The sequence below is a fragment of the Oncorhynchus clarkii genome, chromosome 29, assembly GCF_045791955.1.
Source record: "Oncorhynchus clarkii lewisi isolate Uvic-CL-2024 chromosome 29, UVic_Ocla_1.0, whole genome shotgun sequence".
In the NCBI taxonomy this organism is placed as follows: domain Eukaryota; kingdom Metazoa; phylum Chordata; class Actinopteri; order Salmoniformes; family Salmonidae; genus Oncorhynchus; species Oncorhynchus clarkii.
This window is the reverse complement of record NC_092175.1, coordinates 27,763,210-27,899,029: the sequence shown is the minus strand read 5'-3', so window position 1 is coordinate 27,899,029 and position 135,820 is coordinate 27,763,210. Positions and strand designations below refer to the sequence as shown.

Here is a 135,820-nt window from a genome sequence, read left to right as displayed (position 1 = left end):
GCTGGTATTTAAGACCTGCTGGCCTAGCACATCAGTTGGAGAGGAGACGATTTACAGCTTTTTCACTTTAGGTAGCTAAACAAAGCCTGAGTCTGGTGTTTTCCACTGTTTAGTTTGGTCCATATTCTTTGTTACTCTCTATCCTAAGTTTGAGTGGGTTTTTCCTTCAGTTGATCTTTTCTGAGGCACATTTAGTGGGCACCCATGGTGGGTGTCTTTTACGACCCCTTTGCTAGTTGTTTTGCCAACTTTTTTTTTTTTTTCAGAAACACTTATAAAACCCCTTCATTTTTGTTTGTTTGTATAAGTGACCCTTTTGTTAGTTCCCTTTTCTGCTGAGCGATGACATTTTAGGTTTGTCTTTGGGGATAGAGATTGCAACGTTGCATCTGTCTCAATAGCTCTGCCCATGAGCTCACAGACGCCATAACGTGATCTCTATAAATCTATGCGACAACAGGGAAAGAATGAGGGAGTGGATAGAATCTAATTTCTTATGATTATCAGTCAAATGAACAAATGTATAAAATATTGATTACTATGTATAGCTTTGTAAGACTATAAAGGACTAACCACCCAGCTTTGAAGTAGTTAGAAGGTCTATTTCCCTGCTTTTGAGAAGAGCTGGCTTGGAGACTTCCAATAATTGCACGAAACTAACGACATGCTAACTTCAATCATCTCTAAACTGCATGCAGAGACAAACTCATGGATACCATTTTTATCTGACTCTGGGTAAAAAAATAAAAAAAAAAACTTAAATCTCAAAATCTTGCAGTATCACTTTAACTTGTGATAATACATCCCTTCCCATTGGCTTAGCAGATTTGGACACCTATCTCATCCTATTGGCTTCGTTGGGCAATCATCTTCTGCAAGTCAATCAAACCATGACTTCCATTGGCTACAGCTGTCACTTCATGACATCCAAGGTGTGGATGCATCGCTCTCTGCTATTGGCCAACAGAACGCACTACTCGATTGTAGGTGTCTTATAGGGTGTATACAAAAGCTGAGACATTTTTCACCTCTCATTACCTGCCACCCACTGTCAAGAGAAAATAAAAACCTATTAGCATGTGTCAACAGCATGCAACTGACTAGCAGGGCTTCCCAATTCTGGTCCTGGAGTGCCCAAAAAACATCTGGTTTTCATCCACTCTTTCTAATCAGGGACTATTTCTGACCTGGGACACGCAGTGACAGCAATTAACTTCCAGGTAGAAACAAAAACCAGAAGTGGTCTGCCCTTCAGGACCAGGATTGGGCAGGCCTGGGTCACTAGAGCAAACATTGCATTGTTAATTTAATCAGAGAGTAACACATAGAGAGATGGGTCGTGTTCAGGAGGGCACAATGGCAGAAGCCTCATGTCTGTTCCAAGCCCTACTGATCGCCACCCTGGAGTCCATTTGATATGACAAACATACAGAGAACTAGATTGACACCTGGTTAGAATTCCACTAACTGAACATACACTATCTACAGCAGTATCTGATTTGAGAAATATGGCTCAACTGGTCAATGACCAGTGACTGAGAAATGTAGTTAAATTACAACCATTAATTGAGAAAAAATAAATAATAATCTAAATTAGACAATAATCCATAATATATTATTTACACTAAACAGACCTACATGTAACTGTATAAAAAATTAACTCTATTCCTCGACACAAAAGTAGGTTGTTATATCCATGTACAGATATCCCCACCTTGTGGACAATAATCCATATTGCATCACAGAAACGAAAGGGATGTAGGGGTGTGTGTGTGTGTGTGTGTGTGTGTGTGTGTGTGTGTGTGTGTGTGTGTGTGTGTGTGTGTGTGTGTGTGTGTGTGTGTGTGTGTCAATTCTGTATTCCTCTTATTTCCCAATTCCCGCTTTAACTTCAAGTGATTTAACGGTGATAACATTTTCATAACGAAATGGACATATTGAGAATGGTAATAAATTCATATTATTGCCAACTAATTAATTGAATATTTTACACCATCAGTAGCATGCATGGAAATGTCCTCTAGTTCTCTTTTTGGGGTGTACATTAGAAACATAATTAGCCTAATTTACGTTTAAAACTACAGAATGACAACACAGCATCTTAGACTAAAATGTGTTGGCGTTATAGGCTAAATTGACATTTTATGTAACTTTAATGAATATGCTACATTTTATAGCCTAATTGTAGATCCCGATATACAGTAAATCCCTTACATTTTAATATATGTATATTTTAGTCATTTAGCAGACGCTCTTATTCCTTCTCATGCATTGTCCTTTTAACATTATGGGTGAATTGATAGTCCGTTGGCTTTTCAACCGCATTATGTAAGCTTTTCAACAATCAAGTTATGGATCTGATAGATTTTTAATGAGAGTATTTGCTAGACAAGGTTAGTTGCGTAAATAATATACAAATATCCTACAAACCAATTGAAGCTGTTCCTTGTGCTTACCCCTGAGAAACGAATAAATAAATCATCATAGAGAAGCATAACAGATGTAAGACACTCTATACGCACGCCTCTGTCTATGGCGCAGCATTTTCCCACGATACCGCTCGCGACACAGTGCACCATCACTCTTTATGAAATAGAAGACAAGGGCCACGGAATTTGAATAAGACGTTTTGTCAAAATCCCCCAAATAAGCCCTGTGTGGTGCTACACGTGTCCACAGTGGAGACAAAGTTAGAGAACTTATATTATATTTATGAATCACCTTTCACTGTTGTCACAAAGGGCTTTACAGCAACTGGGCCGAGATCCCAAAGCAGCAGTGGCAAGGAAAAACTCAGAAGAGGACAAAACATGGAAAGGAACCATGAGAGGAGGCCCATTCAGATAGTTGAAGAAATGTAATAACTTTTGAAAAGTTACTATAACACCCAAAGGTTCTAGATAGGGCAAAGAAGCCACACAATTTTTTTGATTTATTTATTTATTTTACCTTTATTTAACCAGGTAGGCAAGTTGAGAACAAGTTCTCATTTACAATTGCGACCTGGCCAAGATAAAGCAAAGCAGTTCGACAGATACAACAACACAGAGTTACACATGGAGTAAAACAAACATACAGTCAATAATAAAGTATAAACAAGTCTATATACAATGTGAGCAAATGAGGTGAGAAGGGAGGTAAAGGCAAAAAAGGCCTTGGTGGCAAGGTAAATACAATATAGCAAGTAAAACACTGGAATGGTAGTTTTGCAATGGAAGAATGTGCAAAGTAGAAATAAAAATAATGGGGTGCAAAGGAGCAAAATAAATAAATTAATTAAATACAGTTGGGAAAGAGGTAGTTGATAGGGCTAAATTATAGGTGGGCTATGTACAGGTGCAGTAATCTGTGAGCTGCTCTGACAGTTGGTGCTTAAAGCTAGTGAGGTTGGGGCGGCAGGGTAGCCTAGTGGTTAGAGCATTGGACTAGTAACCGGAAGGTTGCGAGTTCAAACCCCCGAGCTGACAAGGTACAAATCTGTCGTTCTGCCCCTGAACAGGCAGTTAACCCACTGTTCCCAGGCCGTCATTGAAAATAAGAATTTGTTCTTAACTGACTTGCCTGGCTAAATAAAGGTAAAAAAAAAAAAAAAAAAAAAAAAAAAAAAAAAAGCTAGTGAGGGAGATAAGTGTTTCCAGTTTCAGAGATTTTTGTAGTTCGTTCCAGTCATTGGCAGCAGAGAACTGGAAAGAGAGGCGGCCAAAGAAAGAATTGGTTTTGGGGGTGACTAGAGAGATATACCTGCTGGAGCGTGTGCTACAGGTGGGAGATGCTATGGTGACCAGCGAGCTGAGATAAGGGGGGACTTTACCTAGCAGGGTCTTGTAGATGACATGGAGCCAGTGGGTTTGGCGACGAGTATGAAGCGAGGGCCAGCCAACGAGAGCGTACAGGTCGCAATGGTGGGTAGTATATGGGGCTTTGGTGACAAAACGGATTGCACTGTGATAGACTGCATCCAATTTGTTGAGTAGGGTATTGGAGGCTATTTTGTAAATGACATCGCCAAAGTCGAGGATTGGTAGGATGGTCAGTTTTACAAGGGTATGTTTGGCAGCATGAGTGAAGGATGCTTTGTTGCGAAATAGGAAGCCAATTCTAGATTTAACTTTGGATTGGAGATGTTTGATATGGGTCTGGAAGGAGAGTTTACAGTCTAACCAGACACCTAAGTATTTGTAGTTGTCCACGTATTCTAAGTCAGAGCCGTCCAGAGTAGTGATGTTGGACAGGCGGGTAGGTGCAGGTAGCGATCGGTTGAAGAGCATGCATTTAGTTTTACTTGTATTTAAGAGCAATTGGAGGCCACGGAAGGAGAGTTGTATGGCATTGAAGCTTGCCTGGAGGGTTGTTAACACAGTGTCCAAAGAAGGGCCGGAAGTATACAGAATGGTGTTGTCTGCGTAGAGGTGGATCAGAGACTCACCAGCAGCAAGAGCGACCTCATTGATGTATACAGAGAAGAGAGTTGGTCCAAGAATTGAACCCTGTGGCACCCCCATAGAGACTGCCAGAGGTCCGGACAACAGACCCTCCGATTTGACACACTGAACTCTATCAGAGAAGTAGTTGGTGAACCAGGCGAGGCAATCATTTGAGAAACCAAGGCTGTTGAGTCTGCCGATGAGGATGTGGTGATTGACAGAGTCGAAAGCCTTGGCCAGATCAATGAATACGGCTGCACAGTAATGTTTCTTATCGATGGCGGTTAAGATATCGTTTAGGACCTTGAGCGTGGCTGAGGTGCACCCATGACCAGCTCTGAAACCAGATTGCATAGCAGAGAAGGTATGGTGAGATTCAAAATGGTCGGTAATCTGTTTGTTGACTTGGCTTTCGAAGACCTTAGAAAGGCATGGTAGGATAGATATAGGTCTGTAGCAGTTTGGGTCAAGAGTGTCCCCCCCTTTGAAGAGGGGGATGACCGCAGCTGCTTTCCAATCTATGGGAATCTCAGACGACACGAAAGAGAGGTTGAACAGGCTAGTAATAGGGGTGGCAACAATTTCGGCAGATAATTTTAGAAAGAAAGGGTCCAGATTGTCTAGCCCGGCTGATTTGTAGGGGTCCAGATTTTGCAGCTCTTTCAGAACATCAGCTGAATGGATTTGGGAGAAGGAGAAATGGGGAAGGCTTGGGCGAGTTGCTGTTGGGGGTGCAGTGCTGTTGACAGGGGTAGGAGTAGCCAGGTGGAAAGCATGGCCAGCAGTAGAAAAATGCTTATTGAAATGTTCAATTATGGTGGATTTATCAGTGGTGACAGTGTTTCCTATCTTCAGTGCAGTGGGCAGCTGGGAGGAGGTGTTCTTATTCTCCATGGACTTTACAGTGTCCCAGAACTTTTTTGAGTTAGAAGCAAGTGTTGCAAGAAGCAAATTTCTGCTTGAAAAAGCTAGCCTTGGCTTTTCTAACTGCCTGTGTATAATGGTTTCTAGCTTCCCTGAACAGCTGCATATCACGGGGGCTGTTCGATGCTAATGCAGAACGCCATAGGATGTTTTTGTGTTGGTTAAGGGCAGTCAGGTCTGGGGAGAACCAAGGGCTATATCTGTTCCTGGTTCTAAATTTCTTGAATGGGGCATGTTTATTTAAGATGGTTAGGAAGGCATTTAAAAAAAATATCCAGGCATCCTCTACTGACGGGATGAGGTCAATATCCTTCCAGGATACCCCGGCCAGGTCGATTAGAAAGGCCTGCTCGCTGAAGTGTTTCAGGGAGCGTTTTACAGTGATGAGAGGAGGTCGTTTGACCGCTGACCCATTACGGATGCAGGCAATGAGGCAGTGATCGCTGAGATCTTGGTTGAAGACAGCAGAGGTGTATTTAGAGGGGAAGTTGGTTAGGATGATATCTATGAGGGTGCCCGTGTTTAAGGCTTTGGGGAGGTACCTGGTAGGTTCATTGATAATTTGTGTGAGATTGAGGGCATCAAGTTTAGATTGTAGGATGGCTGGGGTGTTAAGCATGTTCCAGTTTAGGTCGCCTAGCAGCACGAGCTCTGAAGATAAATGGGGGGCAATCAGTTCACATATGGTGTCCAGAGCACAGCTGGGGGCAGAGGGTGGTCTATAGCAGGCGGCAACGGTGAGAGACTTGTTTTTAGAGAGGTGGATTTTTAAAAGTAGAAGTTCAAATTGTTTGGGTACAGACCTGGATAGTAGGACAGAACTCTGCAGGCTATCTTTGCAGTAGATTGCAACACCGCCCCCTTTGGCAGTTCTATCTTGTCTGAAAATGTTGTAGTTTGGAATTAAAATGTCTGAATTTTTGGTGGTCTTCCTGAGCCAGGATTCAGACACAGCTAGAACATCCGGGTTGGCAGAGTGTGCTAAAGCAGTGAATAGAACAAACTTAGGGAGGAGGCTTCTAATGTTAACATGCATGAAACCAAGGCTATTACGGTTACAGAAGTCGTCAAAAGAGAGCGCCTGGGGAATAGGAGTGGAGCTAGGCACTGCAGGGCCTGGATTCACCTCTACATCGCCAGAGGAACATAGGAGGAGTAGAATAAGGGTGCGGCTAAAAGCAATAAGAATTGGTCGTCTAGAACGTCTGGAACAGAGAGTAAAAGGAGGTTTCTGGGGGCGATAAAATAGCATCAAGGTATAATGTACAGACAAAGGTAAGGTAGGATGTGAATACAGTGGAGGTAAACCTAGGTATTGAGTGATGAAGAGAGAGATATTGTCTCTAGAAACATCATTGAAACCAGGAGATGTCATTGCATGTGTGGGTGGTGGAACTAATAGGTTGGATAAGGTATAGTGAGCAGGACTAGAGGCTCTACAGTGAAATAAGCCAATAAACACTAACCAGAACAGCAATGGACAAGACATATTGACATTAAGGAGAGGCATGCTTAGTCGAGTGATCAAAAGGGTCCAGTGAGTGGAGAGGTTGGTTGAGGGTCACGGCAATTTAGACAGCTAGCCAGGCCAACCGGTAGCAAGCTAGCATAGGATGGAGTCTGTTGTTAGCCACCTCTTGCGTTCGGTCAGTAGATTAGTGGGGTTCCGTGAGGTAGAGGGGATTAATCCAAATCACACAACAACAACAAAAATAAGAACAATAGATATAGTTATAGAGGCCCGAGAAGAAAACATAATAATAATAAAAATAAATAAATTGTCCGATTGTCTATTCAGATAGCAGCCGGTAAGACAGCTAACGGTTAGCGGGCCGCAGATGGGCGTTCAGGTAAAGTCGCGACAGAGGAGCCAGCCGGATCTCATTCAGGTAGATAACGTCGGCAGTCCAGTTGTGAAGGCCCGGTGGGGCTCCGCGTAGGCAGTGAAACGGGTCCAGATAGGTGACTGCAGCCCAGGAGTGAATGATGGAACTCAGGAGTGATTGACGGAGCTGGCTAGCACCGGAACAATCGATGTTTGCTCCGGAATCGACGAAAGCCGACTGTCACACGGATAGCAGCTAGCTAGCTGTGAGATCCGGGTATGAATGTCCAGAGAGCAGTTGAAATCCAGGGACATGGAGAGAAAAATTGGTCCGGTATGTTCCGTTCCGAGCCGCGCTGCGCCGTACAAAACTGGCGATAGATTTTCGATGGATTTTCGAGCTAAAGGATAGCTGATGACCACAAACCGTGGTTAGCTGAATACTAACGATTTGCCAGTAAAGAAGCTAACTAGCTTCTGATTAGCTTCTGGATTAGCTTCTGGGCTAGCTCCTGGCTAGCTTCTGGCTAGTTTCTGGCTAGCTTCTTGGAGGATTACAGATCTGAGGTAAATAATACTTTTTTATAAATATAAATTGGTGAGGCTGGTTGCAGGAGAGTGTTTAGAAGATGAGTTGATGGAAAATAAAAATAAAATGTATGTGAAAAAAGTTGTAAATATATATATATACAGGACACGACAAGACGAGGACAAAAGACGTCTGAACTGCAGCGAAGTAAGATTAAAATTGCACAACAGGTCCATAGCTGGTGGACTTGGAATTACATTGAAAATGTTTTTTTTCAAGTTTTCAAAAAAAGCCTTGCAACATTCCATTGTCAAGTACATGTATCTCAAAAGGCACAGCAAATCTTAATGGATGAATATCAAAGCAGTGTTTGTACAGAAAGTGGCAAGTCAAATTCAAGGACTTTCAAACACTTTTTCAAGCACTAATATTTATTTTCAAGGACCATCAATTTGTAATAGTTCCTGTTCCCAAGAAATGAAAGGTAAATGACCTAAATGACTATCACCCCGTAGCACTCACTTCTGTCATGAAGTGCTTTGAGAGGGTAGTTAAGGATCATATCACCTCTGCCTTACCTGACACCCTAGACCCACTTCAATTTGCTTACCGCCTCAATAGATCCACAGACGATGCATTTGCCATCGCATTGCACACTGCCCTATCCCATCTGGACAAGAGGAATACCTACGTAAGAATGCTGTTCATTGACTATAGTACCCTCCAAGCTCATCATTAAGCTTGGGGCCCTGGGTCTGAACCCCGCCCTGTGCAACTGGGTCCTGGACATCCTGATGGGCAGCCCCCAGGTGGTGAAGGTAGGAAACAACACCTCTACTTCACTGATCCTCAGCACAGGGCCCCCACAAGGGTGGATGCTGAGCCCCCTCCTGTACTCACTGTTCACCCATGACTGCGTGGCCACGCACGCCTCCAACTCAATCATCAAGTTCGCAGATGACAAAACAGTAGTAGGCCCGATTACCAACAATGACGAGACAGCCTACAGGGAGGAGGTGAGGGGCCTGGCGGAGTGGTGCCAGGAAAATAACCTCAACGTCAACAAAATGCAGGAGCTGATCGTGGACTTCAGGAAACAGCAGAGATAGCATGCCCCTATCCACATCGACAAGACCACAGTGGAGAAGATGGAAAGCTTCAAGTTCCTTGGCATACACATCACTGACAATCTGAAATGGTCCACTCACACAGACAGTGTGGTGAAGAAGGCGCAACAGCGACTCTTCAACCTCAGGAGGCAGAATAAATGTGTCTTGGCCCCTAAGACCCTCACAAACTTTTACAGATGCACAATTGAGAGCATCCTGTCGGGCTGTATCACCGCCAGTTATGGAAACTGCACCGCAGGGCAATCCAGAGGGTGCCCGACACCTACAGCACCCGATGTCACAGGAAGGTCAAAAAGATCATCAAGGACATCAACCACCTGAGTCACTGTACACCCGCTATCATCCAGAAGGCAAGGTCAGTACAGGTGCATCAAAGCTGGGACCGAGAGACTGAAAAACAGCTTCTATCTCAAGGCCATCAGACAGTTAAATAGCCATCACTAGCCGGCTACCTCCCAGTTACTCAACCCTGCACCTTAGAGGCTGCTGCCCTATATACAAAGACATGGAATCACTGGCCACTTTAATAATGGAACATGAGTCACTTTAATAATGTTTAAATAGTATTTACATACTGCTTTACTCATCTCATATGTATATACTCTATTCTATTCTACTGTATTTTAGTCAATGCCCCTCCGACATTGCTCGTCCTAATATTTATATATTTCTTAATTCCATTCTTTGACTTGTAAATTTGTGTATTGTTGTGAATTGTTAGATACTATGGCATTGTTTGAGCTAGGAACACAAGCATTTCACTACACCCGCAATAACATCTGCTAAATATGTGTATGTGACCAATACAATTTGATTTGGATTTTAATTATACAAGTGTTTCAAGTCACCACCAGATGGCAGTCTATCGCCAAAACCTCATAAAAAGAATGTACTATTCATCACTACCTTACAAGTTCTATTCAATAATATGTGTTTCACTACTTATTTACTGCATACATGAGTGGTAAGTCAGAACTGATGCTGTTGACTGATTTCCTTGTATGAACTGTAACTCAGTAAAATCTTAGAAATTGTTGCATGTTGCATTCATATTTTTGTCCAGTGTACATACTATTAAATTGTCTTTATATAAAAAAAAATGTATAGTTCACAAATGTTTTGGTCCCACAGGCTGTCCCAACACATAATGACATGGAAGTGAATTATGATGGTGTAAAAGGCCCTTAGTTTACTCTAAAATGTTGTATTCTATACCCATTTGAAGATAAAAACGTTATTAATGTGTTAGATAAGGTTCGAGACTCTATCAGGGGAACCTATTTATATTTTAGGATAGCCCACATGGGTTCCGGACCCAAAGTTTGGGAACCACTATACTACTACCCTGCTTGCGTCAATGCGCCCCCTCTCTGCGTAACTCTTTTGCCTTCTTCATTGCAGCCTGACTCACCACTGTCTCCTACTACTCTCTATAAAGAAAATGTATTTTGTTATGAGAACTTATAGTAGCCCATGTTTTGATTAAAGCTAGCTTCATTTCAGTTAACTGCTCCTGCAAAGGTCAGGCCCTGTTCAACATTAGCTTCTAACGTCATTCTTTTGCCAGCTAGTTATAGCTAGCTACCTAGCTACAGTGCCTTGCGAAAGTATTCGGCCCCCTTGAACTTTGCGACCTTTTGCCACATTTCAGGCTTCAAACATAAATATATAAAACTGTATTTTTTTGTGAAGAATCAACAACAAGTGGGACACAATCATGAAGTGGAACGACATTTATTGGATATTTCAAACTTTTTTAACAAATTCAAAACTGAAAAATTGGGCGTGCAAAATTATTCAGCCCCCTTAAGTTAATACTTTGTAGCGCCACCTTTTGCTGCGATTACAGCTGTAAGTCGCTTGGGGTATGTCTCTATCAGTTTTGCACATTGAGAGACTGACATTTTTTCCCATTCCTCCTTGCAAAACAACTCGAAATCAGTGAGGTTGGATGGAGAGCATTTGTGAACAGCAGTTTTCAGTTCTTTCCACAGATTCAGGTCTGGACTTTGACTTGGCCATTCTAACACCTGGATATGTTTATTTTTGAACCATTCCATTGTAGATTTTGCTTTATGTTTTGGATCATTGTCTTGTTGGAAGACAAATCTCTGTCCCAGTCTCAGGTCTTTTGCAGACTCCATCAGGTTTTCTTCCAGAATGGTCCTGTATTTGGCTCCATCCATCTTCCCATCAATTTTAACCATCTTCCCTGTCCCTGCTGAAGAAAAGCAGGCCCAAACCATGATGCTGCCACCACCATGTTTGACAGTGGGGATGGTGTGTTCAGCTGTGTTGCTTTTACGCCAAACATAACGTTTTGCATTGTTGCCAAAAAGTTCAATTTTGGTTTCATCTGACCAGAGCACCTTCTTCCACATGTTTGGTGTGTCTCCCAGGTGGCTTGTGGCAAACTTTAAACAACACTTTTTATGGATATCTTTAAGAAATGGCTTTCTTCTTGCCACTCTTCCATAAAGGCCAGATTTGTGCAATATACGACTGATTGTTGTCCTATGGACAGAGTCTCCCACCTCAGCTGTAGATCTCTGCAGTTCATCCAGAGTGATCATGGGCCTCTTGGCTGCATCTCTGATCAGTCTTCTCCTTGTATGAGCTGAAAGTTTAGAGGGACGGCCAGGTCTTGGTAGATTTGCAGTGGTCTGATACTCCTTCCATTTCAATATTATCGCTTGCACAGTGCTCCTTGGGATGTTTAAAGCTTGGGAAATCTTTTTGTATCCAAATCCGGCTTTAAACCTCTTCACAACAGTATCTCGGACCTGCCTGGTGTGTTCCTTGTTCTTCATGATGCTCTCTGCGCTTTTAACGGACCTCTGAGACTATCACAGTGCAGGTGCATTTATACGGAGACTTGATTACACACAGGTGGATTGTATTTATCATCATTAGTCATTTAGGTCAACATTGGATCATTCAGAGATCCTCACTGAACTTCTGGAGAGAGTTTGCTGCACTGAAAGTAAAGGGGCTGAATAATTTTGCACGCCCAATTTTTCAGTTTTTGATTTGTTAAAAAAGTTTGAAATATCCAATAAATGTCGTTCCTCTTCATGATTGTGTCCCACTTGTTGTTGATTCTTCACAAAAAAATACAGTTTTCTATCTTTATGTTTGAAGCCTGAAATGTGGCAAAAGGTCGCAAAGTTCAAGGGGCCGAATACTTTCGCAAGGCACTGTAGGTAGACATCTGACTGAAATATCAGCGACCAGTTAGTTGTACACTGTTTAATTTCTCCGCCTATGTCGTGGGCAAAGTTTCCTGTTGGATAGGACAGAATGGTGAGTGAATGCGCTGCTAACAAGGCAAATACGGGAGAGCAGGGGAACATAACGAACACACATAAATGATTCATGATTCCACTAGTTCGCAGATGTATAGGGGGGTTATATATCTGATCAAGCAGCCTTCTGGTCGTTGATCAACGGTGTGAACGCAATAAGTGGGTACGCGATAATTAACAAAATAAAAAAGGTGAGTAAACGGCGTTTAATTGTTCCCTGGATGGGTCTGGCAAAACCAATTAATTGTGAAGTTTGGCGACGCATAATCAGTCAGTTCTGTACCTGCCTTGCTGAGTGGCAGTGTAGGTGGAATGAGTGGGATCTCCTGGCAACCACATCGCGAAACACGTGAGGAAATAATAGTCGGCAGTCTGCCTGGAAATTAATTTGCAATACCAATACATTTTTCATATTAACATATTTTATCATTTTCTGTTCTCCACTCATTTGAATTCAAGTACTTTTCAAGTACCAACTTCATAAAATGTCAGATTTTCAATGTATTGCAGTACTTAAAATTCACAGTGCCAAATTCAAGTACTTTTAAGAACATTGTGCGAACCCTGCCAAAGGTCTAAAATGCTAAAAGAAAAGCATTTGCTGGCGGTCTCCAAGTCGCACACAGCCATAAAACAAGTTGTACTTAGAATACTCACAATTAGCACAATTAACACACCAAGACTGAAAAAGGATTGTCAGCTACAAACTTGAATGTTATTTCTCAGACTATGGCTGGTGACTTGGACAGATACAGCTGCTCTAATTTGGGAAGAAGACAATCCTATACTTAGTCCTCTCTCCTCCATGACCCGTGGTCGAGGAGAATATAATTTCAGTTAGTAGGCGAATGAAAGAGTGTCCTCCCCACAGAGTTAGATAGAGAAATAATCATTATATTGGTCCCATTATGGCATCTGTGTGCGCACTGGCAGGTCATATCAATTTTCTTCTCTTTTGTGTTTGATAAATGCATACATATTATTTTGGTGATTTTACCACCACCTGCATTTCTGGAGTACATAACACATTCTTGTTTCATTAATTTGTGGCCACCAGATGGCGGCGTTAAAGCTATTTGCAAAGCATAGCACCCAATTTGAAGAAGAAGACAATGGCCTCCCGGGTGGCGCAGGGGTTAAGGGTGCTGTACTGCAGCGCCAGCTGTGCCACCAGAGACTCTGGGTTCGCGCCCAGGCTCTGTTGTAACCGGCCCCGACCGGGAGGCCGTGGGCGACGCACAATTGGCCTAGCGTCTTCCGGGTTAGAGAGGGTTTGGCCGGTAGAGATATCCTTGTCTCATCGCGCACCAGCGACTCCTGTGGCGGGCCGGGCGTGGTGCACGCTAACCAAGGTTGCTGGCACGGTGTTTCCTCCGACACATTGGTGCGGCTGGTTTCCGGGTTGGATGCGCGCTGTGTTAAGAAGCAGTGCGGTTTCTTGTGTATCGGAGGACACTTTCAATCTTTCGTCTCTCCCGAGCTTGTACGGGAGTTGTAGCGATGAGACAAGATAGTAGCTATCTTTCATTCGCCTACTAACTGAAATTATATTCTCCTCGACCACTTATCAGTTTCCGGGTCATGGAGGAGAGAGGACTGTCTTCTTCCCAAATTAGAGCAGATGTATCTGTCCAAGTCACCAGCCATAGTCTGAGAAATAACAAGTTTGTAGCTGACAATCCTTTTTCAGTCTTGGTGTGTTAATTGTGCTAATTGTGAGTATTCTAAGTACAACTTGTTTTATGGCTGTGTGCGACTTGGAGACCGCCAGCAAATGCTTTTCTTGTGTTTTGTTTTGTATGCCTTATTTATTGCATGAACATTTTAGCATTTTAGACCTTTGGCAGGGTTCGCACAATGTTCTTAAAGGTACTTGAATTTGGCACTGTGAATTTTAAGTACTGCAATACATTGAAAATCTGACATTTTATGAAGTTGGTACTTGAAAAGTACTTGAATTCAAATGAGTGGAGAACAGAAAATGATCAAATATGTTAATATGAAAAATGTATTGGTATTGCAAATTAATTTCCAGGCAGACTGCCGACTATTATTTCCTCACGTGTTTCGCGATGTGGTTGCCAATTGGATACCACAAAATTGGGGTGAAAAAAAAAGAAGAAGAAGTGATCATTGGCAGATTGCTCTCATTCCACAGGAATCTCCACCCAGTTGACTACTTTAAAAATGGTGGAAGCCCTCAATGGCAATGTCCACAGGTTACATAGAGGGTGCCAATTGTTGGCTATTCATTTTCTATCTCAAGGTCAATTAATGAAAATGGTATTCAGGTTACCTCACTTTGAAGGCAATGCACATATTCACTTATTCACAAGATGCCTGAATTTCAATCAAAATTCTAAGATGTATTTTTCCTCTATAGAAGTATTACACACAAACCCTGTCACACCACATCGCTTATTCCCTTTTCAATTGTCCTTCCAATTAAGGAGTACATAGAGAAAGCCTATGTACTCCTGATTTAAAAAAACTGTAGTAGCAAAACAGGGTTTTCAAATAACCTGAAAATGCCAACTGTAATTATTAGTATTCAAATTTCCTTCATTGAAGTTTGTATCCAGGAATACACGTCATACCATAATCTTGACATGACAACAGTGAATGCTCAGTAAAGACATACATAAAACGTGTTGCAGCCCAGCCAGCAGGACATAACTGCCTAAAGTATCACTACTCTCTAAAGCAACAGTCTGAGAGCGCATTTGATTGTCCAAGGAGGACTGTGCTCAGGGATAAGTGGAACAGTCACTTTTGAGGAAATTAGTTTAGCCTAATAATGGCCTCATTTGCATTATGTAACATGTGAGTGTGTTTTAGCAGCGAAGGTCAAGAAGCTAGAAGTGGGCTATTCTAGTGAGATACTGAGACCCCATTTGCTGGCTGTCTGGAGGGCTGCCGTCGTCATGGCAGTGTGTGGAGCGGAGAACACCAAATGCTTCAGGAAATGAGAGAAACAGCATCTTCAGCAAAGAGACACACTCTTGACCTCCAGCACAGACGAGGCACACACACAGGCAAACAACTCATACATAGGGAGAAGAGACATTGATGAAGACAACATACAGAACCTCATGTTACATGTTATCCAACCTGAGCATGTTACATGCAAACCTCCCCCCCACACACACAGCCTCCCCTCAAAGATATTCACAGCACACTGCATATATTCACATTCCCACAGGTATGCTCTACTAAGCACAGTATACTTATTATGAATGGTCATAATGTGGTTGATAATGTGAAATAACATTCCACTTTGACATTATGGGGTATTGTGTGTACAGTAGATCAGTGACACAACATAAATTCGGGCTGTAACTACAAACTATGGAAAAAGTCAAGAGGTGTGAATACTTTCTGAAGGCACTGTGTTTACCTGTCATGTGGTGCTCATTCTAAACACCAGGAGGCAATGTTACACTTTGAGTAGACGGTAGTTGTCCCGTGAGGGAAAGTTTGTGGCATCCTCAATTTGAACGTTTATGCCTCTTAGAAAGAGATTATCACAGAAACCTGTAGAAACCCATTATTGTCGCTCCTTCATCCTCCTCATCGTCAGCAACATCATCAATCATCATCATCCTTCCGTTATTATGACCCAGTGTGTCTTGTTACATCTCTCTTGCAGGCATGAATGCGGCAGGTATTCTTTTCCACCAGCAATGCCTCATTGTTTTTAGAATGCTTTTACAGCTCCCCTTTAATATCCTCTTACCCCAGTAGCACAAAGAGAACACATGAAAGTTATGGCTGATATTAGACTGTAGATCCAATCATTGAACCAATTGTAGCGCAAGGTCAGTTAGGGCTGTTAGTTAGGACAGGAATTTGAACCCTGGCTGGGCATGGGTTCTGGAAAGAACTCTATGACTGTCTCTGTCTGCTGTGGTTGTTGTTGAGATCAGACTTTACGTTGCTCTTGGGAAAGGTCTTGCTGCTGATTGGTAGGAACATTTCCTGGAAACCCCCTATGTACCATGCTAAACACTGAAGCAAATACACATGATTTCTATTCCAGTCTCAACTCCACTGTGTTGAATAACAAAGTGTTCTTAAATGGACAATATTTTCATCTTCTTTCTCTCATCTTCACAGCTCTCTGACCCTGGCTAGGGAGATGATCATGTTCATGTTGTTTCCAAGCTGCTGACTCGTGCAACATTTTGACAGAACATGATATCTTGTGATGTCTTGTGTTATGAATTATGCTCAACTGTCAAAACATCATTGTGTAGTAGAGCATTCATGAATAATGAGTAATGTATGAATATGAATGTGCACCTCCACATGTCAAGACAGAGTATACCTTTCCTGTAGACATTCATGTGTCCATACCAGTTGAGAAGGTCAAGCCCAGGCTTCATGGTGCTCTGTGTGGTCATCATTTCCAAGGCTACAGCTCCATGGTGATTTGAAACTCATGCTGGAACTCACCTGGATCCAAGGCTCCTAACAGAGCTACGGCTACAGCCAAGGGTCCTTCCTAACAGAGCTGCTGTGGGTTTGGGAGACAAGACGAGTGCCTGCCCTTGAATGAACCTGCTGTAAAACCAACATTTGGGCTGAATAGATAGGAAAGGAAATGCTTGATGTGCACAACTGCCTCCCTGGATCAGGCTCATTGGACCAGTTACCATATGAGTGCAGCTGCTGCAGGCTGCCATCCACCTAGAGACACACTCGGGCTCCCGCTCCCCTAAACAATTTTTCCAAGCCAATTACTGACACTCTCTGCAGGCTGAGGGACGACTCCTCTGCTCTCCAACAGCACTTCTTTCTATTTAGCCCTTCATCAGCCTGGATATGAGTAGCAGACGCACCGGGATTTGGATGATTGTCTTAAACCATCTTAAATATACCTTTTTATATCTGCAACGGAGGGGCTGCATCCCATTTGTGAGTGGCCAAGATTGCATCAGACATATCTATATGGGGGAGCCACAGCCTCTCTAATTCGGCCTTCAGGGGGGATAATCCAACAAATCCCGGTTATTGAAACCTCAGCAAATATGAACCTTCTTAGACAGGAAATGAAAAGACAGAAATCAATTGGAGGAAGTCAGAAAAGTAGATGGGCACATACGAACAGAGACACAGAAACAGACATCGGGGCAAGCAGAGAAAGAGATTGGCAGATGTCAGGGAAAGGCAAATACTGGGAGAAATATTGAAATGAAAAGTGACTGGGGAGAGAGAGTGTGACAGTCGATTATGTCCAGTGCCAGGTTTATTTGGAGCTGACGTTTGGTATTGATTTCCTTGCCTGGCCCGGGCCTGCCTGCGCTGGCATCCAGAGAAACTGCAGCGGATTGGAAACAGCCGGGAGCCAGGGCTTTAGAGGAGCTCTCCACATCCAAACGCTTAACTCTCTCCACATCAAACCCACTGCACAGCACACTCATACACTCTTTCAGCTCCACACACAGATGTTAAATTCCCACAGCTATACACCCCACTCAGAAACACACAAAGATATTTGTACTCTGCATCAAAAACAGGTTTTTAACTTCTTTTATCAAAAAGGAGAGATGTTTAGTATGCAAGACATCGGCCAGGTGATTTGCATACTGTGTGTTTGTGTTGGAGAGAGGGAGGCCCGCTCAATGTACTGTATAACTGTCCAGTTTTAATTCACTACAGTATAATCCCTGTGAAAGGATAAAATGCCCCTGTGTGGGTTAATATGAATCAGAAAGAGTTGCAGTTACCCACATTTAATGATCCAATGTGAGTCCATCCAAGTGTAATTATTAGGGATTTGGATTGGGGTTAAGCCCAGCCCAAAGTAATGGATTCTTTTTCTCTGTCGCTACCCAACTCTAGGATTACCGCCTTACAGAATGCCTGGCCTCTTCCAGTCTCCCTCTCTCTAAGACATCACCACAGGCTGCCACTAGGTTGAATTAGCCTAGCCAGAGATCTGTATATGGGTCTCCGCCCAAACAATGGGAGCTGTTGTCCCAAAGGCGAGAAGGCAGGCCTGCATATTAAGCCCAGAGAAACGCATTGTGTTTATTTTGTATACATTTTGGCGAAAGATAACCATTATCACTTCGCCTCTTCCTCTCTGGCCTAGCTAGGGTTCCTCCAGGTCTGTGGATGGCTGCCATCTTAGTAAAAATTGTATGGTCTGTGCATGAGTGTGAGAGCATGTGTGTGTGTGTGTTTGTTTGTTGGTGTGGTGCATGGTTTATTTGTGTGAATGTATGACTGTGTATTTGTGTGTTTATGTTGGTAGTACAAAATCCTTTAGGCTTTTAGGATTAGAGGAGGTTGTCAGGTTATCAAATTGGTGCAAAGAAAACCAAGCCCAAAGCGAGGAATAAGGATACAGACAGAAAGGTGAATGAGAGATGGATGAAGGAGAATGATGGATAAGGGCTGTGCATAAAATGAGGAATGGCGATAAGGAATTGAGAGATATAGAGAGAGATAGGAATATAGAAAACATGTTCACCAGCCATGTGTTTGGTAGCTCACTAGTGATAACACAACCCATCCCATGAAATATTCCTGGAACCAGTGGTGACCCGTCATTCACGGCAACCCCACCTGTTTTGAGCTCCACATTTTTGAGTGTTTTTTATTTTCTTTTGCCATTAATACGTGTCACATATCAGTTTGGAAACAATGTTTTAAAAAAATCAGCATTGAGTTTAGTAAAGCTGCACACAAACATGGTCTCTTTTTTACTTTCTTTCCAAAATGCAGATGTTCCAGTCTAGCTCAGTGCTTTCTGTGGGGGTGGGGCAGCCAGCAGAAAATACGGAGTGTAGGTGTTCTCTACTTGTGCCATGATTAGCTCAGTGTTCTGTCACTCGCGTGGACAGTACATCACCACCAAGTCTATGGATAGACCTCGAATATTCAAGCCCCTTGGGTGCTGCCATAGAGTTACATTAGAAGTGCCCATTCAAGAAGGCTCAAGGTCATTGGCCACAGATAAAATGAGGTCAAATCACATTATATCTACAGTAGCTTTGATTGGACTGAGCATGTCAATGTTATACTTTCAAAATAAGCTATGTTTTTTTAAGGCAGTAAATGAGGCTGAATAAACTGTTTCGCTGCCAGACAAGGATCCGCTGATAGCCAGGTGTAGCAGTGGTAAGATGTTGGGACTGCTGTTGGGACAGCTTTATGTAGGCCCTAACAGTTTGTGGGCACCATTTGTCACCGTTATAGTGCAATTAATGTATTGTTTAGTGTTGTGTTGTGTGGTGCTTTGCTGGCATGTATCCCACTTCTATTTGTTGTTTTTACCCCACAAAGATTTACATGCTAAAATCGCCACTGCGTGGAACATAGCTGGTAACCATGTAGGCAACATCTAACTTGAGGGAAATCAACACTTGTTGTTGTCTCCAGTCCCTTATCTTAGACTTTTTGATGCATCAATGAACAACACAATCTATTATTTAAACTCCAAACAGTGCATCACAGTACAGCATGTTACTAGTATATTATTTGAACCGCAGGGCAACTTTAGGTCTGGTGTTTAAGGACAAAGGGTATCCATTCTCTTTATTCTACACAAATGGCACTATACTGTGAGAATGCTGATATCATATCTTCCTGTTATAGCAGTGGTTCTTAACCTTGTTGGAGGTACTGAACCCCACCAGTTTCATATGCGCATTCACCGAACCCTTCTTAAATTGGAAAAATAAAATATGATTTTTTCAAATTCAAAACATAGGTATATATTTGACTGGTGCACAAAATGAACCGTGCATCAACATCACTGTGTTCAAAGAACAAAATCATCAAAACATGATTTTCACACAAAAACAAAAACATAATAATGAATATTTACTGCAAATCAGTGTGACTTCTGCTGTTTCCTTTCAGAAGCCAGTTCAGAAATGCGCGGCTTCACCTTGGCAAGTGCCACTCTCATGTCATTTTCGCAACAAAGTCTGTTCCTTTTCTTCGTTTTTATGTCCAGCATCCTCGAAAAGGATTGCTCGCAAAGATATGTTGTAACAAACAGTATGAAAATCTCCAAAGCTTTCTTAGCAATAACAGGGTACGTTACCATTTGTTGACACCAAAACATTGAAAGCGTTGTTGTTCTGAAGAGTTGCTGTTGAACCTGGCTCTGCTGAATTTCAATGATTTCATCGAGGTATTCATCATTGACATCTGTTGTCTCAACACTAAACGTGAACGGCTGTCTCACCCATGCTGGATATGACTCTCGTAGGGAAGTATCCGTCGAGAGACGTTGTTGCCAACGCATGCCCGTGCAGAATACAATGCGTAACAATGATGTGTGGTGCATCGGATTTCACTAGAGCACCAAAACCAGACTTTCTTCCCAGCATGACTGGAGCTCCGTCCGAACAAACTGCAGAAACCATATCCCACGAAAGATTGTTGTCTTTGAAGAAGTCATCCACAAGTTTCTTCACATCGGCTGCCTTAGTTGTTGTTGTAATAAAATAAAATAAAATACAAAATAAAAATAATAAAAAATATTCCTTTATCACGTCGCTTAGATTGGAAACGTCTGTGGTCTCGTCGAGTTGAAGGCTGAATTTTGCCGGGCTTGAAATCAGATCTGCAACTACTTGAGCCAAGATGTCTTTGCTAATGTCCTCTATTCTGTCGCTGATGGTGTCATTTGAAAGAGGAATTTGTTATAACTTAAGTTCAGCCTCTTTTCCCAGCATGATATTTGCCATCTTCAACACAGCTGGTTTTATGAGTGTTTCACCAATGGTGTGTGGTTTGCCCTGCTTTGCGATCAGGTAAGCAACTTCGTACGATGCTGTGAGGATCGGTTTGTTGATGGGTACAAAGCCGAGAACAGGCAGAGTAGCCTTTTCATCGAATCTGTCTCTCTTCACCTTGAATTCAGCGAGCGTTGTGTTCTTGTATTTTCCATCTCCATGCAGCTTAAGGAAGTGTTCTCTTAGTTTTGCTGGTGCTAGACTAGAATTGCTCAACTTGGCATTGCAAATCATGCAGTTAGGACGCTGACTCCCATCACGTTCCGTTATACATGTGAATCCATATTGTACATATTCGCCCGACCACTTTCTTTTTTTACTCGACATAGTAAGTATGAAGGGATTAAAATAAAGAAAGAAATCACAAGACGTACCATCACGACAGTCACAAGTCGACTACTGAGCGCACCAAATTCCCTGCAGCACAGATAGGCCAAGCGATGTAGCGTGATCACCTGCAGCCAATGATGGCCAAGAAGGGCGTGTCATCACGAATCATTTGAGTCGGATGTGTGTCTTGACCTCCGCCGAACCCCTGAGACTGACTCACCGAACCCCTGGGGTTCGATTGAACCCAGGTTAAGAACCACTGTGTTATAGTAATAGAGAGATGATTATAGAGGGAACAAGTCATGATGAAGAGAGATCACATTCCAAAATCAAAACAACCTCACAAACCACAAACATTTCATTTTCAGAAGAAAATGTAATATGTTCAGAACTTTAATATTTTTAAGATGTAGTATAGGCTACTTGTCACGCCCTGACCATAGAGAGCCTTTTATTCTCTATGTTGGTTTGGTCGGGGTGTGACTAGGGTGGGTAGTCTAGTTTTTATTTTCATTGTCTCTGATTTGGGATCATATTTAGGCAGCCCTTTCCCACCTGTTGTTTGTGGGATCTTGATTTTGTATTGTTGCTTTTTTAGCCCTACAAAGCTGTACGTTTGTTACGATTACTTGTTTTGTGCCGGTTATCATAAATAAAAATGATTAACCTACCCCACGCTGCATCTTGGTCCGACCATCCTTCCAACAACGGTCGTTACACTACTGCAGTTTTATGGACCAAGTAATGTTTAATCAAACTCAACAATAATGAATCATGAAAACCCTGTGTAATTACAGAAATCAAATTAATGAATTACACCTTACTGACTTACAAAAAAACAAATCAATCACACACACATGCACGTGTTACTAGTTCTGTCATTGTTGAAATACGGAAGTTTGGCGTGTCCTTGACTGGTTTTGGCCCATGCAACAGTAGAGGACAAAGCCTTGATGTTTGGGCGAGTGTTGTTTGAGGACAGGTGATCAGAGAGACTGACAGATGGATGGATGCAGCGGCAGGGCATTGCACCCCTGTTCAGGTCCCGCTGGCTGTGTGGACACATGACACGCCTCAGCCATCTCATCCAATTCACTCCGATACAATTGGACAATTCCTCTTGATTCACAGCAGACGGACGTGGTGTTTTTGCCAAAGCGTTTACACGATTAACAGGTACAACGAACAGAAAAGGGAGCGTGTCTTTGCACATCAAAGATGCAACTCAGCATATCTTTCTGAGAGTATTCATCCTGCTAGTCTGTCAACTGCCAGCCTCCGGACTCTGACTGAAGCTTCACAGTGACTGAGCACCCTTTGAGTGCTGAATGACTTTGGGATGTATCCAGTGTTGGGGAGTAGTGTACTACATGTAGTTCAACTAGTAAGAAAGTGAACGTTATTTATAATAAGGGTTACATGGAGAAAATCGGACCTCTATGAAATGAAAACAGATGGCCCTCCCTTCAGTGAAGAATGTTTGACCTAAACCCTCCCTGAACGCTTGAAAAAAGAAGAATTGACCCTACCCTATACCCAAGATAATATCTAAAACAAAGTGGATAGCAGAGAACATGTTTGCCGTTTACTGTCACTTCTTTAACAGGCCAGAGCCTTAGATACAGTATGCAGTTTAATAAATTGTTCTTCCTCCTGTAAGTATTACATGGCAAAGCAGGAATGTTGATAGCACACACGGCTGTGGGCCAGTAGGTTATGGGTTCGCAGACCACCGTGGACAAGAGTAGGGGTGGAAAGATCTAATTTCTAGTAAAAGCATTGCATGAATCTATCCTCATATCTGGAGGTCTGATAAAAAATAGTATCTCATAATGATGTCATGCAATTCTACATCATTTGAAAAGCTGTCTGGGTTTCAACCATCTTCCTTTGTTGAGAAAGTGAATAGCTTAATCAATTGATATTGACAGAATTAGATTAATACCCAATCAAAGTCAGCCTCAATGTCAAAGAAATAAAACAATGATATCCCGATATGCATCGGAGTCACGTCTTTCCCGGGGATTTCTGCCTACAGCTTGTTTCTAGCATAAAGAATGGCGGACCAAAGCGCTGATCTTAAACTAACAAGTGGTAGGCCTGTGCTTTTTGCCATTTTCTTTAATAAAAAGTAGACATATGGCATACCCTCTCATAACCCTCTAATTTGAGTCTTGGTTTTAACTTAACAGCCCTTCACAGACAAATGTATGGATATACTGTAGCAGCAGTCTAGTTTCTTCTGTCAAACAGGTAGGCCTCCCTCTTGTTCATTAAATAGGAAGAAACAGGCTCCAACACAAAGCCCTCTTGTTGTTAGCAAAGTCTAATTAAAATGAAGATGGTTTAAATGAACTGTGCCAACTCAAATTTGCCTACTTTCAGCACAATTAACTTTCCATTTCTGATTGATTGTGCCGTGACTGCTGTATCAAGTTTCAGCACAACAATGTAAGTTACTCAAATCTGATTTATTGTGAGGTCAATAACCCTGATAAATATATCATGGGTAAGAAACATATTAATCAATTATAGTAGTAGCAAGTTGAACAGAACATAGGCTATAGTCTAGACTGTTATGGACTAGGCCTAATAAATAAACACATTATGTAGAATCCTTTGACTCTCCTCCTGAACTCCCACTGTAGCCCTAAACAGCACAGCCATTGGTTAGTCAGTACACTAAAATGTTTTTGATCAGCAAGAGTAGAGCAGGCCAGAGCTCAGGGTTGGAATATCCCTTGCCATGTGTAATGCAGCCTATTTACACCATCCCTGCAGCATCTTAGATTTCTAACTTTGCTCTGTGCTTCTCCGAGAATGCACTTCATAGCCTATAGGCTATGGATCATTTGATTGAGACCACACTAAATAGCCTATAGGCACACTTGATATAGCCCCAGCTGAGAATCAGAGATGAGGGGTGGTATCGGGCACACATCGATATATAGGCTAATAAGCAACTAATTATAAAACACTGAGAAATATTTAAATTGAATATTGACCCTCCCCTGGACTAGATGAAAAAAATACTAAACCCTCCCCTTGACTGACTTTGAGAAAGCATGACCCACCATTTGCCTCCAGGTAACCATTCTATACATTTCGATCTGTCCCTAACTACATTTTACGGTAGTATGGAGGTAGTTTTAACTACATTTTACAGTAGTTTGGAGGTAGTTTTAACTACACTGAAATTTTGGTAGTATTTTCAGTAGTTCATTACTTTCCTGCCATGTAGCGATGTAGCTAACTACTGGAACTACAGATGACTTTTTTTGTAAAAAGAAAAGAAAATACAGTGGGGCAAAAAAGTATTTAGTCAGCCACCAATTGTGCAAGTCCTCCCACTTAAAAAGATGAGAGAGGCCTGTAATTTTCATCAAAGGTACCCTTCAACTATGACAGACAAAATGAGAAAAAAAATCCAGAAAATCACATTGTAGGATTTTTAATGAATTTATTTTAAAATTATGGTGTAAAATAAGTATTTGGTCACCTACAAACAAGCAAGATCTCTGGCTCTCACAGACCTGTAACTTTTTTAAGATGCTCCTCTGTCCTCCACTCGTTACCTGTATTAATGGCACCTGTTTGAACTTGTTATCAGTATAAAAGACACCTGTCCAAAACCTCAAACAGTCACACTACAAACTCCACTATGGCCAAGACCAAAGAGCTGTCAAAGGACACCAGAAACAAAATTGTAGACCTGCACCAGGCTGGGAAGACTGAATCTGCAATAGGTAAGCAGCTTGGTTTGAATAAATCAATTGTGGGAGCAATTATTAGGAAATGGAAGACATACAAGACCACTGCTAATCTCCCTCGATCTGGGGCTCCACACAAGATCTCACCCCGTGGGGTCAAAATGATCACAAGAACGGTGAGCAAAAATCCCAGAACCACACGGGGGGGACCTAGTGAATGACCTGCAGAGAGCTGGGACCAAAGTAGCCAAGCCTACCATCAGTAACACACTACGCCGCCAGGGACTCAAATCCTGCAGTGCCAGACGTGTCCCCCTGCTTAAGCCAGTATATGTCCAGGCCCGTCTGAAGTTTGCTAGAGAGCATTTGGATGATCCAGAAGAAGATTGGGAGCCCCAGATCGAGGGAAATTATCAGTGGTCTTGTATGTCTTCCATTTCCTAATAATTGCTCCCACAGTTGATTTCTTCAAACCAAGCTGCTTACTTATTGCAGATTCAGTCTTCCCAGCCTGGTGCAGGTCTACAATGTTGTTTCTGGTGTCCTTTGACAGCTCTTTGGTCTTGGCCATAGTGGAGTTTGGAGTGTGACTGTTTGAGGTTGTGGACAGGTGTCTTTTATACTGATAACAAGTTCAAACAGGTGCCATTAATACAGGTAACGAGTGGAGGACAGAGGAGCCTCTTAAAGAAGAAGTTGCAGGTCTGTGAGAGCCAGAGATCTTGCTTGTGACCAAATACTTATTTTCCACCATAATTTGCAAATAAATTCATTAAAAATCCTACAATGTGATTTTCTGGATTTTTTAAAATCATTTTGTCTGTCATAGTTGAAGGGTACCTTTGATGAAAATTACAGGCCTCTCTCATCTTTTTAAGTGGGAGGACTTGCACGATTGGTGGCTGACTAAATACTTTTTTGCCCCACTGTATTTTCTTTTCTTTTTACAAAAAAAGTCATCTGTAGTTCCAGTAGTTAGCTACATCGCTACATGGCAGGAAAGTAATGAACTACTTTTTTTGCCCCACTGTATATTCCCCCTCAAGCCGATACCATGACAGCCCTCAAAGAACTTCACTGGACTTTAAGCAAACTGGAAACCACATATTCTGAGGCCGCATGTATTTTTTTCTGGGGATTTTAACAAAGCAAATTTGAGGAAAACGCTATCGAAGTTCTATCAACACATTGACTGTAGTACTCGCGCTGCTAAAACACTCGACCACTGCTACTCCAACTTCCGGGATGCCTACAAGGCCCTCCCCGCCCTCCCTTCGGCAAATCTGATAGATAGAAACTCAAACAGGAAGTATCCGTGCTAAGGACAATTCAACGCTGGTCTGACCAGCGGGTAGCCTCCGAGAATAACATTGACGAATACGCTGTTACGGTGACAGAGTTTATCTGGAAGTGTATAGGAGATGTTGTGAAAACCTGTTTTTGCATCATCATTATGGGCTATTGTGTGTAGATTGATGAGGATAAAAAAAATAAGGCTGTAACAAAATTTGTAAAAAGTCAAGGTGTCTGAATACTTCCCGAAAACAAAAGTATGTGGACACCACTTAAAATTAGTGGATTCGGCTTTTAGTGGATTCGGCTATTTCAGCCACACCCTTTGCTGACAGGTAAATAAAACCGAGCACACAGCCATGCAATCTCCGTAGACAAACTTTGGCAGTAGAATTGCCTTACTGAAGAGCTTAGTGACTTTCAATGTGGCACCGTCATAGGATGCCACCTTTCCAACAAGTCAGTTCATCAAATTTCTGCCCTGCTAGAGCTGCCCTGGTCGGTTGAATGTGCTGTTATTGTGTTGTCCTTCGTTGCAACTGTCACTACCGAGTTCCAAACTGCCCCTGGAAGCAACATCAGCACAATAACTATTCCATTTTTTGCTTCATAATGGGTTTCCATGGGCAAGCAGCCACACACAAGCCTAAGATCACCATGCGCAATGCCAAGTGTCGGCTGGAGTGGTGTATCGCCATCGGACTCTGGAGCAGAGGACACGCATTCTCTGGTGATGAATCACGTTTCAGCATCTGGCAGTCTGATGGACGTATCTGGGTTTGGCGGATGCCAGGAGAACGCTACCTGCCCAAATGCATAGCGCCAACTTTAAAGTTAGGTGGAGGAGGTGTAATGGTCTGGGGCTGTTTTTCAAGGTTCGGTCTAAGCCCCTTAGTTCCAGTGAAATCTTAACGCTACAGCATACATTCTAGACGATTCTGTGCTTCGAAATTTGTGGCAACAGTTTGGGGAAGGCCCTGTCATGTTTCAGCATGACCCCTGTGCACAAAGAGAGGTCCATACAGACATGGTTTGTAGAGATCAGTGTGAAAGAACTTGACTGTCCTGCACAGAGCACTGACCTCAGTCCCCTCGAACACCTTTGGGATGAATTGGAACGGCGACTGCGAGCCATGCCTAATCGCCCAACATCAGTGCCTGACCTCACTAATGCTCTTGCGACTGAATGGAAGCAAGTTTTTATTTTTATTTGATTTATTTCACCTTTATTTAACCAGGTATTGGCATGCTACCAGCAGCATACCACCCTGCATACCACTGATGGCTTGCTTCTGAAGCTAAGCAGGGTTGGTCCTGGTCAGTCCCTGGATGGGAGACCAGATGCTGCTGGAAGTGGTGTTGGATGGCCAGTAGGAGGCACTCTTTCCCCAATCACTGCCCCATGGCAGTGATTGGGGACACTGCCCTGTCTTTCGGATGGGATGTTAAAACAGGTGTCCTGACTCTCTGAGGTCATTCAAGATCCCATGGCACTTATTGTTAGAGTAGGGGTGTTAACCCCGGTGTCCTGGCTAAAATCACAATCTGGCCCTCAAACCATTGTGGTCACCTAATAATCCCCAGTTTACAATTGGCTCATTCATTCCCCTGTAACTATTCCCCAGGTTGTTGCTGTAAATGAGAATGTATTCTCAGTCAACTTAGCTGGTAAAATAACAGATAAAAAATAAAGGTAGGCTAGTTGACAACAAGTTCTCATTTACAACTGTGGCCCGACCAAGGCAAAGCAATGCAACACAGAGTTACACATGGAATAGACAAACATACAGTCAATAATACAATGGAAAAAGTCTATATACAGTGTGTGCGGATAAGGGAGGTAAGGCAATAAATAGACCATAGTGGTGAAATAATTACAATATAGCAATTAAACACTGGAGTGATAGATGTGCAGAAGATGAATGTGCAAGTAGAGATACTGGGGTGCAAAGGAGCAAAATAAATAACAGTATGGGGATGAGGTAGTTTGATGGGCTGTTTACAGATGGGCTATGTACAGGTGTAGTGAACTGTGAGCTGCTCTGACAGCTGGTGCTTAAAGTTAGTGAGGGAGAGATGAGTCTCTAGCTTCAGTGATTTTTGCAGTTTGTTCCAGTCATTGGCAGCAGAGAACTGGAAGGAAAGGCGGCAAAAGGAGGTGTTGGCTTTGAGGGTGACCAGTGAAATATACCTGCTAGAGCGCGTGCTACGGGTGGGTGCTGCTATGGTGACCAGTGAGCTGAGATGGCGACAAATATGAAGTGAGGGCCAGCCAACGAGAGCATACAGGTCGCTGTGGTGGGTAGTATATGGGGCTTTGGTGACAAAACGGATGCTACTGTGATAGACTGCATCCAATTTGCTGAGTAGAGTGTTGGAGGCTATTTTGTAAATGACATCATCGAAGTCAAGGATCGTTAGGATAGTCAGTTTTACGAGGGTATGTTTGGCAGCATGAGTGAAGGATGCTTTGTTGCGAAATAGGAAGCTGATTCTAGATTTAATTTTGGATTGGAGATGCTTAATGTCAGTCTGGAAGGAGAGTTTACAGTCTAACCAGACATCTAGGTATTTCTAATTGTCCACATATTCTAAGTCAGAACCGTCCAGAGTAGTGATGCTGGATGGGCGGGCAGGTGCAGGCAGCGATTGGTTGAAGAGCATGCATTTAATTTTACTTGCATTTAAGTGCAGTTGGAGGCCACGGAAGGAGAGTTCTATGGCATTAAAGCTCATCTAGAGGTTAGTTAACACAGTGTCCAAAAAAGGGCCAGATGTATACAGAATGGTGTCGTCTGCGTTGGGGTGGATCAGAGATTCACCAGCAGCAAGTGCGACATCATTGATGTATACAGAGAAGAGAGTCGGCCCGAGGATTGATTCCTGTGTCACCCCCATAGAGACTGCCAGAGGTCTGGACAACAGGCCCTCCGATTTGACACACTGAACTCTATCTGAGAAGTAGTTGGTGAATCAGGCGAGGCAATCATTTGAGAAACCAAGGCTGTTGAGTCTGCCGATAAGAATGTGGTGATTGACAGAGTCGAAAGTCTTGGCCAGGTCAATGAATACAGCTGCACAGTATTGTCTCTTGTCGATGGCGGTTATGATATCGTTTAGGACCTTGAGCGTGGCTGAGGTGCACCCATGACCAACTCGGAAACCAGATTGCATAGTGTAGAAGGTACGGTGGGATTCGAAATGGTCGGTGATCTGTTAGTTAACTACCCTACCTTAGAAAGGCAGGGTAGGATAGATGTAGGTCTGTAGAGGTTTGGGTCTAGAGTGTCTCCCCCTTTGAAGAGGGGGATGACCATGGCAGCTTTCCAATCTTTGGGGATCTCAGATGATATGAAAGAGAGGTTGAACAGGCTAGTAATAGGGGTTGCAACAATTTTGGAAAGAGGGTCCAGATTGTCTCGCCAGGCTGCTTTGTAGAGGTCCAGATTTTGCAGCTCTTTCAGAACATCAGCTATCTGGATTTGGATGAAGGAGAAATGGGGAAGGTTTGGGCAAGTTGCTGTGGGGGATGCAGGGCTGTTGACCGGGGTAGGGATAGCCAGATGGAAAGCATGACCAGCTGTAGAGAAATGCTTATTGAAATTCTCAATTATCGTGGATTTATCAGTGGTGACAGTGTTTCCTTGCCTCAGTGGAGTGGGCAGCTGGGAGGAGGTGCAGTGGGCAGTAGGCCATTGCATGAGTGTGTGTAAGGTTGTATGACTGTGTTTGCAGGCATGTATTATATTCCCCTGGTGTTATTCATGTTGACACTAGGGAGTGTGTTTAGGAGCCTAGCTGTAGTGGGGGTCCCCGGCAATCTCACAAAATCAATTCCCATTTATATATCTCCCTGTATATCTGTAGAGGGGAGAGTAAGCCAGTCACTATGAGGCCCTGTGGAAATCTCGCTTCGGCAAACAGAGGAGGATAAGTGGCCTGAAAACTACCAACACCATCAATACTAAATACATGACCACCCACATATGGTGACTCATATAGTCTGAGGCTTCTTTGATCCGATGGATCTAGTTCTAGTGATTTGTTCTTGTGTTTTCATATGTTACGTAATGGCAGATACTGTGATAGATATTCATGTTTTGAGCCAAGTCAGCCTACATGTATACGGCAACACAGCAATACGATATCATAGCTATTGTGTTTTTAAGTTCTTTAAATCCTCTGACTTTGTGGTGCGTTTGCTTAAACAATAGCTGTTTTTCAGTTTAAGAGTAAACAAATCAGCCTTAGGAAGATGATTTCCAGGAACCAGTGCAGTTGTTGTTATAGGGCTTACACTGGCTTGGCTGGTGTAATTGGATAGCCAGAGAGAAGATGGTGCTCAACTTTGTAATTACGGAAAAACAAGCCAAAGTTTTTTAATTGGGGAGAAAATAAGAGGAGAAAACCTGATGAGAGAAGTAGGTGTCTGAAATCATTATTTCAGAGAGAGGCTGACGAGGCTTAGAGACAGGGAGGCTGTGCAGACTGAGAGTAAATTAACACAGGAAGCATTACAGATGTCTCTGACCTTCTGCATACTTTGTGTTAGCTTTTTAATGTATTGTGTAATTGATGTGGATATAGATATGTAGAGTTCATGATTGTTTATTGATGTGTTCATACAGGGATCAACTGAAAAAGAGACTGTGGTCTCAGCATGACTCCCTGGCTTAATAAAGGTGAAATAAAAAAAAGACTACTCTGCATACTGTGTCTCCTTCCTCATCAGATGGAATAAAGACTACTCTGCATACTGTGTCTCCTTCCTCATCAGATGGAATAAAGACTACTCTGCATACTGTGTCTCCTTCCTCATCAGATGGAATAAAGACTACTCTGCATACTGTGTCTCCTTCCTCATCAGATGGAATAAAGACTACTCTGCATACTGTGTCTCCTTCCTCATCAGATGGAATAAAGACTACTCTGCAAACTGTGTCTCCTTCCTCATCAGATGGAATAAAGACTACTCTGCATACTGTGTCTCCTTCCTCATCAGATGGAATAAAGACTACTCTGCATACTGTGTCTCCTTCCTCATCAGATGGAATAAAGACTACATGGTTTAAAAACATCCTCTGACAGACTGCCCATCTGGAGGAGAGAGGAAAGCATCCCATCCCCTCTCCTTCTCCCCTCCCCTCTCCTCTCCTCCCATCCCCTCTCCTTCTCCCCTCCCCTCTCCTCTCCTTCCATCCCCTCTCCTACTCCTTCTCCTATCCTCCCATCCCCTCTCCTTCTCCCCTCCCCTCTCCTCTCCTCCCACCCCCTCTCCTTCTCCTCTCCTCCCATCCCCTCTCCTTCTCCTCTCCTCTCTCCTCTCCTCCCAACCCCTCTCCTTCTCCTCTCCTCCCACCCCCTCTCCTTCTCCTCTCCTCCCATCCCCTCTCCTTCTCCTCTCTCCTCTCCTCCCACCCCCTCTCCTTCTCCTCTCCTCCCATCCCCTCTACTTCTCCTCTCTCCTCCCAACCCCTCTCCTTTTGCTCTCTCTTCTCCTCTTATCTGCTTTCCTCTCTCCTCTAGAAGAGGATGAGGGGTGGAGGGATGGGAGGAGAGGAGAGGAGAAGAGATGGGATGGGGAAGAGGAGAGAGGAGAAGGAGGGGTTGGAAGGGGGGAAGAGAGGAGAAGGAGAGGGGATGGGAGGAGAGGAGAGGAGAGGAGCGAATGAGATGGGTTGGAGGAGAGGAGAGAGGAGGAGAGGAGAGAAGGGATGGGAGGAGAGGAGAGGAGAGGAGAGGAGAGGAGAGAAGGGATGGGAGGAGAGGAGAGGTCAAGGAGAGGGGATGGGAAGAGAGAAGAGAAGGCGAGAGGATGTGAGGAGAGGAGAGGGGATGAGAGGAGAGGAGAGGAGAGAAGGGATGGGAGGAGAAGGGAAATAGAAGAGAAGGAGAGGGGATGGGATGAGAGGAGAGGAGAGAAGGGATGGGAGGAGAGGTCAAGGAGAGGGGATGGGAAGAGAGAAGAGAATGAGAGGGGATGTGAGGAGAGGAGAAGGAGAGGGGATGGGAGGAGAGGAGAGAAGAGGAGGGGATGGGAGGAGAAGGGAAATATAAGAAAATGAGAGGGGGTGGGATGAGAGGAGAGGATAGAGCAGAAGGAGAGGGGTTGGGAGGAGAGGAGAGGAGAGAAGAGGAGGAGAGGGGATGGGAGGAGAAGGGAAATAGAAGAGAAGGAGAGGGGATGGGATGAGAGGAGAGGAGAGGATAGAGCAGAAGGAGAGGGGTTGGAAGGAGAGGAGAGCGGAGAAGGAGAGGGGATGGGAGAAGAAGAGAGAGGAGAAGAGAAGGATAGAGGATGTGAGGAGAGGAGAGAGGAGAAGGAGAGCAGATGGGAGGATAGGAGAAGGAGAGGGGATGGGAGGAGAGGAGAGGGTCAGTGTAGCAGACTGAAATATGGTCAATACTTGTGACTCAGCCCACAGCCAATAGCAGCTGGCTAATGTTGATGTAATATGCAGACATCTCTGGAGAGGAACTGGTGAGTGGGTTTCTGGTGCTGAGGCAAACAGTTAAAAAAGCTTTTCGCTTTCATTTGGGCTTCGTATGAATTCATAAACTAATTTTGAAGTTTATATTCTAAATCCATATGAAACATATATTTTTTTTTTATGTGCCAAACTCCTCTCCCTTTTGTGTTTATATTATATAAAATAAATGGAGCTTAATCAGACGCCAGCCCACTTTAAGGATAATCTGAGTAAATATTACAAATGAAAGTCAACATCCTGAGGCAGTATGAACCTGCTCTCTTCAGAGACCCATCCCACTGAATCAATGAAGTGACATTGAACCAACGTGGAATAGAAGTTGAATTGACATCTGTGCCCAGTGGGATAGTATTACAGGACAAATCAAAATCAAATCAAATGATATTAGTCACATGTGCCGAATACAAAAGGTGTAGACCTTACAGTGAAATGCTTACTTACGAGCCCCTAACCAACAGTGCAGTTTCAAAAAATACGGATAAAAATAAGAGTTGAACAGTCTATGACTAGGGTGGCTGGAGTCTTTGACAATTTTTAGGGCCTTCTTCTGATACCGCCTGGTATAGATGTCCTGGATGGCAAGAAGCTTGGCCCCAGTCTGGGCCATTCGCACTACCCTCTGTAGTGCCTTGCTGTCGGAGGCCGAGCAGTTGCCATACCAGGCAGTGATGCTCTCGATGTTGCAGCTTTAGAACCTTTTGAGGAACTGAGGACCCATGCCAAATCTTTTTAGTCTCCTGGGGGGGAATAGGCTTTGTCGTGCCCTCTTCACGACTGTTTTGGTATGTTTGTTCCATGATAGTTTGTTGGTGATGTGGACACCAAGGAACTTGAAGCTCTCAACCTGCTCCACTACAGCCCCGTCGATGAGAATGAGGGTGTGCTCGGTCCTCCTTTTCCTGTAGTCCACAATCATCTCCTTAGTCTTGGTTATGTTGAGGGATAGGTTGTTATTCTGGCACCACCCGGTCAGGTCTCTGACCTCCTCCCTATAGGCTGTCTTGTCGTTGTCCGTGATCAGACATACCACTGTTGTGTCGTCTGCAAACTTAATGATGGTGTTGGAGTCGTGCCTAGCCATGCAGTTGTGGGTGAACAGGGAGTACAGGAGGGGACTGAGCACGCACCCCTGGGGGGCTCCAGTGTTGAGGATCAGCGTGGCAGATGTGTTGCTACCTACCCTCACCACCTGGGGGCAGCCTGTCAGAATGTCCAGGGTCCAGTTGCAGCAGAGGTGTTTAGTCCCAGGATCCTTAGCTTAGTGATGAGCTTTGAGGGTACTAGGGTGTTGAACGCTGAGCTGTAGTCAATGAATAGCATTCTCACATAGGTGTTCATTTTGTCCAGGTGGGAAAGGGCAGTGTGGAGTGCAATAGAGATTGCATAATCTGTAGATCTGTTTGGGCGGTATGCAAATTGGAGTGGGTCTAGGGTTTCTGGGATAATGGTGTTGATGTGAGCCATTACCAGCCTTTCAAAGCACTTCATGGCTACGGACATCAGTATTACGGGTCTGTAGTCATTTAGGCAGGTTACCTTAGTGTTCCTGGGCACAGGCACTATGGTGGTCTGCTTAAAACATGTTGGTATTTGCGCTCATCGCGCACCAGCGACTCCTGTGGCGGGCCGGGCGCAGTGTGCGCTAACCAAGGTTGCCAGGTGCACGGTGTTTCCTCCGACACATTGGTGCGGCTGGCTTCCGGGTTGGATGCGCGCTGTGTTAAGAAGCAGTGCGGCTTGGTTGGTTTGTGTATCGGAGGACGCATGACTTTCAACCTTCGTCTCTCCCGAGCCCGTATGGGAGTTGTAGCAATGAGACAAAATAGTAGCTACTAAACAATTGGATACCATGAAATTGGTGAGAGAAAAAGAGGGGTAAAATAAAAATAAATAAATAAAAAAACATGTTGGTATTATAGATTCGGCAGGGAGAGGTTGAAAATGTCAATGAGGACACTTGCTAGTTGGTCAACGCATGCTCGCAGTACATGTCCTGGTAATCCGTCTGGCCCTGCGGCCTTGTGAATGTTGACCTGTCTAAAGGTCTTATTCGCATCGGCTGCGGAAAGCATGATCACACAGTCTTCCGGTACAGCTGGTGCTCTTATGCATTTTTCAGTGTTATTTGCCTCAAAGCGAGCATAGTAAGTAGTTTAGCTCGTCCGGTAGGTTCGTGTCACTGGGCAGCTCTCGGCTGTGCTTCCCTTTGTAGTCTGTAATGGTTTGCAGGCCCTGCCACATCTGACGAGCGTCAGAGCCAGTGTAGTATGACTCGATCTTAGTCCTGTATTGATGCTTTCCCTGTTTGATGGTTCGTCGGAGGGCATAGCAGGATTGCTTATAAGCTACCGGGTTAGAGTCCCGCTTCATGAAAGCGGCAGTTCTAGCCTTTAGCTCAGTGCGGATGCTGCCTGTAATCCATGGCTTCTGGTTGGGAATGTACTGTGGGGACGACGTCATCAATGCACTTATTGATGAAGCCAATGACAGATGTGGTGTACTCCTCAATGCCATTGGAGGAATCCCAGAACATATTCTAGTCTGTGCTAGCAAAACAGTCCTGTAGCTTAGCATCTGCTGCATCTGACCACTTTTTTATTGATGTAGTCACTGGTGCTTCCTGCTTTAATTTTCGCTTGTAAGCAGGAATCAGGAGGTTGGAATTATGGTCAGATTTGCCAAATGGAGGGTGAGGGAGAGCTTTGTATGCATCTCTGTGTGTGGAGTATAGGTGGTCCAGAGTTTTATTTACCTCTGGTTGCACATTTAACATGCTGATAAAAATTTGGTAAAACTGATTTAAGTTTCCCTGCATTAAAGTCCCCGGTTACTAGAAGCGCAGACTCTGGTTGAGCGTTTTCTTGTTTGCTTATGGCGGAGTACAGCTCATTCAATGCTATCTTACTGCCAGCGCCTGACTGTGGTGGTATGTAAACAGCTACAAATAATATAGATGAAAACTCTCTCGGGAGGTAGTGGGGTCTGAGAAACTCTACCTCAGGCGAGCAATAGCTTGAGACTTCCTTAGATATCGTGCACCAGCTGTTGTTTACAAAAATACATAGACCGCCATCCCTTGTCTTACCAGACACCACTGTTCTATCCTGCCAGTACATCGTATAACCAGCCAGCTGTATGTTGATATTGTCGTCGTTCAGCCACGACTCCATGAAGCACAAGATGTTACAGTTTTTAATGTCCCGTTGGTAGTTTAATCTTCCCAGTAACTCGTCCATTCTATTGTCCAAAGATTGCATTTTTGCTAGCAGAATTGAGGGAAGTGGGGGTTTATTCGGTACTCCGACTTCTCAGAAGGCAGCCCGCTCTCTGGGCTCTCTTTCTCCGCCTTCTCTTCACACAGATCACTGGGGTCAGGGCCTGTTCCCGAGGGAGCTGTATGTCCTTCGCCTCGGGCTCGTCAGAGTCGTGTAAGAAGAAAAAGGATTCTGCTAGTCCGTGGTGAGTAATCTCAGTCCTGATGTCTAGAAGTTATTTTTGGTCAAGAGACGGTAGCGGCAACATTATGTACAAAAATAGTAAAAATATAAGTTACAAACAACGCAGATAAACAAACAAAAAAACACAATCGGTTGGGGCACGTAAAACGTCTGCCTTCTGCTCTGGCGCCATCTTACTCGCAGTAGGTCATCACAGTTCTAATTATCTTTAAAGCGTTTCAAGGCTCTTACTGTAACCATGGCACTAGTGTTGTCCCTTGAAGTAGTAATCAGACACCAGTCTGAATTTCTGTCTATTGTATACCTGTTTCACCTTTCACAGCTGTGGCTTTTTCGCAGTGCAACCCTTCCCCAGGCTGAAGGGAACTTTCTTATGGCTCAGGAAATAAAACAAATGACATTGAAATCCTCTTGAGGACGACCATATTTCATAACAGAAGCCTTGATGCGGCACCCATCAGAGAGGTACAGTTCCTCATGTGGGATTTCATCAAAGCTGCTCCATCCTGTCGCAGAAACAGTCTGTGTTTATTGTTGAACGCATATCTAACTATTTTCATGAAGGCTCTTTGATGATTACTGTGACGATTGATGATCACTGTGACGATTGATGATCACTGTGACGATTGATGACCACTGTGGGGATTGATGACCACTGTGACGATTGATGATCACTGTGGGGATTGATGACCACTGTGACGATTGATGATCACTGTGGGGATTGATGATCACTGTGGGGATTGATGATCACTGTGGGGATTGATGATCACTGTGGGGATTGATGATCACTGTGACGATTGATGATCACTGTGGGGATTGATGATCACTGTGACGATTGATGATCACTGTGGGGATTGATGATCACTGTGACGATTGATGATCACTGTGACGATTGATGATCACTGTGGGGATTGATGATCACTGTGGGGATTGATGATCACTGTGGGGATTGATGATCACTGTGGGGATTGATGACCACTGTGGGGATTGATGATCACTGTGGGGATTGATGACCACTGTGGGGATTGATGATCACTGTGGGGATTGATGATCACTGTGGGGATTGATGACCACTGTGGGGATTGCTGACCACTGTGGGGATTGAGATTCAAGGTGCCTCTTTCTGCTTTCACACAACCCATCATATCACATTTAACAGTTGATAAATGTATAAATATGTGAACGAGACCCCTGTACAGGGCTCATACACTCTTAGAAAAAAGGGTTCCAAATGTGTTCTTTGGCTGTCCCCATAGGAGAACCCTTTTTTGTTCCAGGTAGAACTATTTTGGATTCCATTTAGAACCCTCTGTGGAAAGTGTTCTACATGGAACCCAAAAGGGTTTTACCTGTAATCAAAGGGGTTCTACCTGGAACCAAAAATGGTTCTTCAAAAGGTTCTCCTATGGGAACAGCCGAAGAACCCTTTCAGGTTCTAGATAGCACCTTTTTTTTCTAAGAGTGTAGGACTCCCTCATAGAAGACCAGGATACTCTCAGCAAGTATTACCCATCCTTATTTTTCATTTCAAAACACATTTTTCAAACAAGTCTGCTGAGATCGTTCATATTTCAAAGTCCTTTTTTCAAAAGCTTCAGTTGTGTTTCATCCCTGCAGCTCTTTCCTAAAGGCGGAGGAAAGATGGGCTGGTGAGGGGTAAGGAGGGGGAGCTGCTAGCCCCACAGCAGACACACACTGGGGCTGGGCCCCTATGGACCCCCGGGTGACCTGCATGCTCAAACACCTCCCTCTCCCAGCACGGGACCAGCCACAGCATCAGTTTCACTCGCTCATGTCCCATCTCCCAGTACTCAGTGGTGGTTTGGGGTTAGGATTCATCCCTAAATTTGTGTGATTTCACATGAGAGAGATTGTGTGTGTGCGTATGTGTGTGATAGAATGAGACTGTGTGTGTGTGTTGGTGTATTTCCAAAGCATCCGATGAAAAAGACTAAAACATTTTTAATAGAATATGTCATGTCTAGGGACAGCTCTTCTTTTTTCTCCAAAAGGCACAGTGACTGGCCTGTTTAAATTATTAATGTACACAAGGAAGAAATGTCAGTGGGAGAGACAGATACAAAGAGACCAGAGGAGGCTGGTAGGAGGAGCTACTGTGCATTCGGAAAGTATTCAGACCCCTTGACTTTTTACACATTTTGTTACGTTACAGCATTATTATAAAATGTATTAAATAGTATTTTCCCCCTCATCAATCTACACACAATGCCCCATAATTGCAAAGCAAAAACAGTTTTTTTTAGTCGGGACTTTGTTGAAACACCTTTGGCAGCGATTACAGCCTCTAGTCTTTGTGGGTGTGGCGCTACAAGCTTGGCACACCTGTATTTGGGGAGTTTCTCCCATTCTTCTCTGCAGATCCTCTCAAGATCTGTCAGGTTGGATGGGGAGCGTCACTGCACAGCTATTTACAGATCTCGCCATAGATGTTAGATTGGGTTCATGTCCAGGCTGTGGCTGGCCCACTCAAGGACATTCAGAGACTTGACCTGAAGCCACTCATGCGTTTTCTTGTCTGTGTGCATAGGGTCATTGTCCTGTTGGAAGGTGAACCTTCGCCCCAGTCTAAGGTCCTGAGCGGTCTGGAGCAGGTTTTCATCAAGGATCTCTCTGTACTTTGCTCCGTTCATCTTTCTCTCAACTCTGACTAGCCTCCCAGTCCCTGCCACTAAAAAACATCCCCACAGCATGATGCTGCCACCACCATGCTTCACCATAGTGATGGTGCCAGGTTTCCTCTAGACGTGACGCTTGGCATTCAGGCCAAAGAGTTCAATCTTGGTTTCATCAGAGCAGAGAATCTCCACAGAGGAGCTCTGGAGCTCTGTCAGAGTGACCATCGTTTTCTTTGTCCCTCCCTGACTAAGGCCCTTCTCCCCTGATTGCTCAGTTTGACCAGGTGGCCAGCTCTCGGAAGAGTCTTGGTGGTTCCAATCTTCTTCCATTTAAGAATGATTGAGGCCACTGTGCTCTTGGGGACCTTCAATGCTGCAGGATCTCTATGGACAATTCCTTCAACTTCATGCTTTGGTTTTTGCTCTGAAATGCACTGTCAACTGTGGGACGTGTGTGCATATCCAAATCATGTCCAATCAATTGAATTTACCACACGTGGACTCCAATAAAGTTGTAGAAATATCTCAAAGATGATCAATGGAAACAGGATGCAGTTCAATTTCTAGTCTCATAGCAAAGGGTCTGAATTTTTAATACATTTCCCCCCCAAATCTGTTTTTGCTATGTCATTATGGGGTATTGTGTGTAGATTGATGAGAAAATAAACGACTTAATCCATTTCAGAATAAGGTTGTAACGTAACAAAATGTGGAAAAAGTCAAGGGGTCCGAATGCACTGTGTTGGAGGATGGGCTCATTGTATTGGCTGGAATGGAATTAATGGAACCATTCCATATATTCCATTCCATCCATATGGTATGCAACCCCTCAGCAACACCTAAGTGAGGTCATATGGTATGCAACACTTCAGTGAGGTCATATGGTATGCAACACCTGTCAGGATTTGGCCAGGATTGTTCCGGTTTTGGCCACTAGATGCCCCCATTGTGCTTTTTTGACCCTTTTGTTTTCTCTTGTTTCCAGTTATTATTTGCACCTGTGCCTCATTTCCCTTGAATGTATTTAAACCCTTAGTTTTCCTCAGTTCTTTGCTCTGTGTTTAAATGTTAGCACCCAGCGATGCTGTGAACATTTGTTGCTCCAGTTGGACTCTCTTGTGGTACTCTGTTTTTGTTCTCGTTTATTTATTTTTGATTATCTTTTGAGGCTTTTTTCCTGCTGTACCTACCACCTTGTGGATTTACCTTTTCACTTGGAGGATTACTTTTGACGTTGTGGATTTATATTTTTGCATGAAGTACTTTCCTTTTTACTTTATTAAAACACCGTCTCAAGTACTGCTGTGTCTGCCTCATCTTCTGGGTTCTGCCGACTATTAGTGGCTCAGTTTGCTAAGTGACTGTTTCTCACACCGGAGACCCGAGTTCGTAACCGGGTCCTGACAACACCTCAGCGAGGTCATATGGTATGCAACACCTCAGTGAGGTCATATGGAGTGTTTGGATATTCAAATCCAACCTGGAAACATTTATTCTGTGTCTCTTGTGTTCTATTAATATACTTCTCCTAATCTATAATTCATACCCATGTGACACCTCAGAAATCACACATAAATGAATAATGCATAGCTGAATGGGGGGTTAAAGAGGAAAAAATCTGTCCTCATGTTATACATACCAATGTCAGATGAGGTACTCAGATGCCTGCTCACACACAGCATGCATACATACAGATATACACATACTCTCTTCCTGCGTCCTTTGAAACAAAACGCCCTGAAACAACACTAACATTCTCTCTGCAATCTCAACAATGTTTTCTTCTCATTCGAGTCACTCTGACCAAAATCCTCATGGACACATTTGACATCAGCATTCACAAAATGATGTTTGATTTAATAGGTCCGTAAAGCCAGACCAGATCTGTGTCTGCTGGGGATTGACTCAACCACCGTCCAAATCTGGATCTGCCGGCATCCACTTCAGCACATCCAGCACAAATCTGATATATTCTCAGCTGTCACTTCGCTTTAGCTAAAATGGAGCCTCGTGCATATTGTTGCCTTTTAATGTTGTTTCTCACATAGTCTTCCTCTGCAGTGCGTTTCATGATCATCACCGTTACCCTTTACAGGATTGTAGAGCAGAACCACTTCCCGACTGCTAGTTGCGTAATGATATTTAACAAGGCATGGCCTTTGGTGTTGTGCGAGGATGTCAAGCACTGACACTCTACATTTGACAAGTAACGTTGACCTTTCTGTAGGAGTCAGTAAATGGTGAAAAAAGCCCATGAGTCCTAACAGGCTGATTAGTAACCATAAACCAGGTGCTGGTTTAATTGGCCCCATTAGTACTGGGGACAGACCTCCAATTGGTCCGATTAATTCAGAGGCCAAATCTCTTCATGTTGCAGAGAAGTGTGTAATTGGTTGCAATGAGCCGGGGGCGGGCATTGTGATGCCTGGCTGGGTCTAGTGCAATCTTATTTTTTTTCTTCCTTCTCTGCCAGTATGGTCGTCAGACCCCATCATACTTTTGGACTCCTTAGGGGCCACACTCATTGTACTCATCACCCTACGAATCAGTTATGTCATAACACACATCAAATCAAATCAAATTTTATTTGTCACATACACATGGTTAGCAGATGTTAATGCGAGTGTAGCGAAATGCTTGTGCTTCTAGTTCCGACAATGCAGTAATAACAAGTAATCTAACTAACAATTCCAAAACTACTGTCTTGTACACAGTGTAAGGGGATAAAGAATATGTACATAAGGATATATGAATGAGTGATGGTACAGAGCAGCATAGGCAAGATACAGTAGATGGTATTGAGTACAGTATGTACAAATGAGATGAGTATGTAAACAAAGTGGCATAGTTTAAAGTGGCTAGTGATACATGTATTACATAAGGATACAGTCGATGATATAGAGTACAGTATATACGTATGCATATGAGATGAATAATGTAGGGTAAGTAACATTATATAAGGTAGCATTGTTTAAAGTGGCTAGTGATATATTTACATCATTTCCCATCAATTCCCATTATTAAAGTGGCTGGAGTTGAGTCAGTGTCAGTGTGTTGGCAGCAGCCACTCAGTGTTAGTGGTGGCTGTTTAACAGTCTGATGGCCTTGAGATAGAAGCTGTTTTTCAGTCTCTCGGTCCCAGCTTTGATGCACCTGTACTGACCTCGCCTTCTGGATGATAGCGGGGTGAACAGGCAGTGGCTCAGGTGGTTGATGTCCTTGATGATCTTTATGGCCTTCCTGTGACATCGGGTGGTGTAGGTGTCCTGGAGGGCAGGTAGTTTGCCCCCGGTGATGCGTTGTGCAGACCTCACTACCCTCTGGAGAGCCTTACGGTTGAGGGCGGTGCAGTTGCCATACCAGGCGGTGATACAGCCCGCCAGGATGCTCTCGATTGTGCATCTGTAGAAGTTTGTGAGTGCTTTTGGTGACAAGCCAAATTTCTTCAGCCTCCTGAGGTTGAAGAGGCGCTGCTGCACCTTCTTCACGATGCTGTCTGTGTGAGTGGACCAATTCAGTTTGTCTGTGATGTGTATGCCGAGGAACTTAAAACTTGCTACCCTCTCCACTACTGTTCCATCGATGTGGATAGGGGGGTGTTCCCTCTGCTGTTTCCTGAAGTCCACAATCATCTCCTTAGTTTTGTTGACTTTGAGTGTGAGGTTATTTTCCTGACACCACACTCCGAGGGCCCTCACCTCCTCCCTGTAGGCCGTCTCGTCGTTGTTGGTAATCAAGCCTACCACTGTTGTGTCGTCCGCAAACTTGATGATTGAGTTGGAGGCGTGCGTGGCCACGCAGTCGTGGGTGAACAGGGAGTACAGGAGAGGGCTCAGAGCGCACCCTTGTGGGGCCCCAGTGTTGAGGATCAGCGGGGAGGAGATGTTGTTGCCTACCCTCACCACCTGGGGGCGGCCCGTCAGGAAGTCCAGTACCCAGTTGCACAGGGCGGGGTCGAGACCCAGGGTCTCGAGCTTGATGACGAGCTTGGAGGGTACTATGGTGTTGAATGCCGAGCTGTAGTCGATGAACAGCATTCTCACATAGGTATTCCTCTTGTCCAGATGGGTTAGGGCAGTGTGCAGTGTGGTTGAGATTGCATCGTCTGTGGACCTATTTGGGCGGTAAGCAAATTGGAGTGGGTCTAGGGTGTCAGGTAGGGTGGAGGTGATATGGTCCTTGACTAGTCTCTCAAAGCACTTCATGATGACGGATGTGAGTGCTACGGGGCGGTAGTCGTTTAGCTCAGTTACCTTAGCTTTCTTGGGAACAGGAACAATGGTGGCCCTCTTGAAGCATGTGGGAACAGCAGACTGGTATAGGGATTGATTGAATATGTCCGTAAACACACCGGCCAGCTGGTCTGCGCATGCTCTGAGGGCGCGGCTGGGGATGCCGTCTGGGCCTGCAGCCTTGCGAGGGTTAACACGTTTAAATGTCTTACTCACCTCGGCTGCAGTGAAGGAGAGACCGCATGTTTTCCATTGCAGGCCGTGTCAGTGGCACTGTATTGTCCTCAAAGCGGGCAAAAAAGTTATTTAGTCTGCCTGGGAGCAAGACATCCTGGTCCGTGACTGGGCTGGATTTCTTCCTGTAGTCCGTGATTGACTGTAGACCCTGCCACATGCCTCTTGTGTCTGAGCCGTTGAATTGAGATTCTACTTTGTCTCTGTACTGGCGCTTAGCTTGTTTGATAGCCTTGCGGAGGGAATAGCTGCACTGTTTGTATTCGGTCATGTTACCAGACACCTTGCCCTGATTAAAAGCAGTGGTTCGCGCTTTCAGTTTCACACGAATGCTGCCATCAATCCACGGTTTCTGGTTAGGGAATGTTTTAATCGTTGCTATGGGAACGACATCTTCAACGCACGTTCTAATGAACTTGCGCACCGAATCAGCGTATTCGTCAATGTTGTTATCTGACGCAATACGAAACATCTCCCAGTCCACGTGATGGAAGCAGTCTTGGAGTGTGGAGTCAGCTTGGTCGGACCAGCGTTGGACAGACCTCAGCGTGGGAGCCTCTTGTTTTAGATTCTGTCTGTAGGCAGGGATCAACAAAATGGAGTCGTGGTCAGCTTTTCCGAAAGGGGGGCGGGGCAGGGCCTTATATGCGTCGCGGAAGTTAGAGTAACAATGATCCAAGGTCTTTCCACCCCTGGTTGCGCAATCGATATGCTGATAAAATTTGGGGAGTCTTGTTTTCAGATTAGCCTTGTTAAAATCCCCAGCTACAATGAATGCAGCCTCCGGATAAATTGTTTCCAGTTTGCAGAGAGTTAAATAAAGTTCGTTCAGAGCCATCGATGTGTCTGCTTGGGGGGGGATATATACGGCTGTGATTATAATCGAAGAGAATTCTCTTGGTATATAATGCGGTCTACATTTGATTGTGAGGAATTCTAAATCAGGTGAACAGAAGGATTTGAGTTCCTGTATGTTTCTTTCATGCACACACACACACGCGCATGGACACACATACATACACACACACAGTTTTTCACTTCTATCATTGTGGGGACCTAAAATTGATTTTCCCTAACCCCTAACCATAACCCTAAACCTAACCACTAACCCCTTGCCATTACCCTAATTCTAACCCTAACCCCTAAGCCTAAAATAGTCTTGTCCTCCTGGGGACACAGACATACACACACACAGTTTTCATGTACATGCTGCTTCTACTAATTGGCTTCATAGCAGTGTAATTCCATTAACACAAGTACTGTACTATATGGAGGAGCACTCTAATGTCTCTACAAATGTGCCCTCAGTGAAGCGAGATGCCAGAGGAGATGCTAATAATCATTGACTGGCTGAAAGCTCTAGTCTTTCCCCATGCCCCTTTTCCTCTCTCTTTTAACCCCAAGATAAAACAGCCTACTGCTGCTCACCCTCAGCCACACACGCCCTCTAAACACAAACAGATCCTTTGAAATACATCAGACAGCCGACTCTTCCCCCAGAACAATATGGCCGCAGGGCCTCCATAATGATGCTAAATGAACTGTGGGCATGGTTGTAAGATGTGCACTCCGATTTGCACGTGGATCTCCCCCTGTCTGTGTTAATTGTTCAAGAGACTCTAATTGCTGAACCTATATCAATTATAGAGAACTGAACAGGTGGACGCTGCTTTGTTGATGGTAAGAAATTAGTTTATACTGAATTGACAGTGTGTGACAGAGCAAGAAAGAGAGGGAGAAAAGAGAGGAGAGAAAGATGATTACACAGTATGAGTGAGAGTGTGTTTGAGTTCTATTTTTACAGGGACAGTGCACATTAATCAACGTTTCAGTAAAAGTGCCGGTTTTAACCTGCAGTCCCTGGGCAGGTTATTAAAAACAATTACAATATAGACAATAGCAACATAGGACAAGCAAGACATAGCATACAGACAGAACAACATAGAACAAAAAGCAGCAAGACAAAATTCATAAAAGCAACAAAGTGTTTCCACACCTCACAAGCTACAGACAACAGACATGGAAAGCGGCAACACACAGCTAGGGACCATGTTCACAAATCTGATTGACCTTTAGCCGTGTCTTCAAGCATTTTATGAAAGTGTGATATGTGGTGCAGTTATGTGTGTCTGATGGCAGTGTATTCCAGACATGGGAAGCTCTCACAGAGAAAACGGATTTACTAAAGGTGCTTTCCCTTAAGGGAACTATACAGTCACCTCTCATGGCAGACCTTGTGGATCTGCTGCCATATGTTTGGGTTTTCTGTTTAACAAAAATACTGAGAGGAGGGTGAGCCAGGCCATTTAGGATCTTGAATACAAGACATGCGTCGGTGTATTGCACAAGATTTTCCCAACTCAGGAGCTCATGCTTTCTGAGGATGTAACAGTGATGATGGCTATTGGGCTTCCTATCAAGCACTTTGAGAGCCTGTTTGTAGACAGACTGAATAGGTCTTAATGTTGTACAGCAAGCTTGGGCCCAACTAGTCAAGCAGTATGTTAAGTGGGGGAGTATCATAGATTTTGAAGTACAGATTTGAAGTGTGTTTACATACTGTACATGTATGTGTGTTCAGTAAGTCTCTGTTTTCAATCTGACATGTGTAGTGGTTGTGGAAAGAAATACAATAGGTTTTATACGTTGTCACTTTCTTCTAAGAGATGGTTCAATGCTTTTAAAATTGTATTTTAATTTTAGCAGGATGCCTCTTTCCTCCTCCACAGGTATTGTTTGGTGGAGGTCATCCTCAAAGAATCTCTTTCACAGACTGTACAGGCAGGCGGGGGCATGGCAACGGTGTGTCTGTGTGTCTGTGTGTATGTGTGTGTGTGTGTGTGTGTGGGCATGTGTGACAGCGAGCGAGTGTGCATACATGGCTGTGTGTATTTATGTGTGTGGGTGTTACTGGGTTATTGAGTTGGCTTCAGACACTGTGTAATGTGTCTGTCACCACCAGTAGAACTAGAGGACAAATATTGACATCCACCTCCCCCGCTTCCCCCCTCTTTCTCTCGCCTGTCTGCTACTTGTATTGTTGTGTGGAGAAGCACTGTAAAGAAATGAACACTTTCCCTCCATGCAATGTATTCTCTCTCTTTTATTCCTCTCTGCTTTGTTAAGTTCTCTCTCTCTCTCTCTCTCTCTCTCTCTCTCTCTCTCTCTCTCTCTCTCTCTCTCTCAGCCCTGTGAGAAATGCAGTCTTTTTTCTGCCCAACAGTAAATAATCACTCTGGAGTGTGAGATAAGGAGAGCAAAGAAGTGAAGCAGAGAGAAAATGTCATTTCTTTCTTTTCCAATATTGTCTCTCTCTTTCTTTTCTCTCTTTCAGGACTTGTTTAACTATCTGTGTGAGACATCTCCAGTCTCTGAGTGTAATATAAACTTTAGTGAAGTGCTTTAGGTCACAGTTTTCTCACTGCATCTCCTGCCACTGTACTAAATCCTGCCACTGTACTAAATCCTGCCACTGTACTAAATCCTCTGGAGGTGTTGTACGTTTTAAGGCCAAAGCACCACCATTACTTGAAGATAGGTACAATGATTTAGAGACCACGAATTAGCAATATATACAGGAAATGACTGTGGGGTTGAAGCAAAGTGCAGAGCAGTGGGAATACAGTTGTTCTAAGGGGCTGAGAGAGACTGACAGAGAAAGAGATATAGACAGACAGACACAAGAACAGACAGATCTATCTAGACAGGCCCATCCGGCAAATAGACAGACTCATCTACTATAGACAAAGACAGATTCAAACACAGGGCAGAAATAAACCTGTGTGTCTGTTCCCGTCTCTGCCTTGGGCTGCTTGTTCAACGGATTCCATGCCTATCATCCCCACAAGGATGATTTGTCTCATCAAACATTAAAAATATTCACTCAGACCGGACATCTCCATCCTCCAGCAGTGTAACAAACACAGCTCCTTCAGTAATCGAAAAACAACCTATCAGAAAAATTGAGTGAGAGAGAGAGAGAGAGAGGCTGAAGAGGTGGACCTGAAGAGATGAAGAGATGGCTTTGTTTTGTTGTACATTTTTAACTGAAGTGTTTTCTAATTGTGAGTCCTGTCTCTCTCCCTCTCGACCCCTCTGTTTCACTCTCTTCATCACCCCCTACCAATTTTCCTCTCAGACTGATAGACAGACACATCTGGTTGCCAAGGTTACCAAGCTTTTGTCTATGCCATTGCCAGGTGACCGGCTGTCATAGAATCCGAACGACTGCCGGTTGAGCGGCTGATATAAATCTCTCAGTTTCTTTCTTGGCCTTTTCTGTCTCTTTTCTGTCTCTATCTCTGTCTGTCATTCACTCTTTATCTCCCTCACAGTGCCTGCCAATCTCTCTCTGTTTTTGTGACTTATGCCTGAAACCTATTTTGAAAGCTGTGGGTAAACTCGATGCTCTTACACACAATTGTGTATCAATGATTTAGTAGGGGAGTGGGGTAAGTTGAGCCATTGTTTTTACATTCAGCATCACCCTGTCAAGGGAAATTGAGTATTCTTTCCATAAAAAGATACCTACATACACTAAATTACCAAAAATATGTGGACACCTGCTCGTCGAACATCTCATTCCAAAATCATGGACATTAATATGGAGTTGGTCTCCCCCTTTGCTGCTATAACAGCCTCCACTCTTCTGGGAAGGCTTTCCGCTAGATGTTGGAACATTGCTGTGGGAACTTGCTACCATTCAGCCACAAGAACATTAGTGAGGTTGGGCACTGATGTTGGGTGATTAGGCCTGGCTCACAGTCTGCGTTGCAATTCATCCCAAAGGTGTTCGATGGGGTTGCAGTCAGGGCTCTGTGCAGGCCAGTCAAGTTATTCCACACCGATCTTGACAAACCATTTCTGTATGGACCTCACTTTGTACACGGGGACATTGTCATCGCAAGATGGCGCCGACAGACCTGGCAGCTCTGCTTCTAGCTCCTAAGCCAGAAGCAAGTTTTTTTGTGAGTTATTTTTTGTGTTATTACATACAGACGGAAATAACTTTAAGATGATCGGCGGTAACTCACCAGCATTACGACCAGGAATACTACTTTCCCAAATTGGATCCTTTGTTCTTACCCCCAGGGCAATTTAACTTATCCCAGAGGCTGCTCCAAGACGCCGCCGGCTGAGAAGAGTTATTCGGAGTGGACTTCTAGTCCGACACACCATTCACTGCGTCCGAGTATATTACTTGCTAATATTTAGTCTCTGGACAATAAAGTATACGAGCCCAAGGCGAGGATCTCCTTCCAGAGAGACATCAGGGACTGTAACATACTCTGTTTCACGGAATCATGGCTCTCTCCGGATATACTGTCCCAGTCTAAACAGCCAGCTGGGTTCTCAGTACATTGCGCAGAAAGGAATAAAGAAGTCTTCGTGAAGAAGAAAGGTGGGGGTGTATTTTCATGATGAACTACACATGGTGTGATTGTGATAACATACAGAAAGTAAAGTCCTTTTGTTCACCCGACCTAGAATACCTCACAATTAAATGCAGACTCTATTACCTCCCAAGAGAAATCTCTTCGGTTATAGTCACAGCCGTGTATATTCCTCCTCAAGCCGATAACACGATGGCCCTCAAGGAACTATACTGGACTTTGTGCAAACTGGAAACCACAAATCCTGAGGCCGCATTTATTGTATTTGGGGATTTTAACAAAGCAAATTTAAGGAAAAGGCTACCGAAGTTCTATCAACACATTGACAGACTTGCAGACTTGTTTTTGAGTTGCTGTGCGTTTTGTTGCCAACCTGTTTTGCTACCTGACAAATTTACGGTTTTTACTTTTTAATTACCGTTTATATTTTTGTTTTTTCCTACTCAACTTTTTCACTCCGGACGCTTTATCTGGACACGGTTCGTCAGGACCTCCAACAGCCGAAGCTAAGTAGTAACATTAACATGATGCCTTCTAATTGCAGTCGCTGTACTCGCCTTACGGCGAGGATAGCTGTGCTACAAGCCCAGCTTCAGACGCAATCGCTAGGCAAGGGTAATTTCAGTGTAGGAAAGGATGAAACCGCGTCTGTGCCACCAGTAAGTACAGATAGTAGTATAAATCCCCTGGCACAGTCCCCGCAGCCGGACAACTTTCTCACGGTTTCTGGAAGGAAATGCTGTAGGAACGCTCAACCGGTGTCGCTCATTCAGCCGACAGAAACTTTCAACCGGTTTTCCCCATTAAGCAGCGGGTCGGAGTCAGAGGCCGAGTCTTCTCTGGTCTCTACTCCTCCCGTTACGGGGTCTGAGACGCCGAAGCTTCCCACCATTAGCTCTGACAAATTGAAAACTCTAGTCATTGGCGACTCCATTACCCGCAGTATTAGACTTAAAACGAATCATCCAGCGATCATACACTGTTTACCGGGGGGCAGGGCTACCGACGTTAAGGCTAATCTGAAGATGGTGCTGGCTAAAGCTAAAACTGGCGAGTGTAGAGAGTATAGAGATATTGTTATCCACGTCGGCACCAACGATGTTAGGATGAAACAGTCAGAGATCACCAAGCGCAACATAGCTTCTGCGTGTAAATCAGCTAGAAAGATGTGTCGGCATCGAGTAATTGTCTCTGGCCCCCTCCCAGTTAGGGGGAGTGATGAGCTCTACAGCAGAGTCTCACAACTCAATCGCTGGTTGAAAACTGTTTTCTGCCCCTCCCAAAAGATAGAATTTGTAGATAATTGGCCCTCTTTCTGGGACTCACCCACAAACAGGACCAAGCCTGACCTGCTGAGGAGTGACGGACTCCATCCTAGCTGGAGGGGTGCTCTCATTTTATCTACCAACATAGACAAGGCTCTAACTCCTCTAGCTCCACAATGAAATAGGGTGCAGGCCAGGCAGCAGGCTGTTAGCCAGCCTGCCAGCATAGTGGAGTCTGCCACTAGCACAGTCAGTGTAGTCAGCTCAGCTATCACCATTGAGACCGTGTCTGTGCCTCGACCTAGGTTGGGCAAAACTAAACATGGCGGTGTTCGCCTTAGCAATCTCACTAGGATAAAGACCACCTCCATTCCTGTCATTATTGAAAGAGATCATGATACCTCACATCTCAAAATAGGGCTACTTAATGTTAGATCCCTTACTTCAAAGGCAATTATAGTCAATGAACTAATCACTGATCATAATCTTGATGTGATTGGCCTGACTGAAACATGGCTTAAGCCTGATGAATTGACTGTGTTAAATGAGGCCTCACCTCCTGGCTACACTAGTGACCATATCCCCCGTGCATCCCGCAAAGGCGGAGGTGTTGCTAACATTTACGATAGCAAATTTCAATTTACAAAAAAAAAAATGACGTTTTCGTCTTTTGAGCTTCTAGTCATGAAATCTATGCAGCCTACTCAATCACTTTTTATAGCTACTGTTTACAGGCCTCCTGGGCCATATACAGCGTTCCTCACTGAGTTCCCTGAATTCCTATCGGACCTTGTAGTCATAGCGGATAATATTCTAATCTTTGGTGACTTTAATATTCACATGGAAAAGTCCACAGACCCACTCCAAAAGGCTTTCGGAGCCATCATCGACTCAGTGGGTTTTGTCCAACATGTCTCTGGACCCACTCAGTGTCACAGTCATACGCTGGACCTAGTTTTGTCCCATGGAATAAATGTTGTGGGTCTTAATGTTTTTCCTCATAATCCTGGACTATCGGACCACCATTTTATTACGTTTGCAATTGCAACAAATAATCTGCTCAGACCCCAACTAAGGATCATCAAAAGTCGTGCTATAAATTCACAGACAACACAAAGATTCCTTGATGTCCTTCCAGATTCCCTCTGTCTACCCAAGGACGCCAGAGGACAAAAATCAGTTAACCACCTAACTGAGGAACTCAACTTAACCTTGTGCAATACCCTAGATGCAGTTGCACCCCTAAAAACTAAAAACATTTCTCATAAGAAACTAGCTCCCTGGTACACAGAAAATACCCGAGCTCTGAAGCAAGCTTCCAGAAAATTGGAACGGAAATGGCGCCACACCAAACTGGAAGTCTTCCGACTAGCTTGGAAAGACAGTACTGTGCAGTACCGAAGAGCCCTTACTGCTGCTCGATCATCCTATTTTTCTAACTTAATTGAGGAAAATAAGAACAATCCGAAATTCCTTTTTGATACTGTCGCAAAGCTAACTAAAAAGCAGCATTCCCCAAGAGAGGATGACTTTCACTTTAGCAGTGATAAATTCATGAACTTCTTTGAGGAAAAGATTATGATTATTAGAAAGCAAATTACGGACTCCTCCTTAAATCTGCGTATTCCTTCAAAGCTCAGTTGTCCTGAGTCTGCACAACTCTGCCAGGACCTAGGATCAAGAGAGACGCTCAAGTGTTTTAGTACTATATCTCTTGACACAATGATGAAAATAATCATGGCCTCTAAACCTTCAAGCTGCATACTGGACCCTATTCCAACTAAACTACTGAAAGAGCTGCTTCCTGTGCTTGGCCCTCCTATGTTGAACATAATAAACGGCTCTCTATCCACCGGATGTGTACCAAACTCACTAAAAGTGGCAGTAATAAAGCCTCTCTTGAAAAAGCCAAACCTTGACCCAGAAAATATAAAAAACTATCGGCCTATATCGAATCTTCCATTCCTCTCAAAAATTTTAGAAAAGGCTGTTGCGCAACAACTCACTGCCTTCCTGAAGACAAACAATGTATACTAAATGCTTCAGTCTGGTTTTAGACCCCATCATAGCACTGAGACGGCACTTGTGAAGGTGGTAAATGACATTTTAATGGCATCGGACCGAGGCTCTGCATCTGTCCTCGTGCTCCTAGACCTTAGTGCTGCTTTTGATACCATCGATCACCACATTCTTTTGGAGAGATTGGAAACCCAAATTGGTCTACACGGACAAGTTCTGGCCTGGTTTAGATCTTATCTGTCGGAAAGATATCAGTTTGTCTCTGTGAATGGTTTGTCCTCTGACAAATCAACTGTAAATTTCGGTGTTCCTCAAGGTTCCGTTTTAGGACCACTATTGTTTTCACTATATATTTTACCTCTTGGGGATGTTATTCGAAAACATAATGTTAACTTTCACTGCTATGCGGATGACACACAGCTGTACATTTCAATTAAACATGGTGAAGCCCCAAAATTGCCCTTGCTAGAAGAATGTGTTTCAGACATAAGGAAGTGGATGGCTGCAAACTTTCTACTTTTAAACTCGGACAAAACAGAGATGCTTGTTCTAGGTCCCAAGAAACAAAGAGATCTTCTGTTGAATCTGACAATTAATCTTAATGGTTGTACAGTCGTCTCAAATAAAACTGTGAAGGACCTCGGCGTTACTCTGGACCCTGATCTCTCTTTTGAAGAACATATCAAGACCATTTCAAGGACAGCTTTTTTCCATCTACGTAACATTGCAAAAATCAGAAACTTTCTGTCCAAAAATGATGCAGAAAAATTCATCCATGCTTTTGTCACTTCCAGGTTAGACTACTGCAATGCTCTACTTTCCGGCTACCCGGATAAAGCACTAAATAAACTTCAGTTAGTGCTAAATACGGCTGCTAGAATCCTGACTAGAACCAAAAAATTTGATCATATTACTCCAGTGCTAGCCTCTCTACACTGGCTTCCTGTCAAAGCAAGGGCTGATTTCAAGGTTTTACTGCTAACCTACAAAGCATTACATGGGCTTGCTCCTACCTATCTCTCTGATTTGGTCCTGCCGTACATACCTACACGTACGCTACGGTCACAAGACGCAGGCCTCCTAATTGTCCCTAGAATTTTTAAGCAAACAGCTGGAGGCAGGGCTTTCTCCTATAGAGCTCCATTTTTATGGAACGGTCTGCCTACCCATATCAGAGACGCAAACTCGGTCTCAACCTTCAAGTCTCTACTGAAGACTCATCTCTTCAGTGGGTCATATGATTGAGTGTAGTCTGGCCCAGGAGTGGGAGGGTGAACGGAAAGGCTCTGGAGCAACGAACCGCCCTTGCTGTCTCTGCCTGGCCGGTTCCCCTCTTTCCACTGGGATTCTCTGCCTCTAACCCTATTACAGGGGCTGAGTCACTGGCTTTACTGGGGCTCTCTCATGCCGTCCCTGGAGGGGGTGCGTCACCTGAGTGGGTTGAGTCACTGATGTGGTCATCCTGTCTGGGTTGGCGCCCCCCCCCCCCGTGGGTTGTGCCGTGGCGGAGGTCTTTGTGGGCTATACTCAGCCTTGTCTCAGGATGGTAAGTTGGTGGTTGAAGATATCCCTCTAGTGGTGTGGGGGCTGTGCTTTGGCAAAGTGGGTGGGGTTATATCCTTCCTGTTTGGCCCTGTCCGGGGGTGTCCTCGGAGTGGGCCAGAGTGTCTCCTGACCCCTCCTGTCTCAGCCTCCAGTATTTATGCTGCAGTAGTTTATGTGTCGGGGGGCTAGGGTCAGTTTGTTATATCTGGAGTACTTCTCCTGTCCTATTCGGTGTCCTGTGTGAATCTAAGTGTGCGTTCTCTAATTCTCTCCTTCTCTCTTTCTCTCTCTCGGAGGACCTGAGCCCTAGGACCATGCCCCAGGACTACCTGACATGATGACTCCTTGCTGTCCCCAGTCCACCTGGCTGTGCTGCTGCTCCAGTTTCAACTGTTCTGCCTTATTATTATTCGACCATGCTGGTCATTTATGAACATTTGAACATCTTGGCCATGTTCTGTTATAATCTCCACCCGGCACAGCCAGAAGAGGACTGGCCATCCCACATATGCTCTCTCTAATTCTCTCTTTCTTTCTCTCTCTCGGAGGACCTGAGCCCTAGGACCATGCCCCAGGAATACCTGACATGATGACTCTTTGCTGTCCCCAGTCCACCTGACTGTGCTGCTGCTCCAGTTTCAACTATTCTGCCTTATTATTATTCGACCATGCTGGTCATTTATGAACATTTGAACATCTTGACCATGTTTTGTTATAATCTCCACCCGGCACAGCCAGAAGAGGACTGGCCACCCCACATAGCCTGGTTCCTCTCTAGGTTTCTTCCTAGGTTTTGGCCTTTCTAGGGAGTTTTTCCTAGCCACCGTGCTTCTACACCTGCATTGCTTGCTGTTTGGGGTTTTAGGCTGGGTTTCTGTACAGCACTTTGAGATATCAGCTGATGTACGAAGGGCTATATAAATAAATTTGATTTGATTTGATTTGATGACTGTAGTACTCACGCCGCTAAAACACTCGACCACTGCTACTTCAACTTCCGGGATGCCTACAATGCCCTCCCCCGCCCTCCCTTTGGCAAATCAGATCATGACTCCATTTTGCTCATCCCTTCCAATAGGCAAAAACTCAAATAAGAAGTACCCGTGCTAAGGTCTATTCAACACTGGTCTGACCAATCGGAATCCATGGAAGTATATAGCGAATGTTGTTCCCACTGTGACTATTAAAACCTACCTAAATTAGAATTCGTGGATAGATAGCAGCATCTGCACAACACTGAAAGCGCGAACCACCGCATTTACAGGGAAAAAAGTATTTGATCCCCTGCTGATTTCGTACGTTTGCCCACTGACAAAGAAATGATCAGTCTATAATTTTAATGGTAGGTTTATTTGGACAGTGAGAGACAGAATAACAACAAAAAAATCCAGAAAAACGCATGTCAAAAATGTTATAAGTTGAGTTGATGCCAAATAGCTCCATTTTGGTCTCATCTGACCACAACACTTTCACCCAGTTGTCCTCTGAATCATTCAGATGTTCATTGGTAAACTTCAGACGGGCATGTATATGTGCTTTCTTGAGCAGGGGGACCTTGCGGGCGCTGCAGGTTTTCAGTCCTTCACGCGTAGTGTGTTACCAATTGTTTTCTTGGTGACTATGGTCCCAGCTGCCTTGAGATCATTGACAAAATCCTCCTGTGTAGTTCTGGGCTGATTCCTCACCGTCCCCATGATCGTTGCAACTCCATGAGGTGAGATCTTGCATGGAGCCCCAGCCCGAGGGAGACAGTTCTTTTGACAGTTATTTTGTGTTTCTTCCATTTGCGAATAATCGCACCAACTGTTGTCACCTTCTCACCAAGCTGCTTGGCGATGATCTTGTAGCCCATTCCAGCCTTGTGTATGTCTACAATCCTGTCCCTGACATCCTTGGAGAACTATTTTGGTCTTGTCCATGGTGGAGAGTTTGGAATCTGATTGATTGATTGCTTCTGTGGACAGGTGTCTTTTATGCAGGTAACAAACTGAGATTAGGAGCACTCCCTTTAAGAGTGTGCTCCTAATCTCAGCTCGTTACCTGTATAAAAGACACCTGGGAGCCAGAAATCTTTCTGATTGAGAGGGGGTCAAATACTTATTTCCCTCAATGTATCAATTTATAACATTTTTGACATGCGTTTTTCTGGAATTTTTTGTTGTTATTCTGTCTCTCACTGTTCAAATAAACCTACCATTAAAATTATAGAATGATAATTTCTTTGTCAGTGGGCAAACGTACAAAATCAGCAGGGATCAAATAGTTTTTCCCTCACTGTAACCATGGAAAGGTAACTGAATATGGTTGAATACAAACAGTGTTTGTTATTCCCTCCCTAAGGTAATCAAACAGGCAGAACGTCAGTACAGAGACAAAGTGGAGTCGCAATTCAACGGCTCAGACATGAGATGTATGTGGCAGGGTGTACAGACAGTCTGATGTCCCCATTTGCTTCAGGATGTCCACCATTGTTCCTGTACCCAAGACAGCAAAGGTAACTGAACTAAAATAACTAGCTTTGAGAGGCTAGTTAAGTATCATATCACCTCTACCTTACCTGACACCCTAGACGCACTTAAATTTGCATACCGCTCCAATAGATCCACAGCCGACGCAATCGCCATCGAATTGCACACTGCCTTATCCCATCTGGACAAGAGGAATACCTACGTAAGAATGCTGTTCATTGACTATAACTCAGCCTTCAACACCATAGTACCCTCCAAGCTCATCATTAAGCTTGGGGCCCTGGGTCTGAACCCCGCCCTGTGCAACTAGGTCCTGGACTTCTCCAGGTGGTGAAGTTCGGAAACAACACCTCCACTTCACTGATCCTCAACACAGGGTCCCCCCAAAGGTACGTGCTCAGCCCCCTCCTGTACTCCCTATTCACCCATGACTGCGTGGCCACGCATTCCTCCAACTCAATCATCAGTTTGCAGACGACACAACAGTTGTAGGCCTGATTACCAACAATGACGAGACAGCCTGTATCACCGCCTGGTACGGCAACAGCACTGCCCGCAACCGCAGGGCTCTCCAGAGGGTGGTGGGGTCTGCCCGACGCATCACCGGGGGCACACTGCCTGCACTCCAGGACATCTACAGCACCCGATGTCACAGGAAGGTCAAAAATATCATCAAGGTTACAACTACCCAAGCCACGGCCTGTTCACCCTGCTACCATCCAGAAGGTGAGGTCAGTACAGGTGCATCATAGCTGGGACCGAGAGACTGAACACAGGTTCTATCTCAAGGCCATCAGACAGTTAAATAGCCATCACTAGCCAGCTACCACCCGGTTACTCAACCCTGCACCTTAGAGGCTGCTGCCCTATATACAGTACATAGACATGTAATCACTGGTCACTTTAATAATGGAACACTAGCCACTGTTTACATACTACTTTACTCATTCTACTATATTTTAGTCAATGCCACTCCGACATTGCTTGTCCTAATATTTATATATTTCTTAACTCCATTCTTTTACTTTAAATGTGTGTGTATTGTTGTGAATTGTTAGATATTACTGCACTGTTGGAGCTAGGAACACAAGCATTTCGTGATTCATCACTCCAGAGAAAGCGTTTCCACTGCTCTAGAGTCCAATGGCAGTGAGCTTTGCACCACTCCAGCTGACGCTTGGCATTGAGCATGGTGATATTAGGCTTGTGTGTGGCTGCTCGGTCATGGAAACCCAGTTCATGAAGCTCCTGACGAACAGTTCTTGTACTGACGTTGCTTCCAGAGGCAGTTTGGAACTCGGTACTGAGTGTTGCAACCGAGGACATACAATTTTTACACGCTATGCGTTTCAGCACTCGGCGATCCCGTTCTGTGAGCCTGTGTGGCCACTTTGCGGCTGAGCCGTTGTTGCTCCTAGACTTTCCACTTCATAATAATAGCACTTACAGTTGATCGAGGCAGCTCTAGCAGGGCATGCATTTGACGAACTGACTTGTTGGACAGGTGGCATCCTATGACGGTGTCATGTTGAAAGTCATTGAGCTCTTCGGTAAGGCCATTCTACTGCCAATGTTTGTCTATGGAGATTGCATGGCTGTGTGCTCGTTTTTTTTTTTACGCCTGTCAGCAACGGGTGTGGCTGAAATAGCTGAATCCACTAATTTAAAGGGGTGTCCACATACTTTTGTATAGTGTATATTTCAGGATGTTGTGTATCATTGGAAATAATCAGAATTCATGTAAACATTACAGTTTTGAATACATAGAATACATAGCTTGTCTAGAAAAAGTGGTCTTTTGGCACAACTTATTGGGTAAGTTGAACCACGGAACAGGGTAAGTTAAGCCACCTTATGAACTGAATTAAATATTGCCACTACCTTTTTAAAACCATTTCTATCTTTATTTCCCAAACACAATTCAATACAATCACTTTTTTGTCTTTTAATAATTTTAAGGATCTTTCAACACAGGCTTAACATCTAAGAAACACTTTTAAAAAATGTTTTAACATATGCCAGGCCCTGTTGCTACCTCATATTCCAGAAATAATGCCTTGCATTATGCCTGGGAAGAAAACACTTCAATTTGCTCAACATGCCATTGGCTAAACAATTGGCTCAACGTACCCCAAGGCAAACATTTTGACTATTAGGTCACAAAGCTAAAAGGATGCACTTTCATGCCAGGTTTAGGACTTCATATTGAAGCTTATAGAAATCCCAACTGATGTTGAGAACACTCTTAAAAGTATCTACTTTGGTTTAGAAACAAGCATCATGAAACCTCTAACACAATAAATTCATTTGACTTGGTAAAAAAAGAAATTGAGGACCTAACTTGCTTAGCACTTTTTCCATGTGGTTTCTTCCATCACAGATTCCATGAAATGATGACCTCTTCCTAAATATTTGTTTAAACGATTCATTTTGTGCATGGTTTCCCAGAAACAAGGGTGGCTGATCTTACCTCTTTGGCTCAATTTACCCCAATCTCCCCTACATCAGCGGAGGCTGCTGAGGGGCCATTACCAATACCAATATCCCATCCTCCCCAATTAATGTTCCACCAACCTCATGTGCCCTACATCTACAGTATATGACACTACGGCTACCCGAGTGGCACTGCATCTTAGTGGTAAAGGCGTCACTACAGACCCTGGTTCTATTCCAGGCTGTATCATAACCGGCCGTGAATGGGAGTCACATCCAACGGCACACAATTGGCCCAATGTCGTCTGGGTTAGGGTTTGGCCATGGTAGGCCGTCATTGTAAATAAGAATTTGTTCTTAACTGACTTGCCTAGTTGAATAAAAAAAGGTTCAGCAGTGTGTCAGATTTTCTTTCGCTATTTTCACAAGCATAATTATCAGTGAAGATGCTGGCGTTGGTGGAAAGATCTGGGTTTTGATGAATAAACAAGTTGTGGGTGTGTCGAGGCTTGGCCCCTCACTGGCCAATCAGAATGTGCTCCATGGCAAAATATGTGGTTGCTTCAAGTTGTGTATTTAAGGTATTTTATGTATTGGAATGAATAGCAATTCCATTGATAGTCTGTTATAGTTTGTTACACAGTTTACAGAAACAAAATAACTAAATGTAGACCTATCCCATCTTTGCTAAATATGTTAACTTGAACCTGTTTGCAATCCTCATTGTTCTAAGGAATTGCATCGCTCTATGTTGAAATATATACATAGAATTCACAGGATATAGGAGCTAGGCCTACTGCAAATTGCATTATGACTGAGCATGGAAATTCCAAACGTTGTAAATTAACTAGATTAAATTAACTAAAAAGAGAGTGAATAATTCGACTCAAATTCTAAACAAAACGAAACAACAACTTGTTTCAGATAGGCTATGTGTAAATACACTTCCTGGCACCATAATCGCTTCCCATGGACATATATGATTAAAACCCTATGGAGGGTTTGGAGAGTTTTACACACTTTTCACAGTAGCTGGAAAAATATCCAATACAAATAGAAAGGGAGAATGTCCAACCACCGTTATACTGCTCCCCAATAGGCCTAGGGTTTCTGAGCATAATCAGAACCATTTTACAGATCAGATCGCGTTCACACATCTCCAGAAGTTGCATTGCAAGCGCGCCACGGACGTTGTCACCATAAAACCAGGGAGGTGAATCATTCTAATAAGCTTGGTTGCAATACAATTAAACAAAAAATAATAAATCATTTTCTTTAAACAACAACAACAATAAATACATAAGTAAACCGGCCTTCGTTAAAGCAGGCCTAGTGGAGTGCTTGGGTTTTGAACATGTGCTTGGGAAAACAGGCCATTTTTACAGGTTACAGAAACATTCTATCGTTTCATGACATGCATGGACACAGAGTAAATCATGGAGGGGGGAGGTTACGAACGTCTAGAGCGGGACCTCTATGGCTAAAATAATGTGGGCCTGCTTAAAATGCATAGATGGACATGTGAGTTCACTGTTATACTCCTCTCAAACTTTATATTTTAATAAAGCTTTGGTGATTAAGATTTATTTCCAAGCGGTTTCAGGAGCCAAACCCTTTCTGGACAGTCTTGACTAGTTTGCGATTGCTTTGGGCAGACAAACACAATACCTTAATTGAGAGGAGGGGAGGCTATGCTTGTTTTTCTTATCAAAATAAACGAAATGGTAAAAAACTATAGTTTTTTTATGTTTCTAAACAGGCACCAAAAGCACATTAGGCTACTCTAGTTCCATGCGCATATGGGCATTGTGCGTCACGGCTGGATTAGGCGGCGTCTTCGCTGTCAAACTGCGTTAGCGATAAAACCAGCATTTGGTTGGTCTTAAGTATCTCTATCAGATTTGCCTGAAATTAGCACTTTGGACAATTTTTTAAGGACACACCGCAAAAATATTTCCACCCGCCATTCTGAGCGCTAGCGAGCTGATATAAAACAGGTAAATTGCCGAAACTGAGGGCTGGAAAGTGCCAGTTTAACACTAGCGCCGCCATAACGCCACCCGAAAATAGAGCCCTAATTGTGTGAATCCACGTTTGACATTGTGCGTAATTTTGTAGGGCGACAAATGACAGTAACAGTACCAAACAAAGACAGCAGGGGGATGTAAAGAACTGCAAAGAAAGGCCATCACAGCAAAACCACAATCATGCACACCACACAAACACACACACAGGCACATTAACGCAGGTCCTGGGTGGCTGCACTGAGTATGAGTGTGAAGGGATGGCCGCCCTTCAGTTGACACAGTTTAGTGGTGTGCTGAGCTCAGTTGGGCACATTTGGCTAATTCTGCTGATGTGCCATGGGGAGAGACAGAGAGCACAACATTCTAGCTGAGTGAACTGGGTTAGAACAGAATGTAGGGCAAACTCCCAAACCATTTCTGCCACACACACACACACACACACTCAATCCCAAACCACGGTTGTGGTGCCGAGGCAAAAACACAAACATGAACCAGACACACAACTACACACATACAGTATATGCAAATGATGAATTCAAGCTTTTCTCGCTCTCATTTGCATAAGTATAAGTATTTTCTTATCGTCCCACAAACAAAACACATACGAGCATCTCTTTTTGTTCAAGAGTCATATAGGGAGAAAATCAGACATCTTTTAATAGAACCAGTGACACAGAGGAAGAAGGTGAGAGAGATGGAGGGAGTGACAGAGGAAAGAGAGATGCAGACAGCAGAGGAAGAAGGTGAGAGAGATGGAGGGAGTGACAGAGGAAAGAGAGATGCAGAGGAAGAAGGTGAGAGAGAGATGGAGGGAGTGACATAGGAAAGAGAGATGCAGACAGCAGAACATGCTAGACATGATGGGGGATGATAGGAAAGAGAGTGATAGGAAGATATGGTGGCCTTTTCAGACACACGGAGGCTTGAGAGAGATGTACAGTGAAAGAAAGCTTTGTCACAGTGACAGAGGAAAGAGAGATGCAGAGGAAGAAGGTGAGAGAGATGGAGGGAGTGACAGAGGAAAGAGAGATGCAGAGGAAGAAGGTGAGAGAGAGGAGATGGAGGGAGTGACAGAGGAAAGAGAGATGCAGAGGAAGAAGGTGAGAGAGATGGAGGGAGTGACAGAGGAAAGAGAGATGCAGAGGAAGAAGGTGAGAGAGAGATGGAGGGAGTGACAGAGGAAAGAGAGATGCAGAGGAAGAAGGTGAGAGAGAGGAGATGGAGGGAGTGACAGGGGAAAGAGAGATGCAGAGGAAGAAGGTGAGAGAGAGATGGAGGGAGTGACAGAGGAAAGAGAGATGCAGAGGAAGAAGGTGAGAGAGAGGAGATGGAGGGAGTGACAGAGGAAAGAGAGATGCAGAGGAAGAAGGTGAGAGAGATGGAGGGAGTAACAGAGGAAAGAGAGATGCAGAGGAAGAAGGTGAGAGAGAGGAGATGGAGGGAGTGACAGAGGAAAGAGAGATGCAGAGGAAGAAGGTGAGAGAGAGATGGAGGGAGTGACAGAGGAAAGAGAGATGCAGAGGAAGAAGGTGAGAGAGAGGAGATGGAGGGAGTGATAGAGGAAAGAGAGATGCAGAGGATGAAGGTGAGAGATATGGAGGGAGTGACAGAGGAAAGAGAGATGCAGACAGCAGAGGAAGAAGGTGAGAGAGAGGAGATGGAGGGAGTGACATAGGAAAGAGAGATGCAGAGGAAGAAGGTGAGAGAGATGGAGGGAGTGACAGAGGAAAGAGAGATGCAGAGGAAGAAGGTGAGAGAGAGATGGAGGGAGTGACAGAGGAAAGAGAGATGCAGGGGAAGAAGGTGAGAGAGAGATGGAGGGAGTGACAGAGGAAAGAGAGATGCAGAGGAAGAAGGTGAGAGAGGAGATGGAGGGAGTGACAGAGGAAAGAGAGATGCAGAGGAAGAAGGTGAGAGAGAGGAGATGGAGGGAGTGACAGAGGAAAGAGAGATGCAGACAGCAGAGGAAGAAGGTGAGAGAGAGGAGATGGAGGGAGTGACAGGAAAGAGAGATGCAGAGGAAGAAGGCGAGAGAGGAGATGGAGGGAGTGACAGAGGAAAGAGAGATGTAGACAGCAGAGGAAGAATATGAGAGAGAGATGGAGGGAGTGACAGAGGAAAGAAAGATGCAGAGGAAGAAGGTGAGAGAGAGATGGAGGGAGTGACAGGAAAGAGAGATGTAGACAGCAGAGGAAGAAGGTGAGAGAGAGGAGATGTAGGGAGTGACAGAGGAAAGAGAGATGCAGACAGCAGAACATGCTAGACATGATGGGGGATGATAGGAAAGAGAGTGATAGGAAGATATGGTGGCCTTTTCAGACACACGGAGGCTTGAGAGAGATGTACAGTGATAGAAAGCTTTGTCATAGGAAGTGATATATCAACACACAGTCAGACACAAACATACACACAAGCACACTGACATGCAAGCATGCACCCACACACAGCTTGTAAAAAGGGAATATACATGGCATAACACTTTGAAGAGATTAGAGGAGAGGAGAAAGGAGGAACGTGTGTCAATCTGATGAGTGCAATTACCGCTCAGTCTAAAGCTGTGGCTCACACAGCAGAGACAAAGACAGAGACGGAGACAGAGCAGACAAGGTTAATGAGGTCACAGGTCACCCTTAATTAAATCAATTGTAAGACTGCATTAAAAGTACAGTAGAAAGACGAACAGAGATTGCCTGATTGACTTATTACCTCTAAGGCTGGAAGAGGAAAGAGATAGAGAGAGAGAGTGTGTGTGTGTGTGTGTGTGTGTGTGTGTGTGTGTGTGTGTGTGTGTGTGTGTGTGTGTGTGTGTGTGTGTGTGTGTGTGTGTGTGTGTGTGTGTGTGTGAGAGAGAGAGAGAGAGAGAGTCAGAGAAGGAGAGATGGAGCGAGAAGACTGCATACAGGAGAGAGAGAGAGGGAGAAGAAGTGAATAAGAGAGAGAAAAGGAGGGAGTGAGGAGTGAGATGGAGTGAGACATCCAGGCTGATATGAGTGAGCCTGTTGAGTATTGGGGCAAGGTGTTGTGAGGCTCTGCGTGTCTGTGCTGTCGGGGGCTACTGACCTTTGAGAGCAGATTTGATTTGAGGGTGGATGTGCTTGGCATAGAGTGGGACAAACAGACATACCAGAGACAAACAGGCTGGGGGGTGGTGGGGGGGGCACATCTGAGACACACATACAGACGGGTTGTGTGTGTGTGCTCGTGCATTGGGCATAGAGGGTGGGCATTGTGTTTATAACCTGCAGACCTGCTTTACACACAGCTCTGTCAGGGTGACATTACTTTTGAGCTGCTCTTCAGTAATCTGATAATGCAGACATTACCAGCAGTATTCTATGTGATGTGGTGCATCATCATGGTGCCATGGAGGGGTGCTGAGGTTGAACAGAGGGTACCAGAGGGGCCCGGGAGGGGAGAGAGGCCTGGGGCCCCACAATATAGCTTGTCACTGGTCACAACATTCTAATTACATCCACCATGTAACCCCCCCCCCCCCCGAAACATACCACTAACACACCACTAACACACACACACCCATTTGATACAGCTCAGTGCCCCTTTGGTCAGATTCCACAGTGATTTTGCTCTTCGGTTGACAGGTTTCGCTGTGTGGAGAACCCTCCCCTCCCCTCTCCCCCATCTGTCTCCATCTTCTCTCACATGCACATTCCAACGGCAGGGTCAAAGGCCACGGCTATCAAAACAAAACAGGGGGGATGGGTTTGGAAGTTTATTCATAGCACAAAACATAGACCTTTTGTCTTAAAGGATGGAGAGAAAGTGATAAAGAGGGAGAGAGAGAGTTAGAGAGGGACAGAGAAGAGACAAGTGGGAGGGAGAGAGAAAAGAGAGTAAGAGATAAGTGAGAGGGGGGAGGGAAGGAAGAGAGTTAATAACAAGGCTATGCAACATGATATGTTTATAGACAATTTAGATTTTGAGCAATGCTTCTGAAATTGAAATGCATGTTGTGGGTTGGTTTAGACAGATAATACTCATCACACAGGGTAAGGTACAATATATTGAGTAATAGAACTCTGGTATTCAGAAGAGAATCGGAATAAACGAGACGTCACTATTAGGTTAATTAATTTAGAACATTAGATCCTTGTTCTGCTTTGATGTCCTGAATCCAAGCTGGTTGAATGTGTGCCGAAATGGAAGACCCTGTCTGTTGGATGTTCATCTCAATATGTGTGTGTTTAAGCAAACAGATGAGTGTGTGTGCGTTCGCATCTGTGTGGCATGTCTCCTTAGGGGGCTGCTGATCTGTGTGCCATGTCTCCTTATGTGGCTGCTGATCTGTGTGGCATGTCTCCTTAGGGGGCTGCTGATCTGTGTGGCATGTCTCCTTAGGGGGCTGCTGATCTGTGTGTCATGTCTCCTTAGGGGGGTGCTGATCTGTGTGGCATGTCTCCTTAGGGGGCTGCTGATCTGTGTGGCATGTCTCCTTAGGGGGCTGCTGATCTGTGTGGCATGTCTCCTTAGGGGGCTGTTGATCTGTGTGGCATGTCTCCTTAGGGGGCTGCTGATCTGTGTGGCATGTCTCCTTAGGGGGCTGCTGATCTGTGTGGCATGTCTCCTTAGGGGGCTGCTGATCTGTGTGGCATGTCTCGTTAGGGGGCTGCTGATCTGTGTGGCATGTCTCCTTAGGGGGCTGCTGATCTGTGTGGCATGTCTCCTTAGGGGGCTGCTGATCTGTGTGGCATGTCTCCTTTGGGGGCTGCTGATCTGTGTGGCATGTCTCCTTAGGGGGCTGCTGATCTGTGTGGCATGTCTCCTTAGGGGGCTGCTGATCTGTGTGTGTGACCTATGTGTCTCTGGTGGCATGTTGGTCTGATGGAATGTTAACCTAGAAACCAGGCAGAGTATTACTGTTTGACAGTGAACTACCCAGGCAGAGTGTATTACTGTTTGTCAGTGGACTACCCAGGCAGTGTATTACTGTTTGACAGTGGACTACCCAGACAGTGTATTACTGTTTGACAGTGAACTACCCAGGCAGAGTGTATTACTGTTTGTCAGTGGACTACCCAGGCAGTGTATTACTGTTTGACAGTGGACTACCCAGGCAGTGTATTACTGTTTGTCAGTGGACTACCCAGGCAGAGTGTATTACTGTTTGACAGTGGACTACCCAGGCAGTGTATTACTGTTTGACAGTGAACTACCCAGGCAGAGTGTATTACTGTTTGACAGTGGACTACCCAGGCAGAGTGTATTACTGTTTGACAGTGAACTACCCAGGCAGAGTGTATTACTGTTTGACAGTGGACTACCCAGGCAGAGTGTATTACTGTTTGACAGTGGACTACCCAGGCAGTGTATTACTGTTTGTCAGTGGACTACCCAGGCAGTGTATTACTGTTTGACAGTGGACTACCCAGGCAGAGTGTATTACTGTTTGACAGTGGACTACCCAGGCAGAGTGTATTACTGTTTGTCAGTGGACTACCCAGGCAGAGTGTATTACTGTTTGACAGTGGACTACCCAGGCAGAGTATTACTGTTTGACAGTGGACTACCCAGGCAGAGTGTATTACTGTTTGTCAGTGGACTACCCAGGCAGAGTGTATTACTGTTTGACAGTGGACTACCCAGGCAGAGTGTATTACTGTTTGACAGTGGACTACCCAGGCAGAGTATTACTGTTTGACAGTGGACTACCCAGGCAGAGTGTATTACTGTTTGTCAGTGGACTACCCAGGCAGTGTATTACTATTTGACAGTGAACTACCCAGACAGAGTGTATTACTGTTTGACAGTGGACTACCCAGGCAGAGTGTATTACTGTTTGACAGTGAACTACCCAGGCAGAGTGTATTACTGTTTGTCAGTGGACTACCCAGGCAGTGTATTACTGTTTGACAGTGGACTACCCAGACAGTGTATTACTGTTTGACAGTGAACTACCCAGGCAGAGTGTATTACTGTTTGTCAGTGGACTACCCAGGCAGTGTATTACTGTTTGACAGTGGACTACCCAGGCAGTGTATTACTGTTTGACAGTGGACTACCCAGGCAGAGTGTATTACTGTTTGACAGTGAACTACCCAGGCAGAGTGTATTACTGTTTGACAGTGGACTACCCAGGCAGAGTGTATTACTGTTTGACAGTGAACTACCCAGGCAGAGTGTATTACTGTTTGACAGTGGACTACCCAGGCAGAGTGTATTACTGTTTGACAGTGGACTACCCAGGCAGTGTATTACTGTTTGACAGTGGACTACCCAGGCAGAGTGTATTACTGTTTGTCAGTGGACTACCCAGGCAGTGTATTACTGTTTGTCAGTGGACTACCCAGACAGTGTATTACTGTTTGACAGTGAACTACCCAGGCAGAGTGTATTACTGTTTGACAGTGGACTACCCAGGAAGAGTGTATTACTGTTTGACAGTGGACTACCCAGGCAGTGTATTACTGTTTGACAGTGGACTACCCAGGCAGTGTATTACTGTTTGTCAGTGGACTACCCAGGCAGAGTGTATTACTGTTTGACAGTGGACTACCCAGGCAGTGTATTACTGTTTGACAGTGAACTACCCAGGCAGAGTGTATTACTGTTTGACAGTGGACTACCCAGGCAGTGTATTACTGTTTGACAGTGGACTACCCAGGCAGTGTATTACTGTTTGACAGTGGACTACCCATGCAGTGTATTACTGTTTGTCAGTGGACTACCCAGGCAGTGTATTACTGTTTGACAGTGAACTACCCAGGCAGAGTGTATTACTGTTTGACAGTGGACTACCCAGGCAGTGTATTACTGTTTGACAGTGGACTACCCAGGCAGTGTATTACTGTTTGTCAGTGGACTACCCAGGCAGTGTATTACTGTTTGACAGTGAACTACCCAGACAGAGTGTATTACTGTTTGACAGTGGACTACCCAGGCAGTGTATTACTGTTTGTCAGTGGACTACCCAGGCAGTGTATTACTGTTTGTCAGTGGACTACCCAGGCAGTGTATTACTGTTTGTCAGTGGACTACCCAGGCAGTGTATTACTGTTTGACAGTGGACTACCCAGGCAGTGTATTACTGTTTGTCAGTGGACTACCCAGGCAGAGTGTATTACTGTTTGACAGTGGACTACCCAGGCAGTGTATTACTGTTTGTCAGTGGACTACCCAGGCAGTGTATTACTGTTTGACAGTGAACTACCCAGACAGAGTGTATTACTGTTTGACAGTGGACTACCCAGGCAGAGTGTATTACTGTTTGACAGTGGACTACCCAGGCAGAGTGTATTACTGTTTGACAGTACAGCAGCTTCTACCCCCCAACACTACAGTCAGTATCTACCCCCCACCACTACAGCAGCTTCTACCCCCCACCACTACAGTCAGTATCTACCCCCACTACTACAGTCACTCTCTTCCCACCACCACTAAAGCCACTATCTACCAACCACCCCTACATCCACTATCTACCCACACCACTATAGTCAGTATCTACCCACCACCACTACAGCCACTGTCTACCCCCACCACTACAGCCACTATCTACCCCCCACCACTACAGCCACTATCTACCAACCACCACTACAGTTACTGTCTACCCATCACCACTACAGCCAGAATCTACCCACCACCACCACCACAGCCACTATCTACCCACCACCACCACAGCCACTATCTACCCACCACCACCAAAGTCAGTATCTACCCACCACCAATACAGCCACTATCAACCCACCACCACTTTATCCTCTATCTACCCACCACCACTATATCCTCTATCTACCCCCCACCACTACAGTTACTATCTAACCACCAACACTACAGTCACTATCTACCCCCACCACTACAGTTACTATCTACCCCCCACCACTACAGTTACTATCTACCCCCAACCACTACAGTCAGTATCTACCCCCCACCACTACAGTTACTATCTACCCCCACCACTACAGCCACTCTCTACCCACCACCACTACAGTCAGTATCTACCCGCCACCACTACACTTACTGTCTACCCATTACCACTACAGCCAGAATCTACCCACCACCACCACCACAGCCACTATCTACCCACCACCACTACTGTCACTATCTACCCATCACCACTACTGTCACTGTCTACCAACAACCACTAAAGTCACTATCTACCCAACACCACTATAGTCAGTATCTACCCACCACCACTACAACAGGTTCTACCCCCCACCACTACAGTCAGTATCTACCCCCCACCACTACAGTCAGTATCTACCCACCACCACTACAGTCAGTATCTACCCCCCACCACTACAGCAGCTTCTACCCCCCACCACTACAGTCAGTATCTACCCCCCACTACTACAGTCACTCTCTTCCCACCACCACTAAAGCCACTATCTACCAACCACCACTACATCCACTATCTACCCACACCACTATAGTCAGTATCTACCCACCACCACTACAGCCACTGTCTACCCCCACCACTACAGCCACTGTCTACCCCCACCACTACAGCCACTATCTACCAACCACCACTACAGTTACTGTCTACCCATCACCACTACAGCCAGAATCTACCCACCACCACCACCACAGCCACTTTCTACCCACCACCACTACAGCCACTATCTACCCACACCACTATAGTCACTATCTACCAACCACCACTACACTTACTGTCTACCCATCACCACCACAGCCACTATCTATCCACCACCACTACTGTCACTATCTACCCCCACCACCACAGTCACTATCTACCCACCACCACTACAGCCACTATCTACCAACCACCACTACACTTACTGTCACTATCTACCCCCACCACTACAGTCACTATCTACCCACCACCACTACAGCCACTATCTACCAACCACCACTATAGTCAGTATCTACCCACCACCACTATAGTCAGTATCAACCCCCCACCACTACAGCCACTATCTACCCAACACCACTATAGTCAGTATCTACCCACCACCCCTACAGTCAGTATCTACCCATCACCACTATAGTCAGTATCTACCCACCACCACTACAGCCACTATCTACCCAACACCACTATAGTCAGTATCTACCCACCACCACTACAGTCAGTATCTACGACATCCGGACAGACAGACTCCTCCACACGGCCATGTCATTTGCTGGTCATTACAGCAGTTACAGTTTAGACCTGATCTATCTCTCTCATGTTGTATCTAGATAACAACGATGGTAAAGCATCAATGTTACTGTGTATCTATATTCTTGAAAAGGATGCGTATGCTAAGAGAAGCAAATCTAATGACAACCAAAATAGAACAATTACCTCCTGCTGGGTAAACAAACATCTGTTGTCATCAGCAGACTCATGACAGACGCTACATGACAAGTGTTTGGGAGTGTTTGACGGAGTTCCTTCTAGTGTCTCAGACTGTTGTGTTGTTGTAGAGATGCTGTTCTGTTCTGAGATGTTATTAATAGTCTGACAGACAGCTCAATCACAGCACTGCCCGTCAGATGTTGCCTATCCACAAGCCTCTGTGCTGCTGATTATGGAAGAAGACAGCAAAGACTGAGAGTGGTGCGGATGCATTGTTTCAGGTCATCCTAGTTTTGTTAGCACTGATTTTAACTATCCCCTGTCAACATGCCCACTTGATTTAGTATTTAGACTTGACAGGGTGCTAGACACCAACTGTTGAGGCAGGCTAGCCTGTGATGTGTGTGTGTGTGTGTGTGTGCGAGAGAAAGGATGCATACACTCACGCACGCACACACACGGACAGGGGACAGAAAAATAACGAGACATTGGACAATTCAAATACCAATGATGTCACCCTTCTTATTGCCTAGCAGCATCCAACCAAATGAGACTGCAGATCAAACAAATTGTGAGAACAAAGACTGTGTGTGTGTGTGTGTGTATGTGTGTGTGTGTGTGTGTGTGTGTGTGTGTGTGTGTGTGTGTGTGTGTGTGTGTGTGTGTGTGTGTGTGTGTGTGTGTGTGAGGGTGGCATACTGAGACAGAGATGCAGTGTGTGAGAGAGGAGAACAGGAGCCCCAGAAGGACATCAATTTGTGTCAACATGAATGCTCAAAAAGAAACACACTTGAGACAAGAATTTTATAACATACTTAGGTTTTTATGTATCCCCCCCAAAAAAACTGGAATGTACAGGAGAGAGGAGGCCAGGGAGGTAACATAAACCATCTTATAGTGTCCTACAAAGTCTGCACTTAATCATCTCACAACATTCCTGGCAATCTCTCAACAGTCAGCCTTATCAATCTCAAAAAGGTCTTTACAATCTACCTAGCACATCTAGTCTCATGACAGTATCCCTCGTCTCATGACAGTATCCCTTTTCTCACCAACGTCTCATGACAGTATCCCACGTCTCATGACAGTATCCCTCTTCTCACCAACGTCTCATGACAGTATCCCTCTTCTCACCAACGTCTCATGACAGTATCCTTCGCCTCACCAACGTCTCATGACAGTATCCCTCGTCTCATGACAGTATCCCTCGTCTCACCATTGTCTCATGACAGTATCCCTCGTCTCATGACAGTATCCCTTGTGTCATAACATTATCCCTAGTCTCACAAATGTCTCATGTCAGTATCCTTCGTCTCACCAACGTCTGATCTGTCTCTCCTCAGTTCTGAAGTGAAAACCAGAGCGCTTCCTTCTCTGGATTAGGTTATTGCCACAAAATAACTGAGTGGAAAACAGCAGGTGAGAAAGATGGTGAAACCAAATGAAACACAACAGTATATGGAAAATGGTACACAGGGTATGGTAGAATGGACGGCAGATTTACACTAGCCTTACTGAGTCCAGCTGGTCCCTGTGAAAGCTGAATGTCTTGAAAGGAACACAAGGACATGACGTGATTATTCAAGCAATCAAAAAAATCTATATTTTCCTCTCTTGTGAGAGGCGTCTGTCCGCCATGTCTCAGGTAGTGTGCTGTTGCTTGTAGTCCAATCAGAGTCCAATATTATTGAAGGGTTGTGACGTCAATATGAGGTCCAGAATGTCCCAGAGTGATGATGAAATGTCACAGAGAGATGACATCAGACCCAGCGGGAGCTGATCTGTGATGTTTCCCATCACTCTGTCACTACCTTCAACGCTCTGACTATGAACCTCAACATCATAGAAACCATCATACAACATAAAAACAACTACAGTGGAAATCAGTTACTTTGTATGAAAACATTTATGAAACAATACATCTATGTCTGTGTATGAGGTGTGGTCCTGGGACCTGAGGACTGAGTTTAAAAGCCACAGAGATGTTTAAAGAGAATGAAAGAGATGTTTCACCTATAGTAGTCAGTATGTGCACATAAATGTTGAAAGGGTCCAGCAGAAAAAGGAAGTTCTAAATCACATTGGCAGGTGGACTTCAACATATACAGTTGAAGTCGGAAGATTACATACACCTTAGCCAAATACATTTAAACTCAGTTTTTCACAATTCCTGACATTTAATTCTAGTATAAATTCCCTGTCTTAGGTCAGTTAGGATCACCACTTTATTTTAAGAATGTGAAATGTCAGAATAATAGTAGAGATAATGATTTATTTCAGCTTTTATTTCTTTCATCACATTCCCAGTGGGTCAGAAGTTTACATACACTATATTAGTATTTGGTAGCATTGCCTTTAAATTGTTTAATTTGGGTCAAACGTTTTGGGTAGCCTTCCACAAGCTTCCCACAATAAGTTGGGTACATTTTGGCCCATTCCTCCTGACAGAGCTGGTGTAACTGATTCAGGTTTGTAGGCCTCCTTACTCACACACGTTTATCAGTTCTGCCCCCACATTTTCTATAGGAATGAGGTCAGGGCTTTGTGATGGCCACTCCAATACCTTGACTTTGTTGTCCTTAAACCATTTTGCCACAACTTTGGAAGTATGCTTGGGGTCATTGTTCATTTGGAAGAACCATTCGAGACCAAGCTTTAACTTCCTGACAGATGTCTTGAGATGTTGCTTCAATATATCCACTTAATTTTCCTTCCTTATTATGCCATCTATTTTGTGAAGTGCACCAGTCCCTCCTGCAGCAAAGCACCCTCACAACATGATGCTGCCACCCCCGTGCTTCACAGTTAGGATGGTGTTCTTCAGCTTGCAAGCCTCCCCCTTTTTCCTCCAAACATAACAATGGTCGTTATGGCCAAACAGTTCTATTTTTGTTTCATCAGACCAGAGGACATTTCTCCAAAAAGTACGATCTTTGTCCCCATGTGCAGTTGCAAAACATAGTTTGGCTTTTTTTATGGCGGTTATGGAGCAGTGGCTTCTTCCTTGCTGAGCGGCCTTTCAAGTTATGTCGATATAGGACAAGTTTAACTGTGGATATAGATACTTTTGGACCTGTTTCCTCCAGCATCTTCACAAGGTCCTTTGCTGTTGTTCTGGGAGCGATTTGCACTTTTTGCACCAAAGTATGTTCATCTCTAGGAGACAGAACACGTCTCCTTCCTGAGCGGTATGACGGCTGCGTGGTCCCATGGTGTTTATACTTGCGTACTATTGTTTGTACAGATGAACGTGGTCAGGCATTTGGAAATTGCTCCCAAGGATGAACCAGATTTGTGGAGGTCTACAATATTTTTTTCTGAGGTCTTGGCTTATTTCTTTTGATTTTCCCATGATGTCAAGCAAAGAGGCACTGAGTTTGAAGGTAGACCTTGAAAGACATCCACAGGTACCCCTCCAATTGACTCAAATTATGTCAATTAGCCTATCAGAAGTTTCTGAAGCCATGACCTAATTTTCTGGAATTTTCCAAGCTGTTTAAAGGCACAGTCAACTTAGTGTATGTAAACTTCTGACCCACTGAAATTAAGATACAGTGAATTTATAAGTGAAATAATCTATTTGTTAACAATTGTTGGAAAAATTACTTGTGTCATGCACAAAGTAGATGTCCTAACCGACTTGTCAAAACTATAGTTTGTTAACAAGAAATTTGTAGAGTGGTTGAATAACAAGTTTTAATGACAACCTAAGTGTATGTAAACTTCAGAATTCAACTGTACAGTATATGTTGACTATCGCCTGTGTCATTTCAACAATGAACTCCGACCTTTTCACCTTTATTAATTCCTGCGGCCAACCACAGGTCATCAGTTACCAGTGCAGTGTGGGAAACAAAACCAAACAGATAATTCACCTCTAAAAAAACACTTTCAGCGGGCGTAGAGAAGCAACATGAACAATGCAGTGTGTTAAGGTTTCAGTTCTGTTGCTATGGATGTGCATCTGGAGGCACAGTATGGGAGAATCACAGTGTTTGTGGCTTCATCTGTTCAAACACTTTCCCAATACTGTCATTTTCTTCCTCATATTGAGTACGCCTCTTTGTACCGTTGTACCATCCTCCTTCCTCTGTGAAACTTTATATACAGAAAAGTGAACTATTTCAATGCTAAGGCATTGTAGAGTGAGCGAGAGAATGGGAAAACAGAAGAGAAGACAAACACAAACACTGAAATAAATAAGTACCTAGATCTCATCCAGACTCTAAAACAGAGAACATACAGTACAATACATACAAGAAAAACTGTGTCTAACAGAAATCTGAATGGAAATATACAAATCTACAAATGAGTTATGAAATTATAATTTTATATAATCTGTAAATGATAACAGTGGGTAGAAATCAGAATCTTGCTTTGATATTTGTTCTTGTGGTACTGGTTTTACACACCAAACACAAGCAGACTTACAGGTTATGTGTAGGCACGCACGCACGCACACACATTCCGTCCCACAAACACACACACTAACACACACACTAACACTTTGAAAAGGTTTGACATTTCAGATCCACTGTCCTCCCTTTGAGTGAGAGGTGGGGACTGAGTCGCTGCCACTGTCCGTCAGCATAATGGCCCACATGTCCAGGACTCACGACCTCCATCATTGGGTTCACAGCAGGGAACAGATCAATACCCCCACCCAGACACAACCACCCCTCCATCCATCCATCCATCCACAGTGTCAGAGCACTGCACAGCACAGTCCATGGGGCAGGAGGTTGAGGATAGCCATCCCAAACAGTCAGCCATAGAGAGGGAGTTGGGGTGAGTGAGGGAGTAGAGGGAGCTAGAGGGACAGTTTTATTTCTATGTTGAAAACAGCAGTCTATGTGTTGGTACACCTGTATGTCTATGTCAGCCGGGCTGTGTGGCTGTCCCTCTCTCATACTTTGTAGTAGATGTTGGCTGGGCTCTGGGGGGGCATCTCCTGGACGATATAGACGGGGTGGCCGTAGTCCCCGCTCACCTTCTCATAGTGCGGGCAGTAGGCAGAGTCTGAAGTCCGCAGCGGGATGATGATGTCACTGGGCTCTGAGCCGTTGTTGCCTCCGGTGGAGCAGCCGGCCCCGCTGGTGCTGCCCCTCTTGGGGGTGAGGGTGGTCAGGGTCAGGGTGGGGTGGTGAGTCTCAGAGTGCTTGTTCTGTCGCCAGCGGTAACACACCACACAGATGACTGCGGTCACGATGAGGAGGAAGGCTCCGCCCCCTACCACTCCAGCGATCACCGCCACGCTAGAGGAGGTTGGAGGGTTGTTCCCGTTGTTCCCCTCGCCCTCGCCACCTGCCTTGGGTATCGTCCCATTCCCTGTAAGGGTAGAGAGATCAGAATCAATGACTTACTAATACTGTAGATACTGTATCATTAAACCAGTGAAGTGAGTTTCCTCTCCCTCTGGATACTGTACTGTAGACTGACTTACCTTTGGGGTGGAAGCGGTTTGGGTCTGGTTTGGGTTTGGGTGGGAGGCCATAAGCAGCTATGGGGAATCATAGAGTTGGTTTAGGGTTGTAAACATTTTTATGAATTTGCTTTTCTGTAAAGTGTATTGACATTTGAGGCTTTTGTTAAAGGACAATTCACTTTTCTCTAAGCAAATCTGTATATTTCAATGTTATATTCCATTTTGTTTGAAAGTGCACACAGAAAATATTGCTTGAGTCCAACAAAATGGAATATAACGTTGGGGATAACATTTTGCAATTACAGATTTTCATGTGTTTTTATTTTTTATTTATTTATTTTACCTTTTATTTAACTAAGCAAGTCAGTTAAGAACAGCAAAGATGCTGTTTCAAAAGTTGTTGTTTTTTTGTGTGCATTTGTTCATGTTTTATCTGTGACCCTGCAACTGCAGAACGAACATGAGTAAGTATATTGCTGGTGAGGTAAGTTGGTTCCAAAAAAGTGAACTTGTTCTTTAAATGCACTTAAAATAAATTGTGATTTGATTTGGCATATGGCAGGTTCATGAATATTATGAATATAAGGCCTTTACAAGAATATTGAAGACCCCATGTGCATTCATCTATATGAGGATGATAACTATTGAATGACTGATATGAAACCAAATCAAGGACAATCTATCTGATGAAAATACTCACTCTGTCCCACTTTGAGAATCACCTTCATCCCTCGTGTCACACACACTCCTCCTCTCATGCTGTCCAGTCCCTGCCTTGTCCCATCTGAGGTAGCTAAGAGACGAAGAGGAGGGGAGGAAGACTACAGTTAGATAGATACCTTACAACAGGGATGGGCAACTTTGATGGGGTTGGGGGCTACAACATTGCGAACGAAACATTTTAACAGCTCAATGTTTAACAGCGGAGATACGTGTTTTAGAGTTAATTTCGTGCAATTCTACAAATTTTGGCATAGGTTGGAGAGAAATTTTTGCAGTTTTTAATATGATATTTGAGTGAGACTGACTAACAAAATCAATGGGGGTCACCCGGTTGATAATTTGACCATGATTAAGAAGTTTAGCTAGCTGGCGGGCTAATTGAGTGACTATAAGTAACTGACATAACGAGAAAAACTGCTGATGCATAATCACATGTCAAAATTACACCTTGTGTATTCTACCATTCTAACTTGCAACAGTAAGTTGAGACCCCGACTGAGTTTAAAAAAAACTAAAACAAGTGGGGCCTTCTGGCCAGGGGAACTAGGTCAGAGCAGGGAGCCAGAAGTATTGCCCTGTCAGAAACACTGAACTCAATCCCACAACCATGCCTATGACATGACCCATATCGCCCACACAATTCCCCAGACACAGTCAGAATAACAAGCCAGCCACATCCCCTGACTGTTTAAATACCAACCCAGTCATAGTAATCCAAACCAAGACTAGTGGCCATTTAATGCCACATCACTCATAATCACATCACATCACATGACCACATGACACCCTCCAACAGTATCAACCACCCCTTCTATTTATCGCTTGAGGCTATAGATTACATAACACCAGTGGGTAAGGTGTAAGGAAAGGTATTACAAATCCCCACAAAATACTACAGTTTACTATAGAATTCTGTAGTAAGTGGTAGTATACTGTAGAAAACCACAACAGTGGTAGGCCTGATCACCGACAATGATGAGACCGCCTATAGGGAGGAGGTCAGAGAACTGGCAGTGTGGTGCCAGGACAACAACCTCTCCCTCAATGTGAGCAAGACGAAGGAGCTGATCGTGGACTACAGGAAAAGGCGGGCCGAACAGGCCCCCATTAACATTGACGGGGCTGTAGTCGAGGGGTCGAGAGTTTCAAGTTCCTTGGTGTCCACATCACCAACGAACTATCATGGTCCAAACATACCAAGACAGTCGTGAAGAGGGCACGACAAAACCTTTTCCCCCTCAGGAGACTGGAAAGATTTTGCATAGGCCCCCAGATCCTCAAAAGGTTCTACAGCTGCACCATCGAGAGCATCCTGACCGGTTGCATCGCCGCCTGGTATGGCAGCTACAGAGGGTAGTGTAAATGGCCCAGTAAATCACTGGGGCCAAGCTTCCTGCCATCCAGGACCGGTGTCAGAGAAAGAAAAAAAAAAATTGTCAGAGACTCCAGTCACCAAAGTTATAGACTGTTCTCTGCTACTACATGGCAAGCGGTACTGGAGCACAAAGTCTAGGACAAAAAAGCTCCTCAACAGCTTCTACCCCCAAGCCATTAGACTGCTGAACAATTCATAAAAATCTCAACCGGACAATTTACATTGACCCCCCCCCCCCCCCCCCCCCCCCGTACACTGCTGCTACTCGCTGTTTGTTTGTTACCTATGCATAGTCACTTCACCCCAACCTACATGTACAGATTAGCTCAACTAGCCTGCACCCCTGCACACTGACTCGGTACCGGTGCCCCCTGTATATAGCCTCGTTATTTTTATTCTTATTGTGTTACTTTTTATTTTAGTCTACTTAGTAAATATTTTCTTCATCTTGAATGGCACTGTTGGTTAAGGGCTTGTAAGTAAGAATTTCACGGTAAAGTCTACACTTGTTGTATTCGGGGCACATGTGGCCAATAAAGTTTGATTTGATTTGGAATACTATACTACCCACTGTAGTATCCCTCAAACATGTGTAGTACTTACTATATCATTTTGTAGTATACTGTAGAATACTATAGTAAATACGACAGTATACTACAGTCCGCAAAATCACTATAGGTAATACTACAGTATACTACAGTCATGTTTGCAACTCTACAGTAAATACTACAGTATTCTACAGTATTCAATGTAGTGATTTTGCAGACTTGAATCAGTTTACTGTAGTATACTGCAGTAAACTGTATTATACTGTAGAATACTGTATTACGCACTGTAGTATCCCTCGATCATGTGTAGCACTTACTATAGAATTTCGTAGTATACCGTACAATACTATAGTTAATAAATATTATTGTATTATCTGCAAAAAAAACACTGTAGTAAATACTACTGTGTACTACAGACCACAAAAACACTACAGTAAATACTGCAGTCTGCAAAATCACTACATTAATTATTATAGTTTACTATAGTTCTTTTTACTACAGTATTTACTGTCACAAGTAAGTCTCAAGTCTTAGCACTCAAGTCCCAAGTCAAGTCCCAAGTCAAGACAGGCAAGTCAGAGTCAAGTCTCAAGTCAAGACTGACAAGTATCAAGTCAAATCTCAAGTCCTCAACTTTGAGTTTTGAGTCCTAAACAAGTCACAATGTGCTCTTCACCAAATGTAATACCATTTCATATTTTTAACAAGAGTAATAGTTAGTATATTACATTTACGCAAATCATGAATGCTTTTATGTCTATATATGTATTACTTTCCAAATAAACTTTATATTTCCATGGAAATACATGGGTAGCCATGAGAAAGGCTCCATCTGAATTCACTTGCCGACATTCCTCTGCACTGCCACACGTAGCTTTTTCTCAGCTGGCACAATTTGATTGGCTGCTGTCCGATTCAAACTGAAGCACTGGACACTTTTTTAAATCATTTTTAATATTAGCATATTTTTGTATATTTGGGCTTGGTTAGGGTATCAATCGGGTCAAAAGGCTCAAGTCCAAGTTAAATCACAAGTCATTGGTGTTAAAGTCAAAGTCGAGTTGCAAGTCATCATATTTGTGACTCGAGTCAGACTCGAGTCCAAGTCATGTGACTCGAGTCCAAGTCATGTGACTCGAGTCCAAGTCATGTGACTCGAGTCCAAGTCATGTGACTCGAGTCCAAGTCATGTGACTCGAGTCCACACCTCTGGTAAATACTACAGTATACTACAATCTGCAAAAGCACTACAGTACATTCTGCAGTCTGCAATATCACAACATTAATTACTATAGTTTACTATAGTTTTTTTTACTACAGTATTTACTGTATACTATAGTAAATTGTTAATACTACAGTATACTGCATTCATGTCAGCAACACTACAGTAACTAAGTATACTACAACAGTATTTAGTATCCGTGACAGTATTAGTCCGCAAAAACACTACAGTGAATACTATAGTATTCATACCATAGTATTTTTTCATGTGGATCCTCTCTCTCTCTCTCTCTCTCTCTCTCTCTCTCTCTCTATTGGAAGCAAAGGTGCAAAGAGGGAGAGAAGGAGAGGTGTAAGAACCATATATAAACAGAAAAGCGATAAAGAATGAGAGATAGAGAGGGTAAGAATGAGATATAAAGAATGAAATAGAGAGGTTTATTAGAGAGGGAGAGGTAGAGGGAGGAGGGAGGGAGGGTGGCTTTCATGGTGTATGGTATTTGAGTTGAGCAGACTCTCTCGCATGTCTCAGTTTAAAGGTTCACTGGTTTACTGAACATATATGACAAAGTGCTAATGACATGATTGTGTATGTGACAGACACACACACACACACACACACACACACACACACACACACACACACACACACACACACACACACAGACAGGAGTACATAGACACACATATATACATGCATGCATGCATGCACAATCGAGATGTAATCGAGATGATAACCAACTTTGGAGAGAGACAGAGAAGAAGAATGGAGAGAAAGAGCAAAGGAGAAAGAGAGAAAAGAAGGAATGAGTAATTGAGATGATGATCTGTGGTGAAGGAGAGAAAGAGAGAGAGCGGGATACACAGACACGGACAGAAACAGGCTGCCCCAAAAACCCCCAATAGAAGACAAAAGGGAAAAACTGTTCATTCATTTAACTACAAGGAGACTGACCCATTAACACATGAGCACACCCATTCTGTTGTACAGAGGATTTACACACAAACAAGAGACATGAGGAGGGGAGGGCTGTTTTCGTCTCTGACACATCCTAAATTGACCCAGCAAGTGACCCACTTAGCCCTAACCCCTACCCCTCCCCTCACCAAACCTCTCCTCTCTCCTAAATGAGAGAGCAGCTAAGGGATTCTTCATCTTGACCAAGGAAAGAGGAATCAGCGAAACTCCCAAAGATGGGTTTACCGCGCCTCTAACAGGGCTAAATCTAATGAACCGTTTAACCCATCACATTTGAAATTAAACACATCTGTGAGTCTTGCATAAAACCCCCTCCCAACATACTAATTCAGTTGAGCGGATTCAGGCTGTAGTCGAGCCCAAGTCAGCTGTCACTCTGTCTTACGGGCCGGGCTCCATCAGCATTAGCAGCACATACAGACACACAGAGCAGCTACACTGCTGGGGTACTCTCAGCCCACTCTGTCCAGCAGGGTGTTAAAACAGGGACACTGTCCAATGGGAGGTCACTGAACTCAAACACTCTGCTGCACTCGTTTGCCAGCATGCGCCTTGCAACGTGCAGGGAACGTAGCGCCATATCTGAACTTTTTTTTACAGAAAGGACGTCAATAATGCCCACTGTAAGGGAAGTGGACAGGTATGGCTAGACATGGCTGTAAATCTAGACTGCAGACTGTCTGTAAGTTGTTAAACTAAAACCCCAAACAGCAAGCAATGCAGGTGTAGAAGCACGGTGGCTAGGAAAAACTATGAGGGGTGGCCAGTCCTCTTCTGGCTGTGCCAGGTGGAGATTATAACAGAACATGGCCAAGATGTTCAAATGTTCATAGATGACCAGCAAGGTCAAATAATAATAATCACAGTGGTTGTAGAGGGTGCAACAGGTCAGCACCTCAGGAGTAAATGTCAGTTGGATTTTCATAGTCGATCATTTAGAGTATCTCTACCGCTCCTGCTGTCTCTAGAGAGTTGAACACTGCAGGTCTGAGACAGGTAGCACGTTATCTGTTGCTGTAAATGTGTCAGGGTGTGGTTGGCAGACGTGTGTAACCTACGTTCTAAATGGGACTCAGCGGAGCTCCATGCAGTATTGTGCTGCTCTATCAGTGGTCGGTGTAGTAGGGTTGGACTCTGACCTCTGACCCAGATGAGGGACACTTTAAAAAGTGCCAGGCTTCAACTTCCCCAAATGCAAAATCTGCTCATCTCACAGAGATGCAGCTTTACACTTGGCTGGCTGTTACAGTAGGTGGAAAGATTTTAAAATGTATACATTTAGGATGGACAATAAACCCATTGCAAATGATGTATTGATGGTAAAATACTTTTCTGTATTCAAGACATTGGGTCCTATTCTATCTAAACTCAGTAACCATATATATGGTCTAAAACACGTTTTTTATTGTGCTACAAGAATGCATATTTACATTCACACTCACCAATCCCATGTCCACTGCAAGAAGTTCCACTGCATATTGATTTAAACCTGCTTTCTAGCTAGGCAAGAATCTGGTAACTGGGTTGGATTGGTTCCTTGTATCGCTACTCAAACACTCCGATTCTTCCCTTTCTATTCTCCGTTCTATCTCTTTCCATTCATGCTTCAAATAATTTGTTTACAGGCTAACACACACTATATTTTCTCTCTCAAATCGAATTTGAGTTGTAAATTGTGCTTAAACAATTTTCCACAATCTGTGTGGGCAGCAGTGTCTCCAGAGCCAATAGCAGTGGCCCTGCCTCAGTGCACTAATCTGTAATTGGTGGAGTCACTGAGGACACCGCCTGATTGGACACCAATTGAAACAGATGATGCTTCACCTCTCTTTGATTGGATGAGGGCAGGGGCGGACTGGCCTTTTGGCATTTCGGGCAAATGCCAGATGGGCTGGTACGTGTTTAACCTAGTGGGCCTGTCTAATTTCGGTTTCTTGCACAAAATGACAATTTTCTGGCTAATAATGGCAGCTCCAATAAACAAAATGGGCAGGTGTGGGGGCCAAAAATGTCAGAAATGCCAGAGCCGAATTCTGATCCTAGTCCTGAATACTAACTGTGATTATTAGCCAATAGAAGGCTTGGCAGTTGAAGCAGGTACTCAGACTTAGGGTTAGGGTTCACTTTAGTTGAATAGTCAGATGCACATCGGTGACTTAACATTCATGTCCTTCCTTGTCTTTTCTCTCTCACTGTTCCGCTCTGGTCAATACACTTTCTGTCTCTGCAACCATCTGTGCCTGTGTCTACATCATCAGCACAGAAACGTCCCCCTCATTAGCACAATACTTCAGGTACTTTATGTACATCATCACAGTGCAGAGTACCTCTCTCCACATAGACTAATTCTATAGATATGGCATGATGCTGAAGGCCGAACCACAGAGATTTCCAACACAGGAAAATAAGGACAGACCAAAAGAGTGCAGGGAGGATGGGTTAGAAAATGGTGAAACGATGGCCGAAATAAGATAGAAGCTAGAGAGAATGCAGAAACGGAGAAAGAAGAGGAGAGAGGAAGGGAGAGATACATTAAGAAACAAGGAATATGTAACGCGAGGAGAGATGAAGCAGGAGCAGAGGGCTGGAAGAGAAGAGGAAAAAGAATGGAGGAGAAAGAATGGAGGAGAAAGAGAGTGAGAGAGAGAGAAAGAGAGAGAGAGAGAGAGAGAGAGAGAGAGAGAGAGAGAGAGAGAGTGAGGTGATGTAGAGGCCCTATCGGAGTCTGAAATCAGAAAGGGTTTTCTGGGTCATGTTCCTGTCAGCCCCAGTGAGGAGATAGGGAGAGATAAGGCGTGGAGGAGGATAGAGATAACACACAGGATGAGGAAACACACACAGGCACATTGTCAGACAGGCAGACAGTTGAAAGAGAAAACTGTGGGCTCCATCAGCTCGGTAATGGCTGCTTATGCTCTACCTGGATCACTCTGACAGATACACACTACCTGGGACAGATTACCAAACATACCTAAACGCCATTTATTATTATCCAACTGTCGAACAAGGACGCACACGCACATTCTCCAAAACCTATGATATGAAGACAAACAGAATCATAGCCACCTACACTCACTGGCACAAGTGCTCACACGCATTCTCCAATGCCTACTTAAGTGTCCCTTATCATCCATGTTCCATCCAATTAAGCATGTGTAAAATTAATCATGTCTGTTCATTATGTGAGGCGAATCGTTGTTCCAGCCCGGCAGAGGTGTGTTATTGACAGGAGAGCGGGGTGAAATGTTGAACATGGAAAGGGGATTGGAGATCTGAGATAGCTCTACATCAGTTAAGGCTATTTCCCCTAGAGTACAATCAAAAAGCCAGAGCCCACCCCCACACTGCAACCCCCTTTCACAAAGAGGAGAACAAATCAAGAGACATTATAGAGAGCTATCCAGCCAAACTAACCCAGTCTGACAACCGAGTCAGAGCACAGCCAAGGGGAAAACGCGAGAGAGAGAGAGAGAGAGAGAGAGAGAGTGAGGGAGTGAGTGATGGAAAGAGCGAGCAAGTGAGAGGGGGAGAGAGAGGGAGGGAGAAAGACAGAGAGAGAGAGAGAGAGAGAGAGAGAGAGAGAGAGAGAGAGAGGGGGTGGGGGAGAGAGGGAGGGAGTGAGAGAGAGTGTAGACATGTTAGCTGTGCTATTTCTGTTTGTGTTACTTATGTCAATGATAGGCCCCTGTGTGGCTGTGTGTGTGGCAGCAGGTATGTGTGTGTGTGACTGTGTTTGTGGCAGCAGCATTACATGTGTTAGCTGTGTGACTGTGTGTGTGGCAGCAGCATTCTATGTGTTAGCTGTGTGTGTGTTTTCTCTCTGTGTTGTGTGAAGCTCTACAGTATCATCACAGTGTGATGGTGGGTGTCTTTTGTGTGTGTGTGAGGCGAGAGGATACGGCCTGTTACGTTACAAAACCTGGGAAAAGAAGATGGGCCTCCCCCTCTCTCTGTTCATTATCCTAATTAGTTTCTTAATGGCATACATTAAAAGTATGTCACTGGTTGGAGGAGGGTAGCAGGACAGATGGGAGAAAAGAAAGGAATGGATATACTGTATCTACAGTATCTGTACAAAAACAAATATGTCCTATATCTTCTATACGTTTCAAATATCAGATATGAGTATAAAGGTCAACACCTAAAAACACTTCAGACACGCATAAAAGCTAACATTTTATGGTTGGAGACATGTTATAACACGTTTGCTCACAGACCACATAAACTAAGCACCACCCTCTGTCAGGCCTTAGATGCCAACACAGCAGGTTGACTGGCATCTGACAGGGCTTGGTTCATCTCTAGTACCTGAAGAGAGGAGATAGTCTGACTGGCACCTGACAGGTCTCAAGTTTTATTAGTCATATGTACAGGATGCACATGGTGTACACCAGACTTCCCCAACTGGTGGCTCGCTGGCCGAATTTGGCACTCAGGTAATTTTATCTGGCCCTCCAAGTTCTTTGAGCAAAAAACAAACAGAAAATGTTGATTTTATTTTGGGACATAAATGACAGTAAAAACATCAGCATAATCAGCTCAGTGATTTTAATTTGGAAATCTGTTCAAAAGTATTCCCACACATAATAGAGAGATATATGTGATTGTACACAAATAAATGTAAGCAAGGTTTGAAATTATTATGTTTTCGTCAAATGTTATATCTGTTTGGGCTTCTTGTGGTCAATTTGCCAAATTATTTGTAATTGTGTTACGGCCCCCTGACCATTCGCTCAAGAAAAAGTAGGCTCTTTGTCAAATTTCTGCCCTGGTCAACTGTAAATGCTGTTTTTGTGAAGTGGAAACGTCTAGGAGCAACAACGGCTCAGCCGCGAAGTGGTAGGCCACACAAGCTCACAGAACGAGACTGCCAAGTGCTAATGCGTTTAGTGCGTAAAAATCGTTTGTCCTCTGTTGCAACACTCCAAACTGCCACTGGAAGCAACGTCATCAAAATAACTGTTCGTCGAGCTTCATGAAATGGGTTTCCATGGCCGAGCAGCCGCACACAAGCCTAAGATCCACATGAGCAATGCCAAGCATCGGCTGGAGTGGTGTAAAGCTCGCCGCCATTGAACTCTGGAGCAGTGGAAATGCATTCTCTGGAGTGATGAATCACGCTTTACCCTCTGGCTGTCCGACAGACAAATCTGGGTTTGGCAGATGCCAGGAGAATGCTACCTGCCCTAATGCATAGTGACAAATATTTGGGCTAGGCCAAGCCCCCCGCAAAGTACGGCCCGTGGGCCGTATCCGGCCTGCCGGGCACTTCAATCCGGCCCGCGAGACATCCAATTGGTAGTTACAATCTTGTCCCATCGCTGCAACTCCTGTACGGACTCAGGAGAGGCGAAGGTCGAGAGCTGTGTCAAGAAGCCGCATTGCTTCTTGACACAATGCCCGCTTAACCCGGAAGCCAGCCACACTAATGTGTCGGAGGAAACACCATACACCTGGTGACCATGTCAGCGTGCATGCGCCCGGCCCTTCACAGGAGTCACTAGAGCGCAATGGGACAAGGAAATCTCGACCTGCCAAACTCTCTCCTAACCTGGACGACGCTGGGCCAATGGGTCTCCCAGTCACGGTCAGCTGTGACACAGCCTGGGATCGAACCCGGGTCTGTAGTGACACCTCAAGCACTGCAGTGCCTTAGACTGCTGTGGCACTTGCAAATTGATTTTAACAAACAATTGCTCCCCCAAGAAATGTGGCCCTCCTTTGAATTTCAAAATCCCGATGTGACCCTCGAGCCAAAAAGTTTGAAGGAAGATCTTAATGCTACAGCATACAATTACATTCTAGACATTTCTGTGCCTGCACAGAGCCCTGACCTCAACCACAGCGAACACCTTTGGGATGAATTGGAACGCCGATTGCGAGCCAGGCCTAATCGCCAAACAGCTCTCGTGGCTGAATGGAAGCAAGTCCTTGCAGCAATGTTACAACATCTAGTGGAAAGCCTTTTCCAGAAGAGTGGAGGCTGGAGTCTTTGACAATTTTTATGGTCTTCCTCTGACACCGCCTAGTATAGAGGTCCTGGACTGCAGGGAGCTCGGCTCAAGTTATGTTCTGGGCAGTACGCACTACCCTCTGTAGTGCCTTGTGGTCAGATGCCAAGTAATTGCCATACCAAGCGGTGATGCAGCCAGTCAAGATTCTCTCAATGGTGCAGATGTAGAACTTTTTATCTGAGGGGAGATGCCCAATCTTTTCAGTATCCTGTGGGACAAGAGGCATTGTTGTGTTGTGTTTAAAGTTCTTACATCGGCTATTGAGAGCGTGATCACACAGTCATCCAGAACAGCTGGTGCTCTCATGCATAATTCAGTGTTGCTAGCCTCGAAGCGCGCATAGAATGTATTTAGCTCGTCTGGTAGGCTTGCGTTAATGGACAGCTTGTGGCTGTCTACCAGACGCAAGCCAACAAGCCTAGATATTTTATTTTTATTTTTGTATTCACTCTTTTGAGAGTTTGCACCTGGTCATCCGGAGCAGCGAGACAGCGTTCCTGGATGGCTCAATATTGTCTGCCTCGAAGCGAGCATAGAATGCGTTAAGCTCGTCTGGGAGGGAGGCTTCGGTGGGCACCACACAGCTGGATTTGCCTTTGTAGTCCGTGATAGCTTGTTGTCCATGCCACTTGTCACGAGTCTGAGTTGTCGAACATCAATTAAAGTTTGAGTTTGTATTGTCTTTTTGTGCCCCTAATGGATTTGCGGAGCTCGTACCTGCTTGCCTTGTACAAGTCACACAGTCTGCCAGTCTGTCTCTAGTACCTGAAGAGAGGAGACACAGTCAGATTATAGTGATGGTGATGAGTACAAAGGTCCTCTTCCTGAAGCCATTACATCATCACCATCACGCTCCACGCTCCATACGGGCAGATTGTTGGGCATTTTTACATCTATTAAAGACTTAGCTGGTTTGGGACTGAGGACCATACCGTAAATTAAGCCTCTGGCATAACATCAAATCCCATAGAGACAACAATGCCAAAGCCTCAGGGGTGGTAGGAGAATGTGTGTGTGTGTGTGTGTGTGTGTGTGTGTGTGTGTGTGTGTGTGTGTGTGTGTGTGTGTGTGTGTGTGATAATTTATGAAAGAGTGTATGGCAGACTATGAGTACAGTATTTAGCTCTACAAGTGCATGTTATAGTGAATACCCCAGTTACAGACATCAACTCTATATTATGCTGGTATCCTCTCTCTCCTCCCTCAATCTGTCTGCCTGTCTATCTTTCACCATCCCTCTCTATTTCTCTCCCTCCATCCTCCATCCCTCCATCCCCCTCTGTCCTAGTCTCTAGTTAACAGCTGGTGGAGAGAATTTCCCCAATCCCCTGACCACTGTAATCTCTCTCTGCTCACACAGCTGTCTGTAAAAAGAGCCTTTCTTCACTCAGTGCATGTGGAAGTGTGTGTGTGTGTACGAGAGAGAGAGAGATAGAGACAGATAGCGAGAGAGAGAAAGAGAGACAGAAATTCCCTGCAGAATTCCTGCCTTCATGTAAAAAAGAAACTTCTTTCATCGAAGAGATCCAGAATGCTCAGCAATATGCTTCTGTTGTATGTGTGTGGGTGTGTGAGAGAGTGTGTGTTAATATGAGTTGCTGCCAGAGCCAGAAGGTTAATGAATCACTGTGTTAAACTTCCTCAATCCAATTAGTGTGGGAGTCTTACAGCATGACCTTTATCAGTGAAGAAAACACACACGGACACTCACACACACAACACACACACACAACACACACACACACACACACACACACACACACACACACACACACAAACAGTACCCACATGCTGTTAGGTTAAGCACATGCAAAAAACGTGCAGAAACATACTACAGAAGTATGAACAAGCAGATACAAAGGTCATCTCTCATCTCTGTTGCGCTCAGTCTTTACACACACACACACACACACACACACACACACACACACACACACACACACACACACACACACACACACACACACACACACACACACACACACACACAGTGTGGTGCGGTTTCGATTGTTGACCTAGATCGGGGAGGCCACATGTCACTTTGTGTTATTCACAGTAATCACACAGCCCCCTCCCTCCTCCTTCACACACACACACACACACACACACACACACACACACACACACACACACACACACACACACACACACACACACACACACACACACACACACACACACACACACACACACACACACACACTGGGTACAGTGACTGGACTGTCACTAGCGAGTGGCCCATGTTCTCTCACAGTCTCTGCCCAATCTGCATCTCTCCTCAACCCTCTCGCTTTCTCTGTCAGACTCTCTCTCTGTCTGTGTCTTTGAGTTCATCACCCCAAAAAATCCATGCAAAAACATATTTACAACATACACAGACGTATGCACTCACATGTAAGCACACACACGCACTGAGTGGGCAAACTGTCTACTCCTTTTTGTTATTTCAGTTTAACACTGATAAATAATACAACAAGCTCCTCAATTATTAACCTCTCTAAACAGTACAGGCTGATGCACCATGACACCATGAAACACAAACGGTCACAGGCCAACCTACCAACAGCCAGCACACTCATATTTGCACACACAGAAAAATGCACAGTCAGGTAAAACACACACACACCCACGCAGGCATGCAAACACGCACGCACACACACACACACACACACACACACACACACACACACACACACACACACACACACACACACACACACACACACAGTCACACGTGGAACATCTGAATGAGAAATGTCCAAACACACAGCAATCCTGGGGCGGCAGGTAGCCTTGTGGTTAGAGTGTTGGGCCAGAAACTGAAAAGCTGTTGGATCGAATCCCCGATCAAAGCACTGTTCCCTGGGCAATGATGGCGTGGATGTGGATTAAGGCAGCTGCCCACAGGTCTCTGATTCAGAGAGGTTGGGTTAAATGCGGAAGACACATTTCAGTTGAATGCAATCAGCTGTACAATTGATTAGGTATCCCCTTTCCTCCTCTGATGCGTCGCGTTGTTTGACTGCCACTTTCGTTACTCATGTTGTCTTGGCTGAAGTGAGAAGAGTCATATGACTGCAGAGTGATCAAACCTAGTTGTCAGAGCTATTATAACTGCAGTGCAGGAGAACCGCTCACTGAATACGCTAATCTGACACTAAAACATGACTGTGTCTACCACTCTTACATTATATATATATATATACATACAGTGCCTTGAAAGTATTCGGCCCCCTTACACAATCATGAAGTGGAACGACATTTATTGGATATTTCAAACTTTTTTAACAAATCAAAAACTGAAAAATTGGCCGTGCAAAATTATTCAGCCCCTTTACTTTCAGTGCAGCAAACTCTCTCCAGAAGTTCAGTGAGGATCTCTGAATGATCCAATGTTGACCTAAATGACTAGTGATGATAAATACAATCCACCTGTGTGTAATCAAGTCTCCATATAAATGCACCTGCACTGTGATAGTCTCAGAGGTCCGTCAAAAGCGCAGAGAGCATCATGAAGAACAAGGAACACACCAGGCAGGTCCGAGATACTGTTGTGAAGAAGTTTGAAGCCGGATTTGGATACAAAAAGATTTCCAAAGCTTTAAACATCCCAAGGAGCACTGTGCAAGCGATAATATTGAAATGGAAGGAGTATCAGACCACTGCAAATCTACCAAGACCTGGCCGTCCCTCTAAACTTTCAGCTCATACAAGGAGAAGACTGATCAGAGATGCAGCCAAGAGGCCCATAATCACTCTGGATGAACTGCAGAGATCTACAGCTGAGGTGGGAGACTCTGTCCATAGGACAACAATCAGTCGTATATTGCACAAATCTGGCCTTTATGGAAGAGTGGCAAGAAGAAAGCCATTTCTTAAAGATATCCATAAAAAGTGTCATTTAAAGTTTGCCACAAGCCACCTGGGAGACACACCAAACATGTGGAAGAAGGTGCTCTGGTCAGATTAAACCAAAATTGAACTTTTTGGCAACAATGCAAAACGTTACGTTTGGCGTAAAAGCAACACAGCTGAACACACCATCCCCACTGTCAAACATGGTGGTGGCAGCATCATGGTTTGGGCCTGCTTTTCTTCAGCAGGGACAGGGAAGATGGTTAAAATTGATGGGAAGATGGATGGAGCCAAATACAGGACCATTCTGGAAGAAAACCTGATGGAGTCTGCAAAAGACCTGAGACTGGGACGGAGATTTGTCTTCCAACAAGACAATGATCCAAAACATAAAGCAAAATCTACAATGGAATGGTTCAAAAATAAACATATCCAGGTGTTAGAATGGCCAAGTCAAAGTCCAGACCTGAATCCAATCGAGAATCTGTGGAAAGAACTGAAAACTGCTGTTCACAAATGCTCTCCATCCAACCTCACTGAGCTCGAGCTGTTTTGCAAGGAGGAATGGGGAAAAAAATCAGTCTCTCGATGTGCAAAACTGATAGAGACATACCCCAAGCGACTTACAGCTGTAATCGCAGCAAAAGGTGGCGCTACAAAGTTTTAACTTAAGGGGGCTGAATAATTTTGCACGCCCAATTTTTCAGTTTTTGATTTGTTAAAAAAGTTTGAATTATCCAATAAATGTCGTTCCACTTCACGATTGTGTCCCACTTGTTGTTGATTCTTCACAAAAAATACAGTTTTATATCTTTATGTTTGAAGCCTGAAATGTGGCAAAAGGTCGCAAAGTTCAAGGGGGCCGAATACTTTCGCAAGGCACTGTATATATATATATATATATATATATATATATATATATATATTACCTTTATTTAACTAGGCAAGTCATTTAAGAACAAATTCTTATTTACAATGACGTCCTACCAGGGAACAGTGGGTTAACTGCCTTGTTCAGGGGCAGAAAGCTCTAACCCCTAGGCTAGCTGCCACCCCCTGCATCAACTGCCTCAACTGCATCAACATACCTGCATCATCTGAATTTATCTAACCGGATGCCGGATGCAAAATCACTACTGAGCACAATACGTGAAACCCAAAGCTAGAAAAGCTGACATCACATCACACACACACACACACACACACACACACACACACACACACACACACACACACACACACACACACACACACACACACACACACACACACACACACACACACACACACACACACACACACACACACACACACACACACCTGCAGCTTTGGCCCTGAGTGCCATGTTTGCTGGTCAAGTGTGGCTGTGGTATGGCTAGCTGCCTGACTCTGAGCTGTGGGCTGGAGTCCCAGTCGACTGGGTCATTCCCCCACTGTGTCCTTGAGCTCTCCATGGTGTATTACGGTCAATTAAACACCAGTGCACAAATGACCTCAACATGTTTATGCAAATATGTAAAACAGCAGGCCGGTGAGTGAATTCCCTCTCCTCGCCCAGCTTTCTGTCTCTCAGTGCTCCAACTCATTACTGCCATATTGGAAAAATTAACAAATGCCAAGATAGGTTAATTAAATGTGATTTCCCCATGGTTAGGTTCACACACATACGCACGCACGTACACACACACACACACACACACACACACACTAACACACACACACGCCACACGCATGAACACACCCACATACTAGCATCTGTCCATCTAGCATCTGTCATAAAGGTAGAAGGCAAAACTATGCCAGAATGCTCACATCAGAATATACAACCATGTCATAACCTTTGTAAAGATTCAATTGAAGAAAAAAATGCATCTGGTCTACATGCAGTGAGCTGAGACATATTTTCCAAACACTCTTGTTTGGATTTGCAATACAAGAGTGTATCATCATGCCTTTCCATATTTCCCCAGTGTGGGGAGTGGATGTGATGTGAGTGACATAGTGTCTCGTCGCTGTCTGTCATGGCTGGATCAGAGCATGCCCATGTAGAGATCTGCTGACATGCTACTGTCATGCAGGGGAGTACACACACTCCTGAGCCCCAGACATCACACACACACACACACACACACACACACACACACACACACACACACACACACACACACATACACGTGCACACACACAAACAAGTGCGCACACACACACACACGTGCACACATACACGTGTACACACATACACGTGCACACACACACGTGCACACACACACATTCTGCCACCCCTGAGGGGCTGATCTGTTGTCACTACTGTTGTGAGAGACATATGGAAATTATTTCTCATAGAGACACAGAAATGCATGACAAACTGGAATGTTAAGGAGCAGAAAAATAAATGTACAGCATTACATTTTCTTGAAATGTTCTGTAACAATAGTGCTTCCATGGTGTTCTGTAATGATAGTGTTTCCATGGTGTTCTGTAATGATTGTGTTTCCATGGTGTTATGTAATGATAGCTCTTCCATGGTGTTCTGTAACCATAGTGTTTCCATGGTGTTCTGTAACGATAACTCTTCAGTGGTGTTCTGTAACGATAGTGTTTCCATGATGTTCTGTAACGATAACTCTTTCATGGTGTTCTGTAACGATAGTGTTTCCATGGTGTTCTGTAACGATAGCTCTTCCATGGTGCTCTGTAACGATAGCTCTTCCATGGTGTTCTGTAACGATAGCTCTTCCATGGTGTTCTGTAACGATAGCTCTTCCATGGTGTTCTGTAACGATAGCTCATCCATGGTGTTCTGTAACGATAGCTCTTCCATGGTGTTCTGTAACGATAACTCTTCCATGGTGTTCTGTAACGATAGGGTTTCCATGATGTTCTGTAACGATAACTCTTTCATGGTGTTCTGTAACGATAGTGTTTCCATGGTGTTCTGTAACGATCGCTCTTCCATGGTGTTCTGTAACGATAGCTCTTCCATGGTGCTCTGTAACGATAGCATTTCCATGGTGTTCTGTAACAATAGTGTTTCCATTGTGTTCTGTAACCATAGTGTTTCCATGATGTTCTGTAACGATAACTCTTCCATGGTGTTCTGTAACGATAGTGTTTCCATGATGTTCTGTAACGATAACTCTTCCATGGTGTTCCGTAACGATAACTCTTCCATGGTGTTCTGTAACCATAGTGTTTCCATGATGTTCTGTAACGATAACTCTTTCATGGTGTTCTGTAACGATAGTGTTTCCATGGTGTTCTGTAATGATAGCTCTTCCATGGTGCTCTGTAACGATAGCTCTTCCATGGTGTTCTGTAACGATAGCTCTTCCACGGTGTTCTGTAACGATAGCTCTTCCACGGTGTTCTGTAACGATAGCTCTTCCATGGTGTTCTGTAACGATAGCTCTTCCATGGTGTTCTGTAACGATAACTCTTCCATGGTGTTCTGTAACGATAGTGTTTCCATGATGTTCTGTAACGATAGTGTTTCCATGATGTTCTGTAACGATAACTCTTTCATGGCGTTCTGTAACGATAGTGTTTCCATGGTGTTCTGTAACGATAGCTCTTCCATGGTGTTCTGTAACGATAGCTCTTCCATGGTGCTCTGTAACGATAGCATTTCCATGGTGTTCTGTAACAATAGTGTTTCCATGGTGTTTTGTATCGGTAGTGTTTCCATGGTGTTCTGTAACGATAGCTCTTCCATGGTGTTCTGTAACTATAGTGTTTCCATGGTGTTTTGTATCGGTAGTGTTTCCATGGAGTTCTGTAACGATAGCGTTTCCATGATGTTCTGTAACGATAGTGTTTCCATGGTGTTTTGTATCGGTAGTGTTTCCATGGTGTTTTGTAACGATAGCGTTTCCATGGTGTTTTGTAACGATAGCGTTTCCATGATGTTCTGTAACGATAGTGTTTCCATGGTGTTTTGTATCGGTAGTGTCTCCATGGTGTTCTGTAATGATAGCCCTTCCATGGTGTTCTGTAACGAAAGCGTTTCCATGATGTTCTGTAACGATAGCGTTTCCATGATGTTCTGTAACGATAGCATTTCCATGGTGTTCTGTAACAATAGTGTTTCCATGGTGTTCTGCAATGATAGTGTTTCCATGGTATTCTGTAACGATAGTGTTTCCATAGTGATTAATAACAATAGAGTTTCCATGGTGTTCTGTACCAATAATGTTTCCATGGTGTTCTGCAACAATAATGTTTCCATTGTGTTCTGTAATGATAGCGTTTCCATTGTGTTCTGTAACAATAGTTTTTCCAAGGTGTTCTGTAAAGATAGTGTTTCCATGGTGTTCTGTAACGATTGTGTTTCCATGGTGTTATATAATGATAGCTCTTCCATGGTGTTCTGTAACCATAGTGTTTCCATGGTGTTCTGTAACCATAGTGTTTCCATGGTGTTCTGTAACGATAGTGTTTCCATTGTGTTTTGTATCGGTAGTGTTTCCATGGTGTTCTGTAATGAAAGCGTTTCCATGGTGTTTTGTATCGGTAGTGTTTCCATGGTGTTTTGTATCGGTAGTGTTTCCATGGTGTCCTGTAACGAAAGCGTTTCCATTATGTTCTGTAACGATAGTGTTTTTATGGTGTTCTGTAACGATAGCATTTCCAAGGTGTTTTGTATCGGTAGTGTTTCCATGGTGTTATGTACCCAAAGTGTTTCCATGATGTTCTGTAATGATAGCGTTTCCATGATGTTCTGTAACGATAGCGTTTACATGGTGTTCTGTAATGATAGTGTTTCCATGGTGTTCTGTCATTATAGTTTTTCCATGGTGTTCTGTCATGATAGTGTTTCCATGGTGTTCTGTAATGATTGTGTTTCCATGGTGTTATGTAATGATAGCTCTTCCATGGTGTTCTGTAACCATGGTGTTTCCATGGTGTTCTGTAACCATAATGTTTCCATTGTGTTCTGTAACAAAAGCGATTCCATTGTGTTTTGAAAACTAGAGTTTTTCCAGGGTGTTCTGTAAACATAGTGTTTCCATGGTGTTCTGTAATGATTGTGTTTCCATGGTGTTATGTAATGATAGCTCTTCCATGGTGTTCTGTAACCATAGTGTTTCCATGGTGTTCTGTAACCATAGTGTTTCCATTGTGTTCTGTAACGATAGTGTTTCCATGGTGTTTTGTATCGGTAGTGTTTCCATGGTGTTTTGTAACGATAGCGTTTCCATGATGTTCTGTAACAATAGTGTTTCCATGGTGTTTTGTATCGGTAGTGTTTCCATGGTGTTCTGTAACGATAGCTCTTCCATGGTGTTCTGAAATGATAGCATTTCCATGGTGTTCTGTAACCATAGTGTTTCCATGGTGTTCTGTAATGATAGTGTTTCCATGGTGTTCTGTCATTATAGTTTTTCCATGGTGTTCTGTCATGATAGTGTTTCCATGGTGTTCTGTAATGATTGTGTTTCCATGGTGTTATGTAATGATAGCTCTTCCATGGTGTTCTGTAACCATGGTGTTTCCATGGTGTTCTGTAATTATAGTGTTTCCATGGTGTTCTGTAATAATAGTTTTTCCATGATGTTCTGTAATGATTGTGTTTCCATGGTGTTCTGTAATTATAGTTTTTCCATGGTGTTCTGTAATGATTGTGTTTCCATGGTGTTCTGTAATGATTGTGTTTCCATGGTGTTCTGTAATGATAGTTTTTCCATTGTGTTCTGTAACGATAGTGTTTCCATAGTGATTAATAACAATAGAGTTTCCATGGTGTTCTGTACCAACAATGTTTCCATGGTGTTCTGTAACAATAATGTTTCCATTGTGTTCTGTAACGATAGCGTTTCCATGGTGTTCTGTAACGATAGTGTTTCCATGGTGTTCTGTAACGATTGTGTTTCAATGGTGTTCTATAATAATAGTTCTTCCATGGTGTTCTGTAACCATAGTGTTTCCATGGTGTTCTGTAACCATAGTGTTTCAATGGTGTTCTGTAACGATAGTGTTTCCATGGTGTTTTGTATCGGTAGTGTTTCCATGGTGTTCTGTAACGATAGCGTTTCCATGATGTTCTGTAACAATAGTGTTTCCATGGTGTTTTGTATCGGTACTGTTTCTATGGTGTTCTGTAACGATAGCTCTTCCATGGTGTTCTGAAATGATAGCATTTCCATGGTGTTCTGTAACCATAGTTTTTCAATGGTGTTCTGTAATGATAGCTCTTTCATGGTGTTCTGTAACTATAGTGTTTCCATGGTGTTCTGTAATGATAGTGTTTCCATGGGGTTCTGTAATTATTGTTTTTCCATGATGTTCTGTAATGATAGTGTTTCCATGGTGTTCTGTAATGATAGTTTTTCCATTGTGTTCTGTAACGATCGTGTTTCCATAGTGATTAATAACAATAGAGTTTTCATGGTGTTCTGTAACAATAATGTTTCCATTATGTTCTGTAATGATAGCGTTTCCATTGTGTTCTGTAATGATAGTGTTTCCATTGTGTTCTGTAACGACAGTGTTTCCAAGGTGTTCTGTAAAGATAGTGTTTCCATGGTGTTCTGTAATGATAGTGTTTCCATGGTATTCTGTAATTATAGTTTTTCGATGGTGTTCTGCAATGATAGTGTTTCCATGGTGTTCTGTAATAATAGTTTATCCATGATGTTCTGTAACGATAGCATTTACATGGTGTTCTGTAACGATAGTGTTTCCATGGTGTTCTGTAACGATAGTGTTTCCATGGTGTTCTGTAACGATAGCTCTTCCATGGTGTTCTGAAATGATAGCATTTCCATGGTGTTCTGTAACCATAGTGTTTTCACGGTGTTCTGTAATGATAGCTCTTTCATGGTGTTCTGTAATGATAGTGTTTCCATGGTGTTCTGTAACGATAGTGTTTCCATGGTGTTCTGTAACGATAGCTCTTCCATGGTGTTCTGAAATGATAGCATTTCCATGGTGTTCTGTAACCATAGTGTTTTCACGGTGTTCTGTAATGATAGCTCTTTCATGATGTTCTGTAATGATAGTGTTTCCATGGATTTCTGTAATGATAGTGTTTCCATGGTGTTCTGTAATGATAGTTTTTCCATTGTGTTCTGTAACGATCGTGTTTCCATAGTGATTAATAACAATAGAGTTTTCATGGTGTTCTGTAACAATAATGTTTCCATGGTGTTCTGTAACAATAGTGTTTCCATTGTGTTCTGTAACAATATGTTTCCATGGTGTTCTGTAACGATAGTGTTTCCATGGTGTTCTGTAACAATAATGTTTCCATTATGTTCTGTAATGACAGTGTTTCCATTGTGTTCTGTAACGATAGTGTTTCCAAGGTGTTCTGTAAAGATAGTGTTTCCATTGTGTTCTGTAATGACAGTGTTTCCATTGTGTTCGATAACGATAGTGTTTCCATGGTGTTCTGTAACGATAGTATTTCCATGGTGTTCTGTAGCGATAGTGTTTCCATAGTGATTAGTAACAATAGAGTTTCCATGGTGTTCTGTAACGATAATGTTTCCATGGTGTTCTGTAACATTAATGTTTCCATTTTGTACTGTAACGATAGCGTTTCCATGGGGTTCTGTAACGATAGTGTTTCCATTGTGTTCTGTAACGATAGTGTTTCCAAGGTGTTCTGTAACGATAATGTTTCCATGGTGTTCTGTAACAATACTATTTCCATTGTGTTCTGTAACGATAGCGTTTCCATGGTGTTCATAACAATAGTGTTTCCATGGTTTTCTGTAATGCTAGTGTTCCGTGGTGTTCAGTAACAATATTGTTTCCATGATGTTCTGTAACGATAGCATTTCCATGGTGTTCTGTAATGATAGTGCTTCCATGTTGTTCTGTAATTATAGTGTTTCCATGGTGTTCTGTAATGATAGTGCTTCCATTGTGCATACCTGACATTTCTAAAACGTGTGCCTTTTCACACACGCACACACACACACATCCCATCATCTCTCTCACATGCACACACACACACGCACACACATCCCCTCACCTATGATGTAGTAGTCCTGCAGGGTCTTGAACTCATGTCCCCACAGGTTGGGGGAGAACTCCTGGAACTTGATGGTGAAGCGCATGTCACTGTTGGGCTTGTCACAGGTGAGCAGCAGGTTTGGCGCGCCCATCACCTCACAGCGGTCAGCCTGCTCGCGTGTGGACACCAGGTACAGCTTGTAGTACTCATACTCACTGGGGGAGCGGGGGCCTTGGGGGTTGGAGGCTGGGCAGATGAGATCTAGACGATCCCCTATCTGGGGGTACAACACATAGCCCCTGTCATCCTGAAACCTGCAGAGAGAGAGGGAGGGAGACAGAGATGAGAATGGTATCCATGGCAACCAGTGATTGGCAGTGTGATATTTACCCATCTCTGTGTCTGACAGCTTGTGTTTGGAGAGGAGGCCTCTCATCTATTCATGGCACATTTTTGAGGCACAGACAGGTGCCTGTGGGAGCACTGGGTGTGAGGGTACATGCATGCCTGTGAGAGTGGTACATGTATGTGTGTTTCTTTCTGTAGATGAATGTGTGTGTGTTGTGTTGCATGGCCAATCCCCAGGGACCACTTCAATCGCAACACACATTACACTGTCATTTAGAGGATGCCCTTATGGAAATCATTTCCCAGTGAATACAAATCAAATCACAGCCTAATATCAGCACCGCATCAACACCATTAACAAGACGTTTAACAAGACTGCAATTTGTAGCAGACCATTACACAGGTAGAGTCAACTCTGCAATACAGAGCAGGTTCTCAAACTGCTACAGGCCTATATCTATCCTACCCTGCCTTTCTAAGGTCTTCGAAAGCCAAGTCAACAAACAGATTACCGACCATTTCGAATCTCACCATTCCTTCTCTGCTATGCAATCTGGTTTCAGAGGTGGTCATGGGTGCACCTCAGCCACGCTCAAGGTCCTAAACGATATCTTAACCGCCATTGATAAGAAACATTACTGTGCAGCCGTATTCATTGATCTGGCCAAGGCTTTCGACTTTGTTAATCACCACATCCTCATCGGCAGACTCGACAGCCTTGGTTTCTCAAATGATTGCCTCGCCTGGTTCACCAACTACTTCTCTGATAGAGTTCAGTGTGTCAAATCGGAGGGTCTGCTGTCCGGACCTCTGGCAGTCTCTATCGGGGTGCCACAGGGTTCAATTCTTGGACCGACTCTCTTCTCTGTATACATCAATGATGTCGCTCTTGCTGCTGGTGAGTCTCTGATCCACCTCTACGCAGACAACACCATTCTGTATACTTCTGGCCCTTCTTTGGACACTGTGTTAACAACCTTCCAGGCAAGCTTCAATGCCATACAACTCTCCTTCCGTGGCCTCCAATTACTCTTAAATACAAGTAAAACTAAATGCACGCACTTCAACCGATCACTGCCTGCACCTGCCCGCCTGTCCAACATCACTACTCTGGACGGCTCTCACTTAGAATACGTGGACAACTACAAATACCTAGGTGTCTGGTTAGACTGTAAACTCTCCTTCTAGACCCACATCAAACATCTCCAATCCAAAGTTAAATCTAGAATTGGCTTCCTATTTCGCAACAAAGCATCCTTCACTCATGCTGCCAAACATACCCTTGTAAAACTGACCATCCTACCAATCCTCGACTTTGGCGATGTCATTTACAAAATAGCCTCCAATACCCTACTCAACAAATTGGATGCAGTCTATCACAGTGCAATCCGTTTTGTCACCAAAGCCCCATATACTACCCATCATTGCGATCTGTACGCTCTCGTTGGCTGGCCCTCGCTTCATACTCGTCGCCAAACCCACTGGCTCCATGTCATCTACAAGACCCTGCTAGGTAAAGTCCCCCCTTATCTCAGCTCGCTGGTCACCATAGCATCACCCCACCTGTAGCACTCGCTCCAGCAGGTATATCTCTCTGGTCACCCCCAAAACCAATTCTTTCTTTGGCCGCCTCTTCTTCCAGTTCTCTGCTGCCAATGACTGGAACGAACTACAAAAATCTCTGAAACTGGAAACACCATTATCTCCCTCACTAGCTTTAAGCACCAACTGTCAGAGCAGCTCACAGATTACTGCACCTGTACATAGCCCACCTATAATTTTGCCCAAACAACTACCTCTTTCCCTACAGTATTTATTTAATTTATTTTGCTCCTTTGCACCCCATTATTTATATTTCTACTTTGCACATTCTTCCACTACAAATATACCATTCCAGTGTTTTACTTGCTATATTGTATTTACTTTGCCACCATGGCCTTTTTTTGCCTTTACCTCCCTTATCTCACCTCATTTGCTCACATCATATATAGACTTATTTATACTGCATTATTGACTGTATGTTTGTTTTACTCCATGTGTAACTCTGTGTCGTTGTATGTGTCGAACTGCTTTGCTTTATCTTGGCCAGGTCGCAATTGTAAATGAGAACTTGTTCTCAACTTGCCTACCTGGTTAAATAAAGTTGAAAAAAAAAAATAATAAAAAATTCAGTGAAGGAATGAAGACCACAAACTTGGATGTGTCCTTTGTCTGAGTAATTCTGCATTCTTTCACAATGTTTGCCAGCAAGCTGGAGTAAAATGTTGTTTTTTTTAAATTCATGGACAACTAAACTTTCTAATTGTCTCCCTAATAATCCTAAAGTCAATTATGCTGCCATGGTTTCCGCTTTTTATTTTAAATACAGCTTCTTAGACTTGTGGGACTTCGCGGTGGTCTTTGTAGTCTGTTGGGCATTCCAAGTAAATTCCCCAAAATTCCTGCGAAATCCAACAACGCCAGCTGACAGTCTCTGGACTCTAGATGACACATTTCATTCACTGTGAATTCATGGTCATTTCACGGTGAAACCATTCTAAACTCCCCACCTTGAGTCCAACATCAGAGAATATTACAACACCTGATAACTAGAGCTCTGTGTAGAAGAACCCTTGAGCAGATGAAGGCGCAGAGAGCCTCAAATACCTGGCTCTCCATTAAGCTCTTAGTGCCCTAAGAGCCTGGTGACATTTCAGCATAGGGAGGGATAAGCAGACAAATAAAACATGGTCCTACAGGCTCCTTTTCTATCTCCTTCTCTTCATCTCTCTCTCCTTCTCTCGGATCATGGTGTTTTGGGAGAGAGGGAAACAAGGGTTTGGGGCGTTTGACAGTGCATGTTAATCACTTTAAGGTTTTCCTGTGACATAGGCTACAGTAGGAAACACTATGAAGGATACAGTATGTACCATGTAGTGGCTTTGACCTGGACCATAATGGACAACTAAAACTAGGTCCGGGTCCTGCATGATCACAGTTACACAGGCCTGAGCTTCACAGTGAACTGATCTGCACAGATAGAACAGATAATGAGAGAAACTGACCTTTTCATTTGCCAGGACACATCTCACAGAGACATCTTCCACTCAGCACACACATCACATCCATGCTATCACATGGGATCCTACACTAGTTATTCTACACACACATTTAGCAATGTAAGTAGATAATTACTGTGCAGGCCTTTGAGTTTTGAGCCAGCTCCTCCCTATTTTGAGTAATCAAATAATGTCTATCACTAGCTAGGTTTCCATCCATTTGGCGACAGATTTTCATGCAAATATTCTCAAATCTGCATAAAGACAGGGCGTGATGACATTGTGCACACAAATGTATTTTTCGCTAAAGTATTCATATACTCGAAAGTTTCATGCGTTTCCATGGCATTTTCAACTACCGATAGTTGTGCGTGTGCGCTCTAGACAACAGCTCACAGATACAGTGCTGGTAGGCTGTGTGGATAGGCTAGTCTACATCAAATCAAATTTATTTAGAAAGTTCTTATACAGAAACACAGCCTAAAACCCCAAACAGCAAGCAACGCAGATGTAGAAGCATGGTGGCTAGGAAAACATCCCTAGAAAGGCAGGAACATAGGAAGAAACCTAGAGAGGAAGCAGGCTCTTCTGGCTGTGCCGGGTGGAGAATATAGTGAGTGAGTTGCAGGCAGAACAGTTGAAACTGGATCAACAGCACAACCAGGTGGACTGGGGATAGGGAAAGCCAGGAGTAATCAGGACAGGTAGTCCTGAGGCATGGTCCTAGGGCTCAGGTACTCCGCGAGGGGAGAGCGAGAGCGAGAAAGAGAGATGGGAAAATTAGAGGGAGCATACTTAAGATCACACAGGACACCAGATAAGACAGAAGAATTTCAACAGATAGGACAGACTGACCCTAGGCCCACGGCACATAAGAGTATTGCAGCATAGAGCCAACCAGGCAGGATATAACCCCACCCACTTTGCCAAGGCACAGCCCCCACACCACTAGACGGATATCAACAGACCACCAACTTACTACACTGAGGCAAGGCTGAGTACAGCCCACTACAATCTCCTCCACCGCCCAAGCCCGAGGGAGCGCAAATCACGTCAGTGCCTCAACCCACTCAAGTCAAGTATAGCGGAAAAAGCCTGGCACGACGTGACGCACCCCTCCTAGGAACGGCACGGAAGAGCACTAGTAAGCCAGTGACTGAGCTCCCGTAATAGGTTAAGAGGCAGAGAATCCCAGTGCAGAGAGGCGAACCAGGCAGAGACAGCAAGGGCAGTTCGTCACTCCACTGCACCCCTGAAACAGACTACACTCAATCATAGGACCTACTGAAGCGATGAGTCTTCTGTAGAGACTTAAAGTTTGAGACTGAGTCTGCATCTCTCACGGCGTAGGCAGACCGTTCCATAAAAATTGAGCTTTATAGGAGATGGCAGTGCCTCCAGCTGTTTTCTTATAAATTCTAGGGACAATAAAGTGGCCTGCGTCGTGTGACCATAGCGTACGTGTAGGTACCGTATGTAAGGCAGGACCAAATCGAAAAGATGGTAGGAGCAAGTCCATGTAATGCTTTGTAGATTAACAGTAAAACCTTGAAATCAGCCATAGCCTTAACAGGAAGCCAGAAAGGCTAGCACTGAAGTAATATTAAACATTTTTGGGATTCTAGTCAAGATTCTAGCAGCCGCATTTAGCACTAACTGAAGTTTATTTAGTGCTTTATCCAGATAGTCGGAGAGTATTGCATTGCAGTAGTCTAATCAATAAGTGACAAAAGCATGGATTAGCTTTTCTGCATGATTTTTCTACAAAATGTTTCAGATTTTTATGAAGATGGACAAAAGCTTCCCTTGAAACATTCTTGATACAGTGCCTTCAGAAAGACCCCTTGACATTTTCCGAATTGTGTTATGTTGCAGCCTTACTCTAAAATGAGTTGAATAAAAAAAAATCCTCAGCAATCTACACACAGGTTTTCATAAATATTTTCTGATTTATCAACAGAAATACCTTATTTACATAAGTATTCAGCTCCTTTGCTATGAGACTCGAAATTGAGCTCAGGTGCATCCTGTTTCCATTGATCATCGAGATGTTTCTACAACTTGATTGGAGTCCACCTGTGGTAAATTCAATTGATTGGACATTATTTGGAAAGGCACACACCTGTCTATATAAGGTCCCAGTTGACAGTGCATGTCAGAGCAAAAACCAAGCCATTAGGTCAAAGTAAATATTCGTAGAACTCAGAGACAAGATTGTGTCGAGGCACAAATCTGGGGAAGGGTACCAAATTCTGCAGCATTGAAGGTCCTCAAGAACACAGCATCCTCCATCATTCTTAAATGTAAGATGTTTGGAACAGTCCCGGCCAAACTGAGCAATCTGTGGAGATGGGAGAACCTTCCAGAAGTACAACCATCTCTGTATCACTCCACCAATCAGGCCTTTATGGTAGAGTGGCGAGACAAAAGCCACTGCTCAGTAAAAGGCACATGACAGTCCACTTGGAGTTTGCCAAAAGGCACATGAAAGCAAGATTGAACTCTGTGGCCTGAATGCCAAGCATCATATCTGGAGGAAACCTGGCACCATCCCTACGGTGAAGCATGGTGATGGGGATGTTTTTCATCTGCAGGGACTGGGAGACTAGTTAGGATCAAGGGAAAGATGAACGTAGTAAAGTACAGAGAGATCCTTGATGAAAACCTGCTCAGGAGCACTCAGGACCTCAGACTGGGGAAAAGGTTCACCTTCCAACAGGACAACACCCTAAGCACACAGCCAAGACAATACAGAAGTGGCTTCAGAACAAGTCTCTGAATGTCCTTGAGTGACCCAGCCAGAGCCCGGACTTGAACCCGATCGAACATCTCTGGAGAGACCTGAAAATAGCTGTGCAGCAACCCTCCCCATCCAATGTGACAGAGCTTGAGAGGATCGGCAGAGAAAAATGGGAGAAACTCCCCAAATACAGGTGTGTCAAGCTTGTTGCGTCATACCCAAGAAGGCTCAAGGCAGTAATCGCTGTCCTTCACTGTTTTACTTGAGACGACTGTACAACCATCAAGGCTAATTAATTGTCAGATCAAACAGCAGATCTCTTTGTTTCTTGAGACCTAGAACTAGCATCTCTGTTTTGTCCGAGTTAAAACATTTGTCACCATCCACTTCCTTATGTCTGAAACACAGGCTTCCAGGGTAAGCAATTTTGGGGCTTCACCATGTTTCATCGAAATGTACAGCTGTGTGCCGTCCGCATAGCAGTGAAATTAACATTGTGTTTCCGAATGACATCACCAAAGGTAGAATATATAGTGAAAACAACATAGTGAAAACAATAGTGGTCCTAAAATGGAACCTTAAGGAACAACAAAACGTACCATTGATGTGTCATAGGATGAGAATATGATGAGATTATGGATAACAGTGAAAATATTTGTATTTGTCAAACGGCAGTCAAGCATCGATCATCATGTCACCAAAATAAGACCATCAATATTTATTGGAAAGGTGCATCAAGATCATAGAGCAATTAAACTGCACGGTTTCCCGAGTCCTATTGGGAGGACCACACACCACATCATCGTGTGACTCCACGTTTACTTCGATATGATGATTATTATATCAATATTTGTGCAAAATGGCATTTCCACTGTTATTTCTCGCATAATACATTTTACAGACACTATAAGATCCCACTATGTCCAACGATCAAATTATCTGTCAGCATTCATAAAATTGTACCGAAACTTCCTGTTTCTATCACAGCTGTCGTGATTTTGTTTATACGGTATGTCTTTACTCTCATAAAACTGTGGACAGAGACGTGGTTACTGGCTAGCTTTCCATCCAATTGCCGACAGATTTTTATGCAAATATTCAAAAAATGCCCCACCAGAGATGTATTCACATCAAATTGACTAGTTGCGGATAAAAGTGATGAAATAGTGCACGCAAAAAAATACTTTTGCAGTTAAATTCCCAATGAACTAATAACAAATACAAGTTAAATGGGTTTCCATCGCATCTCGAGACGTAGAGGGAGGACCACATAACATGTCATCGCGTGACTCCAAGTTTACTTCGCTATGATGGTTATTATATCAATATTTGCGCCATTTCTTGCATAATTAATTATATAAACACGTAAAGATCCCACCTTGTCTAGCGTATTTTGTTTGTCGACAATTGGAACATTTACCCGCAAATTTGCTGTTTCCATCAGGCCTGTAGTGAAAATGTTTTTCCGACATGTACTCTTTACTCGCATAAAAAGGTTGTATGAAAACCTGGTTACTGTTTATCTTTTCACTTCTGCACTTTACGTGCATTATATTGTGACTTACAGTATTGGTTTGCTACAGAGCTATTTAAGTCTCCTTACTGAGACATTCCAATAAGTATGTCTATCTGTCCTCCTAATTTCAACATCCCCATCATACACTGCTGTGTAGCAAGTAGCCAATCAAGAGTGTCTGTGACATTTCTACACACGTGACATCAGTGATTACAACAGGTCCCACACTGTCAACCTCCTGTCATAACTTTAGCCTGAGGTCACATCCTGGCACTAGAAGCCTGACGCCATTCACATCTACACGCCATTGACCTTGTTAAGTCGATTAAAAGTTACAGCACACTGTTGAAGGCTAGGATTGGAGCCTGCAAATGGACCTCGGTGACTGTTGAAGGTCCTCCAAGTATTAGTGGGATTAGATGGAAAGCATGGTTGAACATAGCTACGAAGCATGGACCGTGGCCATATTCAACATAGTTGTGGGCCTTATAGAGAACAGTGGGCTCCTTTAAACTTCTGCTTGATGCTCATCTGAGGGAACTTCCATTCATCTGATCTTACATTGACGCTGAACCGAACTACATGAATATTGAATTTTCTCTTTCAACTTCTCTTTCTAAAACAACAGAGTTGATGATGAAACACATTCTGATGCCACATTCATGGTAGAGTTTTAAAATCGCGCCATAAATGATGCATCAGGATTGCATGCATAATCTGAACTATTAATATCAAATGAAAACGGGTCAGTATGAATCAGTCAGTCGTTGTTATGACAACACACAGGTCAAAGGAAGGGCAACCATAGCTTACTTGACATTTTAATCTATGCGTGTGAGTGCATATCTGCTAGATTGTGTTTATCATGTGTTTACATTACAGTCTCTACTTGTGGTATATGTGATGCTACAGAGGATTCAGTGTGTTGCTCCCACGGCCTTATTACCCCTGTGGGCAGATTGTAATGGCCTCTGGCCCTCTTCATGGCCCAGTGTTTATGGGAATGAGGGTGTTTGCTTAATTGCCTGCCTGCACCCTTCTCATCTTATTTCACACCCACTGCACTCACTAGCTGTAGTTCCAGCTGTAACCCCACCTCGTGAATACACTTCAAGCTCCATGTTTGCCCACACCATCCTGCCTCACTGCTCTGTTGGAGATGTTTTCAGGCAAACTTCCCCTGGAATCTCCCTTGCAGCTCCATGTTACTGCCCCTGTCCCGGTCTGGAGGTCCTGTATAGAGAAGGACCGTACCAGGAGGCACCAGGGCCTGCAGCCCACTCAGCCAGCCTCAGCCCATCTGCCCACCCAGTGTGAACACGTTAGTAGGTGGCCTGGTTCATTAGACCACGGTTTTCACTGGCATGAGGTGGAACATGGTTTAGCATTTGAATGGTTTACAGGCCAGCCAGTAACAAGGCCAGCCATTAAACAAAACAAGCTAGAATAGTGAAAGTGGGCAGTCAGATCACAGACGTCCAGCAGAGTAGTATGTCTGATCTGTACAGCAGACAAGTGGTGAATTCCAGGTCACTATTAGTTTCAGGTCCTACCCTCTGGCTCCTGGTTTAGATTCCCCATTGTTAAGACTAACAGGTACAACAGTGGAGGCTCCTCCTCAGAGGAAGGGGAGAAACATCCTCCTAAGTGAGTTTCATAAAAATAGTGAAACATTTTTAAAAAGTTGTCATTTTTAGATAAAACTATACTAAATATATTCACGTCACCAAATCATCTATTAAAACGCACTGTTTTGTAATGAAGGTCTGCAGTAGTTTCAATAGCATTCTGTAGGGTAGCGCCATGGTGTAGCCGGAGCACAGCTAGTTTCCCTCCTTCAACACAAAACCTAGGAGGCTCGTGGTTCTCACCCCTTTCCATAGATGTACACAGAAATGATGACAACTTCCGGAGGACATCCTCCAAACTATCAGAGCTCTTGCAGCATGAACTGACATGTTGTCCACCCAATCAAAGGATCAGAGAATTAATCTAGCACTGAAAGCATAAGCTACAGCTAGCTAGCACTGCAGTGCATAAAATGTGGTGAGTAGCTGGCTCAAAGAGAAGACAATAGTTGAACAGTTTTGAACAAAATGATTGATTAAAAATTAAGGATAAGCAAGAGAGAGAAAGAGAGTGAGCTAGCTATATTTCATATTTTATTCACTTTCAGTTTCTTTCCAAATGAATGCAGCTACCTATTTTAGCCTACTCAAACACCTGGCTCAAACAGAGATGGATGCTATGTTAGCTAGCTAGCTATGGTTATCCAACACCAGAACTCTTCCAAGTCAAGGTAAGCTTTTGGTTTTATACATTTATTGCCACTGGGGCCCGCCGGTGTAAATGCTAAACTGTTTGCTAACTATACATTGTACTGCATGATTGTAGTGGGTTTACTAATGCGTTAGCTACTAGAACTATGTTGACTTGATGTTAGCTAATATGGTGACAACGATGTAGGCTGTGTGTAGCAGTTAGTGGTTATGATATGAAGGTTTGGCTTGGAACTGTTTTTTGGCAAATGGAAAAGGTGAGAGGAGGAGAGCACATAGATGCGAGAAGGAATTATCCAACGATCAAAGGGATCGTGCTGTTTACATGTGGCTGCTATGAAAGTGAACTGTGTTTGCATGTTATCAGGGGTGTATTCATTCTGCCGATTCTGTTGAAAAACGTTTCTTAAATGGAAGCAAATTGAACGAATGTGAATACCTGAATGTGTCCAATACAAACTCTAATTTGCAACTAATAATTACACCCTAGATCAACTAGATGCAGGCAAGATTGTGCAAGCAGGTATTGAATGTGTCAATGTCTGTCACCTTAATTACTCAAATTTCTCTCAACCTGTACAGTTAAAATTGTCACGCCCTGATCTGTTTCACCTGTCCTTATGCTTGTCTCCACCCCCTCCAGGTGTTGCCCATATTACCCACTTATCCCCTGGGTATTTACACCTGTGTTTTCTGTCTGTCTGTGCCAGTTTGTCTTGTTTGTTCAAGTCAACCAGTGTTTTGTCTCAGCTTCTATTTTTCTCCAGTCTCTCTTTTTCCTCATCCACCTGGTTTTGACCCTTGCCTGTCCTGACCCCATACCCGCCTGCCTGACCACGCTGCCTGTCCCTGAGCCTGCCTGCCGTCCTGTACCTTGGCCCCACTACTCTGGATATTCGACCCCTGCCTGCCTTGACCTATCGTTTGCCTGCCCCTGTTGGTTTAATAAACATCGTTACTTCAACACAGTCTGCACTTGGGTCTTACCTTGATTCCTGATAACACTACCGTTCAAAGGTTTGGACTCCGGGATGCTGGCCTTCTAGGCAGATTTCCTCTGTGTTCTTTTGCCAATCTTAATATTTTATTTTTATTGACAACTCTGCCTAGAAAACCAGCATCCCGGAGTCGCCTCTTCACTGTTGACGTTGAGACTGGTGTTTTGCGGGTACTATTTAATGAAGCTGCCAGTTGAGGACTTGAGATGCGCCTGTTTCTCAAACTAGACACTCTAATGTACTTGTCCTCTTGCTCAGTTGTGCACCGGGGTCTCCCACTCCTCTTTATATTCTGGTTAGAGCCAGTTTGCACTGTTCTGTGAAGGGAGTAGTACACATCGTTGTACGAGATCTTTAGTTTCTTGGCAATTTCTCACATGGAATAGCCATTTCTTAGAACAAGAATAGACTGATGAGTTTCAGAAGAAAGGTCTTTGTTTCTAGCCATTTTGAGCCTGTAATCGAACCCACAAATGCTGATGCTCCAGATACTCAACTAGTCTAAAGAAGGACAGTTCTATTGCTTCTTTAATCAGGACAACAGTTTTCAGCTGTGTTAACATAATTGCAAAGGGGTTTTCTAATGATCAATTAGCCTTTTAAAATGATAAACTTGGATTAGCTAACACAACGTGCCATTGGAACACAGGAGTGATGGTTGCTGATAATGGGCCTCTGTACGCCTATTCCATAAAAAATCTGCCATTTCCAGCTACAATAGTCATTTACAACATTAACCATGTCTACACAGTATTTCTTATCAATTTGATGTTATTTTAATGGACAAAAAATGTACTTTTATTTCAAAAAGAAGGACATTTCTAAGTGACCCCAAACTTTTGAACAGTAGTGTCCGTTGTAAACTTTCATTCATAGGCTAGGTTGTAGCAACCTCATGATGGGTATAGGGAACGTTTGAATATCATGTAGTAGGCTAAACCTAGTGATGTTACATTGAGCTGAGTGAATGGAATATGAATGACAGTCATCCAATATGCTGTAATAGAAATAAGGCCATGCTAATTTAAAAAAAATAGCGTCCTCCCTCATCTTACTGACCGCCACTGAGGTACAAGCACTCCTTCACCCCTATAGCCATTTCCCTTTTCAATACAGGGAAGGATAGGGATGAGGATGTTGAGGAAGACAATGGTAATATGTTGTTGATGAGGATGATGAAGGTGATGTTGACAATGCTTTTTTGTTTTTGTCAGCACATTGTTGATATGTTGTTGGCGAAATGATCTAAGAATGCACAGAGCATTTACTTTCGGCTCCTGAGTGGCGCAGTGTTATAAGGTACTGCATCTCAGTGCAAGACTCGTCACTACAGTCGTCACTTCAAATCCAGGCTGTATCACATCCTGCAGTGATTGGGAGTGCCATAGGGTGGTGCACAATTGGCCCAGTGTCGTCCGGGTTTGGCTGGGGTAGCCTGTCATTGTAAATAAGAATTTGTTCTTAACTGACTTGCCTAGTAAATAATAATTAAGCAGCTTTGGCTTGTTTACAGTTGTATGATGATCACTAGTGTGCCTGCTGTATAAATGTGTATTGATGGCTGTCAGCCCTATGACTTGATGGGCCAGCTCATTGTATTCACTGTCACTGTGATCCATTTGATGTGATCACTGTTTTTTATGCTCCTTTGCTGCAAAACCAATTGCTCTCTGTGACAACAAAAATTTAAACTTGAAAAGCATTTTATACACAGTTCTTAGGGTTTCACACCATAGTTAATTACATGCCAATAAATCAAATCAAATAGTATTTGTCACATGCGCCGAATACAACAATGAAATGTTTACTTACAAGCCCTTAACCAAGAACGCAGTTTTAAGAAAATATAGTTCCGAAAATGTTTCCTAAATAGACTAAAGTAAAATAAATAAAAATTAACACAAAATAACAATAATGAGGCTATATACAGGGGTTACCGGTACCTAGTCAATGTGCGGGGAACAGGTTAGTCAAGGTAATTTGTACATGTAGGTAGGGGTAAAGTGACTATGCATAGATAATAAACAGCGAGCAGCAGCAGTGTAAAAACGACTGTACACACACCGTAATTGAGTGCAATCGGAGCTGGGAAGACTCTGTTGGTTAACACATCATTTTCAGGTCTAGAAAGGTGTATAAATGTGAACTCTGTGGCGTCAGTCCCATAAAACAGCCGTTTGGTGAAATGCTACTAGCGTGCCCTTCCTGGAGCCTTCACCCAGACCTGATAAGTGAGTGCTGCTTTATCTGAAGTATTTTGTGAGTGTTGTGTGAAGCTTTATCTGTGTTATTTAATGAGTTAAGGACTGAGATATAGCACCCACAATCCTACCTCATGACTCAGTCCCCATCAGACGATGCCCTTAACATAGACCAACCATGACACAACCGGAGCTCAGACACAACAACGGCATTCCACTCTAAGGTTGGTTTCTTACAACTGAGGTTGAGGCCACTGAGGTCAGAAAGTTGACATTTTCTAAACGTTGTGGAGTGGAGCTGCGTTTGTCTTACTCTCAGTTGTATCAGCCTGTGAGAGGTAGACACGCACACTGAGGCCCCGGACTCTAACCACACATGAAAAGGCTCATCAAACCCAAATCACATGGTTGATTAGAGATGAGCAGACTACAAATACCCCTTCTCTTTGTTTGGCGGATGAGTGCAAGAAGAAAGTCGGAGAGTCCCGAGGAGAGAGAGAACTCCCTAGACCCTTCTCGCCTCCCTCAACTCCCTTCTCCCCCTCCTTCTTTCACTTTGCCTTCTTCATTCCTGTCTCCCTCACACATACCAGCACACAAGGGAACATCTAGGTTTCCATTCTTTGTAATATTTTTATTAAAAAGTTTCATAAGAGAGAAGAAGTGTGTGTATTTGAAGCAGAAAGATGGAGATATTGAATATCCAAAGTCAGAGACAAAGAAAGAGACAGGGCTAGAGAGCGAGTTGGTTTCAATTAGGTGGATTTTGAAAGGGAAATCTGTCTGGTTTGTTAAAACAGCTACATGTCATTTGCCAGATTAGTTTGTTTATGTTTTTTCTTATTGCTGACATGGCTCTTGGACCTTGTTCTCCATTCAATGGTCCCCCAATTACCCATAACGCTCTGCGAGGCATACAGAAAATATTATTTATCCCACTTAACCTTTACGAAAGAGAGGGAGGTGCAGGCAGAGACGGAGAGAGAAGGCAGGGATAGAGAAAAACAGGGACTTATGAGGGAGAGAGATGGGAGGGAAAATGAGCGAAAAGGTTTGGAAGAGAATTCAGATCAAACAAGCACAAAAAACAAGGTTAAAGCCAAGCATGTGTTTTTACTATAGTGATGCACTGTTTTGAGAATTAATTTCATATTGGAGGGAACATCGTCAGACACCCCCCCACCACCTCACAGTGAAACCATCATCAGTGCAATCTTAAGACTGAAATTACTCCATTCTCCACAGCACGCTCTCATGCTCTGCCAAGGCTTTGAAGGCCTGCCAGGGAAGCACCTTTGAAACAGAAAATTAAAAATGAGAAGGACGGTGAAAGGGGATTTGAAAATAATACTGGCAGGTAGCTACGAGGGTGTGTAAAATGAAGAAAGCAAATGTTAGTGTGTGGAGGTAAGCCATACCCGTACAAAACATGTGAAAGGGAGAAAAGTCCTTTATGTCATGCACCCTTTAACTGATTCCTGTCCATATCCTTAGGCAAGATTTAATGAAACCATTGGATTACTGAAGAGATTTCAGCAGATTAGTCTTCTGCCAAGAATCCCAATCAACACTCCAAATGCAGCTTCCACCACTAGTCCCTTTTCTGACTGGTAACATTCTCACTGGTCATGTGTTAATAATAAATCAGTTCCAGATAGCTCTGTCGCTGTCCCTGATCTCAGGTACCAACAGTGGTAACATTCCCCACAAATTTGCTCACATTTCAACGGAACGCGATGAAGGACGAGATAGGTTGGTTGATAGGGAAAAAAGAGGATACATGGAGAGATCGAGCTACTGAGTAAGTGATGAAAGGGTGAATCCACTAATGAAGAGATGACAGAGGGAAGGAGAGAGAGGAGAGCGAAAGAGAGAGAGTAATCCCCTCACAGACTGCTTTGTTGTCTGACTGACAGTGGAGCACTCCACAAGAGGGCTGGGTGTGTGTTGTGTTGTGTAGGATTATCCTCCCTTACTCGCACACCCCTAATCCGAGGTCAAGTGGTACAGCCCAATTGGTGCTTTTTCCAAAGTCACTTTCACAAGACTATGGAAAACTTTAGTCTTGTCTCACAAGCAGCATTTCACTGCAAGTTTGCCCATATACAGACAGCACTTTCCATTGCCCCTCTTCATTTGACACTGTTTAATCTCCCCAATCTAAACTATTTATCTGTTAAATATTTAGACTGGAAAACACACAGGCAGGCACGCACGCACGCACGCACGCACGCACGCACACACACACACACACACACACACACACACACAGCTGTCAGAGAGGGAGGTGTCACCAAACCTGGCCCCAGGATAAAGTGACTAATGGGACAGTTGAAATCAGTGAGGGACACACTTTTGGGGGGTTCTTGCATTGGAATTATATACCATAATAAACATAAAGTTAAAATGCTGAGTGTTTTGGAAGTGACAAGTTGGTGCGAAATCTGCAACCCATCTCCACTGCACTGTGTCAGCTCAATGGACAGCGCCCTACACCCTAAAGCAAGGCCATTTTGGTAATGATTATAGGCTACAAGATAGATAGGGTAATTCCCCTATTACAAACTGCCTATGTGTAACCGATGTGAAATGGCTAGCTAGTTAGTGGTGGCGCGCGCTAATAGCGTTTCAATCAGTGATGTCACTCGCTTTGAGACCTTGAAGTAGTGGTTCCCCTTGCTCTGCCAGGGCCGCGGCTTTTGTGGAGCGATGGGTAATGATGCTTCATAGGTGTCAGTTGGGATGTGTTCAGAGGGTCCGTGGTTCGAGCCCAGGTTGGGGCGAGGAGAGGGACGGAAGCTATACTGTTACATATGTGAATGCAGCCGAATACAACTTCTTTTTCTTTCCACAGTGCAGTGCATTTCAAAAGCTCCTTGCTTCATGCGTTTCTAGCGACTCCTTCGCTTCTATCAATAGCATGCTTCCAGTTAGAATACCCAGCTTGGGTGAAGGCCTCGTCTGTGTTAGCACTGGACCCAACACAGAACTTTCCACATGGGAACTAAAATGCAGCATCTGCAGTAACTGAGTATTCCAGCCACTCTCTTCCTATAAACTGGTTGCTATTAAATTAACTTTTTAGACAGAAAACTTGTGACTACAAACCTGGGCTGGCTCCTCTGTTCCAAGATTGTCAAGGATAGTCGGGGTGGATTGGGCTGTTGAGCCATTATCCTGGCGGCGCATCGAGGCAGTGGCATATTAGCTGGTTAGCGCTAATAACACTAACACCTTTTACAGCTAACTAAACTTTGTAGTGGTGGGGTGTGAGTGAAGCAGCTTTAACTGCAGGCTAAACTTAACTTGACCCCATCCTTATAAATCCAAATCCAATATTACAGGCGGCGGCATATATCTCGTTATTCACGTAGCCTACAACGTTATTCAAGTAGCCTACAACGTTATTCACATAGCCTTTAACGTTATTCATGTAGCCTACAGTGCTATTCACATAGCCTACAACGCTATTCATGTAGCCTACCAGTCCGACCACAGATAAGCAGCGTTTTCCTGCGCTTGTTATGGAAAAACAAAGGAGATACGTAACCACCCAGTGGCTTTCCATAGTCCCCAACACACAAACACACACTCCGCCGTGCGCTCTGTCTATAGTGCTGATACGGCGCAGTGGAGATATTGTCATTCAATCATTTTCATTTGGCTATTTTTATATAGAGACATAAAACTTAAACTGAGGTGGCACAAGTGGAGCCAGGCCCGGGTGTCACAGGAGTATAGGACAGGGTGGATTGTTCCTCACCACTGGATGTGTAAACAATGGATTCAAATCCAATTCCAAAGTTGAACTGCCGCGAGATGGTGCACACGAGCAAGATGAAACATCATATTGCATGAGCAAACACTGAGTGACTGTGAGTCGTCGCCGGAAGTTCTGGACTGGGGACCGTCGCCGGAAGCTCTGGACTGGGGACCGTCGCCGGAAGCCTGGTGAGTAGAGCCGGCACAGGTGGCACCGGACTGGTGATACTCACTTCAGGGCAAGTGTGAGGAGGAGACACAGGACGTACTGGACTGGGAAGGCACACTGGAGTCCTAGTGCGTGGAGCCGGCACAGGTGGTAGCAGGCACATGATGTACCGGACTGGGGAGATGTACTGGAGACCTGGTGCGTGGAGCCGGCACAACTGGTACCGAACAGATGACAACCACCGCACGGTGAATGGTGGGGAGCTAGCACAGGACGTACTGGGCTGTGGAGGCGCACTGGAGACTTGGTGTGTAGAGCTGGCACAGATGGTGCCAGGCTGAGAAGGCGCTCTTCAGCGCGCCTGCGCTGCAGCATACTCCTTGACAAAACCTCTTTCCGGTATCTCTCATTACCTTCCTCTATCGACTCCCACACAGGCTCTGGCCCTCTCCGCTGCTCGACCGCTAGCTCCGGCACCCACCCCATGTGGCTCAGGTACAAAAGTATCTATATCCACAGTAAAATGAGTCCTAAATCGACAAAACCTGAAAGGCCGCTCAGCAAGGAAGAAGCCACTGCTCGAAAACTGCCATAAAAAAGCCACGGTTTGCAACTGCACATCGGGACAAAGATCGTATTTTTTGGAGAAATGTCCTCTGGTCTGATGAAACAAAAATAGAACTGTTTGGCCATAATGAGCATCGTTATGTTTGGAGGAAAAATGGGGAGGCTTGCAAGCTGAAGAACACCATCCCAACCGTGAAGCACGGGGGTGGCAGCATCTTGTTGTGGGGGTGCTTTGCTGAAGGAGGGACTGGTGCACTTCACAAAATAGATGAGGGAGGAAGGGAGGAAAACTATTATGAAGATATATTGAAGCAACATATCAAGACATCAGTCAGGAAGTTAAAGCTTGTCGCAAATGGGTCTTCCAAATGGACAATGACCCCAAGCATACTTCCAAAGTTGTAGCAAAATGGCAATGTCAGGGTATTGGAGTGGCCATCACAAAGCTCTGACCTCAATCCAATAGAAGATTTGTGGGCAGAACTGAAAAAGCGTGTGCGAGCAAGGAGGTCCAGAAACCTGACTCAGTTATACCAGTTCTGTCAGGCAGAATGGGCCAAAATTCACCCAACTTATTGTGGGAAGCTTGCGGAAGGCTACCCGAAACGTTTGTCCCAAGTTAAACAATTTAAAGGCATCGCTAGCAAATACTAATTGAGTACACATGTATTTAAACTTTTGACCCACTGGGAATGTGATGAAAGAAATAAAAGCTGAAATAAATCATTATTTCTACTATTATTCTGACATTTCACATTCTTAAAATAAAGTGATGATCCTAACTGACCTAAGACAAGGAATTTCTACTAGGATTAAATGTCAGGAATTGTGAAAAACTGAGTTTCAATGTATTTGGCTAAGGTGTATATAAACTTCAGACTTCAACTGTATACTGTATGTAAGGTCCCTGTGTCAAGCAGTGAATTTCAAACACAGATTAAAACAAAGACCAGGGGCGTTTTCCAATGCCTCGCAAAAAGGGGAACCTATTGGTAGATGGGTTTAAAAAAAATAGCAGACATTGAATATCCCTTTGAGCCTGGTGAAGTTATTAATTACACTTTGTATGGTGTATCAATACACCCAGTCACTACAAAGATACAGTCAACATTGGTCTCATGGTGACATCCCTGAGCAGTTTCTTTCCTCTCTGGCAACTGAGTTAGGAAAGGTGCTTTAAAACAGTTTCAGAGTTTAATGGCTGTGATAGGAAAAAACTAAGGATGGATCAACAACATTGTAGTTACTCCACGATACTACCCGAAATGTCAGAGTGAAAAGAAGCAAGCTTGTACAGAATAAAAGTATTACAAAACATGCATCCTGTTTGCAATAATGCACTAAAGTAAAACTGTAAAAAATGTGGGAAATAAATTAACTTTATGTCCAGAAATACAAAATGTTATGTTTGAGTACCACTCTTCATATTTTCAAGCATGGTGGTGGCTGCATCATGTTAAGGGTATTCTTGTCATCGGCAAGGACTAGGGAGTTTTTTTTAGGATACAAATAAATGGAATATAGCTAAGCACAGGCAAAATCCTAGAGGAAACCTGGTGCAGTCTGCTTTCCAACATACACTGGGTGACAAATTACCCTTCAGCAGGGAACAACAACCTAAAACACAAGACTAAATCTACACTGGAGTTGCTTACCAAGACGACGTTGAATGTTCCCGAGTGGCCTAGATACAGTTTGACTTAAATCGTCTTGAAAACCTATGGCAAGATTTGAAAATGGCTGTCTAGCAATGATCAACAACCAACTTGGCAGAGCATGAAGAATTCTAAAAATAATAAGATATTGTACAATCCAGGTGTGCAAAGCTCTTAAAGATTTACCCAGATAGAGTCACTGCTGTAATCGCTGCCAAAGGTGATTCTAACATGTTTTGACTCAGGGGTGTGAATGAGATATTTCTGTATTTAAAAAAAAACATCTTTCCACTTTGTCAGGTGGTATTGTGTGAAAATATATATTTAACTTAATATTAGGAAGTTGTTATTAATGTTTTGTACACTCAGTGTATATAGTATAAATCAAATCAAATTGTATTTGTCACATGTGCCAAATACAACAGTGAAATGCTTACTAACAAGCCCTTAACCAACAATGCAGTTTTAAGAAAAATAAGTGTTAAGTAAAAAATAGATAAGTAAAAAATGTAAAATATAAATAACAAATAATTAAAGAGCAGCAGTAAAATAACAGTAGCAAGGCTATATACAGGGGGTACCGGCACAGAGTCAATGTGTGGTGACACAGGTTAGTCGAGGTAATTGAGTACATGTGTAACGGATGTGAAACGGCTAGCTTAGTTAGCGGTGCGCGATAAATAGCGTTTCAATCGGTAACGTCACTTGCTCTTAGACCTTGAAGTAGTGGTTGCTCTGCAAGGGCCGCTGCTTTTGTGGAGCGATGCTTCGTGGGTGACTGTTGTTGACGTGTGCAGAGGGTCCCTGGTTCGCGCCCGGGTATGGGCGAGGGGACGGTCTAAAGTTATACTGTTACATATGTAGTTAGAGTTAAAGTGACTATGCACAGATAATAAACAGAGAGTAGCAGCAGTGTAAAAGACGGGGTGGGTGGGGGGACAATGCAAATTGTCTGGGTAGACATTTTATTAGCTGTTCAGGAGTCTTATGGCTTGGGGGTAGAAGCTGTTAAGAAGCCTTTTCGGCATAGACTTGGTACTCCGGTACCTCTTCCCGTGCGGTAGCAGAGAGAACAGTCTATGACTTGGGTAGCCGTGGCATTTTCCTGTAAAGATTAGAAGAAGAAAAAATTTAAAGAAAAAAACAGAATACAATTCCATGTACAGATAAATAGTTAAGCAGTTAGATTAAACAACTCCTTTGTAAGATAAATATATTAAAATGAAACGTATGCAAACAGGTGAATTAACACTCCTCAGTTAGCAGGCTCAAGCAAGCTAAAACCCACATGGTATCAAAAACTAACTAGCAGAAATTGTTAACAACTTAGAAATGATTTAAACACACTTTGCTGTAGGCTACTATTTACTAGTTAACAAAAAGTAATATATGTCGTATAAAATATATTCACCCCACCCAGTATTGTAATCAAAACTTACCAGAAAGCTTGTAGTCCTTGGCTCAGACAGTGTAGAAGTGTGGGCTCAAAAGCATCTCATTAGTGTGCAAGATCTTGAGAATCAGCTGTACATGTGATGGAAGAGTGCACTGGACATGTGGTGTTAGAATGCACTGTGCATGCAGAGGGTTGCAATTCCATTGAATTGGGGAGTTTATTCCACAAGACCTAGAATTGTCTTATGTGTATCCCACAAAAATGTTCACTGTTATAAGCTAAAGTTTTTGATGAATTTAAGCAAAATTCCCCAAATTCCCGGGCTTAACTTCCTGTGGAAAATGTCTGACCCTTTGCAACCCTAGTTTGGACCATGATAGTTTGTTGGTGATGTGGACACCAAGGAACTTGACGCTCCCAACCTGCTCCACTACAGCCCCGTCGATGAGAATGGGGGCATGCTCAGTCTTCCTTTTTCCGTAGTCCACAATCATCTCCTTTGTCTTGATCACATTGAGGGATAGGTTGTTATCCTGGCACCACACGGCCAGGTCTCTGACCTCCTCCATATAGGCTGTTTCATCGTTGTAGGTGATCAGGCCTACCACTGTTGTGTCGTCGGCAAACTTAATAATGCCGTTGGGAGTCGTGCCTGGCCATGCAGTCATGGGTGAACAGGTAGTACAGGAGGGGACAGAGCACGCACCCCTGAGGGGATCAGCGAGGCAGATGTGTTGTTACCTACCCTTACCACTTGGGGGCAGCCTGTCAGAAAGTCTAGGATCCAGTTGCAGAGGGAGGTGTTTAGTCCCAGGGTCCTTAGCTTAGTGATGAGCTTTGAGGGCACTACGGTGTTGAACGCTGAACTGTAGTCAATGAATAGCATTCTCACGTAGGTGTTATTTTAGGCTACAAAATAAACGTTCTAGTGACACTGACTCACCCAATGATGAAGATGAAGCATAGGCTACTCACCGGTGATGGCCAATGCGCTCTTGCCAATATCTCAAGATAAGCTACTTTGAAAAACAGTGCTGTTCAACCAAAATCGCTCAAAAGCGGTTGAGAATATTTTTTTAAACCTCTACAGACAGATTAGCATTCTTTTCAGCAGTAGGTATTTGCTTTCCAAACGGTAGGCCTGTAAAATTGGTTTCCCTTTTTCATAGGCCTACTGTAGATTAGATTGGTTGCAGACAAGGTTGTTTTTATTGATCTGTTTGTCAGTGTCAGTAGTAGCCTATAGGCCTATACTACCCTGTATTTTTTTGTCTTAAAAAATATTGTTCTAATGTCTCATATCAAGTGTAGTAGAATTGCATGAAATTTGTTTATGAAAACAAGAGAAGAAATGTATCTGATAAAGCCTAAGCCTACTATACGCCACGCATTGAACAGTAGTTTTTGTTATATTATTAGCCTAAATTATGACTATCTACTCATCACATTAGGATTAGTAGGCTATTTTACATACGTCTGCAAATGCAATGCTAGATGCACAGAATGCTTTATTATAAATGTGCATTTTTATGGTGAATATGTGCTTCCTCAAACTGTGAAATGGTGCTACCACAATAAACAGAATATAGAGACAGATGATAAACATAATATGAAGACATTATACACAGCATAGTCGGATGAATAGTGCAAAGTCCATGCGGATAAAAGGATCATTGTGAACCAGGTGGCCGGTTGGTGAGGGCCACAGCGCAGGGGGAAGAAATGGTTCAGGTGGTGGGAGATTTTGATCGTGATTGACCTGAACCGTTTGCCAGAGGGGGTGGAAGAGGTCAGCGATGATCTTTACTGCATGCTTCCATGCCTTGGAGTTATGCAGTACCGCGATGGAGAGCAGGTGGTAGCCAATGACCCTCTCAGCAGACCGGACAATCCATTGCAGTAATGGAAGAGGCGAGGATGGACTCAAAGGTCATTTAGAACTGAATCAGTACACACAGCATTCAAAAGGAGGACTGAGAACAAAACAATGCCATGCATTCACCAAACATTGAACTGAGGAAAACAGATTTGTTTTATAGTAATTGTCTGATTGCAAACTACCATTGTCTATCAATTACAGAATCTCAAATTAAGTTTTATTGAATCCAGTCAGTAATACAGGAGTCAAATCGCATCGGGAGTCTCATTAGATCAGATGTTATCAGCAAGCCAGGGCCATCTGTGAAAAGAGGACAAGAACAAAGATAAGTGCAAACAGATAATACATGTATCATTCAACATAAGATTCTACCTAAAACAATGACATGAGCTCTGTCCTCATCCATCCCTGCTCAACTCCTCACTTCCTCTCTACTCGCATCCTTCTGAAGAGCCATTGGAGGAGATCTGAGGCGAGGAACCCTTGGGTCGTCTCTTCCAATGGGGTTTTAGAACATTAGGAACACCTTCCTAATATTGAGTTGCCCCTCCTTTTGCCCTCAGAACAGCCTCAATTCGTCGAGACATGGACTCTACAAGGTGTCGAAGTGTTCCGCAGGGATGCTGGCTCATGTTTAATCCAATGCTTCCCACAGTTGACTGGATGTTTTTTGGGTGGTGGACAATTCTTGATACACACAGGAAGCTGTTGAGTGTGAAAAACCCAGCAGCGTTGCAGTTCTTACACTAAAATGGTGCACCTGGCACCTACTACCATACCCCATTAAAAAGCATTCAAATCTTTTGTCTTGCCCATTCACCCTCAATGGCACACATACACAATCCATGTCTCTGAAGTTCTCTGAAGTTTGCACACACCGTACATAAACTTTTCTATTGTGTTATTGACTGTAAGTGTGTTTATCCCATTTGTAACTCTGTGTTGTTTTTGTTGCACTGCTATGCTTTATCTTGGCCAGGTTGAAGTTGTAAATGAGAACATGTTCTCAACTGGCCTACCTGGTTAAATAAAAGGTGAACTAAAAATAAAATAAATGTCTCAATTGTCTCAAGGCTTAAAAATCCTTCTTTAACCTGTCTCCTCTTCATCTACACTGATTGAAGTGGATTTAATAAGCGACATCAACAAGGGATCATAGCTTTCACCTGGTCAGTATACAGTTGAAGTCTGAAGTTTACATACACCTTAGCCAAATACATTTAAACTCAGTTTTTCACAATTCCTGACATTTAATCCTAGTAAAAATTCCCTGTCTTAGGTCAGTTAGGATCACCACTTTATTTTAAGAATGTGAAATGTCAGAATAATAGTAGAGAGAATGATTTATTTCAGCTTTTATTTCTTTCATCACATTCCCAGTGGGTCAGAAGTTTACATACACTATATTAGTATTTGGTAGCATTGCCTTTAAATTGTTTAATTTGGGTCAAACTTTTTGGGTAGCCTTCCCACAATAAGCTGGGTGAATTTTGGCCCATTCCTCCTGACAGAGCTGGTATAACTGAGTCAGGTTTGTAGGCCTCCTTGCTCACACACGTTTTTCAGTTCTGCAAACACATTTTCTACAGGATTGAGGTCAGGGCTTTCTGATGGCCACTCCAATACCTTGACTTTGTTGTACTTAAGCCATTTTGCCACAACTTTGGAAGTATGCTTGGGGTCATTGTCCATTTGGAAGACCCATTTGCGACCAAGCTTTAACTTCCTGACAGATGTCTTGAGATGTTGCTTCAATATATCCACAATTTTCCTACCTCATGATGGCATCTATTTTGTGAAATGCACCAGTCCCTCCTGCAGCAAAGCACCCCAACAACATGATGCTGCCATCCCCGTGCTTCACGGTTAGGATGGTGTTCTTCGGCTTGCAAGCCTCACCCTTTTTCCTCCAAACATAACGATGCTCATTATGACCAACTAGTTCTATTTTTGTTTCATCAGACCAGAGGACATTTCTCCAAAAAGTACGATCTTTGTCCCCATGTGCAGTTGCAAAACATAGTCTGGCTTTTTTTATGGCGGTTTTCGAGCAGTGGCTTCTTCCTTGCTGAGCGACCTTTCAGGTTATGGCGATATAGTACTTGTTTTACTGTGGATATAGATACTTTTGTACCCATTTCCTCCAGCATCTTCACAAGGTCCTTTACTGTTGTTCTGGGATTGATTTGCACTTTTCGCACCAAAGTACGTTCATCTCTAGGAGACTGAACGCGTCTCCTTCCTGAATGGTTTGACAGCTGCGCGGTCCCATGGTGTTTATACTTGCGTACTATTCTTTGTACAGATGAACGTGGTACCTTCAGGCTTTTGGAAATTGCAATACAATATTTCGTTCTGAGGTCTTAGCTCATTTCTTTTGATTTTCCCATGATGTCAAGCAAAGAGGCACCGAGTTTGAAGGTAAGCCTTGAAATACATCCACAGGTACACCTCCATAATTGACTAAAATTATGTCAATTAGCCAATCAGAAGCTTCTACAGCCATGACATCATTTTCTGGAATTTTCCAAGCTGTTTAAAGGCACAGTCAACTTAGTGTATGTAAACTTCTGACCAACTGGAATTATGATACCGTTATTATAAGTGAAATAATCTGTCTGTAAACAATTGTTGGAAAAATGACTTGTGTCATGCACAAAGTAGATGTCCTAACCAACTTGCCAAAACTATAGTTTGTTAACAAGAAATTTGTGGAGTGGTTGAAAAACTAGTTTTAATGACTCCAACCTAAGTGTATGTAAACTTCCGACTTCAAATGTTTGTCATGGAAAGAGCAGGTGTTCCTAATGTTGTGTAAGGCATAAGATGAGTTGGTGACTCACTGGTCCAAAGTTGATGTCCTCTGCCTCGTTGGTGTAGTGATCCAGGGTGATGAAGTAGAAGCCTGACTCCTCCTGGTCAAACATGTTCTCTCTACGCACACTGACCCGTCTCCTGAGAACAACTGGAGTGAGAGAGAAAATAAAATAAGAGGTTGGGAAATGTCATAGACAGAGTTCAATTGGAGCTCAAGGCAACAGTCCATTTTATGACTGCTGTGGCTATCAAAAGAGGCAACTATGGATAATAATTTTGCCAAATAAGTGATTCGGGACTGGATTGGGCCAAACTGTACCAATCCACGACACGTCAGTCAGTATGGCTCAGTATTGAACAGCCTGCTGTCATTTCATTCCCAACCCTCCTCGTAGAAAGCTATCCTCCTATAGGTTCACTTTATCCCTTATTTACACTACATATATTATTTAGCAGTGACTATCATATACAGTGCCTTGCGAAAGTATTCCGCCCCCTTGAACTTTGCGACCTTTTGCCACATTTCAGGCTTCAAACATAAAGATATAAAACTGTATTTTTTTGTGAAGAATCAACAACAAGTGGGACACAATCATGAAGTGGAACGACATTTATTGGATATTTCAAACTTTTTTAACAAATCAAAAACTGAAAAATTGGGCGTGCAAAATTATTCAGCCCCTTTACTTTCAGTGCAGCAAACTCTCTCCAGAAGTTCAGTGAGGATCTCTGAATGATCCAATGTTGACCTAAATGACTAATGATGATAAATACAATCCACCTGTGTGTAATCAAGTCTCCGTATAAATGCACCTGCACTGTGATAGTCTCAGAGGTCCGTCAAAAGCGCAGAGAGCATCATGAAGAACAAGGAACACACCAGGCAGGTCCGAGATACTGTTGTGAAGAAGTTTAAAGCCGGATTTGGATACAAAAAGATTTCCCAAGCTTTAAACATCCCAAGGAGCACTGTGCAAGCGATAATATTGAAATGGAAGGAGTATCAGACCACTGCAAATCTACCAAGACCTGGCCGTCCCTCTAAACTTTCAGCTCATACACGGAGAAGACTGATCAGAGATGCAGCCAAGAGGCCCATGATCACTCTGGATGAACTGCAGAGATCTACAGCTGAGGTGGGAGACTCTGTCCATAGGACAACAATCAGTCGTATATTGCACAAATCTGGCCTTTATGGAAGAGTGGCAAGAAGAAAGCCATTTCTTAAAGATATCCATAAAAAGTGTTGTTTAAAGTTTGCCACAAGCCACCTGGGAGACACACCAAACATGTGGAAGAAGGTGCTCTGGTCAGATGAAACCAAAATTTAACATTTTGGCAACAATGCAAAACGTTATGTTTGGCGTAAAAGCAACACAGCGCATCACCCTGAACACGCCATCCCCACTGTCAAACATGGTGGTGGCAGCATCATGGTTTGGGCCTGCTTTTCTTCAGCAGGGAAAGGGAAGATGGTTAAAATTGATGGGAAGATGGATGGAGCCAAATACAGGACCATTCTGGAAGAAAACCTGATGGAGTCTGCAAAAGACCTGAGACTGGGACAGAGATTTGTCGTCCAACAAGACAATGATCCAAAACATAAAGCAAAATCTACAATGGAATGGTTCAAAAATAAACATATCCAGGTGTTAGAATGGCCAAGTCAAAGTCCAGACCCGAATCCAATCGAGAATCTGTGGAAAGAACTGAAAACTGCTGTTCACAAATGCTCTCCATCCAACCTCACTGAGCTCGAGCTGTTTTGCAAGGAGGAATGGGAAAAAATGTCAGTTTCTCGATGTGCAAAACTGATAGAGACATACCCCAAGCGACTTACAGCTGTAATCGCAGCAAAAGGTGGCGCTACAAAGTATTAACTTAAGGGGGCTGAATAATTTTGCACGCCCAATCTTTCAGTTTTTGATTTGTTAAAAAAGTTTGAAATATCCAATAAATGTCGTTCCACTTCATGACTGTGTCCCACTTGTTGTTGATTCTTCACAAAAAAATACAGTTTAATATCTTTATGTTTGAAGCCTGAAATGTGGCAAAAGGTCGCAAAGTTCAAGGGGGCCGAATACTTTCGCAAGGCACTGTACATTCAGTATACCCATCCTCCGGATAGAACCATCTGGTCATCATCCTATCTATGTGACAAATGTCCTATGCACAATTCCATCATACAGTTTCAAAGAAATTTGAGGAAGTCTCAGTACCATTAATGATTAAGTTACGGGAGTGATTAGTGGATGTCATAGTTACCTGCTGGAAGTCCCCAGAGTGCTGTACGTAGAGGAGAGCCAAGGTAAGCAACTTGGAACCGAATGGGCTCCTGTATCTCTGGTCTGTCAGCTGAGCAAAGAACAACCCCACTTGGCACACACTGGTTTAATCAATGTTGTTTCCACGTCATTTCAATTAAATGACGCTGAACCAACGTGGAATAGACGTTGAATTGACGTCTGTGCCCATTGGGACTTCACCACCACATATTAGTGACAGTGGACCTGCATGGAAAAAGGTATGGAGAGATAATTGTTTTTGACGCCATTCCCATTTATTGTAACTGCACAAAAACTGACAGATTAAAAGTGATCAAATCTATTCAATAATTTGAAAGTATGCGCTTAGCGTTTTACAATATTAGCTATTATTTGGTTCGGGGCCTGACCTCTCGACTTCCCCTCCTCAATCATAGCCCTCTTGCACCGTGAGTCTTCACTGTCTGTTCTTATACTTCAGTGGTCTGTTCACACCATGCCTCTCCCCACTCTTCTGCCACTCCTTCCCAGTCATACTATTCTCCCAAGTCCTCTTCCTCTACTAAATCCCTTGTTGACTTACAATGCTCTTAGTTAAACCAGAGACGGTATAGAAAACAAAACCATCTTTGGTTAAACCACAGTTAAACGTTAGCTAGATGGTTAGCTAGTTAGCTTCCTACCTACTATCGTTAACCTAATAACCTGCTTTTAAAACAGAATACCAAATAACTACCTACTTCAATTTTGAAATGATAGTTGATTAGCTAAGCTAGTTTATTTTTTAGTTTCTCTACTGAAAAACGATCAAACTTACCTCTTTATTGACAGCCATCGTTCACCCTTTCCTCTTCTGTGCTCAAAAATAGGTGGTCACTAGTTACCACAGCCAAAGTCATTAACCCTGCCTATTTTATCTGATTTTAAACCTAAACATAAAGGTGTTACAATTTTTTTTAAATTCATTTGTGCATTCTAATTTCCAAAAATTTCAATAATATATCTGCAGTAATATTGGAACTGTAGTGTTTAACAATATAACTTATCTGCCAGTGTTGTGATTGGCTGTGATATTTGCCTATTGATTTCTCCCACCAGAGTGGCATCTGTTGTCAAAATGGGAAAGCTGTTTTGACTTTATGGCTGTGTTATCTAGTGGAATCGCTCTGTCATTTCCTGGTTGCAAAAACTCTACACTGTTTGCTCAAAGTCAGATTTTGTGAGAGATCAAGCACTGAATATTGTAGGGAATTATTGTATCATCTAAATCGCTGTAAAGTATTTTTTCATTTTATTTTTTTAAATAATCATTTTTACAGCTGTTTAAAGCTGGTGGACCAAAACCAAACATTTTGGTTTGGGTCCACCAGCTTCAAAAAGCGGTTTTGGAAATGACAAAGCAATTTCCATTAGAAGTCAGAACCCATCAGAACCCACAAAGTCAGAACCCATTTTGATGCTGCTCAGGGGGGAGAAATCAATAGGCAAATATCAGCAAATCACAACACTGGCGGGTAAGTAGTACTATCACTCCATTATTACTGCAGTTATATTATGCACATTTTCTGAAATTACAATGCAAAAATAAAAATAAATCCTATGTGTAGCACGTTTAACCCTAACCTTATGGAAACTCAAAAATCCGTTAGAGCATTCGTGATTGATCCAAAAACATGACCAATTGTGTTTCAGTAGACTGCTACACGCTATGTTCATTGGGTAGAATTTTCCTGTTATAAAACGATAGAATGAAGTTCAGAGCGCAAGGTGGATTTTGGACAGCAAACTGGAAAATTGGGGTTAAATGGGGAGGAGACATCCGTGTGGGGATGCAGCGTATTTGTAAGTGCAGTCATTTGAGTCTTGACATGTAGTCAGTGGAATAAAAATCCCTGCTCTCCAATTAATTTATTGCGTGCGACAATGTAGTTCTGTTCGCTCAAAGTCATACTCGCAAGCTCTCAATTTCAATTTGCGTGCACCACGCTGGCCTGCGCTTGCGGGACCCATCCTCTGCTCGCTCGACCACATTGATTCTCTCTCAACTCAAGTGTTTGCTCACACAATGATCTTTCATCTTGCTCGCCCCTGAACACCCCAACTGAGTCAGATGCTGAGTGACTGATTGGGAATACACACACACACAGACCAACAACAACGATACCCACACCCCTGGGAACAACATGCACAAACACAAAAAATACACAAGCCAATAAACACACACCTACTCCTTTCTCATACACAAATCACACGCACTCCTAACCTGGGGATGTAACACTCTGGCTATATAAGGCAGTGTAAGGGGGTAATAAGGATGAACATGTGAAGATGCAGAGAGCTCAGTCTCCTGACACTGTATCGGTATTTCCTTTCTTTTCCCAATCTTTAAAATGTTTTAATCTGAAACGCTTAGCCCAGTTAAGCAGGCTTTTATCCTCAGCCAATTAGCAGACGATTCATTAAATATTGAGCAGCCTGTGAAGGATGAATTTTTAATGCCCATTTGAGGGGGAGAGTTGTACAACAACTTCCCCTGGAGCGATGACAGACTGCACTCAGAACTGTTTACAGTCATTTACCAAGCATACACGACTCGGCTTTAGATGTCAGAAGACCCCTGCAGTCCCTAACCCCACACACACACACTCACTCACACCCACCCACCACACAGACAAGACAGAGACAGCAACAGGATAGTAGGATATGATGGAGGGACACCAGACAAGACAGAGACAGCAACAGAAGAGTAGGATATGATGGAGGGACACCAGACAAGACAGCAACAGCAACAGAAGAGTAGGATATGATGGAGGGACACCAGACAGAGACAGCAACAGAAGAGTAGGATATGATGGAGGGACACCAGACAAGACAGAGACAGCAACAGGAGAGTAGGATATGATGGAGGGACACCAGACAAGACAGAGACAGCAACAGAAGAGTAGGATATGATGGAGGGACACCAGACAAGACAGAGACAGCAACAGGAGAGTAGGATATGATGGAGGGACACCAGACAAGACAGAGACAGCAACAGGAGAGTAGGATATGATGGAGGGACACCAGACAAGACAGCAACAGAAGAGTAGGATATGATGGAGGGACACCAGACAAGACAGAGACAGCAACAGAAGAGTAGGATATGATGGAGGGACACCAGACAAGACAGAGACAGCAACAGGAGAGTAGGATATGATGGAGGGACACCAGACAAGACAGAGACAGCAACAGGAGAGTAGAATTTGATGGAGGGACACCAGACAAGAGATGAGATGCAGTGCCTTCGACCGCTGCGCCACTCGGGGGGCCCAAAAAGCTATACTCCAATCAAAATAATTATCCAAATACAGGAACCTTTTCTCCACAGAACACATTGGTATGTGGTTTTGGTTTGTCCAGACAAAACCAGTCTGTCAAAAGTTGCTAACTCACTAAATTCTCAAACTAAATAGATCCTGTAATTCCAACCTCAAAAAGATTTTCTAAAAATAAAACTACTTGTCTATCTAAAAGCTAAATGTTTGTTTTTGACTTTATAATTCTATTTGAGGTTCCACATGTTGTCATGGAAAATAAATGTTATTTCCAACAACCAATGAGCAACTCCGCCGTAAAACCAGCTGCATATTGAACGTTGAGATTGCCTTAAGGCCAGTCTCTTTGGCAGTGACATCGAGAGGCATGTTAGCTAAAAAGACAGGTACCCAGATTAGAGACATTCAATACCCTCCTGGATCTAGATCCATGTTGCCTAAATGGTTTCGTGCGTAAAAAAATGCTTAAAAAAATAGTATACACACACACTGAATAAAAAATATAAACACAATATGTAAATTCTTGGTCCCAATGTTTCCTGAGCTGAAATAAAAGATCTCAGAAATGTGCCATTCGCACAAAAAGCTTATTTCTCTCAAATTTTGTGCACAAATTTGTTAACATCTTTGTTAGTGGGCATTTCTCCTTTTCCAAGATAATCCATCCACCTGACATGTGCGGCATATCAAGAACTTATTAAACAGCATGATCATTACACAGGTGCTGGGGACAATAAAAGGCCACCCTTAAATTGTGCAATTTGCACATTTAAGAGTGCAATTCTGTCACACAACAACACAATGCCACAGATGTCTCAATGTTGAGGGAGTTTGCAATTGGCATGCTGACTGCAGGAATGTCCACCAGAGCTGTTGCCACAGAATTGAATGTTAATTTCTCTACCATAAGCCGCCTCCAACGTCATTTTACAGAATTTGGCAGTAGGTCCAACCGGCCTCACAACCGCAGCCCACGTGTAACGACACCAGCCTACGACCTCCACACCCGACTTCTCCACCTGCGGGATCATCTGAGACCAGCCACCCGGACAGCTGATGAAACTAAGGGGTATTTCTGTCAGTAATAAAGCCCTTTTGTGGGGAAAAACTCATTCTGATTGGTTAGTCCTGGCTCCCAAGTGGGTGCGCCGATGCCCTCCCAGGCCCAGCCATGGCTGGCCTCCTGCCAGTCATGTGAAATCCATAGATTAGGGCCTAATGGATTTATTTCAATTGACTGAGTTCCTTATGAACTGTACCTCCATAAAATCGTTGAAATTGATGCATGTTGCGTTTATATTTTTGTTCAGTATATATATAAAATAACCGCCCAACCCTACATGAGACAGTAACAGACAAAACAGAGAAAGTGACAGAGGGCAGATGGAAAGAGAACAGAGGTGGGTTGAGCACAGAGACTGTATTCCCTTCTAGCTGATCTATACATTCTAATTAGTTGTATTTACTTGCACAGATTATAACAGGTGAAATACAAACAGTGAAAAGGTTAAACATGGTTAACAAAGAATTATCAGGTGAGGTGAAAAAGCCTGTGAAATTACTAATAAAACAATTGTTTACTTTTACACTTAACAACCAGGACAGGATGAGAATGGAGACTAGACAAAAGAAACAGCAACAGACAACACAGAGAAAGTGGACTACCACTTAAAGCTGCTCTATGGATTCTAATTACTGTTAAGTGTCTCTCTCTCTCTCTGTGTGTGTGTGTGTGTGTGTGTTGTTGAAGTTGTTGAGTGGTATGGTAGTTTTTGGCAATACACTGTAGATGTATGTGCTCTATTGTAGAGAGACCCACAGTAGCTATTGTAATTGAGTACTGGAAGTGTCTGCTGTGGCAGGTGTGAAGGTGCAAGTTTCCTGAAAAATATTTTATCTCTTATATCTCAATGTTCACCAAATCCATGCATTTAAGCTGTTGAAATTCCTATTTTGTTGCCAATTGAGAATGACCTGGACACCCCTACTTGCATTGGATTAAACCCCCAACACCTTAAAATGAATTGATGCAGAATTACCGCATGCTTACCAGAATATGTGAGAGTCTGAGCTTTGATAATAGCTCAAACTTGCTTGAACAGTGTGGGACAAATCCAGGCCAGGTTCTCACTGGCTTTCATAGTGTCCATTTCGGGTGGATTCCAACCTTAGCATGAGTTTGCACAGGCGGGAGGGGATCGAGGAACGAACGAGCGGACTACACGCACGCGACCTTTTATGAGGGTGCAATCATGCGTGAAGACCACCCCCTCTCTCACGCAACCCTGACATAATAGCAGTCTGCCAAAAACAGGCATTCCCTCGCATAACAACCCCATTGCCATCTCCTTGCTCTCTATGGACAGAAAGGGTATGCTGTGGTTTTACACTGGTCTATATTTAACACCGATCTGTTGAATAGGACCGGTTGCCAGTAAACTCCTTCCTCGACCGTAATCCTCTCCAACGAAGTCAGTATCCACACCACCACTCATCTCCACCAGCAACAACTAGGCCTAGGCTAGCCTAGTCTACAGTTGGATATTGAGTGAACCCATGTAATTCGAGACCTGAAATCGAAGCTCACAGAATAATCATTCAGTGTCCTAAAGGTATGGTCCCCATGAGGTGGTAATTGTAAAGCGTTTAATATCTGTCTTCAAATGCCACTCTGCCGGACTGCATGCAATGTCACCAATATAACCTACAGTTCTTCATGCTTTGATCGGCAGTCAAGGAACGGTGTCCTTTGCATTATCTATTCAGTCAGTCATAATCGGACAGCAATGTGTTTTTGGGGAAAATGTATGACAAATCTAAAGTACGGTATGCAAGCCTATATGAAATTAAAGTTTAACCACTTACCTCTTGTTCAATGTATTCCAATAAATAGGTTCCATGTTACTTGCAGTTATTCCCAGTAAATCCACAAGAAAAATCAAAATAAATCCCAAACCATTACAGCCGTCCCAAAACGCGAAAGCCATTCCTGCTCCTTGGCTCTCTACTGTCGTTTTACCCCCGAAAAAAGAAGGGACGGGGAATCGAGTTAGACAAAGAGTGCGAACGAAGTTCACTAAATCCCTCAGTGTGCACAGCTATAGCGTGACTTGGGCAAACACCTAAGGAAAAACTTCAACAACAAAAACAATCAACCAGAGACAACACTCACAGTAGTTGGAATGTGTGAGGGGATACAATGTGTCGGCCTCTCTAGTCTTGCGTTTAAAGTGTATCAGCGGCCACATGTAGGTTTCTGGTTCGAAACGTGTCCAGCAATACGGGACATTGCATGATGATAAGGCCACTGTCCACCCACTCTCCAAATGAATATGCACCGATTGTCCAGATTATCAGTGTAAATTCCTACCAATAGGCTACCTTGAAAGGATAATTTTGGATAGTGGGCGTTTATCTATTATTTTGCAAAGTGCCATAAACTACCTTGCCATCCAGATGCGCAGGCTTGCTCGCTCCAATTTCCATCTGCACGCATACAACATTGGACTATGGTATATAAGCGAGCATTCACTGACCCAAATTGATAATGGGCTGTCCTCTGTGCTCATATAAACACTGCATCACTTGAATGCTTATTAACGCGTTATTGCTTTCAGAGTTGTCTCCATTATTTTATCCCTTTGAGTCTTAGCGGACAAAAATAGCCCCTTTCATCCGTCCGTTATCTTTTATGGCACAATATTGGTTAAACTTCTTCTAGCAAACTTGAATGACAGGCGAAGTGTCGGTGTGAAAATTGGCGCATTCAAAAATAATGCATCCCGGTTAACTTATTCTGGTCTCTTCTCCTGTTCACAATACCACTTTGCGTTCGTTGCATCCTTCTCCAACGCTCTGCACTCAAAATATCTTACTGTTGTTCACACTGATAGAGAGCAGCTAGGAGGAGGGGGAGGGATGGACTGGAGTGGTCTATGCCAACCAAATGTGTGTGTTCCAGTGTAGCTCTATTGTCAACCTGGTCTCAGACTATTTCGTATTATTATGTACGTACCTCCAATATCCTTCATTTAGTAAGATATATGTTACGTTATGTAGGACATATGGTTACTTAAGGAAAAACAAAAGTAGGGTGGTTGGTCGGGCTGGATGGGTATGCATATAACAAAGTCTAGCAACCCAAAGGTTACAAGTTTGAATCTCATCACAGACAACTTTGTAATTTTTGCTACTTAACTTCTTGGCGCTACCCATCCCGTTAGCAGGATCATTTTAGTCCGCAACTGCTGAATAGCATAGTGCCACAGTCAAATAATATTCCTAAAAAATATTCATATTCATGAAATCACAAGTGCAATATTGCAAAACACAGTTTAGCCTTTTGTTAATCCACCTGTCGTCTCAGATTTTGAAATTATGCTTTACAGCGAAATCAATCCAAGCGTTTGTGTAAGTTTATCGATAGCATAACATAACATTATGTACACTTAGCATCAGGAAGCTTGGTCACAAATCAGAAAAGCAATCAAATTAACCGTTTACCTTTGATGATCTTCAAATGTTTTCACTCACGAGACTCCCAGTTACACAACAAATGTTCCTTTTGTTCTATAAAGATTATTTTTATACCCAAAATACCTCAGTTTGTTTGTCGCGTTATGTTCAGAAATCCACAGGAAAGAGCGGTCACGACAACGCAGACGAAAATTCCAAATAATATCCATAATGTCCACAGAAACACGTCAAACGTTTTTTATAATCAATCCTCAGGTTGTTTTTAAAATACATATTCGATAATATATCAACCGGGTGTGTAGGTTTTTCAATAACACCGGGAGGAACAATGGACGCTTTACTCTGTAGCGCAAAACCCACTCTGAGAGCCCCCACCTATCCACTTACGCAATGTGATCTTTCACACTCATTTTTCAAAATAAAAGCCTGAAACTATGTCTAAAGACTGTTGACACCTTAGGGAAGCCATAGAAAAAGGAATATGGTTGTTATCCCTTTAAATGGAGGATAGGCATGCATAGGAACAGAGAGGTTTCAAAATAAGAGGCACTTCCTGATTGGATTTTCCTCAGGTTTTCACCTGCAATATCAGTTCTGTTATACTCACAGACAATATTTTTACAGTTTTGGAAACTTTAGTGTTTTCTATCCTAATCTGACAATTATTTGCATATTTTAGTTTCTGGGGTAGAGAAATAGGCAGTTTCAAATGGGTACGTTTTTTAGCCAAAAACGAAAATACTGCCCCCTACACGCAAAAGGTTAAACTTTTCAACCACTTACTACTTCGCAACTACATAGCATGTTAGCTAACCCTTTAACCTAAATCCTAAACTTAACCCCTAGCCTAGCTAAAATGGCAAGATAGCTAATGTTTGGCACATAACCAGAATTTATAACATATACGTTTTTCAAATTCGTAACAAATTAATTGTAATGTGTAACAAAAACGAAATAGATTCTGGACATCCACAAATGAATACATATGAAATGTAACATTTCATACTTGGTCTCAGATTTATGTTCATAATAATACACAATGCTCTGAGACCAGGTTGCAGCTATTGACCATTATCTTCACACATTCCTAGATTAAAAATGCCCTCTAATCTATAGGAAACAGTAGTCTGAACTTCCATCATTTACAATTTCTATCCTCTTTCACCATTATGACAAGGGTGGATGGCTCACTTGGGCCAGTGATTTTTGAAGGGCTATGTCCCTAGAGTTGGAAAATGTGTGATTGCTGCACTGCTATGGTAGCTTTCTATGTGTTATCATTCTCATCCCACCAGCCCATAAATTTTTCCAATAGGGATTTTACCCTATGACAAACAATGGTCGGTATACAACAAGTTATTGCTCACTTCAACCCTTTAATAATATAATTGGAAAGAGGTCAAAGGTAATTTCTGTTGACCTCAGCGTTCCAAAAATGTCTCTGGTGAAGCATTTTTTTCTTCTAATATGGCCACCATACAATTAAACGTGGTCTTACCCATTTGAATTGTAATTGTTTTATGCCCAAAAACATCTTAATGTTTCTAGTGATGTTGAATACACAACCACATGAACCAGATATAAAGATGTCAAATTATTCACAGAATTGAGGTAACATCTTCAGAAATGCAGACAGATCTTTGGGCACATTATTAAATTATTCACAGAATTGTGGCAATCTTCTATAACTGGCACACCTGGCTCATGTGTTTGCATACTCTACATCACTTAACATTAAGATATTTTTGGGCATACTACAATTATGTTTCATACAGATATGGTCATGCGAAATTGGCCAATAAGACCACATTGAGTTGTTTGGCAACCTTATTGGAAAAATATTTATATTAATATTTTAATGAGTGAATTCTGTGACGGACCTGAATCTACAAATCTTTTTAAAACTCTAGCAGTGTGTGTGTGCAATTTGGTGCCTATATCCACAAAGTTACAAATGAAAAAAACATAGCTGCTCCAGTAAATGGAATGGCACAATACGGGCAGTTTTTAAACAATAGTTGTAGCTGGCGGTTATATTATATATACTTTGCGTTTATTTTCAGCAAACATAACATGTGTAAATATTTGTATGAACATAACAAGTTTCAACAACTGAGACATAAAAAGAACAATGGAATAATGGAATAATGTGTCCTTGAACAAAGTGGGGGTCAAAATCAAAAAGTAACAGTCAGTATCTGGTGTGGCCACCAGCTGCATTAAGTACTGCAATGCATCTCCTCCTCATGGACTGCACCCGATTTGCCAGTTCTGGCTGTGAGATGTTACCCCACTCTTCCACCAAGGCACCTGCAAGTTCCTGGACATTTCTGGGGAGGGAACGGCCCTGCCCTCACCCTCCGATCCAACAGGTCCCAGACGTGCTCAATGGGATTGAGATCTGGGCTCTTCGCTGGCCATGTCAGAACACTGACATTCCTGTCTTGCAGGAAATCACACACATAATGAGCAGTATGGCTGGTGGCATTGTCATGCTGGAGGGTCACGTCAGGATGAGTCTGCAGGAAGGATACCAGAAGGGAGGAGGATCTCTTCCCTGTAACGCACAGCGTTGAGATTTCCTGCAATGACAACAAGCTCAGTCCGATGATGCTGTGACACAC

At 43.5% G+C, this 135,820-nt stretch overlaps 1 protein-coding gene across 1 annotated transcript; it reads right to left on the bottom strand.

The window, feature by feature from the left end:
• Positions 1–70,479: 70,479 nt before the first annotated feature.
• On the bottom strand, positions 70,480–132,027 carry LOC139388733 (ephrin-B2-like). Its single transcript, XM_071135605.1, has 6 exons — positions 131,893–132,027; positions 131,586–131,727; positions 97,796–98,091; positions 75,803–75,895; positions 75,121–75,177; positions 70,480–75,005 (listed from the first exon to the last, which is right to left on the bottom strand). Exons 1-6 carry the CDS (start codon positions 131,966–131,968, stop codon positions 74,584–74,586), a joined length of 1,086 nt encoding a protein of 361 aa, XP_070991706.1. The 5' UTR covers positions 131,969–132,027; the 3' UTR covers positions 70,480–74,583.
• Between the last annotated feature and the right edge of the window lie 3,793 nt (positions 132,028–135,820).

Bases quoted from the DNA above. Each gene is read 5' to 3' on its own strand.
- LOC139388733 (XM_071135605.1), bottom strand. From the start codon at position 131,968: ATGTGGCCGCTGATACACTTTAAACGCAAGACTAGAGAGGCCGACACA. The intron at 131,728-131,892 runs GTGAGTGTTGTC...GTAAAACGACAG, and splicing joins CCTCACACATTCCAACTACT to TAGAGAGCCAAGGAGCAGGA. The intron at 75,006-75,120 runs GTAAGTCAGTCT...CTACCCTTACAG, and splicing joins AAACCGCTTCCACCCCAAAG to GGAATGGGACGATACCCAAG.